General features: G+C 37.2%; 9 protein-coding genes across 14 annotated transcripts; 3 read left to right on the forward strand and 6 right to left on the reverse strand.

Annotated features, from left to right (window-relative positions):
• Nucleotides 1-600: 600 nt before the first annotated feature.
• On the reverse strand, nucleotides 601-3,916 carry LOC113070747 (uncharacterized). Its single transcript, XM_026244169.1, has 4 exons — nucleotides 3,128-3,916; nucleotides 2,327-2,357; nucleotides 1,821-1,904; nucleotides 601-1,584 (listed from the first exon to the last, which is right to left on the reverse strand). The coding sequence occupies exons 1-4, from the start codon at nucleotides 3,320-3,322 to the stop codon at nucleotides 1,139-1,141; spliced, it is 756 nt and encodes a 251-aa protein (XP_026099954.1). The 5' UTR covers nucleotides 3,323-3,916; the 3' UTR covers nucleotides 601-1,138.
• A 4,590-nt stretch (nucleotides 3,917-8,506) lies between these two features.
• On the reverse strand, nucleotides 8,507-33,115 carry LOC113070748 (multiple epidermal growth factor-like domains protein 9). Its single transcript, XM_026244170.1, has 6 exons — nucleotides 32,467-33,115; nucleotides 26,134-26,332; nucleotides 19,079-19,218; nucleotides 16,445-16,594; nucleotides 12,996-13,265; nucleotides 8,507-11,276 (listed from the first exon to the last, which is right to left on the reverse strand). Exons 1-6 carry the CDS (start codon nucleotides 32,909-32,911, stop codon nucleotides 10,786-10,788), a joined length of 1,695 nt encoding a protein of 564 aa, XP_026099955.1. The 5' UTR covers nucleotides 32,912-33,115; the 3' UTR covers nucleotides 8,507-10,785.
• Nucleotides 33,116-35,393: 2,278 nt separating this feature from the next.
• On the forward strand, nucleotides 35,394-50,330 carry LOC113070749 (golgin subfamily A member 1-like). 2 transcript variants are annotated; one of them, XM_026244171.1, is made up of 23 exons: nucleotides 35,394-35,561; nucleotides 36,168-36,467; nucleotides 38,220-38,310; nucleotides 38,999-39,073; nucleotides 40,574-40,704; nucleotides 40,851-40,979; nucleotides 41,251-41,420; nucleotides 41,596-41,707; nucleotides 42,048-42,143; nucleotides 42,709-42,834; nucleotides 42,917-43,012; nucleotides 43,327-43,422; nucleotides 43,495-43,590; nucleotides 43,828-43,980; nucleotides 44,065-44,160; nucleotides 44,370-44,459; nucleotides 44,553-44,655; nucleotides 45,382-45,542; nucleotides 45,639-45,794; nucleotides 46,138-46,197; nucleotides 46,277-46,543; nucleotides 47,659-47,745; nucleotides 48,785-50,330. In XM_026244171.1, exons 2-23 carry the CDS (start codon nucleotides 36,342-36,344, stop codon nucleotides 48,860-48,862), a joined length of 2,595 nt encoding a protein of 864 aa, XP_026099956.1. In that variant the 5' UTR covers nucleotides 35,394-35,561; nucleotides 36,168-36,341; the 3' UTR covers nucleotides 48,863-50,330. The 2 variants fall into 2 exon arrangements, with proteins under 2 accessions (XP_026099956.1, XP_026099958.1); XM_026244173.1 differs by lacking the exon at nucleotides 38,999-39,073.
• A 326-nt stretch (nucleotides 50,331-50,656) lies between these two features.
• Nucleotides 50,657-53,887, reverse strand: arpc5la (actin related protein 2/3 complex, subunit 5-like, a). The gene is made up of 4 exons (XM_026244174.1): nucleotides 53,493-53,887; nucleotides 51,912-51,984; nucleotides 51,312-51,488; nucleotides 50,657-51,223 (listed from the first exon to the last, which is right to left on the reverse strand). Exons 1-4 carry the CDS (start codon nucleotides 53,630-53,632, stop codon nucleotides 51,161-51,163), a joined length of 453 nt encoding a protein of 150 aa, XP_026099959.1. The 5' UTR covers nucleotides 53,633-53,887; the 3' UTR covers nucleotides 50,657-51,160.
• A 2,645-nt stretch (nucleotides 53,888-56,532) lies between these two features.
• Nucleotides 56,533-64,009, reverse strand: LOC113070751 (uncharacterized). Its single transcript, XM_026244175.1, has 5 exons — nucleotides 63,930-64,009; nucleotides 61,049-61,390; nucleotides 60,308-60,610; nucleotides 59,375-59,534; nucleotides 56,533-57,433 (listed from the first exon to the last, which is right to left on the reverse strand). Exons 2-5 carry the CDS (start codon nucleotides 61,371-61,373, stop codon nucleotides 56,575-56,577), a joined length of 1,647 nt encoding a protein of 548 aa, XP_026099960.1. The 5' UTR covers nucleotides 61,374-61,390; nucleotides 63,930-64,009; the 3' UTR covers nucleotides 56,533-56,574.
• A 16,936-nt stretch (nucleotides 64,010-80,945) lies between these two features.
• Nucleotides 80,946-97,588, reverse strand: olfml2a (olfactomedin-like 2A). The gene is made up of 8 exons (XM_026244177.1): nucleotides 97,262-97,588; nucleotides 87,446-87,709; nucleotides 85,373-85,480; nucleotides 85,109-85,288; nucleotides 84,751-85,015; nucleotides 82,606-82,854; nucleotides 82,329-82,514; nucleotides 80,946-82,052 (listed from the first exon to the last, which is right to left on the reverse strand). Exons 1-8 carry the CDS (start codon nucleotides 97,328-97,330, stop codon nucleotides 81,448-81,450), a joined length of 1,926 nt encoding a protein of 641 aa, XP_026099962.1. The 5' UTR covers nucleotides 97,331-97,588; the 3' UTR covers nucleotides 80,946-81,447.
• A 6,267-nt stretch (nucleotides 97,589-103,855) lies between these two features.
• Nucleotides 103,856-112,646, forward strand: LOC113070753 (RING finger protein 10-like). 2 transcript variants are annotated; one of them, XM_026244178.1, is made up of 17 exons: nucleotides 103,856-104,379; nucleotides 105,842-106,032; nucleotides 106,577-106,782; nucleotides 106,917-107,007; nucleotides 107,095-107,279; nucleotides 107,453-107,589; nucleotides 107,674-107,831; nucleotides 108,436-108,564; nucleotides 108,829-109,027; nucleotides 109,167-109,300; nucleotides 109,589-109,706; nucleotides 110,158-110,259; nucleotides 110,408-110,545; nucleotides 110,618-110,697; nucleotides 110,867-110,924; nucleotides 111,085-111,255; nucleotides 111,393-112,646. In XM_026244178.1, exons 1-17 carry the CDS (start codon nucleotides 104,238-104,240, stop codon nucleotides 111,464-111,466), a joined length of 2,313 nt encoding a protein of 770 aa, XP_026099963.1. In that variant the 5' UTR covers nucleotides 103,856-104,237; the 3' UTR covers nucleotides 111,467-112,646. The 2 variants fall into 2 exon arrangements, with proteins under 2 accessions (XP_026099963.1, XP_026099964.1); XM_026244179.1 differs by having other exon boundaries at nucleotides 111,088-111,255.
• Nucleotides 112,647-113,103: 457 nt separating this feature from the next.
• LOC113070754 (putative aminopeptidase W07G4.4) lies at nucleotides 113,104-119,513 on the reverse strand. The gene is made up of 16 exons (XM_026244180.1): nucleotides 119,358-119,513; nucleotides 118,447-118,488; nucleotides 117,417-117,507; nucleotides 117,180-117,328; nucleotides 116,897-117,005; nucleotides 115,745-115,866; nucleotides 115,516-115,615; nucleotides 115,359-115,434; nucleotides 115,096-115,181; nucleotides 114,912-115,016; nucleotides 114,753-114,828; nucleotides 114,547-114,665; nucleotides 114,274-114,357; nucleotides 114,107-114,164; nucleotides 113,858-114,039; nucleotides 113,104-113,751 (listed from the first exon to the last, which is right to left on the reverse strand). The coding sequence occupies exons 1-16, from the start codon at nucleotides 119,366-119,368 to the stop codon at nucleotides 113,623-113,625; spliced, it is 1,539 nt and encodes a 512-aa protein (XP_026099965.1). The 5' UTR covers nucleotides 119,369-119,513; the 3' UTR covers nucleotides 113,104-113,622.
• Nucleotides 119,514-120,116: 603 nt separating this feature from the next.
• On the forward strand, nucleotides 120,117-124,959 carry LOC113070755 (fumarylacetoacetate hydrolase domain-containing protein 2). 4 transcript variants are annotated; one of them, XM_026244184.1, is made up of 8 exons: nucleotides 120,117-120,142; nucleotides 121,405-121,606; nucleotides 122,364-122,580; nucleotides 122,811-122,870; nucleotides 123,216-123,378; nucleotides 123,463-123,571; nucleotides 123,663-123,750; nucleotides 124,776-124,959. In XM_026244184.1, the coding sequence occupies exons 2-8, from the start codon at nucleotides 121,437-121,439 to the stop codon at nucleotides 124,836-124,838; spliced, it is 870 nt and encodes a 289-aa protein (XP_026099969.1). In that variant the 5' UTR covers nucleotides 120,117-120,142; nucleotides 121,405-121,436; the 3' UTR covers nucleotides 124,839-124,959. The 4 variants fall into 4 exon arrangements, with proteins under 4 accessions (XP_026099969.1, XP_026099967.1, XP_026099966.1 ...); XM_026244182.1 differs by having other exon boundaries at nucleotides 120,121-120,142; nucleotides 121,344-121,606; XM_026244181.1 differs by lacking the exon at nucleotides 120,117-120,142 and adding an exon at nucleotides 120,149-120,321 and having other exon boundaries at nucleotides 121,344-121,606.
• Nucleotides 124,960-125,882: the final 923 nt, after the last annotated feature.

Here is a 125,882-nt window from a genome sequence, read left to right on the forward strand (position 1 = left end):
AGCGAATCAGATAACTGTGGGTTTAGTCTCTCATCTGTCAGACTGCAATCCTGAAGCAAATGCCATCAGAACAGTTTCTATCAGGACTAATGTATTAATGATTAGGTGGTAGTTAACAAGAAACCATTTGTCTCTAGTGTGTAAATACAATATACTGTATACAGACGTTTTCTGATGCTGCATAAATTGAGTGTTTGTAATATTATTCTTAAATTAAATATCTGCCAGACTGTTGTTTTGAAATGGTTGTCTGAAATACCACAGAAAATGTTTATGACAAAAGACAGCTTTATGTAATAGTGTTTATTGATTCTTCATTGTCAACAAAATAATGTACTCGAATACATAAAATGATATTTCATGCAAATCATTATGAAGGTCATATTTGGTGATTGCAAACCCTTAATACAAAGTAACTAGCTTACTAATTCCAATAACAGCACCCATGATCCACCTCAAAACAGGGTTTTGAGTACTGATCATTCTCTTTACTCCGTAATATACCGAACCTGTAGATTTTGCATTAACAGCCCAAATCGATCAATAATTACATACACAAGCACATAGGTTTACAACGGCATAAACATTATAGCATATAGCATGGTTTAGCATTTTTTTTTTTTTTTTTTTGCCAAATTCAATCAAAATGAAAAAAATAAAAAATAAAACTTCATTACAAAATTACAATTTTTCTACAGTTGTAGTGCTTAAACAAAATGTAGCTTTTAAAACACAAGCCAATTCTGTTTTGTCCCTAGTTGTGAAGCAGAACAGTCTTCTCTTAAAAAAAAAGATATATATAAAAAATAAAATACTATGGTATTAGCAAGTTGTTTAACACATTCTTAAAAATGACACTATAGAGGAATTGCATTTCACTACCATAGTTTACATCAAAGTACTCTAGTATTACCATTTTACAGCATTAATGTACCACAGTATTTTTTTAGTAAGGGTTTTCTTCTGTACATGACCATGCTACTGATTATAGCATAAATATATCAGATTTTGCTGACAGGAGAATCGGTTTAGATGACAGGGTCATCCCAGACAGATTAATATGATACTTCATTGCAGCCCTTTTGATCATTATTCAAAGCTGCAGAAGCAATTGTCTTTATGTTTTTTCGTATTCGCCTTATCCACACGAGGTAAAATGAGGATACACCACAAAGAATGTTTTTTGCACAAATTTATCTCCAACATCAATGAGGTTGAGATTATTGGAAAACACCTTGAGTTTGTCCCCAGAATTGAGGTAAAAAATACCTTCAGAAAACAGACTTTTCCTCCAGTTTGTACTGTTCACTGTTTCGCAGTGGGTGAGCAGGGGCAGGTCTAGAGGATACGCAGCAGTGTCATGATTAATATCATGTTGAAGTAATATTTCCTCATTTTCTGGTTGTTCACTGAATTTTCTGTACGTAATCTGCAGAGAAACCTTGTATGTTCCTTCATGAAGGATTTTCAGAGATTCATTATCTTCTTCCAAGATGAAGTAACTGGTAGAGTCTGGTGACTGATACTCTGGGGTAGCCATCCATGGCACAAATCCGGCTTTAGTGAACGGGTGATCGTTTTTAACTAGAGAGAAGGGAAATGTTTGAATACACTTGGCCAAAAATGTTACACAGTCAATGTCTATGAGAATGAAAATTGTCATAGTGACAGCATTACACGTTTTTTCTACGAGTGTAGACATTGTCTGATTATGTGTGCAACTCTTGCTTACAGTTCATCTTATCTTAATGGTAATTATGTTTTGTATTAATTTCTACGTTTGCATTACATCTTAATGCACTCAATGTATTACTTCTTACCTGTGAGGCGAATGAAAGATGTGTCTCTTTGTTTCGGCTTCGTTTCTTCTCTGCTATTCGATTCCAAAACTTGATGCTGCATTTCTATATGGATGAAAAATGTGAGATTTTTTTTATTATTACAGTTGTTTTTATTTGATGCAATCAGTCTCCCTTCTTCTGAAAAAGAGAGTTATCGTCTAAGATAAATCACTTATAGTGTAAAAATAATTCAGTATGTTTTTGGTTATCCCTAAATTGCCAACAAGTTCTACAGAAACTATATCTACTGAATCTATTGATATCTATAGATGCATCAAATGATTCACAGATTAACCATTAAGATCCATTCATTTATCCTTTACCTAAACTTAACTTCCTAACTAATAAGAAGCAAATATTGGAATTATTGAGGCAAAAGTCTTATAGTGAGAACTGGAACTTAAAATAAAAGCTTGACACTTAATTCAATATTCACAAAAAAAATTAAATAGGCCTAAATAAATAGTAGTAAATAATAAACTTACCAAATTTAGATATCCCCTTAGTTCCATTTTCCTATGAAAAGAGAGCAAATATAAACATTTTAATTCACACGCAATGAATCCTAAAATTAACCAACACATTGATTCTCCCAGTCATACTTGCGTGTTTAATTGTTATTTATTTGTATTTTTCTTTTCATTGGGCTATTATTAAGCCATATTTTTCCCCCATTACACTTGTAACTATGTATTATGATGTATTTATTTATTCCTTTTCTGTTAGTCATTATCCTGTTTGTCATTATCATATTCCAACCACTGTTACTGGTAACACAATGCAAAAAAATAAATAATAATAAATAATAATAATAATAATAATAACTATGCTACTGAACTCACTTTTGAGCAGTATGCAATCCAGTCGCTGGCTACTTGTCCTAGTTTTACAAGAAACTTATTTCTTACTACTTGTGAGACAATAGTTATTACTAGCTATTTCAGGCTCAACTATTACCTATGAATTATAATCCAATTAACACTAGTAAGTTTTTAATCTTAACCTAATAAAAATAATAATAATAATAAATATCTAATATTTTCTAATAACTAAGGTGCTGGTATCTAATGTAGTCGCTATAGGTAAACTTAAGTAAATAAAACAATTTAAGACAAATTGGTTAGCATATATAACGCTGCAATCTATGTAAAACGGTTCTAACGTACTGTAATGTAGGGTTGTCATGTATGCATATTACAACTGTTGCTAAGGTTTCTAAAGCAATGCTAAAAGCAATACTTGACGGTGTCGGTGAGCAGTAGCGTGGCTGTTTGACGCGGTCTTACCGTGCATTGTGGCGGGAACGCGTGGTTCAGGAGCGTGAACACGCAGCAGCTGAAGCAGAGCAGCAGGCTGATGGACTGGATCAAACAGACCTGTCTCCGCAGTGAGTGGTACTTTTTCCTCAAACGGCTCACGATCTCGGGCTCCATTAAAACTGCGTAGACTTTGCAGGCTGCCTCTTCGTTTGTCACTTCCATAGCGGACAGTTTAAAAGCGTCTCTCCATGTCTTCGGACTCCTCTATATATATGTATATTTCTCCCACGTGTTTTCTTCAACGCCCAAAACAAACGTGGAGTTTCGGCGCTATGTAAATATGAGGCTCTCAGTCCAGTCGATCAAGTGTCGCTTCCTGGTTTGCTGCAAGACCTGCTTGACTCAGAGCCAAATTCTTACAGCCTGAGGAAATAAACAGTTACATGACATTTCGTCATAGCAAGTAGTGAGTCTTCAAAGGTGTAAAGCAGTGGTTCTCCACCATTAACCCTTTGAGGGGTGCGGTCCCACATTTGGTATTTTAATTCTGTGCCCCGGGGTTTAGGACCCTCATATGGGATTTATGCTGCATTCCCAGGCATGTTTTTTAGCATGTAAATCACGACTTCAAACCATGACTCACGACTTTGTAGCGTTCCAGGCAAGTCACGCCAAACTTCCCGGGCACAAGGAATTGTAGCTAGATTATTAATTTTATTTCAACGTTATATTGTTCTAAAATCTATTTTTCAACATGTTCCGTGTTGCATAAACACCGCATAGGCAATATTATCCGTGGTGGCGGCCATTGTTGTTTCGCGGACTATGTGACGTCAGAGCTCGGACTTGGGAGTACATCAGTCTAGTACAAGTTCACGGGTGGGAAGCATGCGGCAAGGAAGTCGACCGGAAGTTGAAGTCGGCTGCATGCCGCCATCTTGTAGCAGAACTTCACTTGCGTTAGCATTCCCGTTGACTCCCATTCATTTTGGCGTCACTTTGACAGCGAATAACTTTACATCTGAGGCGTTTAAAGACTTCGTTTGTCCATTATTTATTTCTAAAGATACACGACAATGTATAAAGGGTGCCATTACCTTCTTTGTTACATTATGGGCCCGTAGAAACAGTTTTTGTAAAAAATAGGCTAACGATTGCGTCATAACCACTCAACTCTCTGTCGCATTACCGTACAGACAGGAGGAGAAGCTCGCAGGCAATTAACTTAATATGGCGTACTGGCGTTACATTTTAAAATACTATACAAAATAATTAATCAGAATACTTCTGCTCACTCACGACAAAGAACTCCCCGCTCAAGCTCGCCGTCTCTGCAAGATTAACGATGGCAGTTTGCACGCACAGCCACTTAGAAGATTTACATCTGTCAGACAGGTTGCTGACGTCGTCAAGCTTCGTTTGAGTCTGCGCGTCAGAAACGGAAGTGCTAAAAAACGCTAAAAATGGGCTTCAATTGTCTCAATTGAGTTCCAATGGGGTCGCTGTGTCCATTTCTTTTACTGTCCATGGTGGGAAGTCACGGGTTTCACTGCCATTCTGGTGCACTTTCACGGCTAGAAGGTTGGAAAAACAACCTTCTAGCCGTGGTTACGGGTTGCCTGGAACTGGCTTTAGTTTAATAACAATCAGTCATTTTCTAAAATAAATAAATGTATATAGTTTTTAACCACAAATGCACATTTTGCACTAGCTCGACTTCATGCGTAACATTGGAAAGGTCAAGCAGGGTCAGCTCTTTGTACTCCGGTTCAGAAATGTAGGGTATGGTGAAAAACTCTCCTCCAGCTTCAAAATCATCTGACACCATCGTTTCTTTTCTTGTGAAGGGCATTTGACTTTCTTTGAACATTCACTTAATAATGCGTGAAGTCCATCTAGTGCAAGACAAGCATTTGTGGTTTAAAAGTCATGTACATTTTTACTTATTTTTATTTTTTATTTTTTTATTTTTAGAAAATGACCTTCAACCCACTGGCCACCACTGAAGTCCACCATATGAAGAAAAAACCTGGAACAGAACACAAGATCATTGTTGCATAATTTTACCAATGATTTATTCTTAATCGAGGCACATCCTGATGATGATATAGTACTATTATTAGATCCGACAGCAATGTTGCAATACACGAGTGTTCGTTGTAATGTTTTATCATGTGTCACTATTATCTTTTATTTGTGTAGGCTATGGACTATTTATACATTTTTTACCAAAATGACCCATGTTGTTTTCAGAGTATATCACAGCAGTGTCCATCTATTGTTTTAATATGCAAAATCATAGCAGTGGGCATTTACTTCCAGGTCTTGATTGGGGAACACCTCAAATCAAGTGAGAGTTTCATAGGGAGGGTCAAAACCAGGACAGAAAATAGCCTATTACTACTCTAAATCCACAGCTGATCATCTTCCACAGAGGTGGTCTTTCCTCACACTATAACGTCATTCTGAGATGAAATATTAAACAAAAGATGAAGGAAAAGTTGATTTCTCAATTCATGACGTTCCTGGAAGACACCACTAATAAGCATGTGAGATGATTAAAGTAATGCCTTATTGCTTCACAAGCACCAGTCAGAAGTTTAAATGCAATGCTTTCTCACGCCAACATAATAATAATAATAATAATAATAATAATAAAATCGAACATTTACAAGCAATAGCCTTGTCCTCAGCACATAATATAGTTGGCTCTATCCTGAATTGTGTTTTATTCAAATGTAAGTTATCCAAAATATTCACCAGTATAACAAATTTATGAAACACTATCATAGCCGACACATGCCACATTTAGTCCCAAATAAAATCAGGCCAAAAATGATGGCCAACCTGCTAGATGCAGAAATCATTTTATATTACAACATTTTAATTAAATAAATGTTTTTCATTTTGCAGCAGTGCATAAAACGTCTATGCTCTGGAAAAATGATTGTGGAAAAATGGTACAAGGCCAGGAATGATGCACATTGCCAGGAATGTGGGTTTTAGGAATGTAGGACAGTCGAACAATTGTGCCTGAGTGAAAGTTCTGGTAAAATGTGGATTACATTATTGCAAAGAGCTTGTTTGAATAAAGGTCAGAAAACTGGTGTCAAATTGCCGCTTGTTTGCCATGTACAGAAAAAAAGAAAAGAAAGGTGAAGTAATGATATTTTCCCCTCTTTTCATTGGAAGGGTTTTGGTAACTTATTGGGAAGTCGGATTCTATCATCTCTTTTGAGTTATGGTTTATTCTTTTTAGTTTGTGAGGTCTTATATAAAAACTTAGAAAATAAAAGTGGCTTGCTTTTGTCTAATGTTCCTTTTTCATTAAATATCTCCTGTTGTACTATCACTTTGATTGTTTGGGCACGTGGCTGTCATTATAATGTTTGACATAATCAGGATTTAATCTCGGCCCAGAATTTCCGTTTAGGTAATGTAAAGGAATGCTGTTTTTGACCTCTTTTCCATCCTTTTTGTATTTTGACGTGTTTCTTTTGTTTTCGTAAAAAATATCCAAACATAAGGGCATGAGGTAGGTCGTGCATTCATAGCATTCTTGATGCTACCAGACCTGAAAATTGAATGGATAGTTTCAATAACATAAGGATATACACAGATCACACTCAATGCCTCATTTGTTACAAAGTGTTTCAGCTATTCTTTGCAGCTCAGATCATTGTGGCACATCTAAATCTTCAAATAACAACATAAAATCCCCTTTATTGGAGCCAAGAGGGTTGGTACAGACAGACAGTGGACAGTTTATTGAAGTGATTCAACAATGTGTAAATGTCAAATATTGCCTTACTCACACTTGCAGTGATGGTTTCCCTAGGTTACATAGTTATATTTTCATGTGGCAACTGGCAAAAAATGACTAAGTCATTGATTCGTTCACTACTGATTCATTTAAGAATCATACCCCATCACTGCTGCATTTTATTTAGCTTCTTAGGTTGGCAGTTTATGTCTAAAATGTAAGTTACTCAATATTAATGGTTTTTATTAATGGTAAAAATTGATATTAAGTAACATGCTGCATCTGGATTGGATAAAGTGGTTCAATTAACGGTCAGTTTACAGTATGTTTTCTTTTTTATAGCTGTCACTGACATACTTAAGTGCACTACAACAAGAAGGCAGTTTAACACGTTGAATGATTCACCTGTACATCCACCCTGGTTAAGAAACAATCTCCTAATCCATCTATGAACCTATTACATCGACTCCATTCAGTAATATCAGTACTGATGGCAGTCATCCAGCAGCTCTCGTGTAATAGAAGGGTTGGGTCAGAATTATTCTTGGCTGAGCTGGACGGAGCTGCACCCTTAACGAACTAAGGCTCTCCTGAATGTGAAAACTCCCAACAGGCTAATTTTATTCAGTTCTTTGTAAATTCCGTTGACTTTTGCTTAGCAATTCCACAGTAATTTTGTGAGCTACTGGGGAAATACAATGAAACCAAAACACAACTGCAGGGTCAGGGTTGCAACAGAGTTTAATCTGCAAATTTGTTTAGAATAGTGATTATGTGTATGTGTGTGTGTGTGTGTGAAAAATTATGTAATTAAAATATTCAAGTGTGTCTCGTGTTTGTGGGTATATATATATCATATAAATAATATATGTATGTATATTTACACCCACACACACACAGCAACTATAGTGACAACGAAATGATATGATTGGAATCGCTTTCATAATGATTTTTTTTTTCTTCTTTTTTTTCAGCTAATGAATAATAAAAACAATCGACAGCCAATCAGAGTCCATCCTGCTTTGAAGAGCTGGAGCAGTTAAAGTAGTGGATGACAGCACATGCTTTTAATAGACTGAATGTTATTGTGTGTTAGTGTGTTGGCTAATGTAGTCATAATTTCTGGTGTGAACACACCTTTAAAGGTTAAATGTGTAATTTCTGCAAAACTATTGACTATTGCATTTTCCATTTGTCGGTCAAGCAGATAGTCCCACCCAAAACTCGTGTGAATAGTTGAGGAGTTAGTGTGTCAGGCTGGTCGTGGTGACCAAACAAACACAGCAATGTTTTGGTAGCACCACAATTTCGGAAATCAATCTGTACCAAACTCAGAGTTGTCTGTCCACATTAAAGTTATTTTAAACCATTAGTTCACCCAAAAAATTCAATTCAATTCCAAACCAATATTGCACAAAGTAAGAGGAATGCTTTGAGGAATGTTTTGAGGAATGTTTAACTCTTTTGTCCATATAATGAAGATTAGGGATTTTTTAAATGTCTTCTTTCATGTTCCACAAAAGAAGTCACGCAGGTTTGGGGTGAAATGATTTACAGTATTTTCATTTTGGTTTCCCTCTAACATTAAAGCAAAAACTCCCCCACAAGAAGTCTCAAAAAGTATGCACCTTCTCACTGAAGAATGTCCTTTGATTCAATAACCCTTTAATTTCAGTCATTTAACCAGTCAGTAATGAGACAATACAGCATTTCCTAACATCATCCCATTGTATACTGTGAGTTATTAACACAGAACTTGACTAAATAAATTAGAAAGAAAAAAAGTGGAGAAAATAAGTCTTTTGAGGTGGTGCTCACAACTCGTCCTACAGAGTGTGCATTCGGTATGGTCCACTGTACAACGCAGCACGAAGATTGAAAAACATCAGTAAAATAAGACCACGGAGACAAACACAAATGATAAATAAATAGGAATTAACAAGACAAATCTGAATAAAACACAAACACATACAATAATTCAAACACAAGTCTTCGTTTAAAAATGATCCTGAATCACATTTAAAAGGGTCCTTGCAGACAAATGGAGGGAAAAAAAACGCAACGTGTCCACCGTCGTACCTTATAGGTTCCCAAAAACAGTCTTTCCACTTCACAAAGTCCTCTGAACACGCTCCTCTAGGGTCATATTTTGTTCACATGGCTTAAGGTGTCAAAAGCTTGATCAGTTTTTGTGAAACTATGCAGCAGAATCAATCCAGTCTTTTTGTACATTCCTGTGCAGAATCCAGCACTACACAGTTAGATCTGAAACTGTTCCCACACACAACACTGGCTCTCTCTCACTCTCGCTCTCCCATGCACGCACATACACATCCACCCACTCACACATAAATACAATAAGGCTGAAACAGGTGCTTGTGGTACAGGTATGAATGTTATGTAGCATGTTTAGTTTGGTACCAATCTGTGACAGGAATCGTGTAAAGAGGAAAACGACGCGAGACAGCATTCCAGAGAAATCCAATGTCCCGCCATTGTATGACGTAGTATCTGTCAAAGACACACGCACATACGTAGGACTTGAAACTGGTAACCTTTGTTTCCTTTACAAAAGCCTTGCAGACAGTCTGACCGTCCTCTGATTTCCAGTGAAAATTGCAAAGCCGATGTGAATTTCTTAGGCGGTGCAAACAGTACAGTCTGAAACCTTTTTAGGTGAACAGTTTAAGGTGAAATTATCTTGGAATTTTATCCAAAGGTCTTTTAGTTGCCTCTGAAATAGTTGAATCCTTTTTCATGTATCAACTGAAGATTAGCATCCATAAACCCAAACTAACAGTTCAGAGGCTCATTTAAAGGGTTAGTTCACCCAAAATTGAAAATCCTGTCATTAGTTGCTAATTAACCCTCACGTTGTTCCAAACTCACAAGATGTTCATTGGTCTTCTGAACACAAGTTAAGATATTTTGATGACATCCGAGAGCTTTCTGAGCCTGCGTAGACAGCAATGCGACTGAAACACATTGTTAAAAGTCCATGTGCCATTAGTTGTTCAATCATAATTTTATGAAGCTTTGAGAAAAAAAAAAAATTGCTAAGAAAACAAAAAAGCTACTTTATTCAATGATTAAAGTAGAATGTCAGCAGAGACTGACACATGAGGAAAGAAACTGTTGAATAGGCAATATTTTAGTTTTCTTTGCACACAAAAAGTATTCTCATAGCGTCATAAAATTTTGGTTTAACCACTGATGGCACATGGACAATTTAATGATGTCCTTACTTCCTTTTTGGGCCTTGAATGTTTCAGTTGCGTTGCAATCTATGCAGCTTCAGAAAGCTCTTGGATTTCACCAAAAATATCTTCATTTGTGGTCGGATGATGAACGAGGGTCTTACAGGTTTGGAACAACATGAAGGGGAGTAATTAATGACAATAATTTTTGGGTGAACTATCCCTTTAAGAGGCAATGTATTCTCATTTTATCATTGTTGTGTGCAAGGAGTAACATGTTAATGGCTTGTCCTGTATTTCTCTTTGAAATGAAATGTTACAGGAAACATTGTACGTGAAAATGTTTTGCACGAGGATATCACATAGGAAGCAATGGCGAGCTAAATAGTGTGTAGAATCAAATAAAGAAGTTAGATTTGGCTCCCAACCTACCTTCTTTTAATAATAAAAATTATCAGGATATTTCGCCGAAAATGAAATTTTGGTACTTTACTCACCCTCATGTCATTCCAAACCTGTTAGACTTTGTTTCTCAGAGTAGCACTAAAAAAGTTCTTGAAATTGGTCCAGTGTTGTTTTGGACCCCACTGACTTCAAAATATCTTCCTTTATGTTCCACTGAAAAAAGAAATTCAGGTTTGACATGAGAGTGAGAAAATGATTACTGAATATCCATTTTCGGGTGAAATATCCCTTTAAGAAAAGATACAATCGAATCGACGACTTCACGCTTTGTACATGTTCGCGGCAGTAGCGAGCGCTAACTGCCCATTGGCTGCGACCACACATGGCTCCTCCTCCAATAGTCCGTTGGGGTCAGCGTGCGGGATGCTGTCGTGGTAGCTGCTGAAGCTGATGTTGTCCTCCTTCAGCTCAATGGTCCAAAATGGGGCGTTGAGTTTCCGATTGCGGTACTCCCGATACGTATAAACACCTCCGACGAAGCCCATGAGAAGAACGACCACCACGATGATGACGGCGAGGATGATGATGTTAAACTGCGTCCAGGACACTACTGTCAGGGCAGAGGCCGTGCTGTTGTGTCCTGAGGAGTCTCCCGTGCCGGACTGAAGGGTCGGTAGGCTTGGATGGGTGGTGGAGGAGGAGGAGGAGGAAGTGAGGAGGTGGGAAGCAGGTGTAGAAGCAACAGAACCGGTGGATTTGGGGTTTTCTGTAGTGGAGGTCTTGATGTCTTGACTCGGGAGGATTCTCACAGCTGAGAGAGAGAGAGAGAGAGAGAGAGTCAATGATTGAAATGGTTAGTCTATAAAGAGATGATAAAGGATATAAATGAAAAATGATTAACTTAGAGCTTTAGCTGAACACGTATTCAGGATCGATCGCAAATCAGCCAATATACCAAAGCAATTTAGGATTAGGACTGCATGAATAACCGTGTTAAATTCATGAAACAATTCAATTCTGTGATAAGCAGCTCTACAGAATAGAGCGCTTCTATTAAAATCAACTTAAATGGGAATTGTATCCTCCAGCATACACTCATGACAGCTTGTTACTTTTATGTATGTACTATTTAACACTTTTATTTAGGAACACACTTTTTAGCTTCTTTGTGTGTGTGTGTGTGTGTGTGGATGTGTGATAAGGATCTAAGAATAAAACAATGCTGACATGACATTTTTTATTAACACATTCATTTCATAGTTCATCCTTTGAACAGGAAAGAATGCAAGAATGCATAAAAAATGATCCATTCAACTTTTTCCAGGAAACTGAATAAAAAAAAAAAAAGAGAACTGCTCTGTGGTGTGGCTGTTTACATGATGAAAATGAGGATAAAAATACAGTTATTTTCAAGAAAACAGGAAGCAGATAAGACACGTCGAGCACGTCTCACTCCCACTATTTTTACGTTTTACCTTTTAAACTAACATTAACTTTGTTCATATTTTCAGTCCTGTGGTGGGGCACGTCCACATGACGGAACGCATTAATGCATTAACAAGCATTAAAGAGGTTAAAACTTTACTGATTTGTGTGGATTCTGCATATGGGGGTCTAACTGTTAAAATGTATTGTCAAAACAATGCAAATATGTACATTTAGCTTTAAACCTTGTCATCTGTATGCCCATCTCCATTTGTCTTCAACCGTAATGCTATTCTAATGTTATAGACAACATAACACTTCAAATAAGGCAGTGTCGAAGGAACAGTCTGCCCACACAGGAAGTCTACACTGACCCTTATCCTTAGTTAAGGTGAAAGTGCGAACAGTATAATAAAATCATAAAAAATTATCCAGGCTATATCAAAACTTGCACTGGTTATTCATGACTCATGTGGACGGGATCCCAGCAACCCCTCCAGCAACAAATGCCCTCACATACTTTTGAGATGACGCCATTATGAGTTACTAAAGAGAAAAAGGAAAATAAAAATGCAGTGACACATGCTTTTTCATCAGTGAGATGACATAGTTCCATTGTCCCATTCAGTGACTGTCTGATTAATATTGCATGCAAGCACGAAAATCCATTCGGATTTCCGGACAGTCATGCAGTTTCACTGGTTTGCCTAAAACTGCTTGCAAGATACTACTTTTGAGGAACCACCAATCATGTGATTTGCAAATACATGCAAGTTTCGTAAGATCATATGAGTATCTGTTTAAAACAAATGACAATTTCAGATGGACGGAAAGCCCATCATTACAACATATTAAAATGTTCTGAATAATCAAATATATATATATGGCCACTTCATTAGGTACACCTGTACAATTGCTAATCAGCCAATCACATGGCAGAAACTTAATTTACCTTTTCTTTTTTCATATTTAAGAATAATAGCTTTTTTGCTTTATTTTTTATCAAATAAATGCAGGCTTGGTGAGTATAAGATACTTTCAAAAACAGAAAGAAACTTTTGATCATTAAGGTATGTTCCCACAATGCATCAACCACGTGCCGTACCTCTCAGGGTGCAGTTGTGGAAGCGGGCGTCCCCTGTGTACCCACGAGCGCAGATCTCACAGTGTGCTCCCGCTGTGTTGTTGATGCAGCGGTGGCAGTGGCCTGTCTCAGGGTGGCATATTTGTGCCATGGAGCGGGGGTCTGCGTTCCCATTACACTCGCAGGGCACACACACGCCTGCTGATTTAAATAAACCGTCCATGCACACGCTGCATCTGGGGCCGGAGAAGCCAGGCTTACATTCGTCACATACAGGCTGTCCACTGGAATCTGTAAATGCATTTAAAAAACCTAGAGTTATATAATGGCAAACACAGCAAATAAGGGATTTGTAATTTATTCTATTTAGCATTACAATCATATTTTAGTCTCTTCATGCACAACCTTCAGTTCACTTTCTAATCCTGGGCTCATTTGAATGTGCAGTGGGTCTAAAAGGTATTTAGAGAGTTGTGCCACACTTGAAAATGCAACAAAATCTATATTCTATAAGACGCCAGTGCGAAGTTGGAGGGAACTGACTTCATACAATCTATTCTAATAAATGCATTTATTTATTTATTTTGATTTAGTCATAGTTTTTGTCTATTGCTAAAAAAAGTAATTTTGATATAGCCATATTTATCACGTCATATCAATCTATTCAATTTAACTCTAAAAACCGAATTACATTTTTGTTAATGAAAATAACATTTCAATAGACAATTTTACCTGTACAAGATGTCAAACATTTTCAACCATTCAAACCAGTAAACACACACACACACACACGTTTGTTTTTTGTGAAGAGTGGGTTCATCCCATAGGCATAATGGGTTTTATCCTGTACAAACTGTATATTCTATCGCCCTACACCAACCCTACACCTAAACCTAACCCTCACAGGAAACTTTGTGCATTTTTACTTTCTCAAAATACCCCATTCTGTATGATTAATAAGCATTTTGAAAAATGGGGACATGGGTTATGTCCTCATAGGTCACCCTCTCCTTGTAATACCTGTGTCATACCCATGTCATTATACAGAGTTGTGTCCTAAGGCACAAACACACACACACACACACAAACCAAATCAAGGTTTTATCTGCATAATAATATAAAACAGAATTATCAAATAACTATACTTTTCTTCTAAAACATTAATGTATTATTAGTATATTTTTATTCTTGTGGTACTTTGGAATATTTTTTGTACAGTACTATGCTCTAATTAATAGACTTATTGTCACAATGTTTTTTTTTTCATCTTGTCTTTGTTATTATTGATGAAATAATAAACAATTTAAACTATATATATATATATATATATATATATATATATATATATATATATATATATATATATATATATATATATATATAAAACTTACATTCAGAGGCTAACCACAAGGTGGCGCACCAGCATCAAATTTCAAGTCTGACACAATGTTCTTCAGAGGTGGCAAATCATAATGAAAATTAAGTGGTAATTAAGAATCTCCTTTTAATTTACTAATTTAAATTATTTTATACATAAAATGATTATGCTTAGATAATACTTAATGATTACCATATCCGTGGCATTTACATGAACTCCACTACAGTACTTTAAAATACCATAGTATTATGACGACCCAGAAACCATGGTATTGCCATTATTTGTTTGCTAGTGGAATACAAGAGGACTGAAGTGTAAAACATCTTTTAGAGTGTTCAAAGCACACACACACACACACACACAATGAAATATTGATGATAAGAAAGAAAGCCAGTACGCAGGATGTGTGAACGACTGTGCTAGATGAACATCCTGACCCGTCTGACTGCTGCAGCACTCATGACTGACCTACAACCCTCCGCTAGCAGAAACATCACACACTAATGCCAGCTTCTCTGCACTTTCAGCACTCAGGACATCTCTGATCAGTTTTCTCAATGGCCTCTGTTTCCACAACACCCCTCCCTGCAGCAGATCTCTCCCCACATCACCCACTGACCGGCCTCCCTGCCACGGCTTTGACATGAGGGACCGAGACACACTGCGGGACAGGGACAGAAGGAAGTGGCCAGGAGGCAGAGGAATTCATGTGGGCACTCCTCCCATTCCTGCCACGAGACGTCGAGGGCTGTGGCTGTGCCAGCTTCATGCTCCAGCTACAGACAGTGTGATGCCAACAGACCAGACTGGCCCAGCTTCAGCATCACCACACTCACGACTCAAGAGTTTAACATGCACACACACACACACACATGACCTCAGATCTATCTATCTATCTATCTATCTATCTATCTATCTATCTATCTATCTATCTATCTATCTATCTATCTATCTATCTATCTATCTATCTATCTATCTACAGTTTTTCACAATGTGCATATCATACTGTATCTAATTTTACTGTTATTTTACTAGAGTAGTTTTACATATATAAAGTGTCCTACTGTACTGCTTCATCTCTCATTTTCTGCTCTTTTGCATTTTCCCTCTCTCTCCTATATAAGACAATAATATAATTTCAACTCAATACTTCATGTCCACATATTTATTTATTTGTTGGTTCATTAACCGCATAATAGGTAGCACAATGAACAGTCTGACGATCATTGTCAGTGCAAATATATTGACTGTAAATTATGCATTACATATTTGACCTCTAAATATATAACTAACACTGTGTACACTTATATAAGAGTTCTGAACTTCCAGTGCCCTCTCTCTCTCTCTTTGACTCTCCTCCTCAGGCTCCAGTGACCGTAAATGTAAAGTGACAACCCAAAGCCACATCACCATATCTGTTGCTGTGCCACTGCATCCAATGGAAGGGCAGCTGAGATGGAAACAAGGTCTCTGATTGGCTCATCTGCTCTGCACAATTCAAATTTTTAGTTGTGATCAAGATTTAAATCCAGGTTGTTTATAAATTCATGAGGAATGGACAATCCCTGACATATCAATCATCGTAATGCAGTAATAGATGTCAGGTGAACTAATTAACAGGAGAACTTTGGTCACAGGAGATACTGTATTTTTTGGCCCAATCAAACTTAAGGGGAAGTATTTTCAGTTAAATTATTCCTGTGATGGTAAAGCTGTATTTCCAGAATAATTACTCCAGTCTTCAGTGTCACATGATCTTTCAGAAATCAACATGATGATTTGGTTTTCAAGAAACATTTCTTAATATTATAAATGTTCAAATACGTTTGTGGAAACACTGATACACTACCATTCAAACGTTTGTGTTAAGTAAGATTTAAGATTTGAACACTTTTATTGAGCAAGGATACATTAAACTGATTCGAGTGGAATCATAATGTTACAAAAATATATTTATTTTGAACTTGCTATTTATCAAAGAATCACAGTGTTCAACATTGATCATTGTCCCGATGACTAGTCGCCGGACTCATGTGCTGAACGCAGAAGCTGTGCTGAACCCTGTCAGCATGTCCCAGAGGAGCAGACTCACCGAGATGACAGCTGCTGCTGGAGGTCTCAGCGGAGCAGGGACAAGGCACACAAGCGTCCGCAGACCCCTCACCCCGACGCCGGTAAAAGTTGGGCAGACACTCCTCACAGTTGTGGCCCTGAGTGTTATCCTGACAGTCCAAACAAACACCTGAGGAGAGAGAAGCAGCATACACAGAACAACTGATCATTAGCAACAGTATCCACCTTTTACCAACACTGGTTTGTGGTGCAAAGCGTTTACCCTTTACTGCACGTTGTTTTTCTCCTCGTTATTTACCTGCAGCAGCTAATGAACCGGAAGTCTCACACATAGACTTACTTCCGCGTTGAAGAAAAATTTGGATAGACTGAACATGGGACTTCAAGAGAGTCTGACGTAAAGCATTGCATAAGATAAGAAGGTGGGACTTCTGTTTGTCTGAGAAACACTGTTCTGGAGCTCTGGTTAACACTGTTCCTAGCCCAGGGCTTTCACGCGGAGGGATATAAAACAAAGACGTTTCTGTCACTGCTGTTAAAAAATACAAACTTAAAAAAATGTTTTTTTGTTCATTGAAGTTAAGAATTAAATATAAAATGAAAACCCTGGCAACTAAACAAAAAATAAATTAAAAAAAATGAAAAGGTGCAAACTAAAATAAGAAGAAAAAAGTTAAATAGAAATATATATATATATATGCATGCACTTGAACAAGCAGTTGACAAACAGCAGACTGAGGCCCGGCTGAAATGATTTAAGACAAACACACCTACACTTCTCAGATGTCAGCAGTTTTGCTTAACAAATGAACACACACACACACACACTCCAGCATGAGCATTATGTTGATAGGGGTTTTTGGTCCTGATTCAAATTGGGGTTAATTAAGCCCAAGTTGCCTAGGATACAGGGAGGAAGAGAGAAAGAGAGAGGGAAGTGTGGAGGATGTTGTGATGAATCACAAATCTGGAGATTTTTAAGGAACAGTTCACCCAAAAAGAAAATCTTATTTTATTCATCTTCAGGTCATTCTGAGGTAAGAGTGTATTTTGTATCTTGTATTTTGAATTTTATATGAATGTTTAAAACTATAAATTAAAAATATATTTTCTTAATATGTATTTCTAAATATAGTTTAGAACATTATTAACATTATTTTAATGGATACATATTTATTTTGTATTATAAATTTACTATAAGTTGCATGCATTTTTATGTTTAATTATATAAATGCAAATTAACAGATAATATTGAGCATTATGTGATTTAATATTTAAATATTAAGCTTCGTATTGTTACATAGAATATCCAGGAGAATGTTATGTATTGTGAGTGTTTATTTGTGAGTGTTTATTTATTCATTTATTATCTGGTTTGATTTCCCCCCCTAATATTATACATTATGGGGGAGGGGGGGTTATGAAGTGTGTTTGCCAGCAGTTTAATTATGATTTCCTTTTTCATGAAGTTCTGATGTTGCATAGAAACGTTATTCCATTCAATTGAGATCTGCAGATTTGAGATGAACTCACCTAGTAACTCTAGGATCTAAATTTAATAGAATGGTTTGGTGTTATTTATTAATCTTCATTCCAAATTAAAATATTATAATAATATTTAAATTCTTCTGGAGATAAATGATAGCTTTGTGTAAAAATAGCCTGAAATGTAATTAATTATTCATTAACAATCTTCACCTGCAGAGAACTGAACACAAGAACCAGTCTAATTTGCAGAAAAACTTTAGTTTAGGGACTAAATCACACTATTAACAAGTTTTTAATAGCATATATATTACTAGCATATTGGCTGTTTATTAGTTCTTATAAAACACACATTAATGCATTGTTATGCATGACCATATTTTACATCCTTTAATCCACCCCTTATCTAAAATTAACAACTCATTTACAAACTATTAATCATTTGAACTAATCAGCTTTGTCCTGATGGATGATCTTCTGGATATAATTCCTGTTTTATATTGTATTTAACTCAATATTCAATGCAGAGACATATCTTTGTGTTGCACATAATTAAATAAAGACTATGAGAAAACTTTTTTTTTTTTTTTTTTTTCAACCAAGATTAAACTTTTCTTTGTGGTAACCATAGCATACATGACCCTGGACCACAAAACAGTCTTAAGTGTCAATTATTTTTTAATTGAGCTTTATAAATCATCCAAAATATGAATAAATAAGCTTTCCATTGATGCATGGTTTGTTCCTTAGCAATTCATATTACTAATCAAAACTGATGTTTTGATATATTTACAGTAGGATATTTACAAAATATCTTCATGGAACACGATCTTTGGACAATGTATAATTTTGAACCATACAATGAATTGTAGGCTATCGCTACAATTACACCCGTGCAACTTAAGACTGGTTTTGTAGTACATGCTCACATATGACATTTTCTTTCACCTTTAGTGTTGCTTTCACTATGACAGACGCTTCAAACTGAGCTTATGAACTTTAAGCGTGAAATGTGTACATGGATCACAAGTGTTGTTTTTTTTCACTTTGTACGAGTTTCTGTGAGGCATATGTTTTCTTCTATATTTCATGAGTCCATCATATATACATGATTCATCTGTTGTCTAAACAGGGCTTTTAAATGACGCTGAAAGTGTGCGGGACTGACCTGACTGAGGGTGGCAGTAGGTAGAGTGGTTGTTGCATTGGCACGGTTGACATCCTGTGCTGCTGAAGTGGAAGAATCCAGGATGGCAGTCGTCACACTTGGGCCCGTATACACCTGTCTTGCACTTACACAGCCCTGAGCTGCAACAGAGAAACACAGAAAACACACATGAAAAAACTATATCACTGCTTGACAACATGCATGACACTGGCAGTCTGGAAATTGTGCCTGCTTGTGCACATCTTCTTTGTGCATCCAGTTCCTGTGGTAGCTTATCACACACATTTCAGCTCACACGTGGCTTTGCCTTAGACAGCCTACAATCCTGGTCTAAAACGCAGTCACACACACTTTAGAGTAGTCTAGACCTTTCAGTTTTATTTCCACCATTTCTGCATGTGGTTACACATGAGGGATCTGTGGCCCAGACCACATTTGAAAACCATCTGCTGCTTCAGACCGGATTCCAGGAATCCTTCTCTTTCTCCCTCTCTCTTTCTCTCTCTTTCTCTCTCTCTCTCTCTCACACACACATACACACACAAGCGCAAACACATGCATGCACACACACGCACACACACACACACACACACACACACACACACTAAAGCTGTTAACCCAAAACGACAGCAGTCTGACTACTGAAACTACAGAGTCTTTTGGAAGTGTTACATATGTAGGAAATCAGAGAACCAACCAACAGAGGAAATCAGACACCCAAGAAGAAAATAAATAACAGAGAACGATCACCGTACAGTTCATCTATTTATGTAGAACCAAAATCACAAAACCACTAATTATACAGTATTTTTACATTTTCTGTATGGCAATTACAGCTCATTTGATTGGCCAGAGCAACCATTACCAAAGATGGCATATTGTACTTCCGGCAGCTAGAAATATTATTTTGTAAATGAAGGTTGAAACGAAATACATTTTCTATTTAAAAAATACAGAGTTCTGGCATGAAACTCTAGATGGCGCTAGGGCTGCAAATAAATCGATGCATCGCGAATTGAGAAATGATTCAGCATCGATTCTGAGATTTTCCGAATGCATCACGATTCTTTCTTGAATCAATTCTGAGCTTAGTTTTGAACCGCAGGTGGCACTACAGGCTTTAGAAACACCCATTTCCAAATCATTACAGACACTTGAACCTAAAATAATCATTCATAAATTCACAAAAGGTTGAAGGGAATTACAAAGGCATTCACAGTGGGCTGTGTTTACATTAATCTTGCATCATAAAAGCATTCTAAGATGAAGTGAAATTACAGAACGCACAAGCACTCTTCTTCATGAGCATTTGAGTGTGCAGATAAAAACTAGATTAGAGCGCCATCTGCTGCTGAAATCTAAGCTCAGAATCAATTCAAGAGGTATCATGATGCCTTCTGAAAATCTAAGAATCGATCCACGAATCGATTCTGCATTTATTTATAATCCCAGCACTAGATGGCACAGTCCAAAAGGTCTAAATCAATCCCACCTAATGACATCATTACCAGATGGCACAGCTGACTGGTTCTCTCCTGTATCGGTAGCCAATGAGCTGACTGCTCAACATGCAAATATATGACTAGAGCTTGCCGTGCTTGCTTCAAAAACCCTCCACCTTCCCCAGCTCCACTTGTATAGATCTGCTACGAGGTGATTCATGTATGCTATATGGGAGTTATTTTGTGTATGTTATTTTTGCAGCAGCAATATTTCTTACATGCTCACAGCAGCATGTTGTGGATGTATTAGCATTAGCAAGACTGGATACTTGCTCTGCCGCAGCAGCAGTGCAGCAGATCTAATCTGCCAACACCAAATACATTAACATTGTCATTTACATTACCACACTAATCCCTCTGGCAGTTGTCATGGCAGAACTATATTTAATTGTACTTAACATTTTTTGTTGCCATATGGGTGAATGTAACTGGTCGTTAGAACTTCAAGACATACTAATCAAACAGCTTGAATAAACACCACCAAATAACAGTCTCAGAAGTCACTGAAAATACAACAAAGCACTATATATATTTTTTGATGAAGAGTACAATGGAAAACGGCTGTGGATTTGTTTGTGCATACATACAGCTGTCACAGGGTACGTGTGTATTTGTGCAAGGTACGGTAAACTTACAAAACCAGTTCTGATCCTTCTGTGCCCAAAGAGAAACCACTACTGAGATAAAAACGGTATGTTTAAGCAATAGCAATGCTTGCCTTGACAATTCCACTAATGAACCCTTGTGCTTATCACTCTTTCATTTAGTAATTTTGCTGATTATGATAATAAAGTATGTTTTAGCCCTCACTGTCTTGAAACAGTCATTAGTCGAGTCCCCAAACACATGATCACGCCTCCATATACCCAGATCAAACACACACTGCTGCTGCGTCAGTCTGGGGTGAAGGTTGAGGTGAGGTTGTGTGATTGGCTCTTGTGTGTGAGGGGAGCAAGTGATAGATAAAAGAGGGGCAGATGATGACACCCATGGGACAGGTTTAAAGCTCTCAGCCATGCTGACAGGATCTCAACGCTGGCGACCCCAGAAAAACAACAACATCAGTGATAACAGAGACAACGGATGAAGCACAAAAGAAAGAAGAGATTTGAGAAGAAGTAAGGAGATTTTTATCACATCTGAGAATAAATATAAAAAAGAATAAATATAAATAAAATATAAGCAGACTTCGGGATTATCATTTAGTAAAGACTTTATTTATATATAATACAGTAATGAGATAAGGGGAAATGTGTGTAAATTTTCAAAATGATGCCAATAAATGGTCTTTAAAATAGGGACGGGATCAGTGTCATCACCTTCACCCATATTTACAAGCAAAATGTTGATTTAACATATGAAAATTGTGACACTTCTGTTTGGCACAGATGCTTCCTGCCATCCGTCAGAGAATCACACCTTCCCTGCACCTTCATACACTCACCCAGTGTGCAATCTGAATGAAGAAATACAGACACGCTTCTTAAATTATACATTATTGGTCTAGAGGAAGCAGGGGAGTGGAGAAAAACAGAAAGAGAGACAAGAGGAGAAAAAGAGACAAAGAGTGCTACACCCTATTTTGACTAGATCTTAGGCAGAGAAGATGCATATTTAATATGATGAGTAAAAATGAGCTAGTGAGAAACAGACATACTGTCTGATCAATATACTGTAATGTATCTTTCAGTGTATGTAAAGAATAATGTCCCAATGTAAAAAAGTTGCATAGTACACACACACACACAATATAAATAATAGAATAAAATAAGTAAATATAAGACACATACATATATTTTACGACACACACATACACATACATCAATGTGAAAATCTATGTAATTATATTATAAATGTTATATATTATTTTCATGACAATTAAGCCTCTGATTCACAGTACTACATTCACTGTACATTATAAAAATAATATCATTATTGTAACCATTTTTTAAATTAAAAATCCGTTTTTTTTAGATATACTGTATATATATTGAAGTAATTAATGAATAAGATTTAACTTTCTTTATGCAATATATCTTACATTTGCTAATATCTACATCATGTCAGTTGCTGTAGTTCACATTCACTGGAATTGGTGTAACACCTCCTGCCAAAACCATAGATATATATAAAAATCTAAATAAATAAAAACCCTCGGCACTGTCACCTAACACACATCCTTTTAACGTGATGGGGTGTTATTAGACACATTTGCACTTGCTGAGGCAGAGCGTGTGGGTGGGTACGAGGATATGTGCATGTGCACGGGCCAATAGACAGGTTGCCATGGCGATGGCTCAGCTCCCAGAGTATTCTGGGGAATGAAAGTGAGGTGTGACATATATGACCTATCAATCACATCCTCCAGAGAAAGAGAGAAGGAGATCAAGAAAGAGAAAACGGCCAACTGTTAACAAGGGTTCTCATGGCGGATGCAAAATACAAACATCTGCCTTTCCTAGAAACACTATGGATTCAAAGATGAGTCAGCGAGAGCATATAAAGATGCCTGTTTCCCAAACACACAAACACACACAAACACACACACACACACACACAGAGTGATCATCAAGGTCAGATAATGATCAATCACACCCTGTCTCGTGGCCTTCCCTTGCATTGATATTCATTAGCAGACAGAGCCATCGTCTGTGTGTCTGTGGACAGAGACAGCTCTCTAAAGCCAGCTGTTGAACACAAAACAGGGCAACGTTTCGTAGCTGTTAGCATCATGATGCTTATCTAAATGCATCCACCCCCATTCCAGAGTCATACATTTAGCCTTATTAAAAAAAAGGCAAGCACATGGATGGAAACACAGCACTGTGTATTAGGAAAAGTTGATAAATCCGGCTTAAAACACATTTTTGAAAACAAATTCTTTGAAGCAGGCTACTGAAATCCAGGCTGGCAGAGAATGTAGGTTATTTGTTGTCATAACATCTGTGGAAATACCCGTAATACCAGAAATAACCACGTCCAGCCATTAGCGCCATCCCAGCAGTGGGAGCAAGGCATGATGGTATTGACAGGCCATTTGCATACGATATATACTCTGTCATACTCCTGAAACATTACACATTAAACATTATCAAGTCTTACTCTGTGTCTAAATTAATTTACATTTAAATAAATATTAGCTACAATAATAATAACAAACTAAAATATTACTGCATGTGAAATACATTTATTCAAGTGAATGGAATTATGGGTATTCCCACAGTCTTAATTTTCAGTTTTCAACTTTCTGTGAAATCTTTCTTCAGCATCAAATCAGCAAATTAGAATGACTTCTGAAGAAACACTGAAGACTGGAGTAATGATGCTGAAAATTCAGCTTTGCATCACAGGAATAAATTACATATTACAATATATTAAAATAGAAAATAGCTATTTTAAATTGTAATAATATTTCACAATATGACTATTTTGAAGGTATTTTGATCAAATAAATGCAGCCATGGTAAGCATACTGTAAGAGACTTTACAAAAAAATTAATCTGACCCCAAACATTTATCTTTTTATATATATATAAATATAATTTTTATGCAAAATACGGAACTTATTTTAGTTATAGACAATAGCATTTAAAAAATAGTGTTTAATTTGGATCACTTTGTGAATTAATGAGAAATTATTGTTTTAGAATTGGAGATGATGAGGCATTAACAAAACTGAATTGAGTCAAATTCATTACTCATGAGTGACTGTGCTTGTTTCATATTAACCCTTATAATTCACAATGGCGTTTGATAAAATAAAAGCAAAAATCGACCAGCATCAGGCAGCGCAGCCAGGTTTAGCAATCCAACACTGCCGGCTTGACACTTAATATATCATAAGATCACCAGGGGCTTCCTTAATCGTCTGGATTGGTTGTGTATGTGTAAGTGTCTTCAGAGAGACGCACTGTGTGGAGCAGGCAGCAGTAGCAGAAAGCTCATTAATGTTTCAGAGACCCTGGGGTAGATCAGCTGCATATTAACTAGGTCAGTGTTACACAACAACTGGACCCCCTTCCCTCGCTCTCTCTCTGCTGCCATGGAGATGCCAGCATCATTCTCCTGCCTGCATCTTTCACAACCATGACAACCGTGGAGCCGGCCTGATGCTTTCAAACTCAAAGACTTAGATGTTTTCCTAAAGGGGGAAGAATGCATGAAAGATCTAGTTTCTAAGCAACTGATGCTGTGCTGATCCTAAAACCTGTACTTGCATCATACTTTACCGACTTCAATCACAGAACACTTTTTGATATGTCGTACAATGCATGCTAAGTGGTGACTGATTTGGGGTTGTTATAGAAGAGTATATTCCAGTCCTTTAATCTGATTGGCTGAGCAGCGCTGCATGAGTGAGGCTTTTTACAACAATGAGACTTTTGCTGTTTGTGTATTTGTCCAATAGTTTTACTTGCTCGAAGTTTGACATAATGTCAAATTAAAAGTTTTACTTTAAAATACACATCAAATCATAATGTTTTAGCAATTTTTTTTTTGTGATGTGTTGACTAAAATATTAAAGCACATGAAACATACTTGATTATAGCCTATCAATATGACTATAGTGTGTTAATCAGTATTACATTTAAATGTCAATTAAACATTTAATTTAGTTCTCACTTAAGCATATTCTTTCCACAATAATGATCATTTTTACTACTTTTTTATTTTTGTTTAAAAGTATTCTATAGTATGCTACAAGTGACTGGAAAAGGATTATCTCATTATTCCTCCTACAAATGTCCAAATTTAGAAACGGAATATAATCCCGATCAAGATTTAAATGTGTAGATGCACCTATGAGAAACTAATCTATAGTGGGGAACAAAAAAGCAAGTTGCAGTTTTGATATGGCCATTAGGATATGCTAATATAAGAATTCATAATAGGCACTGGATTCATATTGGCTGTAATAATTTCCCTGAGGAGCTCTTGAGGTATGAACACAGCCGGATGCCAGGCTGAGCAGACCAGTGATTTCACAGACATAATTTCTGTACAGCATAATTCATTATTATTAGGAGCTGCGTTTCAAAGATCACACAACGTCGAAGCTTTCTTGCTGATTTAAAAGATGTAGGTCCACCTGAACAACGACTGACTTGTTATAGCTAGGCATCAACTATATCTCCACATTACAATATATTAGAATGAATGCTTGGGTGCTTTTGAAAAGGTATATAACGGATCATAAAATGTGACCTTCATAATGTGAGTCTGCAGTTCAAAGCTGGTTTTACTTCACATTCTTAACTGTAGCCGACAAAACTGTATTTGTCCTTAAAGATATGTGGAAATTCAGGCTTAATCCTGATTTTGGTCATGATCCCAAAACAAAGCTGGGATCACGACAGTCGGCTCCCTGCAGGGAATGCCATTTAATTAGGATCAGTATGTCTCACTGTAAACCTACTAAACAATTAAAGCAGAGGAGAAATATGCCAACGGGAAACTGATATTGAGCTAAACTGCCTGTTTACTTATCTAAAAAAAATTTACCCTCATGAATTTGCAAAAAAAAGAAATCGATTTTCCCAGGATGCCTCTCACCTGTCACAGCTGGAGCCGTCGGCCCCGAAGGAGTCACATGCGCAGGGCAGGCAGCCGATGGTGCCGTTGGTGAAGTGATCTTCCTCACACTCTTCACACTGCAGCCCGGTGTAACCCGGCATACAGTCGCACTGACCTGTGTCACGGTCACACTCGTCAGGATCTGACACTCCTTCACCACTGCAGTTACATACCGGCTCTGCAGGGGAAACACACACAACGGACTGCTTATGAATTTATGACAAGCAAAGAGGGGCAATGCTAAAATCATCAAATATTGATATAAAGCCCCAATAAAGTCGTCCTGTATATCTGCTCTCCCTAATATCTCAATAGTTTAAGACAGAGTATCCTGGCTATTTATTTATTTATTTTTGTCTTAATTTAAACCTAACTTAATGTCAAAAATATAATTTATCATCACTGAATCAATCTAAATATATTAAGTTACAACAATAAAACTAAATTTAATAGCTGGATCAGGTTGAAGTAGCTCTGTATGGCAACAACTCCAAATATTTCTTTGCAATGCAGGTTTAACAAAGCAAAATTAGTACAATCCCCGGTAACACTTTATAATAACTGCATGCTATTAATCATTGGTTAAGCATTAGGAAACAGTTAATTCATCATTTATAAAGCATGTATAGACATTTATAAGCAGTTTATAAATACAGATATAAATGCTTTATACCTGATTTAAAAGCATATCTATAATGTGTTTAATAATTGTTTTCTCATACTTTATTAATGATCAATTTATCATTTCTAAATTAATTATATCATTATTTACACACCAGTTATTAAGGAGTTGTCAATGGTTCATAAGATCACTTAGAAATTGTAAGTAAATGATTAATAAACTATTTAAATGTGCATTCATACATCTTTTTATTCAGACATATAGTAATAGTTACTTATAGTGTTAATAAATGGTTTATTAACATGTATTTCTACTGTAATTCAGGGTTAATTCAGGTAGTTATAAAACATATGTAGTTGTTAGTTAACTATTTTTGTGAGCTCATCTAAAGTGAGGACTATTTATGCCTTGTAAAGCTTTTACAAATGAGATTTAAAGGCTGTTAATATTTCTATGTTCTGTATCACTGTGTGGTGTTTGTTTCCTTTTTTTTGTTTAGAAGATAACTGAGCCTTTAAATATCCTTTATAAATGCTTTATAAGGCATAACTAGACTCACTTTAGATGAGCTCACATACATAGTAAACTGACCACTACTAAATACTTTATAACTACCTGAATTTACTACATTTCTTGTGATCTTATGAATCACTGGCAACTCCTAAATTTTGGGTTTGTAAATAATGCTATACTTCATTGAGAAATGATAAATTGATAATGAATAAAGTATGAAAATACAATTATTAAACACATTATAGATATGCTTTTAAATCAAGAATAAAGCATTTATATCTGTATTTATAAACTGCTTTTTACTGTCTATTAATGCTTTATAAATTATAAATTATCTGTTTACTAATGCTTAATTAATGATTAATAGTGTGCAGTTATTATAAAGTGTTACCCAATCCCCACACAAATGGAGAAACCCATGATAAACTGTTCCCCATCCAGAGTTGAAACACAAAGTCCTGTTAATGCAGCACTGCTGCTCTGTAGTAATTTATTCTTCAAGTTCGAGTCCACAACGCATCACACTCCATCTCGCTGATCTCTGTCGGCTATAATAAATGACTCCCTGCAGTCTGATTCTTTGATAGCTCATTAAGTTGATATTAGACTGAGAGAGTGCAGATCTTTAGTATGCAGGAGAGGATGCAGGTCCTTGGAGAAAAAACACAGACTCTAAAGGCAAATCAGGCCGAATCTGGCTGAAGGGAACAACTGAAGCTTGTGTAGTTCCAAATCTATATCAACTTAAGTTGAGTCAAAGATGATTTTCCAGCAATGTTGCTGCAATTTTTAAAATCTACATTATTTGTCTCAGAACTATTGAGTTGATCAGCAACATCTGGATGTGGAGACCAGCTGCAATTAAATCTGGAATGGAATATAGTAGGTTGTATGTTTTTTTATTTATTTTTTTATTTAGGTACAACTGGGAGAGACTGAAGAGAGCCAGAATTGAACCAGTGTTTCCCCGGGCCAGAGCTCCTCTATGTTTGCTTATGATCAAACGTGTTCGATCTCAAAAAGCAAAGAGGGCTATATTTATAAAAATGTAAAGTGCATTATTCAAGCAACCTCTTATCCCTTAGAGAGGACGGCTTATTCGCTTTGGTGGGTCATTTAGATCAGGGGACAGAAATCAAAGCCAGGCGACGTGTTAAAGGAATAGTTAATCCAAAAATTTAAATCCTGTCATCGTCATCATCATTTTGTTCCAAATCCTGACTTGTTCAATCGAACGTAAAAAGAGGATTTTAGTTGTAAGTCTTTTACATGCAATTAGTTCCCATGTGTGAACAAAGGCTTCAAACTTCAAAAAGGACACAAAAACATCACAACAGAATCCATACAAGACTATATTTAATAATCTCCTAAAGATATTTGACAGCACTAGCTCAAGAACAGACTGAATTTTAAGCTGCTGTTTGATGATAATCCATTGAGCTGGATCCGGATCACCGACTGAACTCCGTGAACTTGAGAATCGGATCAGTCTGATTGAGGAGCAGATCATTCAGACTGATTCTGGGAGCTGGATCCACTAATTCATTCACAAAGTCCAACTGACAAGAGTCATTTGTTCAAAAACCACATACAGTATCATTGCTTCTCATACACAAAAGAAAGAAAAGTCATATGGGTTTGGAATGAGATGAGTTAATTATGACATCATTTGTTTTTATCATAAAATCATAAGATCATAAAATGTAATTTTTGTAAAACTATAAAACATGACAATTCCCGTAGTAGCATCACATATATATATATATATATATATATATATATATATATATATATATATATATATATATATATATATAAACTTCGCTGCAATATATACTAGTGTTCAGAAGTTTGGGGTCAATGTGTTTGTTTTGTATGTTTTTCAGTATTTTTTTATTTATTTTTAAATTAAGAAATTCATTATTTTATTTAGTAAAGGCTGCATTAAATTGCACAACAGTAAAAGTGACAGTAAATATATTAATAATGCTACATTATAATGCTAATTTTTACTATTATTATTATTATTATTTCAAATAAATGCTATTCTTTTGAACTTTCTATGTATCAAAGAATACTGAAAACAATGTATCACGGCTCCACAAAAATATTAAGAAGCACAACAGTTTTCAATATTGATAATAATAAATGTTTCTTGAACATCAAATCAGCATATTGGAAAGATTTCTGAAGAATGATGTGGCACTGGAGACTGGAGAAATTATGCTAAAAATTCATCTTTGCCATCAAGAATAAATTGCATTTTAAAATATATTAAAATACAAAATGAAAACACTTAATTTAAATGGGATTTTATATATATATATATATATATATATATATATATATATATATATATATATATATATATATATATATATATATATATATATAATTACTGCAATTTTGATTAAATAAATGCAGCCTTGAAAACTATTTTCACAAACATTTTAAAAATCTCACCGAATGAAGCTATTTGACTGGTGGTGTATATATAAAACAACACAATAATCAATGCACTCGGTCACCTCTATTAACGAACACAATCAATGTAATGTTTCCAATAACATTAACAATGGCATGTTTGACTTGCAGTTTAATGCACATGACAGAAGATTCAGATAAATGAACTCCATTAAGAGCCAGACGTCTTTCTGTGAATCTCCCATGCTTTCATCCCCAAGAACCCATTTTAGCAGATTTACTGCACTAGGTCACCCAGAGGGGCACCTGCCGAAAGGGAAAACATCATTTGTATGCAGAGACAGACACACCTTCTGAGACACAGAGCTGCAGTGTGTACGTAAACACCTTCTGCTCCTGAGGGGGGCTGTGGAGGGGCGGATAAGAAGCTTACACATCCCAGTCTGACAGATTAAACATACATGCATGCCCACCAGACTCATCGCTTTATAACAACGATAATATGAAAATATTAAATATGACAGAACGATTACAACTGAAACAGCAGAGAGGATGATGCTTTGATGTGAGGTAAATAAGATGTGGCTTCATTGACCTCAGGCATATGTTTTAATGAACCCACAGGAACTAAATGATCTGATCATTTTGAATTAGGGTGCCATTGAATATTAGGGGCTGTTCAAGCTAAAAGACAAGACGGACACTGAGTATCAGACAACAAAAGAAATAATGCTTGACAAATGTGTGTCAGTGTGAAAGACTGAGTCACATCTTTCAGACAAACATTCTTCTGTCCATGCTTCTGGGCCATCTAACACACAGCTGTTAGGTCAAAGTCGCTCACGTCTAAAATCAAACACATTATAAAGGATTTCTCTTTTTCATTTAGAATATTTCCGATGTGCAGTCAGACGCCCCTCTAGCTAAAGTCTTATACATAACAGGAAAGCTCTGACAGCTGCAAAATGCATCTGAATTAGTAAAAGAAACATGTGAACAGCTGTCGTTTCTAGAGTTGTATATCATTAAGAAATGCCTTTTCAATTCCAATTCAGTTTCTGAATTTGAATCGATGTGGCAAACTCAATTGTAAATTTAAGCAAGTCAAATTAATATGGAATAAAATGAAAAGAATAAAGATAAATTAAACGTGCCGTTGTTTTCAATAATAATTTCATTTTTCTATATATGAACTACCCATGTTATTATATACAAACCATATGTATTTCTATTAGGTCATTGGATATTACATAATAAATTAAAAATGAAAAAAATTATTATATAAAAAAGCTAAATCAAATAATAAAATCTGTAAAAAAAAAAAAAAAAAAAATGAAACAAAAAAAACATAGTTTATATATATATATACTGACATGCAAAATTTGCATAAGCCTAATACCAACAAAATGTCATCTCATTGAAATTCCAATATAAAGCATACAGTATCACTCTAAATTGAAGTAGATTTCTATATAATGATTCTTAGTCTACTTTCTCTGGCCCTTAGGCTGTTCTCATAGTGTATAATGCCTCTAATAAAGGCAGGATTAGACAAAGTCCATGCTTTTGTGAACATTGTCTCCTGAATATAACCTCACCATCAGGAACAATGGCTGCAGAATGTCTAATCAGTGACAGGGCACGGAAGGGTTAAACATCTGTAGAACATTTAGCCTTTTTCTGATTTGAAAATATGTTCATGTTTTTTTTCAAGATCATTTCTAAAATGTGTGTAAAAATCTAAACCTTTGCAGTATAAAATCACTGGGGTCATTGGCCTCTTTGTAAATGCACTGGTGATAACTGTATCTTGGGGATTTAGCATTATTAAGGAAAAGTAGGCCAAGTCTACAAATACTTCCATATGAACAATTGCTTCACCCACACAACCATTTCATGCAAGATTCATGTAGACTTTACTCTCATTAACAGTGTGACCTGGTTCTTTAACACATACACACTGATCTCTGGCCTTTATTTCCTACCAAGTATCACCAGAAACACACTAACAGGAATGTAAATAACCTCAGCTGAATATATACTGGAAAAATACTAGCTGAAGGTGTCGTTTAACTGACACAGCCCACAGGTCCTGAATCCCTTCATAATGACTGGGTAAAGTCAGGACAGACAAACTACTGAGTCCAGTTAGGACAAACACCCTGCCGCTCAATCAGTGAAGGGCCTGTACGAGCACATTACAATATGATTTGCCATATTATATCAATGGATAGGCACTTATCCAGCATCAGACATCATAAGATAGACTGTTGCATCATCATTTTATGTAAGTAGAATAAATATCCAGTTGTATATTAAATCAGTGAATGGATGGATTACTTAGACTCTATGGCAGATAAGAGTATAGACGTATAGACAGACAGGATAGATAGATAGATAGATAGATAGATAGATAGATAGATAGATAGATAGATAGATAGATAGATACCGATAGAGTGAGGGTGACTATTGATCGATAGCTCATCAATATATCATGATGCATGTCTTTGACTGCAAATGAAGTGATTGCTGAGAGGCAGACGGAGGACTGCAGGAATGATGTGTTGGTACAGTACGAGATTAAAATGACAGATCAGAAGCCAGGAAAGGCCTGATAATCGCATTTAACTGATAAAACAGACTAAACAGCATATGCTTTTAAGGATATTCTGATTTTGAATAGGATTCCTGTTGCCAGAAATGTGATTTCTTAATTTCAGTATTCCGCTATTTCGTTATCCATTTCAACTCACCTTGAGAATTGTCCGAGGCTGTGCTAAAACCGGGCACGAGGTCTGATCTGTCCGCTTCGTTATCCGACATCTGCGCTTCTTTCATCCGTGTCTCAACAGAGCTGAGCTTCCTCCGAGCAGATGCGGCCATGTAGATGGGGTCAGACAGAGATGGGGTGGTGGGCTCCGTTGTTGGTGGTTTAATGGTGGCTGCTGGTGCGGCGACATTTATCGGTTTTCTGGCGGACGCGATCGAGGGCGCTGGTGTTAATGCGACAATACCGAGCCGGTCCCCTGGAAACCCGCTCGCGCTCGTGTTTGGATGATCTTCAGCGACTGAACGAGATTTCTTTATTACTAGAGGCAGCGCATCGTAGGAATGGACCGCCTCGGTTAACCCCATGCACACGAACACGATGAATGGGAAAGTCGGAGATGTAAACATCATTAAGGCAAGCCACCACATAATAATATTCTCAACGCTCCATGAAAACCTCTTCGAGACGGACTTCGCAAGGTCCCCGTCCTCCAATTTCCATCGGGTTATTCCAAACCAGGTGGTTTCCAAGTCGCCCCGATGTAGCCTACTCCACCATATCCGAGAGAGACCCCCTTTTTCTCAATGGCTCTGATCCGACTGCAAGGTGTTTGATCCGCACCGACCTGTAGTAGGCTAGTAGCGATGCGCAGTGGAGTGGCACACTCACTGGCCAATCAGAATGCAGGACGAGACAACCGCTGTGGTGATTGGTGTGTTTTTTCTCTGCGCATGATAGACGGTGAGGCGTCTGATTGGTTAAGATCAAGCTCATCGAAACCTCGCTGGCTGGTTCATGCAGTCAGGCGATCATTAAAACATTTTCATTTTATAGCCTATTGTTGAATCAACCGTGAATAAAAATAAGAAAACACGTTTCAAAATATCTAGCGACTTTCAAAACAACAATATCATGCAATGCTACTTCATTGTGCGTCTCTGTGAGCGATTGATAATAGTTGTATTATTGTCATTATGGGCGTACTAAAGGTTGTCTAATCTGATTTTAATGTACGCTACACAACGACTAGTTAATAATATGAATAGCTAATAATTGTATTCTATTTTGTAAAATTTTTATATAAATTATTTAATTCTATATTATGGCATAATATTATGATCGTTTGTTTGCTTGCTTGCTGTTTTATGTGCGTTTATTTATTTACTTATTTTAACTGTTTGTTGAGGTGGTATGCTATTTCTAGCTCTCTTGATATTCTGCGACATCAATTGCTGAGCACTCTTAGGTTATTATCTTCAGCAGCACCATCTTCTGGTTGCACTAAAGAAAGAGGAACAATTTTGCAGATTTCCTCCTGTGTTGGGATTGTGATTCTTGGCAAGATGGAGCAGTCCAATTGTTCAAATGGATTGTAATATGGCTTTCAATAACAGATAACTCTTCAGATTACAGTAGGCCTTACCAGTTTAATAATTGACTAAGCTTTTTTTTATTATTATTTTAGATGTGTTAGTCTTCTCAATTTAAAAATTTGTGTATATATGTAATGAATCTTTATGATAAAAATAGTAACTATAGTAACTATAGCATAATGGATTTGCTGCTACATGCAGTATCTGAAACCTGACAGAATGATAGAAATGCTTATATATCCTAGATCTAGTTGCACTAAAATATTTGTAAAAAAATTTTTTAACACTTTAAAATAGGTAACACTTGTTAACTATTAACTACAACATTTCTCTCAAAGAAACAGTCACAAAACAGTCACAAATGGCTTTGTAATGTAATGTAATTATGGACAATGTTAACAGAAACTGCCAAAAGTCTGTGCTGTTTCTAAGAATAGAATACACACTGGGCTTGGCCAACAAGTGACAATATATGATGGCCAAAACAGTCCACTGATGGTGGTAATGTTAACAGAAACTGCCGAAAGTCTGTGCTGTTTCTAAGAATAGAATACACACTGGGCTTGGTCAACAAGTGACAATATATGATGGCCAAAACTAATGGTGGTAATTACACAACCCAGAATCATTTTAAGGGAATTTACTCTGAGCGGACTATGCAACAATCTTTGTTTACCCAAAAACAGAAACAAAATTCTGTATACTTTTAATCACCCTCAAGTTGTTCCAAACCTGTATGAGTTTCTTCTTTCTGTTGAGCACAAAAGAAGATTGAACAATGTTGGTGACCAAATAGTTGATGGTAGCCATTGATTTCCATAGTAATTAAAAAATACTATGGAAATTAATGGCTACCGTCAACTGTTTTGTTCAGGTTAAAATGAAGGGTGAGTAAATGATGATCTCTCTCTCTCTCTCTCTCTCTCTCTGTCTGTCTCTGTCTCAAAAAAATCCATTATGTAGAGATAATGATGGTCATACTTTATGCCATCTTAATTTTGTTCCTGTATTGAATTTAATAGTAGGCCTACCTGAGCTTTGTTTGAAATGCTTTTATTGCATCATTGTTTAGAAGAAGAGTCATTCCAACCTGAAAATATATACAGTTAGCTATTCTAGACATTTTATATTTAAAGTGAGTTTTTATTAATTTTCCTACCTTCTAGGGTATCTTTTATGTAGGTAGGTAATGATAATGAAAGCTCATGTACAGATAAATATTCTGTAGGAAACAAAACAGCAAGCTATTATTCAGGAGTTGAGTCAAAATTAGAATAAGTGAAAGTAACATCTAATATAGCCTACAATCAATAATTATATATTTTTAATATATCATAAGTGTTAATGCAGTGATGTGACATTATACATTAGTAATTAATATGATGCGTCTAATAGTTGTAGAGGAATACTATACTGTGACTTTGCGAGAATGACAGCTTTCGTGATTGACATGAAATCACGCGAATCCGTAGCCACGCCTCTCTTCTGTGGTCGTCCAATCAGAGACGAGCACAATCGCCAAGTTGTTCCTGGAACGTCATCAAAATCTGCTGACTGTTGATTACGTGGTGAAGTTAGGTAGCCAGCTGCTAGCCTCGACAAAAAGATCACACACACAAATATAGGGCCTGGAGAAATATTTGCATTAAACGTGATTTGCATTACAATGACCCTCAGTTCTGTCAGAGTGTGTGGAGTTTTTACGGTAGGTTTACCCGTCTGTTTTGTTGGTTTAGTATAGAAATGGACGAGAGCTAGCATTCGCTAGCGCTGTTTACAATCTATCTGTTATTTCTCTGGGCTTTAATCGGCAGTTTTGGGTTAGATGTTGTCATCCACTGTTTGCATGTTATTAATGAATGCTTCAGGCATCTAGTTTACGTGTCATTGTTAGATCCGACAATGGCTAGCTTACTACAATGTAGCATTTCAAGCAATGTAAAAAATCAGTCTCTTTGGCCTTTCAGTTTATTCTTAAACATTGAACCGCATCAGAATTTAGTTTTCGGAGTTGATATTAATATTTATTTTTTCTGTATCGCCCATGTCTTGGTTAAAAACAACTCATCTGCTTTTAATAATCCTGCATTCGAGTATCATTAATGTAAGTGTAGTACTATTTAGATATGTCCCCTCCACTAATATAAAACAGGCAGAGATGTACACTAGATAGTGATGTGTACTAAGCAGTTCACTCTTCGCATGTAAGCTGGCAGCACAGCATGCTCATTTTATTCAGAAAGACATCTGCTGATTAAAAGCCTTGTTTGATTGTATCTTTCTGCTAATTTAATCCTAATTTTCTTCACAGATTCAAGGCAGCAGAGAGTAACACCAGAATGAGATCTGCATAAGCCATGGGTATCATCGGTCTGTTTTACGACGACCCTAAAGTGTCTCGTTGACAGTTGAAGAGACATTAAAATCATTGCTTCACATACACACACACACATACACAGCTGTACGCTACATCTAGACTACAGAGATGTTCGCGAAGTTGAAGAAGAAGCTGGCGGAGGAGGCCGCCACTGCCCCTCGCTCCGGACGCATCCCTCGCTCCATGAGCAAAGAGTCCATCACTTCTGTGGGCGCAGATTCAGGCGATGACTTTGTGAGTAGAGCTTTCTCTGCTTTTGTGTGATTCTCAGTCTCCAGCTTCTTGCAATATCATATCTTCATGCATTGTTTAGACCCATAAAGTTGCTTGGTCTGTTTGAAAATACGATCTCATTCTAGTATTTGATATGATAGGAGATCTCAATCATATTACCTGCTTCCTTCATGTCCAGCATATACTTTTTCAAATATTAATGCATTGAGTGCTTTAATCTACTCCAGTTCTTCTTTAGTGCATTTTACTATTGTTCAGAAGTTTGAGGTTGATTAGATTTTTGACAAGATCAGGAATGCATTATTTGTTTAAAATACTGTTAAAATAACTTATCTATTTTTATATGTTAAAGTGTAATGTATTCCTGTTATGACGAAGCTGAATATTCAGCATCCACTGTACTGTTTACTCTTGGCTTATTCAGAGTTTGGTCAGAAAGAAACAAAAAATTTGTGTTCTATTTCTCTCAGGGTTGCACTGAATGGTGGCAAATCTTGTTACAAATTTTGTTTTGTTTGTTTTTTTTTTTTTTTGTCAGACAATTGTACTAAATTATTGAGTCTTGTCATAAGAACATTCGTATAATATGTTAGTCATTAAAATGATCCTTTTACAACTCCTTTCAAGTGCACTTTCACTTCTAGGTATCAGTAAACTGCCAGTTGACAGATTTTGATAAGCAGACAGTAAATGCTTTCCTGTATCCTCTCCATAGCAGTTATTCCTGTTTCAAATGACTGGTATATTTTTAGTATCACTTCTAGAGAAAGTTGCATGACTGTATTTGCACAGTGCTGCACCTGAACATCCTGGAAGTATGATGACGTTTATTACTAGAGTGCTGTGCTGTGCTGCTTGGGGAAACCAGAGAGATCCAGACTGAGAGTGCTAAATATTATCACATGGCTTGACAAACCGGTGTAACCTGACACTCTTGTCCTCCAGCAATTAATGAGAGACACTCTCAGAGTTCGGTTCAGGTTGTCTTTCGCCCTAAATAATTAAAGCTGTCGGCTTGTTGGAGGATGAGAGTATCAGTGACCGGTCTAAATCAAAGTCACTCTTATATTGTTGGTGTTTTGCTGAGAGAAACGAATGGGTTTTGACGCAAAGGACAATGTAAACAGTTTAATTAAGATAAAAACTACAATAATTTAGCATTTGTGCTGTTGAACATTTAGGTGTTCTTAGAAATATGAATAAACATCTCTCTTTTGCATTCCGTTGTTCTTATAAAGGATATGCAATGACATGGGTCATTTCTTTGATTTTTGTGTTTTTTCTCTACTGATCAGTATTGTATATTTATTGTTCTATCTCATTTCCACTGTTAAGATTTGTAATATCTGCTGTCATCTAATGCTCATAGTGAATATAAAAAAAATAAAATATACAAAAATCTTAATGCACAATATTTTTGTTTCCTAAATGTACATTTATTTTAAAAATGTTAATTAAAATTTTTATTTTAGTGTGTTTTAATTTGTCAACAACAAACTTATTTGAATATTAATTTACTTTGACTTTAATAGGAGCTATTTATCAGTTGTTGGCTATAACATTAAAATAATTAATATAAAAAAATATATATAAATAATATCTACCGGTAATCAGTAATTTGTATTAAATAATAGATAGTATTAATAAATTTTGGGCAGAATATTATTCTGATATTTTGTATATATATAATGTATGTATAAATGTGTGTGTGTTTTATATGTAGATTCATATGTCTCTGTTATTCACTCCTAGGCGTCTGATGGCAGCAGCTCCAGAGATGATGTTTCTTCTCAGATTCAGCGCAGAAACGATCAGATACGAAAGCTGGAGGCCAAACTCTCAGGTATAGGCAACACTATACAGTGAAACTGATGTAAACACAACGAGAGAAAAAGACTGAAAGGAGGAAAAAGATACGAAAGGCCAGTGTGACTGCTTTGTATAAGGTCATTGGAAAATCAATAAGAAAAGGAAAAGCTTTATTACCTGCCACTCTTACGGGCTCAATCTATATCAGTCTTTATCTGGACACCTTTAAACCCTTCATACATTTTGTTACAATGGAAATGTATGAAACGCATGACTTTTGACAGATTTGCCACAAAACGAGCCTGGAATGAATGCAAATGACTGCACTGTAATGGCCTTGAAAATCTGCATAAATAATAGATACCTGGCTGTCACTATCAGCCTGCAGTGGTATCAGTTACATAGCCTGATCTAGAAGCTCCTTTAACCCTTGAGGAGCAACACTAGATGAGATGATTGCATAACTGACCTGATCAGGGATGATCTAATAGTGTAGGTCAAAGGTCAGTCATTGTTCAGCCTCACAATCAGTCTGGTTTTCTCATCTCAGAAAATCATTCTGTTTTTCCCTCCATTTGTTTATCTTCTCAATCATGTTTGTCCCTTTGTTTTCTCTCCCCCCTGTTTTTGTCCCTCCTCCCACCCCCCCCACCCCCTCATCCTCCTCTTCCTCCCTCCGGCCGTGTGTTTGTGTGTGTTGGTATCCCATTCCCCAACACTAGACTACGCTGAGCAGCTTCGGCTAATGCAGAAGACCAAGGAGAAGCTTGAGATTGCATTAGAGAAGTATCAGGATTGTACGTACCGTTCTTTTCCTCCCAGTTCCACCTCTTCCTCCTTTTGGCTCTCTCTCCTCTGCTTGGTTTCCCATTTGTTTGTCCAGTGCTTTTACACTAACCTCAGGCAGATCAAATGTTCATTCTTACAGACAAACTGATTGGCCTAAAAATTGGCCTAAAACTACTGTAGCGTCAATCCGGCTTAAGAAAAGTTTTTTGCTGCTTTAAACACAATTTTTATGAAGGTGACCATATTTTGTCAGCAAGTGTAAATTGTGCCTGTAGATATCAACCTAATAGAAGACATTTTATTTCAAGTGTTATGAATCTATAAGCTCTGATCCAATTTCTAGACATTTCCAAAGTAAAAGGAAAAACATACACTGATTTTAATCAACTAAAAAAAAAAAAAAATAGATGCTTGTATTAACCATCTGTTTCACAGCTGTATTGACAAGGACATTTAGAAAATGATTTGCTATGCTGTGATGTCTTTTTTTTTTTTCCAATAAAGTTTGATTAAAACAAAATGCTAACAAAATGTATATTTTATGCATTGTACTTTACATATGTTGGGTCTGTAACCATATAACCAAGTAACCACTAATTTCATGTTATGTTACATCAGTTTTAAAGGAATAGTTCACCCAAAAGTAAAAATTTGCTGAAAATATACTCATCCTCAGGCCATCCAAGATATAGAAAAATCAGTTTTTTCATTAAAACAGATTTGGAGAAATGTGAGCCTCTGTATGAATGGGTGCCGTCAAAACAGTTGAGAAATACAACACAATAATCAACAAGTAATCCTCAAAAGAAAATGTAACTATGTGTTATGGACTGTGTGTTTTGGCCAGAAGCAATGGTTTAAAGTTAAAATGTCTTAATGGATTTATTTCCTACAAACTTCAATCTTTTTGCTTCACAAGATGTTAATTGATGGGCTGATGGAGTTGTGTGGATTACTTGTGGATTACTGTGGTGTTTTTATCAGTTGTTTGGACTCTCATTCTGACGGCACCCATTCACTGCAGAGGATTCATTGGTGAGTAGGTGATGTAATGCTAGATGTCTCCAAATCTGTTGTGATTAACTCCTTTACATCTTGCATGACCTAAAAGGTGAGTACATTTTCAGCCAGTTTTTATTTCAATGTCAACTATTCCTTTAAGGTTTATAGATATAAACAGGTTTTCTCTTTCTCTTCATTTATTTATTTTTTGCTTGATATTCAAAGTGCTTTAACATAAATTTAAGCTGCACATTTCTGCTTTTAAACCCTCCCAATCTCTTCTCTGTTAAACTATCAGTGTAAGTGTATTTAATGTAAACATGTTTGCTGCTTGTTTACACACCCTTAGGAGTGTATTCAAAGTATCATCTGTGAAAACTAAGTGTACAACACATGTAACATTGTTTTGAAAATGATCTAGAATTTCTCTTTAAGACAAAAAACACAAAGATTAAAGCAGGAATCAGAAAGATGAGATCTTTTGTCTGATTTATGTGTTCTATCAGCATCCATGCGCAAACTTCAGGACCAGAATGAAACTTTCCAAGCCAACAGAGCCAAGATGGCAGAGGGCTTGGCCTTAGCATTAGAGAAGAAGGACCAGGAGTGGATGGAAAAGCTTGCTATTCTGGAACAGGTAAAGATGCTTTATTATAACATGTTGGATAAAGATTTGGAAAAGGCTCTGTTTTGTAAGTCACTTAGTTTAAAAGCGACTGATCAATGAATATTTCAAACATCAGTGTCAATGACCTATTATTTTGTCATCTTTCTCTCTAACAGGAGAAGTCGTCCCTGGCCGCTCGGCTAGACGAGATGACGGAGCAGAGTTTAAGTCTGTTCCAGAAGAGAGATGACTTGGATGAGCTGGAGGGCTTTCAGCAGCAGGAACTGGCCAAACTCAAACACATGGTCAGCACAGTGAACCTTGAGGATTCTTTTATGAGTGTTACACATCAATAACTGCATTAAGACAGACTCACAGCTCACCATCCTCCATATTCCTGCACTCAGCAATAATTTGTACTCTAATGCATATCCATATAAAGGAATATTAAACCTAACACCAAGAAGTGATTGAAAACCCAGACTATAACAGCTCATATAAATTACAGAATAGACAAGAAGTTCCTTCTCGTTTCCAAACTGTTTAAGCACTTTGTTCATAAAACTTGTCCTGCAGCTGCTGAGGCGAGAGGAACAACTGAGTCAGCGGGAGAAAGAGCTCAAACTGAGAGGAGAGGAGCTGAACACAGCGAGACTGACCCTGAGCCAAACCCAAGACAAGCTGTATGAGCTGGGAGAGGAACACCAGGAGATGTGCAGGATCAACTCACAGCTGCAGGCCCAAAGGTGTGTGAAGAGGAGCAGAATCATGCCTTCCTTAAAGGAATGATTCAGCCCTACTACAAAATATTTGGAATGGGATTAAAATGTGATTGGGTATTCTTCTTCTGAAGAAGTTTGTTTCAATTATAATGTCTTGCTGACAAAAGTCGAATCCCCAGTTTGTCTCTGTCTCTTTCAGAGATGAGTTGTTGAATGAGAGAACAGATGCTGAGAGGAGGGTGGTGGCTCTGGAGAGGAGAGAGCAGGAGTTACAGCAGCTGATCCAGCAGGTCTCGGAGGATTTCCAGAAGGTGAGCACTTGGAAACTTTCAGCTCATCAGGACAGATGACTCTCAGAAGCCAAGAAGATCACTTATTGGAACGGAGCCATACCTCCCATTTGAAAGTGTTTTCAGCCCTCCTTCACTGTTGTACACTTATAACAGTGTTATAGCATTGCTCATGATTAATTTTTGGATTGTTTTATTAAAACCAGTATTATATAATTTCCAATATTTCCATTTTGTATTATTTTGAATTGTTTTGTTGCAATATGTGTGCAATAACATGCTAGTTTAGCTGTGGTGTTGAAATTATGGAAATGCAGCTGACTACGTCTCATTTCTGTATTGTTTCTTCTTTGTTTTCTAGGCACAAAGCAATGCAAAGGAAGTCGAGAAATCAATGGAGCAGCTCCAGTCTGAACACAATAAGCTGAAGCTACAGCACGAACAGCACAGGAACAAGGTCTGATTGACTCCACAAAGAATTAATTGATGCTTAAGACTCCTCTCACATTTGCAAATGAAAATTACTGACTGCAATTGTGCTAAATCATGCAGGCACATATGAGTGGCATCCAATGAAAACCTGTAGGCTATATGATATCATCAGAATGAATGCTTTCTAATTATTAGGACATACAAAAACTAACTATATGTATATTACTTTTATCTGCTTTCTATAGCTTTTCATTTTAAATTTGATTTGGGTTTAAGAGTACCAAGATTTCTGACAATGCATCTTGACTGTGGCGTTCTCTTTCAGTGCACTGCATCTAGTTAGTTTTATTAATTTTAAAACTTAAATTTTAATCTTTACTTATGGTATTAATTGGTGTGTATTGCATACTACATATTTTAAGATGTTCATGAAGTGATTAGTCATGGTTTCTGTTGATTTAGTCTTTTTGCATTACATACAACAGAGAAAAGTATATGTCTTCGTGTGACTTCGTGTGCAACGCTCTAAATACAACACTGGTTGATTGTCACATCATTATAACTCTTCATACCTTACTGTGATTGGTCAGGTGGCGGTGACCGAGGAGGAGCGTGAGCGTGTATTTGCTGATTTGCAGGAGAAGGCTGCTTCTTTAGAGAGGAGACTAGAAGCGAACTTCTCTCTGGATGAGCACCTACAGGAGCTGCTCAAAGAGGTCAGAGGACACAGAGTACACACCGATCGTCTTACTGCAGTTTCAGTCATCTAAAAACCACATTGTGTGTGTGTGTGTTTAGAAGTGTTCATTGGAGCAGAGGTTAGAGGGAGCCAGAGGAGAGTTACTGGAGGAGAGAACAAATCACACCAGTGCAGTCAGTTCACTGGAGGCCCAGGTGAACAGTACAACAGCAGAAATAATCATACTGTGAATTGATCTTTGAGAAAAGAATCACGTTTTTTGAGATACTAAATTTGTAATTGTCCTAAGCTGTAAAGTCATTACCATCAGAATTAAAACAAATAAAAACATCTTTAAATATTTCAGTTTGTGTGCAATTAATCTAGAATATAAAAAAGTTAGCTTTTTTTAATTAGATTACAAAAAATAAATAACTTTTCCATTATATTCATATTTATAAATGCACCCGTATTGTACTTTCGTAACTTTATTTTGATGACAAAATTCCTGTTTCTTATTCGTTTCCAGATCTCTCAGCAGAACGCCACCATCACAGACCTGCAGACTCTGGTCAAGCACAAAGACGACTCGTCCAGGGCTTACAGAGAGAGGACAGACGTACAGGTGAGTTACCCCACAGTTAACCCACACACCACGTGACTGGCTGAATGATCTGATCTGTGTGTGTTGTGTCAGATATCAGATCTGGAGCAGAGACTGGCTGACTGCACTGAGAAGATGAAGAGTCTGCAACAGCAACTTGAAGACAGTGAAACGCATGCAGAAAAACTGGTACGTGATGTCAGTCAAAGTCACACCAAACATCCCAAAGCTGTCTCAGAGACTGACAGACTTTGTTTGCTGAAATGTCGCCCCCTTCTGTCAGATATCAGTCATGAATACTGGGGCACTGGCATTATACAAGGATAAGAACTGAGTTTAAAATTGGCTTGGCAAGCAGCTCAGCGACTGACTCACTTCTTTTAGTTTTGCCTTTAGATTGTTGACCTCTGACCTTTGTTCCCACAGCATGCAGAGTGGGCAGAGGAGAGAGAGCGACTACAGCAACAGGTCTCGACACAGAGACAGAGAGGCTTGGAGAAAACGGCCAGACTGGAGGAGGAACTTCTCACATCACAGCGAGAGATAGAAACCCAAGCAAGCAAGCATCAGGACAACCTGGTGTGTGAAACATCACTAGTCTGTCTTTAATTATTATGCACTTGACATGGGAACGTTATCTGATGTTTGTCTCTCTTTCTCAAGCGCTCACTGGAGGAGGAAAAAGCGTCGCTGTTGAAGAGCAAAGCTGAGGTTGACGGCAGTGTCGAGAGACTGAACGCAGAACTAGAGCAGGCCAGAGTAAGAATAATCTGCCACAACCGATTCACTTCACAGATTACCTTAGTAACATACACTACCATTCAGACGTTTGGGGTCAATAAGATTTATGTTCACCAAGGCAACATTTATTTATTTATAAACCTTACATTATCTTATTATTAAATATATATAATATACTTTTTTTTTTACACTTGAGTTATGTTGTCTGTTATATTTGTCTGTTACAGGCGGAGTTGATCAGCAGACAGACAGTAAGTGTTGAAATCGCCAAAGCTCTGGAGGAAACCAGAAAACAGAGAGAAGAACTCCAACAACAGGTTCATTCACTGACATGTTCAAACACATCATTTATTTACTCACAAAGTCGTTTTCCTGTGTCTGAAAATTGATTTATTGCTTCATTTCGATAGGTCGGCAAAATGACGGAGTCTCTTGAGAAGGCGGAGCAGGAAGTGAGTCGTCTTTCTCAGGATTTAGGAGCGAAGGAGGAGGAGCTAAACACGCTGAAGGAAGGTGAGGGACCAGTTGTGTTGGCAGCAGGGGAGCCCTGTCCACCCCTCAGAAACTGAAACAAAAAATATCATTATTTGAAGTAAAATAACATTCAATAAAATAAGATAAAAACTCTTTATTTCAGCTAGTTTCTAAGGCAGCATTACTTATTTAAATTTATTTTAACTTGACATACTAAAATAACTAAAACTGAATATATATATATATATATATATATATATATATATATATCACTGATTCAAACCCCTATAATTAACCTTTATAAAGGTTTTTTTTTTTTTTAAAGTACCTTTAATTTCTTTAATTCATTTATAATAAAAAAAAAAACAATAAAAAAAAAAAAATGCAGATTTCTTAATACATTGTTATTAACAGCTAAATCATGTTGATTTTGTTATTGAACTTCAAATAATGATAAAGATTGTCAAATCTTAAGAACACGAAACAATTCTTGTTTAATTTTGATTTGAACGAAACCAAAAGTAAAGTTTTTCAGTCAGGTTGGATTCAGTAATGGTCTTATTCATCTGATTCAGTGAAATATTTATTAAAATTATTGAAGCTATGAGTCTTTTTAGCAATATATTAAAAAGAACTGGGCTACATTTGTGATGTTTTTGAGTTCTGCCTGCAAAGTCTATTCAATAAACAGACGTGTTTGGCACTCTAGATTATATCTGAAACTTTTACGTGCTTCATATTTGTCTGTTTCTTACTGCGTGTCAGAGCTGCGGGCGGCCCGTAGCAGTCTGTCTTCTCTTCAGGCCGAGTGTGAGTCTTGTCGTTTGGAGGCTGAAGAGAGAGAGCGAGAACACAACTCTCAGCTGACGTCACTGCAGCAGGAAGTCCTCACACAAACACAACAGCTCTCTTCATACCAGTCACGGGTCAGTGTGTGCTTTCACCCACTCCAGCATCAAGCTGCCTGTTGATCATAGATATATTGTCTTAGATATTTAGATGTTTCTATGCGTTCCTAACAGGTGTCTGATCTGGAGGGTGAGGTGTTGAGTTTAACAGCACAGTCCCATGCAGATGAGTGTGACGGGGAGCAGAACGGGACGGTTACTGTAAGTGATCTTGACCAGTTACAGAAGGTCAATAAAGACCTGGAGCAACAACTGGCTGAAAAGAACAAGGTGAGAGCAAAGAAAACCACTCGAATGAAAAAAAAAAAAAAAAAAAAAAAAGCATAAGTTTAAAGAAGAGCAGAGATTTTAAAATTATGAGCTTGTATGTAAATGTATTAAAATTAAATGGAGAACAATTGACTATTTTACTTTTATTATAATAATAGAGAACATATTTTACAAGAATAAACTACCCTACATTATTTTAATAATAACGTGAACTCTGTACATTCTATTGTACTTGACATTTTATAGAATTAAACACATTTATAAACCAGAACATTTAGTATCAGAGTAGAGTTGATGCACAATCACTAGAATTTGTTTAAATATTTGTTTTGTTTTTCCCCAGACAATCAAGCAGCTTCAGCAGAGGCTTGCAGAACTCAAGAGGACGTTACAGAAAGAGCTGGTGTGTATGTTTGTTCAGAAGCTTTAGAGTCCACGTCAGCTGTCAGCAAACATTTCCTCACAAAGTGCTTGTGCGACAGAAACTGAAGCCAGATCCTGACTCTGAGATGAAGGAGAGACTTCAGGAAGGCAGGCAGGAGAGGTCCGCTGAGAAGACCGTCTCAGAGACACAGATGCCCCCCACTGCTCCGACCCCAGCTTCAGGACCCCCTCAATCTTCAGGCCCACCTCCTATCACCTCCAACACCACAGTCATCAACAGTTCAGACCTCACCGACACAAGAGAGATCAACTTTGAGTACCTGAAACACGTGGTGCTGAAGTTCATGTCCTGCAGAGAGGCAGAGGTGAGGGCTTGATGGGTATCTGACCCGTCTGCTACACCAGACTGATGTTATTAGAGTTTTTGCTATTACCGCTGTTCATTCTTTGAGTTAGGGATTAGAAGAAACTCCTAGAAATAAGTGTTAACCTTTAGTTTGTATCCTGGCAGCCGATTAAGTGGCCAAGTTGAGGGGGGGGGGCTTTTTCTATCATCTAAAAGTTTAAGGTCAGATATATATATTTTTTTTATTAAAGGATAGTTCACCCAGAAATGAAAGTTTGCAAGTAATGAAAGTTTGCAAAAAACATACTCGCCCTTGGGCCATCAAACATGCAGATGAGTTTTTTCATCTGCAGTGAATGGGTGCCGTCAGAATGAGGGTCCAAACAGCTGATAAAAATATTATAATAATCCAGAAGTCTTTATTATTGACTGGTATTTTTGCCAGAAGTGATGGTTTAAAGTAAAAAATGCTTAAATAATGGATCTGTTTCTTATAAAGCTTAGCTTTTCACTTTACCGGATATTAGTTGATAGACTGGAGTCGTGTGAAGTATTTGTGGATTATTAATATGTTTTAATCAACTGTTTGGACTCTCATTCTGACGGCACCCATTCACTGCAGAGGATCCTTGGGGGGAGCAAGTGATGTAATGTTAAATTTCTCCAAATCTTTGCTAGCGAAGAAACAAATTTTCAGCAATTTTTCATTTTTGGGTGAATGCTGTTAATAGTTTTGAGGAAGGATGCTGTAAATTGACAAAGAAGCGACAGTAAGGACATTTATAATGTTAAAAATATTTATATTTAAAATAAGCATTGTTCTTTTGAACTTTTAAAGATACAGGAATCCTGAAAAAAAAGCATTACATTTGCAAAAACATATGAAGCACATCCAGTCATCCTTTGTTGCAAAAGCATTTGATTTATAATGCAGATTACTGTAGCTGCGGTGTCCTATAAAATATTTTCTGGTACATTATTTCCGCTAATACACCTCTCAATTCAATCCGCCTGGTGTGTGCATCACTGATTTCCCAACACTAGAGAGTCCTCTGCTGTCTCTTCACTATAGAGTATAAGTGTTGCTTGAATGAGAGGTTACCTCTCTCTGAGTCTCTCCATCTCTCTCTTCAGGCTTTCCAGCTCATCAGAGCCATTTCTGTACTTCTGCATTTCACAAAAGAAGAGGAGGACATGCTCAAACAGACACTGGAGTACAAGGTGTGTGAGGAAAAACAAACATGTATGCATGAATCTGTAAGTGTGATGGAGGTCATGCTGCAGTCTCCTCCGCACCATGAGCTAACTAGGCCACTCTGCTAAGGCGGCTAACAATGTGGGTCAGGGTATCTGGCTCACCGCTCTGAATCAAACCATTAGCACCCGGTGACACGGTCAGGAATAGCAGCTGGCAGGTATTTCTAGCAGTGCTGGAAATCACTGCACATCACTGTGCTGCAGTACACTCACCGCCTCGGTCCCTGCCGCCCATCTTCAGCTACTTTCTGGATTTGTGGAAAAAGTTGATTTGTTTTATTTCAGAAGTTTAACTTCATTTGAAATCCGGTTAAATGTCACTAGGGATGTACATATCACTTTTTTAATGATCAATATAGAAATAATATGTACCATTTATTATATTTCACTTATGTCTCTCTCTCGAAAGTGGAATAGCCATTCGTCTTTTCTACTGTAGATTCATAATCTAATATTGAAAATTAATTTGAAACATTGTAGATTGAAGCTGTTATTATTAAGACTGTTTCTAAAAGCAGGCATCGTGTTACAAAAAACTTTATATCATATTAGTTATAGACCAAAACATGTAAATAATCAATTACGTAATCGGCTATTAGCATCAAAGTCAATGGCTATTGATTTAATTGTTGTAAGAATTATAAACATAACGTAATAACAATCATTCATTTTGTTGTTGTTGTTGTTATTAATAAGTTAATGCATTAATAGAAGTATTACTAATAGAAACTATAAATATATTAGATTACTGAGTGAATATAATTATCAGAAGGATGAAAAGTCTCTCACTCACCTAGGGTGCAGTTAGTTGATCAAAAATACAGTAAAAACATCAATGTTATGAAATGCTATTAATATTTAAAAGTTTTTTTGTATATATTTTTTTAAATGTATCACCGATATAAATTACGAAGCTTAATTTTCAGCATCATTTCTTCAGTGCCACATGATCTCTCAGTAATCCTAAGCTCTGTTTAAGTCTAATGTTTTATGTATGTTTCAGATGTCATGGTTTGGTTCCAAGCCCACACCCAAAGGCATCATACGGCCTTCCATCTCAGGAACCTCTAGCTGGAGCTGAGATGAATATTTGGGGGGGAAAAAAGTGAATGATTTCAGTAGAAAACTACTGACGTCTGGAGGGAGCGATTGCAGACGCCGCAGTTTCAGTCTCTTCCTCAACAGTTCCTATGTAGCTCGTGCCCTTTACACAACGGGACACGGAAACAGCTCTGTCCATGTTTCACTAAAATATTGCAGGGACTGGAAACAAATGCTTTATCAACATCTTTTAATGACTGGGGAATTTCAGCTTTTAAGTAATGGGTAAAAGGCATCATCCGTCTCACGTACTCTGTAGGTTCATCTGCTTTTAGAAAACGAAAACTGTTTCCAACATCCTTCAACTGGAAAAGGGATTTTTTTTTTCTTCTTTTTTTTTTATAACTCCATTCTGAGCTCAATGGGAGTTGGGTGAATCATATCTGCTGCTCCATTTCAGTGGTATTTATGAAGACCATAAACGCATGCCCTGCGGACATCTGGACATCAGTAAAAATCAGGAATAGGATTTCACATTATACGGTTGTGATTTTGAATACCTGGAAGCATCTCTCTTTTAATCTGCCTTGTTTATGTGTAAATTAGTTACGTACATTCCATACAAGTATTTATGTATGAATACCTGTATATAAGTGATAAGAGGATTTATAAATCAGTGGATGCATACCGTAAGGGTTTGTTACATATGCATTAGTCAAAACTGTGCTCATATAAGTTATGTATGCATATGTGTGAGATTCTTCACTGTGGGCTTGAAACTGTAATTTAGAGGCATATATGCACAGACTGAGGAAACAAGCATGCATGCCTTATACTGAATGCTTTGATTGTACTGGTTCTGAGTGTATACTGAAGCATTTGAGTACACTTGAAGCCTTACCATTCAAAGCTAACTGCATTTCTATTTCTCCGAGAACATGTCAATAGAAACATCTTTCCTTTTTCCCTGTGAATACAAAGTGGTTTTGAGTCCGAGCCAGTGATTTGCTGTCCGAAACAATGTCATTTTGTGTGTTTTAACACTTTTAAGGCCACATCAGCACTAAGGTTAACACTCTTCTGGTAGAAAACAGCTGACTAGAGACTTGAATATCTCTGCGGGATGCTTGACATGTGTTACCTGTTTTGAGAAAAAGAAACCCAAAGATTTCTGTTTTATGTAAAGACTGATTATGAAATGAGGCTTAAATCAGTTGATTCTTGAGAATTTGTTTTGCCGTAAATGAAGGTTCTCTGGAAAATGTAGGAAAAACGGCCGGTGTATGAATCGCTTAGGAATGAGATTTCTATTGAAAGATCCAAAATGCACTTTTCTACGACTGTATTCATGTCTTGTTTGATGTTATGACAGTGCGGCGGTCACCGTATCCATTTCCTCTGCTTTCGGCAAGATACCACTACATCCTTACTTTGGTTTCACTTCATGGTATGTCAGGAATATCAGAACTTGACAAAAATTAAAATCTTTCTCAGTGACTTTGAAGAGACGTGTGCTTCTCTGTGGTTTCCAGTGCTGACTAAAGTGCTTTCGTTCAGTGGATCTGAAAGTGATGAGAAAGCATTTCTGAATCATTGCAGACCAGACATAACATAAGATCAGTGATCAGAGACCTTGGTAAGACCAAGAAAAGAAAACGGAAAAGTGTCAATGACGTTTTCTAAATGTAAATGTCTAGGGAGTGCACAATGAGTTGAATTAGCGACACTGCAACATTTGATTTGCTGTCCTCATTCAAGTTTTTCTCATGTTTTCATGTCCACACATTTTTTTTTAAACTATAGTAATCCTGATCTGTAAGATAAAGGAAAGAAATACACTCTTATTGTTCTTTATTGCACCAGGCACTTCACAATAACCCGACCCTACGATTTGTACCATAAAGCCACCTAAATACTATATATTAAACATCATCCTCTTTCTGTACAATACGAAAGAAAATGAGAACCACAACTAAAAAATGGAAAGTACACATCCGAGAAAACCAACCACGTAAAACAATCAAATACAATTTTCATATTCATCACAGTATTTCATGTCCTGAAACTGCTGATCAAGACTTAGCCTCGTCATGAGACTCATTGTCCTTCCATCGCACAACCGTTCACCTTCATTAGTCGAGAATCGGGTCTTCAGTAATAACATATTCAAGAATCAATAATTTACATTAAAAATCATACAATATCTCTGCTTTTTAATCGGTTGAGCATGAGTGGTTTCCCCCGGATAAGGTTGAGTTGTGAGAGAAGAAGCTGTCTTGTGTCTTAGAAAGAGAAACAGATCCCGATGGCTGGTTATCTCTTGATTTCTCTCGGCTTCTCAGACAGATTTTCTGGCAGTCAGCACTCGTACGATGGACCCCAGACCCCCCACAGCGAAAGCCTGAGTGAGAACACAATAACACAAATAGATGTGTGAGATAAAAAACAGACTTAAGAAAAAGAAAAAGTCTCATTCATCCAACAGCGACCTTTTCGTGCCACTGGAGCAGGATGGCACTGCTGTTGTCCGAGGGCTTCTCGAAGCCTCTGTAGATGTACTTCATCAGCAGGTCCACTCCGTTCCTGTCCAGAGACTTCACGGCCGGCTCAATATCACTGCTCTTGAATGCAGTCAGCACTCGTAACACCACCGCCTGCGCCCGCTCCTGAGAGAGGAGGTGGAGGGAGCGCAACAAACAAGTGTAGGAGGCGTAAAAGACAAACACTCATCAAAAATGGATGGACTGATTAAACACTGTCCACCAAATATTGTTGGCTGTTGAAATTCCAATGCATTGAGCTCAGCCAACAGCGTTTTTGGCATTATGTTGATTACCAAAAAAATATATAATAATAGTAATTGAATTCCTCAAAACACCAAGACACTTCATGGGGGGCCAATTTGTGGAGGATTTAGAAGCAGAGATGTAAAGCTTATAATTTTACAAAAGCACAAACATCTGTATAGTATGATTAGACACATGATGACATGTCATTGCTGAGACAATCTGTTATGCATAAAAAGGGCCCTATAACAGTGTTGTTGAAGCAATGCATCAAACTGTCTGAGTAACAGAACTGGCTCTTACTTTCACTGCGGGATTCTTGGAGTTGATTGGTGGATTCCTCAAGGCGATGTGAAATGCTGTCATCATGTCCCCTGTGCATCACAGTTAGTTAAGGAAAGCTGACCGACCAGTCAGGGACTCTCAAAAACCCCAAAGAGCATTCTTTAGATGTGGGGTAAATCTTATTTTTACTTTGGAAAGTATTGGTAAAGTTTACAGAGAAGCTGGTGTTATGTAGCACGTATCTGGAATTTGTCTCACTGAGGTTTAAATCTCAGGCTTGTCATTTTTCCAGTGTTAAAAATACTTCCTCCTATATGTGGAGACAACTAAAACAAATCATTTATGGTTCTCTGAAAAGTGAAAATCGTTTCTCTGTGGCATATAAAAACAGTGTTCTGTCTAATCATCCCGAGCAGCCTGAAACAGCAACACTTTTGGGGCTTTTGTCCAACCAAGCAATGATGAGGTGGAAGTGTATGAGGTGGGAGTATATTACAGAGGGTGAGATGTCAGATTCAGACCTCATTTAAGCTCTTAGTCTAAAAGTGTGCACCAAAAATGGATCATTCCAGTCCATGACCTGATTAAATAAATGACAGTCATGCACAGTTAATGCATTCTATTAATGCACAGTTTTCATTTTCCAATGAAACTAAATCATTGCTTTCTGATTTGGCAACACTGCTGTGTCACTTAAAAACACAACCGAAGACTAAATATATCACATGTCAAAACTGCATGACCTTTTCATATTCAAGGTTATTCAAAGGTTATTATAAGGATGTAATTATAAAAACCAAAACGAAACTTAAATTTCAGTGGCAACAAAAGTAAACGATTTTTTAAGAAAGAAAAGTGCATTAAAACAATTACTAGAATATGTTTCAGTCAGTGTAGTATCGTAACAGCCCTCAAAAAATATAAATAATAAACAATTACAACAACAAGGTAACATAATTTTACTAAACTAAAGAAAGAAATTAATTATATGAAAAAAATATAATAATAATAATAATAATAATAATAAGAGTGATAACTTAGTAAAACTACTGGACAGAAAAATAAAACAGAAATAAACTAGAAAATAGAAATTAATAAAATTAAATATCCAGAATTTCAAATACTGTTAAAATATTTCATACATACGCACACACACAAACACAAATGACTAGAAAGGAAAGTAATCAGCACCACCAATAACTCCACTAAATAAAGTTACTTTAACTACAAAAACAAAACCGCAATTATTTTTTATAATCCTAAACTCCCACATCACGCATAGTGCAACTATTTGACAGCTTGACTATGATTACCGTTTACTCTACGGCTGGCTCTAATCACAGCGATGTCTATCTAGACCCCGGACAGCACTTCTGGACATCATAGCGGTGCTGGTGCCTCTGTAGGCAGCTGACTGGGCTTTGAGACACGACCTGTGCGTAAATAATGTATGAGCTACATCTAAACTGGGACAAGGTTGTTTTTGGGCGACCTTAAGAGAGATGAACTTACTCCTGACATGTTTTACAGAGAAGATGAACAGACCCGTCAGTTTGATCGATAATGACAGCAGCAGTACGTTACTGGTCTGAAGGATATTGTCTGATCAGATCGTCCACCTCGCACGCGTCCGGTCCCTGCTGCTCGGCCGCCTCGTCCTGGTCGTCCACGAATTTATTCTCGTCGTATTCGTCGATGTCGACTCCCCGGAATCGCGAGGACAGGGTGTTTTTCGCCATGAGGAGGAGTAGCAGCAGCTTCAATCAATCATGCGAGTCCGGGAATGTGCGGTACTGGGAGCGCCCTGCAGCCGCGCGGATGTGAGTGAGTGTCCGCTTCCCTCAGAGCCGAGAGCCGAGCACACGTTCATCTGTCAGCGGGAGGGTGCGGCTGTTACCTCTCCCCCAGCGAGAGCATCTCCAACATTCCTGCACCGCGGACAAATATCCCAACTGGAGCGGAAACGGAATTGCACACCATGGTTACGCTGTCACACGTTGTTTCCGGTTCCTGTGATCCAGCGATGGATCCTGCAGCTCATATATTAAATCTGGAGTCTGCAGTGTTTTGTTCCAGCTCTGCTTCAGCTTCCACACACACATCATAGTTTTCAAATAAGACTGGAGGTGTTTAATTTGGGTTGAATCTAAACTTTACAGGAATTGAGTCGGACAGCCCTGTTTTAAGGTATTCATATTCAACAACATAAACAACACCAAGATATTATTATTATTATTCGTATTAAGCAATAAATAATGTTATTTATGTAGGCTAGCTATTTAATTACAATATAATATTATCATCATAATCATAATACACATATTACTCTATGTAATACTCTTAATATCCTTTTAGTTTTTATGTAGCCTACAACTTAATAACTGTACAATATGCATTTTCTATGCAGTGGCCACTGAAATATATTATGTTATTATATTTTTTATCATATACACTACAGTACACAATGCACATTTCTAAAATATTTTATTTCCTCTTTATGAAAATATCTTTCAACTCAAAACACATTTGCATCTTTTAGATTGTAGCATAAACAACATGAAGAGAAATGTTCATTTAGGCTATGTTTTATGTGTTTGTTTATAGTCATAATACATGTTCAAATATCTTCCTTTTTTTTGGATTGTATCAATCTATGACGTCTAATAATATGAATAATTGTGCAGTATCCCTGTTCTATCCAATGGCCACAGAAATATGTTATTATACTGTATTATAATAATCATCAAAATCAGCATGTGGGATATATTTTTTGTTTTCATTTTATGTATAAACAACTCTAATAGTTTTATTAACTGCAATATGCTGTTTAAATCCAGTTGCCATTGAAATATATCATTATAAAACTTCTCAAAGTTGCAAACTGTTTATTTTCCTATATATTTCTATTAACATTTAAGCTTTAAATTAACTATCTGACAAATCTATGTGTTCCCAATTTGTTTGGAAATATAAACTCTTACAAAATCTGGATAATTTGTGACAAATACCATTTAATTAATAAAATACATTTAAGATTTAACCAGGTTTATCTTAAAGCACACTAGACAGAGTTGGAGGAACGGTTAGAAAGCTAGACTAAACATAGTCTTTATTCATCTTATATCTTTGAATTCGTTTTTTCCCCATGTTTAAAAGGGAGCTTTTCTCTGGCCAACAGCAGCCAGTGACCACTAGAGGGCAGCAGATGTTCTCATATTAATGTTATACAGTTTATCCTAGGAAATCTAACGTGTACGTATTACATTTTCACAGATGGATCAAAGATCAAACCCGAACACCATCTTGAACAAATTTGTTTTATTTGTTTACAAAATTTTCAAAACCTTTTCTTCTTTTCCATGCTATTTGACATTGTGAGACATAGCGTGATGACGCCATTCATTGCCTTATAATAAATAATTAGATTCATTAAAACAAACTTAAAACAAGCAAGTAACCTAATTTGTCAAGTAAATGGACTCTAAAAAAAGATGCTGAACTCACATGTTACTTTGATGAAATAGCTGTAGATCACTGGGAGTCAGAGACCTCTGGATTTCCACACAACCCTGCTGCTTTATAGCAATGTAATTTTCATTTAATCAGATCATCGAAGGTATTGATGAAAGACTCAAGTTGCAGACACCTTTTGTACAAGTTCAGAATCTGAATAATTCATTCAACATATTACAGCAGTAGCATATGGATATAATAAAGCAGTCTAAAAAGAATGACTGTGATTTAGAGAAATATATATCAACATTATGTTCATCCCAAAATTCTGAAAAAAGTATCAGTTTCCAGCAAAAATGTTAAGCCGTTTTCAATATTGCTATAAGATGTATCATAATAATAAAGTGTTTCTTAAGCAGAAAATCGGCTTATTAGAATGATTTTTTAAAGGATCACTGAAGACTGGAGTAATAATGCTGAAAATTCAGCTTTGACCACAGGAATAAATTACATTATAAAATATATTCTAATAGAAAACTCTTATCTTATATTTTAATAATATTTTTAAAGCATTATTGTTTTTGCTGTATTCTGATCAAATAAATGCAGGCTTGCTAAACATTAGATACTTAAAAAAAAAAATCTGACTGACGCAAAACTTTTGAACATCGTATAGTGTATAGTTTATATGATATATTATAAGGATATGTTCACAAAACAACTCATGAAACTAATATCACAGTGTCTGTAATTGACCATTTAGTCTGCTCAACACATCACTTAAATATGTCATTTAGTTTCATAATCAACAGCTGCAGAGGCATTTTTCTTTTCAGCCTTCAAAATATATATCATTATATCATTCCCCAGTGCTGAAAGACAGTCGCCAGACATGATTCTTGGATTCAGTTACAAATTTAGATGATGTTATATCAAGTCAGAGTGAGAGAGACCTAACATGCAGGGATTTTATTTTCAATGTATCATAATCTTTCTTGTCAATATCCCTTAATTGCCATTCACTGAGGAACACCAGATGGGTGTCAGGAAACCTAAAAAAGTCTATCACACTTTCTTGCTGAACCGTGGAGCCAGTGCTAAAGCAGTTCTTCTCAAAGCCATAACACATTCGAGTTGTTAAACCCAAAGTGGTCTAATGTATCAGTCTGTTCTGCTTTGATTCAATCAAAGCAGATTTTCTGTATCGGAAAGGAATGAAAGGCCCCTCTCAGACCTGATCCTGGCTTCTCCACCTGTTCACAGCTCTGTATAGCTCACACACAGCCTTAGTCTCTCGGGGCCCCTCTGGTCCCCACAAAAACATCTTGCTGGTTTTCATTTTACGAGGCTGGGACCCCCTCTCAGTGCTCATTATTTTGGGGTGGGGGCTGCCTGGCGCTCCAGCCCTTGTTTGCAGTAAGCAGGGGTTTCCTTTTATTTCTATGGAATGTTGCATGTCATTCGTGGGCTGTGTGAATCTGCTGTCATCATCACAGGCGTTTCTGCTCCTTGTTTTGGATCGGCAGGGTTCAGACGTCGTTCTGATGCGATAGCCAAATGAAGTTCCATAAAACGATGGCAGGACGCTAAGAGCGGGAGAGGGATTTCCTCGGGTCACGGGAGACGGGAACGTTAGCGCTGTAGCTGTGGCCAGATAACGTGTTTTGACCATGAGTCTGGCATCAGATGCTTTGTGTGGACTTCTGTTAGATCTGCTTCTCCTGTATATCCCATCTGTTCCTTCAGTCTTCTCTGTTATGTCATATGCTTGTTTGTCTTCTACGATATTAAAAGATTTGTCAACATCGCATTGATTTCCCGTGATTTCATGTTGTCTGTTGTCATCTGTGATGTCCTGTGGACGTTTTCCCTCAGTCGTGTCAGTCTCAAAAGTTTCCTCAAGAGTTTCTTTCTGTATGTCATTCTCCCAGGTATCTGTAATATGATATCGTATGCCATCTGTGAAATCATTCTGTCCTTCATCTTCTATTTTATTGATGGTGAGGTCTTGTTTTTGGCTCTCCGTGGTGATGTCACGCTCTCTGGGTTCCTCGGTGACGTCTTGCTTCTCGTGTACCTCTGAGCTGCTTTTGAGGAAAGCAAATTATCAACACTTGAAAGAAAAGTAGAAAACTGCTTTATTGTTTACACCACATCTTGTTTAAACTCTAAGAAAATCCCAGCCAAGTAACATGCAAGGCACGTGGACGGCGAAGTTTAAATATTTGTTCACAGGTTAAAAGACTGTTTGTCTGGAGGGCCGAGTCATTTCACAGCAGATCACTTTTGTAACTATGCGGTTTCAGATGTCCAAACAACATTACGAGAGATTACATCCTAAGGCCAAGTTAACCAGAAATCCCTTCTCGAAGGCTGCACCCTGGAGACCCATGTTCAGAGTGACGAGCTTTAATAGCCTGGAACATGAGTGAAACCTGCGAATACCAAATGTGAAATGATATTCGCAGCCCGACCTACAGCTGTATTGCAGCTGCTATGATACTGAGATACAGAAAAACCCAAATCATACATTAGACATGGGAAACTTAAGACATGGACGTGAAAATATGTTCAATTTTCTATGGTCATTTGAATAGATTGGAGAACTTATGCACTATTGGCTCTCTGAAAATGCTTTTGCATTAAATGAAGGCATAAGTAAGTCTATATACATATGTAAGTGCATATGAGTGGGCCCCCTCTCCCTTGGCTGAATGAATAGCCTATATCATACAAAAGACCTTAGTGGGACCCCCTCACCCCCTCGGGGCTGAGACAATGTTCCTACCTTGACTACGGCCTGCAGCTCAGTAATATCTGTTGGGAGCCGTTGTTGAGTTAAATTGACTTCATCTGTGAGCATCAGGTTAATGCCATTCCTAGCATGAGTTCCTCTGTTGTGAGTTTCCATGGAAGGGAGAACTTCACACTGTCGCCAGCCGAATGCCAGACACTAACCACACAGCTCACAATGACACTCAATACTGCCTCAGTGCCACAGAGGACTCATGATATCACTCATGGATCCTCATTAACTGCTCAAAGGGGATGGATGAATGAGTCCATTATTTTTGGCATTTGAAAATGCTAGCCATCTATTTCGTTTCATGTAGTTTTTATTGTACAAGGGCTCTTTGCCCTCGACATGTTCTCACCCCTGGGGAATCCAAAACTGCTGCATGTTTAAGTGACATGCTGTCAATGGAGTGCCGCAGCCTTCAGGGATGGTTTTATTATAGTACAAGTGTAGTAACCATGTTTTTTGGCATACTGATTACCATCTGTGTAACCACATTTTACTACAAATGCATGGTTAAATTATGGTTAGTGTAGCAAAACCATGGTTAATTTGTGGCTACCATATTTTAACTGTAACCATGTTTATTGTTTTGTTTTTTTCACATTAGCCGCTACTCATTAGAAGCCGCTTTTTAAATACAAGTAGGATTTAGAAATATAAAACAAATATCTTGAGCATTTATTAACCAGAGACCTTATTTCAAGGGATAGTTCACCCAAAGATGAACATTTCCCCATGATTTAGGTTCCTCAAGCCTTGAATCCTATGTTTATGACTTCAGGAGTATATTCTTTCAGACGAATACAATCGGAGTTAAATTAAAAATGTCCTGGCTCTTTCAAGCTTAATAATGGCAGCTAATGGGTGATGATATTCAATAGTCTGATATAAGTCCAAAAAATGCTCCACATGGGTTAATAAAGGCCTTCTGAAGTGAAGCAATGCATATGTGTAAGAAAAACGTTAAAGCCACTAGTGTTCTTATTTGCATTGCAATGAGATATCAATGCGTTCACGGAGCAGGAAGATGCTTTCATGCCGACATACTGAGGTGTTTTTTATATGACAGGGTTGTTGACCTTGGTTAAAGTTATAGTATAAAGTAAGTGAAGCGTTCTGAAAGCGATGCCAGTTGTCCGTTACATTATGTGCTTGATCAAACCCTCTTTTAAAGTTTAAGGCCAGGCTCTGTTTTAAAAATGGTCTACTGGTTATGTTTTAGTTTTACCTGTTTTCCTGTCCCGGTGTATCTTCTCCCTGCTCCTGCGGCTGATATGATGAAGGCAGGTAGAGATGTAGTAATGGGGTCAGATTGGGACGCTCATCTTCATTAAAATGCTGAGGTTGTTCATCTTTTCTTCTCCAGATAATCTCGCACATGGGAGTTTCTCGATAAAGAATGACATGAGACTTAGTGTGTGACGAATGGACGGTGAAAATGGTCTTTAAATTTGCTGCTCATGTTTTGTGTCTTGTAAGCATTTGACAATATTTACTCTGAGAAGGAGAACATAGCAACAACGCTCTTCCGCTAGTTTACAGCATTGATCATAAGACCTTCGAGATGACGTAAACAGTTTACTCATGTTAACTGGTCAGTTACAGTCGTCTCAGACGCATGCCATAACAAAACTCTCAGTGTGCCTTTGCTCACAGAATAGCTGTGGAATCTCAGGAGAAATACATTTCTGTAGGAGTTTTGGGAACGTTAGCTTCAGTTTTTTTGTCAAATATTTAATTGGGTTTATTTTACATGGAAGAGGATTTCGATTTTTTAAGTAAAATGCACATTTCCTGAATTAAGAGGTCAAATCAATAGAGTATTTTAACATATCCAAACAAGCTTTCTTTCTTTAGTGAAATGCATAAGGAGATGTTTGGAAATTCTGGCCTTTCAAGATGTATGAGTTTGCTTCTTCATCAGAACAAATTTGGAGAAATGTAGCATTACATTACTTACTCACCAGTGGATCCTCTGCAGTGAATGGGTGCCGTCAGAATGAGAGTCCAAACAGCTTATTAAAACATCACAACAATCCACCCATTAACAGCAGAGGATCCTTTGGTGAGCAAGTGATATAATGCTGATTTTTTTCCAAATATGTTCAGAAGAGATGAACAAAGATACAGAGAGACACCGTGAAGTGTTTCATGGTGGTACCTGGTGTGCGTAGTGCTCGGCGTCCCGTCTGATTATCCAGTGGGACAGTGGAAGGCCGCTGGCTTGAATCCAGCGGGACTCTGTGTCTGTGTGTACTGCTTCTCGCTCGCTCTCTCTCCTCAGTTCTTTTTATCACAGTGAATGCATCCCATACCTTCAGCTCACCCTCTGTTTCGACACAGTCTCTACTGTACTTCTGTCCTCCTGCAGAGATGGAATGAGCTCGGTCTCTCTCGTCTTTATGGGCTGGTGATGTGGAGCAGTTGGAGGGTCGTGGTGACAGGACGCATCTCACTCCACATGCTGTAAGGGCATGAACCGAGATCTTGATTAATAGGGTTTAAACAGCTTTAACTGCACCCTTGCAAACAACACACATGTATTAACTGCTAAGTAGCTGAATAATAAGCAAGATATTGTAGAGTTGTATGGTCATTATTGCAAAATAAACATTTAATATTATCATCTTTAGTGGTTCATCGGCTATCTGTTTATTATCTCTTGCATAATAAGTAAGGTAAATTGGAAGATGGGCGTTGAAATAAATATAATGGAAACATCTAAAAATAAACCAAGGTTTTAAGCACATTTTAAACCATATTTTAAACCAAATTATAATTTGTTAATTAAGGACTCTGTAAATAATATAATACACAAAAACCCATAACATTTTTAAATATATTTTTAATCATTTGCTTAACCTTTTGCATAAATTTTAGACAAGCATTGACAAACAGTTACCTATGAGCAGAGCTTTTTTGGCTGTGAATGATTTCCTGGGGTTTTTTTCAGAGAGGTTTCTTGAGTCTCTAAGGGACCTCCCCTGAAGCATGCTGCTGCTATAGGCACCAGTGTTTGGAGAAGATGATCCATGTTGATGCATTGGAAATGTTTTAGGAGGTGTGACCCCTCTCTGGTTTGTGACTTGGAGCTGTAGTCTTTGGTTCATTATGGAGTTCCACGCCATCGATCCTGCTGTTCTGACGGGTCCTGTGTGGCCTCTGAAGCATCTCACGGGGCAGAAATGCATCGTATGGCTGTGCCCATCTTGTTCCCGGGTCAACATGAGGCACCAGTGATCACCTACAAGTTACACCCAAGAAGAAAGCACAACAGAGAAAACAGTAAATGATGAACATAATTACCTATTAAGTTATGTATTACCTTTTGAACTGTGTACTGAAACTTGCAATGCCTTTAGGGACATAATTATATAAAAGGGTGTTTTAGACTTCCAAAAATATGTTCTGGTCAAACTCAACTTTATCAATGATGACTTGATTATTTACACAATAGAAAGAAAATGAACATGATGCAATCTAACGAGATGAAAATAAAGAGCTGCATGTACCCATAGATATTTTTTAACTATACTTTTATAATTTTATAATTATCTAGTTCTAATGGACCGTATGGAGTGTCTAAATGGACACAACTTTTCCATTCCAACGAGAAAATGTGCAAACACGCAACCATTGATGCAAACAATATGAGATGATAGGAAAAATGTAATTACAGTGCTTTTGTGTTTGCTTGTAACTTTGCATTTACTGATTAAATCTGTGCTCACTTCTCAAATGTTTGGTTCTCTCTCAAAAATATAAGGTGAGATGGAAGGAAGAGCTATATTTCAATGCTTTTCTGTATGTTTCTTGCATTAATTCAGAACTTTTATGGGAAAACGTTAAAGCTTTACAAGTGAATGGATAGAAAATAAAAATATGGAGAATATGCTGTAATCACCTGTAATATATAGCTTTTTTCATGTTAGACATTAGTGCAGCACACGGGGACATGGCAAAAAAGACATTTGATAATACTTAATTGTTGTATTTTAATATAAAAATAACTACATTTACATTAGTCATTTAGCAGACGCTGGTTTCCATATTAAAAATTGTGGGTTGAATATTTTATCTTATATACTAAGACATAAAACAGGGTAATGAAAGTGTAGAATGAGGAATGGATTATCTGTCAGTCAGTGCCAGTATGACTCATTTCAGGAATGTAAGTCACAGCTGCATCTGCTGCCTGCACGTAACCCATGTGTTCTCTGCGCCCAACCCTCTCGCTCAGCATTTTGATGTTTTATGATATTGGACAGTCAGTTAATCTATAATCCCATGATCAAAAGGCTTCTGGCATGTGGAATGTGAGGTCAACAGTAACACCAAATAAGGGCATCATCATTAGTCTATAATTGTCTTATAAAGGTTGTGAAGGTTTTATTTTTCGCTTTGTGTTTTCTCCAATGTTGCAGCAAGACATTCAGACAAGCTTTAGGCAATAAATTATAGTTTTATTCATTATATTGTGAACAGTATAAGGTGCAATTGTGTTATACAACTGTATGTCCAAACCAACAGATGTTGAGCAGCTTTTTATGTTTTGCATGCATTAATATGCTTAAAACATGCTGTCTAAATGTTTATCTTGCATTGATACTAGAAAATTCAGAGCATTTTCTTGTAAAATAATGCACTTCAAGTGTGAGTTGAATTTATTGTTTTCGGACACTGCTATTTGCAATGCATGAAAATGTATTAAAGTTTAAATGCATATTGCTGTAAATGCAGTTACTTGAACTTCAGAGTGCTTTTGATCCATGTAAACATAAGAAGGACTTAAATACATATTTATATGTAATTTCATAATTACTTCTATTGTCATTCAAAAACTGTTTGGTTGTACTGAGGACTGACAAGCATTTAAATTAAACTAAAATATACTTTTATTTCTATTGAAAATGGTATGTCATGTATATGCATATATTTGCATATTTGTAATAAGGAAGTTGCGATTTGGTACATTTAAAATATATTGATTTTAATGTAATATTGCACAGTTCAACTGATAATCAAGTACTCGCACATCAAAATAAGTGTACTTTAAAGCACAACAAAATATTATTGAAACAATGGTTTAAATTGTACTTAGAAATGTAGAAATTTTAATTTGGTATTATTAAAAAAAAATGCTTAAGTGCATTCAAAAGATAGTTAATCCAATATAGGTGACTTTGTTTCTTCAGTAGAACCAAACAATGATTTTTAATTCAAACCGTTGCAGTCTGTCAGTCTTATAATGGAATCACGGCTTTGCGAGTCAAAAAAAATCGTCACCTATCTCTCCAATGTACCATTGAGACTCCTAATTGAGATTGTAGATAGAGTGTCAGTGGTAGAAAATGAAATAAATACTGTTCAGTTTCTTGCACAGACTGATCATTTTGTGTTTTTACACATCAGTGTGTCATCACGAACCGCATTGTTTATGTATGTTTTTAATTAAGCGTGCTTCTTAATTAAAAGGGTTTATCTGAAATCATCTCGTGACATGCAAGCAGAAGCAAGGTTTGACAAAGTTTATTGTCTGTGAACAAGCAAAAATAGATGGGGAAGGGCCCTCACGACACCATTCCCATGCTCCCACAAACACACAACATCTGTAAATCCTTAAATGATCCACCAACAAAAGAGATACATACATTCTCTTTCATGTGGCCCAACCCTGAAAAGGGATTGTTCATGAAAGCCCCTCTTTGGTTCCTTTGAGAAACAGGGAAAGACGATTTCCTTACAAGCTTCAATCTCTTTTTTCAAGGAGGTTGCTTTCTTACCTGCCTGTAAAGTTTAGGTCCAAAATGATTCTTCTGCTTTCACTCAGTCTTTCAAGCTCCAGTTCGAAAGTCTGTTTGTTGAAGGTTTGACCATCTTTGGAGTTTCCTAGGGAACTTGCAGCTTTGTGCTTTGTTTAGAGTCATGTGGCAAAGGTGAATGAGCAAACCTATTATGTAGTCAATGGATACAACAACAAAACCTCGTATGAGCTCCATGTAATTATGTGTTTCAGTGTTAAACCAGGGCACCGGTTCCAATAAGACTGCTCAGCGTTTCCATGATTTCTTTTCTGATTTCATACTTGACAAATGTGTTGACATGTTTAGCGTGATTGATCTATCTACATTCTGTGCATTTTGTCATTGGAAAGCTAGCGAACTACAAAAACAGCAAAGATTGTGAAATACATCGCAGATGGATTAACATCCCGTTCCCCTCCCCAGCCTTCCACCCATTGTTAAACTGTCAGGGCATGATGATGGCTGCTAGCTAAAGAAAAGCATGTTTTAGATTTACAAGCATGTGCATTCATTCCAAAAGCATGAACCTTTGTTTCCAATAAAAATAACGATTTGTCCATCTATTACAATTATGAATAAGTGGCCTGATAGTCAGAATTTTGTTATCATTTAGGTCTTTTGTCTCCTTCTTGAGTTTCGAATTCTGAGTCTCCTTTACTTGCCAGATATGCCCTGTCTTTCTGTCAGCACACTGGCCAATGCAAGCCCCATGATCCTTTCATGCGGCTGACTTATGTCAGTTCTACAAACGTACATTACCTTGCAGTGCAGGTGATGTAATGTCCACTGAGAGCACGCTTGTGAGAATAGTTGAACTGGAATACGATTTTAAATTTTGGCATTTCAACTACCAAGCATAATAAAATTGCTCTGTCTGATGGGTTTTACAATGAGGGAAATGTGTTTATATATATATATATATATATATATATATATATATATATATATATATATATATATATATATATATATATATAAACAGTTACAATCAAAATTACTCAACCCCTCAGAGACTGCAGTACTTTACAAACACAAGTTTTCTGAAGATCCAAGATAAAATTAAAATAGCATCTATAACAGTTCACTGGCATATTAAAAGTGATATTTTCAATATATAATGTAATATTCTTGAGTTATAAGATTTTTAAAATAATACTGCTATGTCATAATTATTCAACCCCTATTCAACATTGCTGTTTTTAAATCACTTATTTGCATGATGGGGAATAAAACAGTCTCAAAACACAATTAAGCCTTTAGAAACTCTATTAAAAACAGAATTAGCTTGAGCTGTTACACATACAGTTAGCCCATGCATGTGTTGAAGTTGAGTAGCAAAAATGTCAACAGAGATCTCACAAAAGCTAAAGAGAATAAATATTGTATTACTGTAGAAAGGCTAAGGCTATTAGTAGGCTTTTGAGTTGAGAGCGTTTGGAAGTTGTGACATTACCGTGAGGAAAAAAAAACATCATCCAAAACAAACCATGGCTAACAGTCAGATTCAGCCGTTTATTTATGATCCAGAATCAGATCCAGAGGCTGAAATTTAACAAGAGCAGCATCAGCAGCAACGACTACAACAGCGTCTCTATGTGGTATGTATTGAAACTGTATATATTTGCTTATGTAACCCCTCTCTCCCGTGTCCTTTCTGACGCTCCTCACACACAAGCGGGGCTCGAACCCGGGTCTCCTCTAACAAGGAGGCTAAATGGCTACAGCCACTAGCGTCTGTGGCTAGTGCGTCTCTTGAGATCGGGGAGGTTTACCTGCACAGCACTACTCGCTGGCCTCGGTTACACTGAGAGGTTTTGGAAAATGACTAAGTTCCACTTTATGTCGTCTTTTTTTTCTTTAAAGGTGTACAAGGTTTACTTGATGTGCTCACGCGCCGATAGCTAAGTTAACAACACAGAGATATTTGAAGCAGTATTACTCACCGCCTGCAGTTCAAACACACGATCGTGACCCTTTTTCGTTGGGATTGCATCATCCTTAAGAAATAAATGATATGCAAATCCGGCGTCAAACTGGGCCTTGTTTGTAAAACAAGCATCTTCGAAATGCAGGGAACAAACAAAAACACTTGCACAACTCTGTTGATGCTCTGTAAAAATAAACTCCATCCACTGGTCCCTTGATGCTGTTTCTCTTTTGGTAATCTGTGCAGGGTTGTCTTGCCCTCGCAACCAAAAACACACTTCTTTTGTGACATTTCGCTCTCGCTCTGGTCAGTGAATGTGTCGTCTCTGCTCTGCTATACGGGAAGCGCGCTCTTCCGGCAGAAGTGCCCTTTTTAAAAGTTCCTAGACACACAGTTCTCAGCCTTATTTATTAGCTTAAAGTGTGTTGTACCAGAAAACCTTTGAGGGTGTTGAAGAAAAAGCACAATATCAGAAAATGTTTAATCAGAGCAACACATTTTTTTTTTCCAATGTTAAGCCAAAGACTTGCAAGATGACTCGATGAAAGGAGGGAAACCATTTCAATGCAGTGTGTAAGAAGAACACTAGACAAGTATGGCCTTGAGGTTGAGACATCTTGATGAATACCACTCTTGATCAAGAAGAACAAAAGGCAGACATGAACGTGATAAAGTATTTGTGTAGACCTGTGGAGCTCTGGAGGAATGTTTTATGGGGTGATGTGACCGAACTGGAACTTTTTGGATCCATGGATCAGCGGTATGGGCTTTCTTAACTTTAGCAGGAAGTAGAAATCATGACTGTATGAAGGATATTATGGATTCTTTGAAGTATCAGGGCATTTTGACAAGAATTGTGATGCCTTTGGTGCAAAGACTGAAGCTGATGATCAATGGACTTTGCTGCTGGACAGTCATCCCAAAGTACATCATCCAAATCTACTTCTGCTTGGTTCAGGGATCAGTCACAGAATGTACTTGAGTGGCCTGTTCAGTCTCAAGAATTTAATTCTCATTGAAAATAGCTGGTTAAAAAAAAAAAAAAAAGCAGTGGTCAATCTGAAAACCAAAGATTATCAGTGATCTGTAAACTTTTTCAGGCAATTTTTTTTTTGAGCCAAGACTTTAGTAGAGAGGTGACAGAAGCTTCTAATCACTTACAGAGAGCGTTTCTTATAGTGGTTTGAAAGAATAAAAGATTCTGCACAAAATTTGAGTTTTGGGAGATTTAATAATATGAACATAAATGTTTAGAGCCAATTTGAATATCATCATGATTCATCAGTGCTCCATTTTCAGAATCACTCAAAAGTGTATTAACAAACTCTCTCTAATACTTTACTGATGCCTTTGTTGAGTTGTTTTTCATGTCTCGATCATCGTTTCTGTATAATGACATCTTTCCCAACAGCCAACTATATAGCGTTATAAAGAGAATATCTCAGCATATTATGGATTCACACTTTATCCGGTGACAGGCAGGGGTCCAGTTTTCTGCTTTACATCCCAGACCTCTTTCTTTTCTCCATTCTTCTGTTGATTTTCACATATGGAGCCAAGCTTGCTGCTATATAAACATCCTATCATGTGTATTAGCAGAACCACATTGCATTAATTGCCTACTAGCAGTGAAAACAGATACCAACCGCTCCAAGCTCTTCAATGATCTTCCTTATTATTTTAGCACTAAAGCATGATAACACACATTCTGTTGTAATGCCATTTGCTTGGTGCTGTGCTTGTGTTGGCTAAAAGACAGAGGTCGATTGACCTCCATGTATAAATTCAGCATTTAATTTGTTCAGGCTCAGAATGGAGCTCATAAGCCATGTAACAGTGTTTCCTATTCCTGTTTTCCAAGTGCATATTCCTGGTGTTACTGGGCACGATTCATCAGTAGACAAACAAGATGTCATCACTTCGTCTTCTGAGAAAACATTATCTTTTCAGTTGATGACACAGATTTAAAGGGATACTCCACCCCAATCTAAAAACTTCTCTCAACATTTACTCAGTGTCATGTCATGCCAGAACGTACTTTCTTTCTGTATGTACTTTCTTTGTTCTGTGTGATACAAACAGAGATTTTTAGAAAACTAATCCATCTCTGTGAGTCTATATAATGTAAGTGGATGCGACCCTCAATGCTGATGCTTCAAAAACCATGCAAAATAAAACTGTAATCCATACGACCTCAGTTGATGAAACAGTGACGACTGAAGCAAAACAATAGGAGTTACTACTAATATTTATATGTTTTAAACTGTAAACCATTGTTTTCCATGCTTCACATCGCACTTCCATCACAGATATGTCAAGTGAACACACGTATGACAGTTTTCTGTAAGCAATGTGTTAGAGATATTTTTCTCACAAACCTTTACTGTAGTTTAGCTTCAGAAGACATTGAGGGGCAGTCAAATTTAAGGGTCCAATCCACTTATATGGGCTCAGAGATGTTCCACAGAAAAAAAAATAAAGCCATACATACACGAGAAGGCATGAAGGTAAGTAAATAATTAAATTATATATTATTTTTTTTTGCTGGGAGTATCTCTTTAATCCTACATATACTGTACACTGTTATCAGGTCTTACAAAGTTACCATTTAAAAGGTAAATTCATGTTTCTCTCAATTTCTGAAATTATTCTTGTATGTCTAACACCCTTTGGATCACAAGATACAGATCCTGCTTTCAAACATATGAAGTTTATTATGACAGAAACATTTTAACATAGATTTTGAGTAATGCTGAAGATGAAGTACCAGTCTTTGGCTAAGTGGAGCATATTTAATAAACAGCACAGGAACAGCACATATTTCAAGCTGTCACATTGTTTTAAGTTCATGCTTGTTCACATTCATCTTCTCATCAACTTCGGGCAGTGGCTTCTTAAAAAAAAAAAATAATAATATTTGCTACAATTGGCAACCCATGAAGTAATAAAAAACAGATGTATTGAAAGAATAACTTCACATTATAGCTCTTCCATGGCTTTGCGCTCCATTAAGACAAACAATGGAAAGACAATGAACTGACTCTATATAACTCTCCGGTGCTCCTGGATTCAGAGATGCTGCTATTTCCTTCATAAAAACCCCACAGACAATTCCATGGAATGAGAATTTGGACCAGATCCTTGTCTTCCCGCTCAAGTTGTGCCCTGCCAACATCTGCTCTTTTGAAGACACCAGTAAATCCACTTTTATATTACTCTTTAAATTTCTACCCAACATATGCAGATACTGCTGTCCACCTCAGCTCGCTGGAGGAGAGTTTCAGAGCTTTGTGTAACTACACTTATGTGTTTTTGTAAATGAGGCTAACAGGGTCTATCAACTCCACTGTTTTTATGTCATTTTGGCCTTTTATATGATCGTTAAAGGAATAGTTCACCCATATTCAATATATCATACAAGTCATCCATATGACTTGTGTGCTATATTGCAAGACTTGTGAAATCATACAATAGTTTTATGGTTCTTGAAATACACCTCTGGTTCAACTCAGACACATCATCAGTGATGTATCCTTGGTTCATTGGGTGTTTCAGCTCTCACAACATCATACACCCTCACCTAGGCAACCCAGCCAGGGTTGATCAGAACCTGGCTTGTGTCTGAGTAGCTTGTGTGATCACCACAGATCACCCCGCTTGATCCACAGCCACCTTGATGCCTTTTCGGCAGCATCCATTATGTTCTTGATGGCTTTCCTGCAGTCCCTTCACTCTAAGCATCTTGAGGGCCCTGATGAGTGACTGGCCGATGAATCCTCTACACCCATCGGGTCCTCCACCCCCTGCTTCAGCATTTGCCTGCCAGCTCCTAGTACTTGGATCTCTTCCTCTCAAAAGCCTCCTCCATCTGTTCTTCCCAGGGAACTGTCAACTCCTGCAGGACCATCTTGCCTTGTTATTTCTGACACTATGACAATGTCTGGCCTGAGCGTGGTCTCTGCAATGTTTTCTGGGAATTTGAGCTTTCTCCCTAGGTCGACCTTCAGCTGACCTTGTGTATCTGCCAAGCCCCAGCGGAAGAGATTGGATGGAGTGGGGGGGGGGGGGCATCATATACAGACTGAACCAGGAATTTGATCCGATGTGGCTAAGACTTCCACAATTCTGTCCATGATATCTTCCAGTCTGCCACCTGCTCCCATTGGGTCCATGCCCCCTGCTGCCGCATTCCTACTGACCTACTGCTGCAAGCTTCTTCCAGCCCAGTTCGGACGTCATCTTGGATCAGATGTCGCCTTTCCTTTCCCTTCGCCTTGTTAAAGCAAGGTCTTTGATTGCTCCCAAGTCCTGGCCGTCCAGATGCCACTGTCCCCACCAGCTCACTATGTCGCAGTCGTGACTCAGCCTGGTCTACTGCCTCTTGGGTAGAAGACTTTGATTCATCATCTTTTCACTTTCCCGGTTCCAGGTGTAGCCCAACTTTTTTCCAAACACATTTTCCACAAGATTTCAGCGTCAGGTGTTTTTTGGCCTTTCTCTTTTCCTTTTTCCTAGAGGGTTCCTAGTCAGGGCTTGTTTGAGATTTCAGATTTCACAATTTAAGTGTTTATTCTAGTTGTCTTTGTTGCATTCATGAGATCATGAGGAAAACTGTGATGTCTGATTCTTACATCTTGCATATTTTCTATGCAATGGTTGGCTCAATTCACAAAACCTAAATAATGAATTCACAAATCAGACTGATTCAGTACTTGGGTTCAACTTGCTGACACAGTGGTACATTGTTGCCGTATTTAACAGATCTGACTGTCAGCAAATAAGAACTTATTTTGGTATTTTCCTCAAAGCTATTAAATGACTTCAGAAGACTTGAAATAGAGTGCAGAATCATATGGACTACTTGCATGGATCTTACTTATCCTGTTGAGGCTTACAATCTCATTCCAAATTTAAAAAAAGATTGACCAGTACAATTTTCAAAATTCCTCCTATTGTGCTTTCCAGAATAAAAAGAATACAGTTGGAACATGAGGCTAGATAAATTACAATTTCTTAGTGAACTATCCTTTTATCTTGAGTTTTAGCATGACAGTTTGTGAAGTGGCTTGATCTTAGTGCAGCTTTTGATACTGTTGATCATAGTCTTTTACTTTCCTGTTTTGAAAGTCTGTCAGGAACACCTTTAAACCGGTTTTAATTCCTATTTTACTGACTTTCCCCAGTTAAATTCTATGGGTGGTTACAGGTCTGAGATTAGCTTTATATGTACTGGTGTTCCTCAAGGCTCCGTTTTAGAGCCTTTACTGTTCACCATTTACTTTTCACCGCACGGGTGTCTGCTTGGTCTACACTACCACTTCTATTCTGATAATACTCAAATCAATGCACTTAAAACCTGGTGAAAGTCTTGATGTATGCTATCTGTCTGATTGTATTTCTGAGATAAAAACATGGATGAATAATAACTTCCTCTGCTTTTCTTTTTTATATTAGCATTCGCTTGTTGAAGTTTGTTATATGTATTTCATTTATTGTGTGTTGCTTATTTTTCGTACAGTGCTTTAAGAAGTTTATTATTATTATTATTATTATTATTATTATAATTATTATTATTATTCTTTCCTTATCCACTCTCTTCATACACCAATGCTCACAAACTTAAACCTTGTCAGATTCAGTTCTGGGTGACAGAACAGTTTAAACCTTCCTTTTCACCCCTTGTTTGTGTTGGCACATCTGAATCTCATTGGCTTCAAAGTCCGTTGCAGAACAAGGCATAACAATCTATTACAATACGAGCCAGGAGAGATCCAGGGTGATCTGATTTCACAACATATGGCATCACCTGTTCTCAAGCATATCGTTCCTCCCAGCATATCCCATTCAAACATCTGTGGCCAATTTATCATTCTCACTTTAAACAAAGGATTTTTCAGATGGCTGACTGAATATACTCTCAAGCCCATAATGCACTAAATCCTGCTATATCACTCACAGCATATTTCAGCATGTCATAGAGAAGAATGTAATACACCCTATTTTTGACCCACATTATGGAGGTTGGGTGGGTTAATTATTAATTAAATTAAAAAAATGATTTGATTTAGCTTTAAACCTTTGGATCAGATTGCATGAGTTAAAAGGTAGAGGAAATTAGCACAAACGGTCACACATGGAGGTTGTAAATTGTTACAAAATCTCAGTATATTGCAATGAAATCATGTATATATTCAAAAATGTTAGTTTCATGTTTTTGTACATTACACAAACATTCAAAAATGTGGGGTCAATACGATTATTATTAAATATATTTCTAATGTTCTAAATGATAGTTCTGTAATGCTCTATTTCAAATAGACTGTTCATCTGAATTTACTCAAAAACAAAAAAAAAAAGTATCACTATTTCCAAAAAAATTTAATTTGATCAAAAATCAGCATATTAAATTAATTTCTAAAGGATCATGTGAGACTGAAGTCTGGAGTAATGGCTGCTGAAAATTCAGCTTTGCCATAGAAGAAATAAATTACATTTTAAAATATATTAGAAATTGAAATTATATTTTACATGATCAGCCTACTGTGTTTTTAGAAGTGTGACAACTAGCATTGTTCTCTTCTGTATAAAAATAAATATGCCCACCCGCAAAATTCAACTCTCAGCTCAACTGAGCAGTGCATCACACATAAAAATGAATAAAAGCTGAAGTTAGAAAATAATTGCTCATGTGTGTCATTTAAAAAACATAGCAGACCAGATGAAGGGTTTTATTTACCTAAGACCTCCGCCTTTTCTGGCTTGTATAAGCATCACCTGGACCATTAGGTGATGTCATCAGGCCTTTTTCTGAGGGACTCTTTAAGGCATTAGTTAGAATAATAAATGTAAGTGCATGTTTTGGGTTCAGGTTACTGGGTTGTTTCCTCACGTTGGGTCCAGAGAGGAACATTATAGCTCTTCCATGAAAACAATGAGACAATGATTAGTGCTTTTGTTAAATATTGTACACGCACTCTAACCTTGCATGGAAAATTAGAGAAATATCATTCTATTTAGTGATAGATTGTGTGAATTTTTATGTGTGAAAAAGCTAAAATTGATGCAATAATAATTTTGCAGGATTGGGGTGCAATAAAATGCTATACCATTTATTGCTAGAGATTCAATGTCATTTTTTTATTTTTAAAAGGCTGTCCAGAAACACAAATTAATTTACAGCATGAGTGAATAATGCTTTTTTTATTAGATATTTGTTGCACAAGGAAATACAAGAATGATTCCAACTAATCATTTTAGTTTTATGGCAGAGCACATGCCCTTGGGGAGTGCCGTTGTTGACAGCAGCCTTTTCTTAAGTATTTTCTCAAAGACCGGAGCAATGAGACGTTTTGATATGATTCTGATTATTCATGGCTTCCAGGCAACTGGAATCTCCTTCATCTAGAGAGACCAAGAATAAGTGATAATATCTCAACAGTCCACTGCTTTCCAACCAAATGAGAGAACATTTCTGCAGAAGAATAACATATTTCAGCATTCTGTTTTTCTTGTCTGTTGTATTACAGACAATCAGTCCAAAGTTACATCAATATTCATGTCTGCATCTATGATTGTATTCTATAATGTTTCAGCTTCTTCCAGTTCTCATGGGATTTTTATTCCGAGTTATTTTGCATTTAACTTTGTTTCAGACATGTGTTTAAAAACACATAAAGCTGGGCTTACGGGAATTTTTTTTTTGTTTTATTTCTGCAAAACTTAAAAAACATGGCTATATATACAATTCACTGCAGTTTCCAGCTGAAATGAACACACTAGGGCAGTAAAATGCCAACAACGTTTATTCATTTTTGGGCAGTTTATGGCAGTTTATCGATTAATAAGGACTTATTCCACGCTGTTCATTGCACAATACTATGTTATAACATCAAAACACATTTGCCATAATGTATGATTTGTACATTTTGATGTTTTCATCACATAAACAGCTCTATTTTTATGGTTTTTCACTAGTCACTATAAAAGAGCTCAAAGACTTATACAAACTAGCTCAAATGACATGATTGCTTAAACAAATGCTTTTACAACATCTCATGCAAGACTCAGTGTTCTAAAAATGTGACATTTTTCCCATTCCAGTGCTCGCATCTTGGGATTTTCAAAGCAAAAATCAGTTCTGTGTGAATGGCCTTAAAAAGTTACTTAAATAGCTCACATAATTTGTTAAGAAATGTTCATAATGAAATATCAGATTCTGACAAATTACAGCGCACTTGATTAATTTATTAGTTAGTTATGCAACAAGTAATATCAACAACGTGTGCACACTCTGCTTATTAAACACACAGGGACTCACAGCAGCCCACAAACATGCTAAATAGTAAAAATGAAAGGATTACAATGTAAAAGATAATTATTGTGCCCTGTACATGATCTGCTTGCGCACTTTAACCTCATGCATGAGCAGGACCTTTCCTCTCTGGAAAAGCTTTCAGTCTTTGCTCTTGCAAATTCCGCCATATAAATAGTGAATCTGCCATGGCGCGAGCCCAACAAAGATGTGGGAGATGAGACTCTGATTGGTTTATTGCATTTTACACCCAGAACACACCCATGACTCATTACGAGAATAGGTACAAACCTTTTGGACAGCTTTAGACCATGCACTTAGATCAAAATATGTGTAATATGATGTAAAATTTGACCCTTTGTCTATGTGGCACCATCAACATTGTTTGTTTGAGGATCCCAGTTAGCTAAGCCCAGTAACAGCTCAACCACTGGTGCTAGTTTGAGGCAGAACTATCTGTTTTACTCACCAATGACAGCTTGTAGAAGTGTTCAGGGAAACCTGTTTGAAAATAGTCACTATTTTCACATTGAATCGCATTTGGTGATACTATAGTGGCACTAAAATTACATACTTCATCTTGGATCCACGTTTCATTTAGATTGCATATTGTATTAGCCTACTCTGGAACATTGATTAGAAATGTATTACCTCTTTACCTTGTGTTTATTGTGCTTGTTTGACCCCCTCATTCGAGATACTTTCACAGCTGAGTGACTTGAATCACAAGGTTTATTTACAGAATTACGTTGTCTTCAGTGGTGCTGAACTCAGTCTGGACAGCACACAAGAGTTGATTATTCTGGCATTTGGCAGCATGCTTTGTGTGTGCAAGTGTTTGTGTGGATGGATGGGTGATTGAGTGTGTGTTTGTGTGTGCTAAGTGTATATTTCTCTTGTCAACTTTAAACCGAGCAGTTGGGTAACCCTGTCGCCATGTTTTGTTGCATATTTTTGGTCGTTCAAGCAGCATTGCCTATCCTGACAAATCAATAAAAAGTTTTATTTTTTGTAAGTTTTTTTTTTTTTTTTTTTGCATCATAAAATTTTATGTGTTTTGTCTTTTGTGTTTCTCCTTTAGTGTGTCATCCCTCAATGTGTCTGGAAGTAATCTGTTCTGCTTGTTTTTGTAGGTTTGTTACTCTTAACAGTACATGGCAAATGTGGAATTTTTCTTTGGAGAGTACCAATTATAGTTATTTGTGAAACCTTCCCTTGTGAAAAATAAGTGTTCTAAATTGTATTGAAATAAAAGGCCACTGAAGTGTACTTAGAGTGGAGTTTTATGACACTTTCTTAACACTTGAGTGCACTGTTAAAAAAAAGTGCACTTTGTAAAAATGTCAGTTTAAATGATAAACTATAAGTTTTATTTTAATATCATTTTTTAAGTAACATTTTGTTGTTCTTTAAACCACTTATATTGATGTGTTTACCAACATACTAGGATATTTTAGTATCCAGCAGTACACTTTAACCCAAGTTATTCTGAAATGACATGTGAAGATGTATTTATGTCCTCCTAAAGTGGGTCAAAAACACTCATAGGTTCAACTAATTGCATTTAACATTCATTTAATCTATAATACCTTTTTAATTTAATTAGAATTAACATGCAATCAAGTGTCCGAAAACATTACATTAAATTCACACTAAAGTATATTTTTTTATATTACTTAATTTAAAGTGTTATTTTTCACCAGAGCTGCCTCACATTGTTACAAATATCTTATGCCCCCAAAAATCAATAAATAAATTACTATTTTTAACAATGACAATTTCTGACCATCTGACTTCTGTATAAAAATACATATCACCACATACTTACCATTGGAAAAGATTTCTATTGCTTTCTATCATGCCTTAAGTGGAGTAATGCTGCTTTGTGGTAAATGTGCCCCTTGTGGTTCAGCATATAAGATGTATGTCCTTAGCTTCCTGTATGTGACCCTTCTTGTCAGTTCTGTTTCCTCTGTTTGAGACTTTGAACACAGTAGGTTAGCCCTTGTGACCATAGTTTACATCACAGTCTGAAAATGTGGAGCTTTTTCTGTCACAACACGGGCCATTATTCTCTCTCTCGACTCTCTTCCCATGAATGACATTTACTCTAAATGAAGACAAACTACATTAATTCAGCTTCCTGTTGCAGTTGAATCTCTCAGCACTGTGGTTGATGAACATTACACCAAGGCCCACTCAAATACAGTTCACTTTATGAACAATCACGCTTCGAGTCCATGAAGACATCTCTTCTAAAACACCATGCCTTGGGTCAGTTTCTTCTGCAATATTTCTGTTTTTTTTTTCAGGCAGTGATACTATATATGAAAGTGAAGTATGACAGTATTCAAAGATCTGAACATAAATCTCTCATTTGTCATCATTAGTGGGACCTCTGAATTATTCTCATTCTTCAGATTTGACTGAATCATTTTTAAAGACTGCAGAGAGTGTATTTTTTTTATTTTTTAAATGACTTCCTACAGTGACTGTTCACTATGTGTGTGTGTGTGTGTGTGTGTGTGTGTGTGTGTGTGTGTGTAAGTCACGAGGGCTACTTCTTTGCTGATTAGGGCTGTTCATACAGTACCCCTCACATCCTGTTAGCAAAAGCTTGCACTGCACAACGGGACACACTTAATACTTGCCATCTATTTCTGAAAGAGATCGGTCTGACTTCTTTTTAAGCATAGACTTCAGTCAGTGTTGAAGAATCTATTTTGAAATTGTGTCTTGAGTTAGACTAAGTCATCTTTTTGAAAGAGAATCAATTGGTACGAACCAATTCACTAGAAGGATTCAGATTTTTTTTTGCCAGTTCTCTGAGAAAGAGAGAGAGAGAGAGAGAGAGAGAGACAGAGAGAGAGAAAGAGAGTTGTTTAGTACATTACTATATGATTCAGATTTTTTCAATGCTACATATAGGAGAAAGAATCATTTAGAATGAATTCACTAAAATGGTTCATTAGAATGTGTCAGAGATTTCTACACTATTTGTGCAGTAGAACCGTCTATAGGATGAACTGATTCACCAGAATGATTCAGACGTTTAACACTAGGTTATATGAGAGAGGACTGTTTAGACAAAACTGATTGATAATAAATGATAATGATTTCACAGTGCCCCAAGAGAAAGAATAGTTTCAGATGAATCGACTGACTGGAATAACTTTCATTTCCAGCGTTACATATGAGATGTAAAATCGTTTAGGACAAAACGATTAATTAGAAAGATTGAGACTTCAGTGAAACAAATGACAGAGATGAATGTTTAGAACAAACCAGTTCATGAAAATCATTATAAGTTTTCTAATACCCTGAGAGTTGTTTAAGATTAATTGACTCACTAGAATGATTTAGATTTTCCAAAGCTACATATAAAAGAAATAATTATTTAGAATTAATCAATTCACTAGAATGATTCTGCCTTTTGCAATGTAATGTAAATGTAAAGTATGAGTCAGTTGTTCCCCAACACGGCTTTTAATTAACTAATATAACTTGTTGCAGACTTCACATTTTTCTTGTTTTCTATTGGCGGCTTTCTACAGAGGAACCAATTAAATAATTTCTCAGTGTTGTAATAAATCAAATATGACTTGAATCGCAGCCAGACAATTACAAACTCAATTGCCAAATCAACATGTGGAGGACGTCTGGGTGCTTCTTGCAGTGTTATTGTCATAATGAGTTTCAATCCCCTTGTGGTCAAGCTTCAGATTTTGTTGTGTACTCCTTAAATGCATTCAGAGATCACTGAATTAAAGACTGCTGTGGAACGTAACCTCAATGAGCTCCAATGAAATCAACTAAATCCAGTTATGCCTTCAGTGGAGGACAAAGCCTCTGATGGGCAGGAATGGAAATCCCCTTTTTGAGTGAGCAGTCATGTACAAAATTTAAGAACTTGTTGACCCTTTTGACATTTAGTTCTTGAACCTCTGGGACTAAGTGTTCAATGGCTTCAGAATCTGTTTATTTAGTGTTTTTGAAGGAATAGATGACTCAAAGTCCCAGCGTTGTAATTTGGATTAGGGTGTGTGTTGGAAAGGTTGACTAGATTCTCCAACACTGGACTTGTAGGGAAGCCAAGAGGACCTTTAGGGGGTCTGGGACATTGGAGCTACACAACACTAACCCACTACGGCTCATTTGTCTTCTCAGTTTAATCACATTAATGACATCTTGCACCAAATATGACAACCTGCAGCTTTTATTAGGGTCATGAGTGAGGTCTATGTGTCTTGATGCCCATGTTAACAAAGAAACCCAAGCACATAAAACAAATCCTCATCCCGCTGTGCATTTGAGCTGTAGTCTAACAGATAGATGTGGTTTATTTGTGCATCATTGATGGAGTACTGATGTTGGCTTGGAGTTCTGCTGTGCAAGACTTTGGCTCATGTTTAAGTGTCTTGTGGGTGAATTCAGATGCAAACCCTCCACGCATTAAAGCCAAACCTCCACCCTGTTCCTCCAACAATGTACTATACCTCTTCATCCACACACCCTATCGTGTCAGTCAATCATCAGCACACCCAGACCTCCCAAAATACAACAATGACCTCATGAAAACACTTTATCTGAGTTTCCTCTTTCCTGCTTTGACAGAATGAATGTGACCTCAAACCTGGAAGACCAGAAATCTGCGTGCCATTTGCGCATAAACACCCACTGATTTGCTTACAGGAAAAAGTGTTATTAATGGATTTGAGCATGTAACTAAATGGTTTCTAGGGTGCTCTGTGTAGTTTCTACTGTTTCAGCTTTTCTCCATATACTGACAGTCAATGGGGTTCAAAACAACTCTGGAACCCATAGATTTTCATTGTGGATAAATTTCTATATTTTCATTGTGGCTAAATTTCTCTATTTTGTGTTCAACATAAGAAAGGAAGTCATATACGTTTGAAATGTGAGGGTGAGTAAATGATGAGAATGATCAGTTATGGGTCAACTATTCTTGGTATGATCAATAGCAACATTGTGAAAAAGAAGTGAACTTAAATGTGAAATATTAGTGCACTTCAAACCTTAAAAAGTATATTCTTAAAAAGCTATGCTGGAAAATTATGTTATATGAAGTAAAAGGCCACTTAAAGGGTTACTCCACCCAAATTATAATTTTCTTTCCCTTAATCACTTACCACCATGTCATTCCAAACCTTTAAAAGCTTTGTTCCTCTTTGGAACACAATTTAAGATATTTTGGATGAAAACCAGTAGGCTTGAGACTGTCCCATAGACTGACAAATAAATAACAGTGTCAAGGTCCAGGAAAGTATGAAAAGCATCGTCAGAATACTCCATCTGCCATCAGTGATTCTACCGTAACGTTATGAAGCGATGAGAGTACATTTTGCACACAACGAAAACAAAAATAATGACTTTATTCAACAATTCCTCTCCTCTCTTTCTCTCCAAATCAGCGTAACACGGTTTTGGCAAATCGGAGCTGTACGCAGATGGCATATTCTCCGCGCTGCGCTGATGCATTGTTTGCTTTCAAACCAAAGCATAAATACACTTATATAAATGTATCCATATAGCGCGGCTGATACAGAAGAGCGTACGCCAAAATGAGGCTATGCTGATTTGGAGAGACACAGAGAGGAAGAGGAATTGTTGAATAAAGTCGTTATTTTTGTTTTCTTTGTGTACAAAAAGTATTCTTGTCGCTTTATAATATTACGGTTAAATCATTGATGGCAGATGGACTATTCTGACAATGCTTGAGACTGTTATTTATTTATCAGTATATGGTACAGTCTCAAGCCTACCGGTTTTCATCCCAAATATGTTAAATTGTATTCCAAAGATGAACAAAGTTTTTGCGGGTTTGGAACAACATGGGGGTGAATGATTAATGACACAATTTTCATTTTGGGATGGAGTATCTCTTTTAAGTGTACAATTATGAATATGTTTTAAAGTACACTTTGTATTGATGTCAAATTAATAATTTTGCTTTGAAGTATTTGTAAATCAATAAGAAATAAATAATTACACTATATGTAATTATGTAATTGCATATATAAAAAATTATCAAGTCCTACTGCAAAGTGCATTCAATATAATTTTAAACTTTAATACATTTTTATTTAATTGCAATTAACATGCAATTAATTTTTAAAAATACTACATTTAGTTAACACTCAAGCATACTCTTTTATTTTAGTTATTTTATTATTTAAGTTCTATATTAAAGTACATTTCCTTCGACAAGGCCAAAATTGCTAATAATAAAGCATTAAATCGAATCTGATATTTATTTCCCACTATGTATAATGTGTTTTAAATCATATATTGCAACATTTTAAAAAGGTCAGACATCTGGAGATGGGGAGTTGTATGTCAAGTGACAATGATTTATTGAATCTGAACCATGTATGGTTGCATACTGTATTGAATACCACAAAGTGAAGTACAGAATGTAAAACATTACATTGTGCATTAGCAAATTCATATACAGCAAATGATTTTAGAGTATATTTATTTGAACTATTTTACACAAAATGTGACATTTTACAGATGAATGCAACATATAAAACACTGTAACTCATCCAGGAGTATTCATAAGTAAACATTTATGTTGAATGACTATAATATTAAATATTTTGGCATGATAAATCTGAAGTTTAATAACAGGAATATTGTAACACAACGCATTCTTGGAAATATTTACAATGAGAATGTTATATTTTACAAAATGAATATCTAAAATAATGAAATTTACATAGCATTCAAAATCCCGTTTGCTTTTAAATGATATTACTACACATTTTGCAAATCTTGAATGTAAGAATAAACATTACAGAAAGCTGTGTAAAACATTACGGTTACACTTTATGTCTGTTCAAAATCCTTAACTGTAGTATTTTTTACAGTAATAAACATTGGGGCCTGATTATTAACTAAATGAAAATGACTTGCTTTTTTATTTTTATTTATTTATTTATTTTATATTTTTCTGTATTCCCTCAAGATTTAATCATTGTGATCTTTTGATCGGACTGATCTTTTACATTACATGCATCAGAGTTATTTATCTCTGACAATTATAAATACTTCCTGTTTACTTATATTTTTTGTATCTGTCTGTAACGTACTGTTGTTGTTGATTCGACATTCCTTCACTGAGCCTTTATCTTTATCTCAATCACCATACCAATAAAGAGAACAATGGGCTCCCATAAATGCTGTATTTCCCTATGCACCAGGCCAAATTAAAGAAGAAGCCCACTGCTTCAGATTCTTCACTGACCCACAAAGTGAATATTGTAGGTCATCTGATGGCCATTGTCCCAGGCATACAGCACCTTATCTTTGGGATTGTAGTCCACTTGAGTCACAAAGGCATACTCATTAGTGAACGGCAAACGTGGAGCAGCTTCCGTGTTCGTGTGCGTATCGTAGGCATACAGGATCTCACCCTCTTTCTGGTTGTACACGTCAATGGCGTACAGCACGCCGCACACAATGAAGCAGTTTCCATACGAGCTGCGCTTCAGCCCAGTCCTCCATGTTGTCTCCTTCTTCATGGACAGGTCGCTTGGGTCCAGCTTGCTGATGATGATTACTTCGTGTTGCGAGTAGTCGTAATCCAGCGCTGGGTAGATCACCCAGAGACCGCTCTCGTCGACGGCGAAATCGATGTCTGAATGTCCTCGCCATTTCCACGGTGTGGTGTCCTCATACACCGCATCATGAAGCTGAGTCCAAGCTGCCACGAAGCGCATGCGCAAGTCATATTTGATGATGTTTTTGGTGAAGGCCCTGTTGTAATAGAAGGAACCGTTGAAGACCACATGACCGGTTCCTATCCAGTTGTAGGGAAGCTTGAAGAGGTTACTCCAGCGTCCTATCATTGATGAAGATATTCGAAAGATCTTGATTATGATTCAATTTGTTACGCTTTATGCATGTATAATTTATGTTAGCTACACAATACAGGCAGTCCATCATGGAGCAATATTCTCAACTACATGAATTGTGTTCCGCATCTTTAATGTTTTATTTATTTCTTTTTCAGTGCCTTTAGAGCCTTAAACTGGATTGTGCATGTTAAGCAAGCAAGAACTAAAAGTGACAGAACTCTTTAGTAAATTTGCCCCTCTTTGTTTTTTGTTTTTTTTACCTTGTCTGAAATTCTCCAGGTTGCGGAACTCCACCAGGTTATTGCCGTAGTAGTAGTTCGTAACGTAGATCTTGCTGTCTTTGGCCACTGGGTCTTTCATCCAGGCTCCTTCATTTCGTCCGTAACTGTGATGCTTCTCTGGCATCTCCACTGAAGCCAGTGTGCCCTCACAGTCTAAAGATTTACCTTTTCAAAGAAATCAGTCGAGATCTCCATATATCTACACACTGGTACCAGTATACTTCAAAAATACAGTTTGTGTATGAATAAATCATACCTGCTTTGTGCAAGTGTGTCTTTCCTCCACTGTCCATTGCTTTCTCTGTTGCTGGTGTGAACATGGTTGAATTCATGACAGGCACTTCACTGGTGGTTGCTAGTGTGGTGCTTGTTGTTGTCGTCACAGCAACAAGTGTAGTGGTTGTTATTGGTGGTACAGTCGACATTATTTCAGACTCTTCCAAAACTAGCTTGGAGCCCCTTTTGTCCTCGGTTAGGTGGCCAGCGTGGGTTTTGGCTGGGTTTTCTGAAAAGAGCATAAGGAGAAAGCCAGGGAGGGATTGAAAGGCAAATTACAACTCTTGGCTTGAGGTTTTACCGCAAGCATTTCAGATTCCTCACATCAAAAGTATTATTAATGAGATGTTGCACTCGAAGAAGCTTCCTGCATTGTAACCCAGTCTCTGCCTGCAACGCTCGGACTCGACATTCCTTCACTGAGCCCATTTCATCTCATGCCATATACAACAGATCTCCGTAAGACCGTGTCAGTGGAGAGACCCTAATCTGAGCCTCGTCTTCCTGCACTGTGGGAGCGTCTGGAACATTAAACATGTGGACATGAGCACAGGACACAAGTCCATCAGATATTCATACACACTCCATCACTGCTAACTGTCAGTCAAGGACACAGGGCCAGGACTGTAATAGTTTTGGAGGCCTCTGCAATATTGTGATTATTTTCTCTTCCCTGCATGTCAGTGTTTTATATTTGGCCGAGGAAAGCATTGGAAATGATTTCATCCCAGAGGAAAGTTCTTGCTGATGCTGCCGATGAAATAAAGAAATACAGAATAGCATTTCACTAAAATAACTCAAGTTTCTTACTGCCTCTCAAGAGATGCATATATAACCGGAAAGGAAGTTATAGATCTACTTTACTGATTTCAGGTCCAGATTGATGAGAAGTAAAACCCATTTTTCTGAAACCATGGGCCATTCTGGCATTCACAATTGAGGATTTTAATGAGAAATAAAACATAAGAGGAAAGGGATTGTTGGAGGAATTTTAAAGAGGATATGTCTGAGATGCAGTCTCGCTTACGAGAGGCTTGTGAACTATAAACAATAAAATGCTTCTCTTGACTTTCTGCTCTTCTACCTCCTGTAAAGTTTTATGGTCATGGGATGCACTGGAGCGTTCACAGAGCCTTGAGTTACAAAAAAACTACAGGTGCACACAACCTGTCCTCAAAAACTTGACATAAATATCATGGACTATGGTACACATTAATAAATAAATAAATAAATGAAGATATTTTTTGGAGAAAATGTGAGTGGTGATTTCCAAAATTTGCTACCACAACGATACATATATTTTGAGCTGATTTTAGAACACATATTGTCACGTCTCCTAGCAACAAGGCACGTGTTTGTTGTGAATGGAATGACTTTAAAGTTTGGTAGTGTGTGATCCTCAGTCGTTTACTGTGTGTGATGCCCAGTTTTCCTCTGTGACTGTTTACAAAGTCTGCAAGTTTATGATGCCTGGCATTTTAAAATCTCTTCAGATTTTAAAAGTTGTGTAGTGTAATGTATTCCAACCTTAAGGTGTTTTGGGTGGTTGCTAGGGAGGTTTCTAGGGCCAGTTGCGTAAACTTAGCCTCTGTGTTAAGACGAAGTCTCTAAAGTACGAGTTTGACCGACTGGAAGTCATCAGTCTTATATTTTTAATTCAGTTTGGACTAATCTACATTTTTATTCAAATGTATAACAGTAATGACTAATAATTTGTTTTTAATTAATACCCATCTTAAAGAAAAAAGACTAGACTAACTTGTAAGACAGCAGCAAACTCAGGTTGAAACATTGTTGCTTTGCCTTGTTGCTAGGAGACACATGACAAATGAAAACAATATTGGCTCAAAATATCAAACATGTTTGATCTTCTCCGACTGCACAGAATCAACGTTTGTAGCAAAAAAAAAAAATCTGGGTGATTTTCTATGAAATCTGCAAAAGTCATCTTAATGTGTTGAGACTAGTTGCCTCAAGTCTCTATGATGTTCAAGAATATAGAAGTGTTTCACCCATTTTATCACCCACAGTAAAACCAGTTGCTTTTGGATTTGGTAGAGCTACACCGAGGTGGTTTTCAGAAAGCATTAATTGAACACAGATGTGATGTTCACGGTCGCTGTACCTCTCTCTCCTCTCCCCGCTGAATGTGACTCAGAGTTGTCTGTCTTGGAGGCTTTGTAGTATGTGATCCCCCTGATGACTCCCGTCTGGTGCACTAAAGTCTTGGTTTTGCTGGTGGGATCTGGCTTCACAGGTTTTGATGCTTTGGCAGAAGCCTCTTTCTTGGGCTTGACGGGTTTCTCTTTAGGCTGTTTGGGTGGAGGTTTGACAGCTGGGGGTTTCTTGTTGGGTGGTTTTATGTCCTTGGACTTTTTACTCTCTGTGCCCTGGAATCATAAAGTTTAAAATTACAAGCTGCTCTTGTGCATTTGTGTGTGTGTGTGTGTGTGTGTCATAGTGTTGGAGAACGTGTGTGTTACCTGTGCTTTACTGTCAGAGGCTGCGTCTTTCTGCAACAGCTGTAGTCCCAGGCTGGAGATCTCTTTCTTGATGCTCACCATGATGTCAGAGTAGTTCTCGTAGCGCTTTAGCTGATTGGACAGATTAACTACGCTGTCCCTTACAAAGTCATTCTCTCTGGTAAGGTTTGTCTTTATAGTCTGTGAAGAGATTTCCAGAATAGTGTCATACTTCTGTCAGTTAACTGATGTTTCACATTCAAGTCTGATCAGTTGGATGGTTACCTCTTCTAATGTGTTCATCTGAGCCACAACCTTGTTCATATAGGCATGGACCTTCATCAGATCCATGCTGTACAACGTCCCTTCCAGCAGATCCACAATGGAATGGAGCTGAACACAAACACAGAATAATAAAGAGGGATTCTTTGAGCCAATATGATATTTGAAATGAAAACATGAAAAATGGACTTTCTTCTTCCTATCAGTGTGTATAGGATATAAGATGAACACTATATATTCTGAATCAACAATGAACTGACTTTGGAGAAAAATGACTGTTTACTATTGTCCTCCTCCATTATCGACACACTACTGTCCTGTGTAACGCTGTAAAGCTGCTTTGGCATGATCTGTATTGTATAAAGCACTATATACTGTATATACTGTGCATATGGAAAGGATTCACAGCACTTCACTTTTTCCACATTTTGTTATGTTATAGTCTTATTCCAATTAAATTTGGATTAAATTTATTATTTTCCTCAAAAGTATACAGTAAAAAGAATATCCCGTAATGACAATGTGAAAGGAGTTGTTTGAAAAAAACCACATGTACATAAGTATTCACAGGCTTTGCCATGACACAGGTGCATCCTTTTTCTATTGATCATCCTTGAGATGTTTCTACAACTTGATCAACCTCCAAGAAAGGATTGTATTGAGGCACAGATCTGGGGAAGGGTACAGAAAGTTTCTGCAGCATTGAAAGTTCCAAAAAGCACAGTGGCCTCCATCATCCGGGAATGAAAGAAGTTTTGAACCACCAGGACTCTTCCTAGAGCCCGGCCAAACTGAGCAATCAGGCGAGAAGATTCTTAGTCAGGGAGGTGACCAAGAACCCGATGGTCACTCTGACAGAGCTCCAGCATTCCTCTGTGGGGAGAAGAGAACCTTCCAGAAGAACAACCATGTCTTCAGCACTCCACCAATCAGGCCTGTATGGTAGAGTGGCCAGACGGAAGCCATTCCACAGTAAAGACACCCAAAGGACTCTCCATGAGAAACAAAATACTCTTTGGGCTGAATGGCAAGCGTCTTGTCTGGAGGAAACCAGACACCGCTCATCACCTGGCCAATACCATCACTACAGTGAAGCATGGTGGTGACAGCATCATGCTGTGGGAATGTTTTTCAGCAGCAGGAACTGGGAGACGATGAATGCAGCAATGTACAGAGACATCCTACAGAGAAAACCTGTTCCAGAGCACTCTGGAGTGGACCTTCGGCTTGGGCAAAGGGTCATTGTCCTTTTGGAAAATAAATCTAAGCACACAGCAAAGATAACATTGGAGTGGCTATGGGTGACAACTCTGTGAATGTCCAGTGGCCAGGGCCCAGACTAGAACCCAATTGAACATCTCTGGAGCATATATATATTTATATATAAATATATAAATTAGCGAAGATGATCTCACCTTGTCATTATGGGGTATTGTTTGTAGAATAATGGAAAATATAATGGAAAATAATGTTTTTAATCCATTTCGGAATAAGGCTGCAATATAACAAAATGTAAGGGAAAAAGTGAAGCGCTGTGATTACTTTCCACATGATTATATAAAGGTGACTTGACTTGACTATTCTTTGATATCAAAATCTGCCATGTGTATGTTTCTGCTTATGCTCTGTGGACAGCGTCTGCTGCATGCTGCTGATTACCACAGATGTAATCTGTGAAGATGTAATCTTTAAGATGGCGACATCTTTAAAAATGTTACATTTAAGCATGGACATCTTAACAAATGTCAAAGTATGACCTGGGCATTTTATAAAACATGCTAAAGTAAGGGCTGAACATTTCAAAAAATGTTAAAGCCCTCAACATCTTAAAAAAATTCCTAATGAACTCCTTAACATAAAAAAGGCCTAAATATCTAGTAAAAAATTTTAACAGTAAGGCCTGAACAATAATCATTTATGCGTTTACGTGCTTTAAAAAAAAAAAATAGGACCTACAATAACAAAATAGTTGTTATTGTATTGGTGGAAAGTGCCACTTAGCTGGAGAATTCTTTTAAAAGAAAGCTTTTCTCCAAAGTCCAAAGATCTTGACCCGAGGAAAACGTCAGTTTTTACCTTGAGTAGTTCTGGGGCTTGTTTCCTGAGTTTTTCTGTTCTCCATTCGTTCTCACATGGGTTGAGTGAGGAGGGAGGAGCCGTGCAGGAACATTTACAGTCGGAGCCTGAGCTGACCGTCTCCACAGTGTAGAAATCATCCACTCGCAAGCTTCCGTCACGGAGCCTGGTGCAAGCCTCAATGCTCAGCGGCCGCATCACACACTTACAGCGGCAGTCTGAGCCCTCGGATACCATCCTGACCGGCTCTGGCTCGCCAAAAATCTGACAGAGACAGAGAATGGAAGGTCAAAAGAATATGCAAGAAAAAATATGCCACAAGTTCCGTCGCTACTAATAGAGTTCAGTTTAACTTGCGACCATAGTTATCACCAAAGCTGACAATGCTTTTGGGAAATGCAATCCTTCACATGAAGATAAAACTAAATCCTTCAAGTGCTAGGGGAATTACATGTTGTGCAATTGAGAACAAAACAAGTGTTTAACCCTTTCATGCCCCTCTTAAATAATCAGTTTATAGCCTTTCTGCACTTTACTATATGACCATACAAAAAGCTGCTAATTTACATTGAAAAGCTTAATAGACTTTGCCTTTGCCTCGGCTTGAGCCCTGATGCTCTGGAAGTGATCAGTCGTTACAATCTGGCCTGGGAAGAACCCATGCAGTGAAACTTTACCAGGCCCTATAATGTTTGTGCACAATTTGAACTCCCTACAATACCCTGACACACACATACATTTACTTGATGGATCTGTTCCATTTAAAATCAGTTTCAAAACTTATCTTCCAAGTCACAGACACAAAGATCTATCAAGTATCTGTATTTTATGAATCAAGACCACTACCTTTGGAGAAGACACAGAAAAAGACTCTTTTTCTCTTTCTCATGCATGCATCTGTTGTCAGTTAGCGCTAGCTTCAGCCCAGCGCTGGGACCTGAGTGGATCTGCACCTTCTCCCATAAACAACTTGTTTTTAAAACACAGCCCGCAGCACCTCACAGTTTGACAGAACATCTCTTATTTCTCAATAACAACCTTGCATGACATCCAGTGAGTTACATGTGAATATCATTTACAGAGTATGTACTCGCGCCATAAAGGAATAATTGGACTGATATGAGGCTTCATAAAAGCCAGGTGTTGTTGAATATGGTGCCCTGCTTTCGAAGAGGTCAACCACATGTTCTTCAAAAAGCTGCCCCCCTAATACCTACCTGATGCTGACAACTCTAATGATCAATTGAGCTTCACGAACAGTAGCAGTAAAAGTGAAAAAGACAATGTGCAGCCATGGGGGCAGAACCCACAGAATAGACAAATGCACAATGACGGCATACGATTGAGAAAAAAGTAGTAAATTATTCACAGATGTGCTGCCTTTTTTTTATTGGACTGCCAAAACAACTTGCCGCTGTTGAGTATGTACTGAAGACAGGAGCATAACAACGATCTGAAACGTTACAAAACCTTATTAGCTTGGCTTGTGAATATGAATTAGCCGCCACAATGCTACTCTATAGACTGGCAGAAGCAGTGCTTTGTCTTAAAGGCACAGTCCACTCAAATATGAATAATTCTGTCATTATTTACTCAAACTGCATGACTTTCTTTCTTCTCTGGAACAAAAAAAAAATTGATTTTCCCAATGTTTCCTCTGTTTTTGAAAGTCAGTGGGGTCCTAAATTGGTTTGGAATGACATGGATTGACAGATTTATCATTTTTTGGGTGAACTATCCCTTTAAGACCACTACAGAATGGCTGTAGTGCATCAGTTTTACTTTTCTTTCTAGTTGGCATAAATATATGCAGACAATATGACCTTGCATAAAGGTTGAAACACTATGACCTACTGTATTTGATTGACATCTGGCTCCGCCTCCATCTAACAGTTGCCCTTTTGCTCTCTAACTGTTTGCTCAAAGAGCTCAGGCGTGTCGTCTATCTGTACTGAGATTAAGAGGTCTCAATAAATCCCCCGTCATGGTATACATGTGGAACTGCTTATAGGCAGGGAAATATTTCACCATTCCATAAATTCTTCATCATAAGATCCGCTCCCTTTTTAGAGACATCCATTTGTCTGATCTAGCAACTGCCACGTAGTCGGGTACAGCGGAGCTAAAGGCTCACCAGTATAAAAGGACCTTTCGGGTTTTTTCCACTCTCAAAACACTAAATAACAAATAAAGACACCACAGTCCTTTCCTAAACACCTGTTTGTTGTTAAGTGCTGCAAGATTGTCCTGAACCATGAGGCCATCATGTGCAAAGGTTGCTAATGAGTTCATTTGATTTATTTCATTTTTTAAGTTATCTTATCAGAATCCCCAATGATTAAATATGTATTTTGCTAGTAATTGTCATACAAATGAAAATATATTTGGTCTAAAACACCCTTGTTAAAGGGACTCATCAAAAAAAATTCAGTAGAACCTAAACACTAAAACACCACCAAAAACACTTAAAGGAGCAAATGGAATTTTACAGAATACCCATTTGAAAGAGCTAGTAAATAAAAAGGTGGTACACCATTTACAAGGTGTTCGTGCAAAGAGATATTTTTAATAAAAGTTAAGACTCCTCCACACCCTCCTATGAAATGCCTCATTTAAACACGCCCTCACATGTCTACGTCATGATGTGGGAAGGTTTGCATAAAGCCACCCAAATGTTCACGGGAAGAAAGGCGGAACATCATTGTTGCTGCCACCGCCGCCACCATGTGGTGGAGACACTGTGTTTTGTGGCAAAAGTAGAAATAATTTGTGTGGCCTTCCAAAAGAGGACTTAACTAGACAACAGTTCTTCCCAAATATTCAGATGTATGCAGTGCATTTTATGGAGGACTGTTTCCTGATCCTGGGAGTAGACTACAATGCCAGCTGTTCTGATTCTAAGTGTGTAGTAAGTTTTAATATTTAAAGAATTTGCCACTGATGATTCAAACGTGAATTTTGAGCAGTGTAGAGTAACGCTTGTTTCTCCGATCATAAATGCAGACATGGTTTTATGTTCACGTGGCGCAATATGCAATGCAACGTGTAAAACAGACAGTATAAGGGGCCGTTCATATATCGCGTCTTTTGCGCACGCAAGTTCGTTATTTCCAATGTAGGCGCGCGGCATGCGCACTCATAATGGAAGCGACGCAGTCGCGACGTGCACGCGGTGCAACGTGCCCATTTTTTCCAGGCAGTCCGCACCGCATCGAGTTAAAAACATCTCAACTTTTCAGAGAGCCGCAAGCGCACCGCGGGTCATGTGACAAGAACTAACCAATCAGCTTCATCCTTTCCCGTAACAACGTTGAAAACTCAGCCAAGATGAAGGAACAGCTGATCATAGTTGTATATGGATTGCCATTTTGAAATAAATTTAGTAGCAGAGCTACTGCGAGAGATTTTTAGTTGCGCAAATCCATTTATCCTTTGCTGAAATGTCCGCGTCTTCATGGAGAGAGCACGTCATGGTTGCTTAGCAAAGGCAGACGCCTTTCTTTGGAAAAGAAAGAAAAAGTGGCGCACCTAGCGTTTTCCATGCGTTTTTAGGCGCAATATGTGAATGGCCCCTAAGTCATTATAATCAAAATTATGTCCCCACTGGATGCAACAAATGCCACATTTATAATGGGTTTTTAAGTTTTTATTGTCTCGTCGATCCGGCTGGACACGGCATCACAGTATGTTAAGGGGCGTAACATTTCTGTCAGATGCTTGAGGTACTCGGCCAATCACAATGCACTAATAGCTGGCCAATCAGAGCCCACCTCGCTTTTCAGAACGATGAGCTTTGTAAAAATCAATGCATATCAGAAAGGTGGGGCATAGAGGAGAAACAATAAATTACAGTATGTGGAAAATAATGTTTTTTTTTTCTAACCTTAAACTGCATAAACACATTTCATTCTACCAAATACACAACGTAATATAATTTTTAACAACATCATATGACCCCTTCAAAAATCAAATACCATTTTATAATCAATAAAAATCTATTTCATACTATTTCTTTTAACACAAATTGAGAAAATATATTTTAAATCAGCACTTTGAGACCAGGAATCCTAAGAATTTCCTAATTTAACACATTTTCCTATTGATCTATAAAACAATCCGTAAAAATAGGATACAATTCACTGTATTAGAATGAAGGAATTTTCAGGTATTTACCTGTAGTTTGCACTGAATGTTTTAGAGTCAATGGAAAAGTCTGTATAATTAATGGATAAAGTCCTGACAGAAAATTACGACTACATTTGTTTCCTTTTTTTTTTTTTTTTTTGTATCATGTCACTATAGTATAGCACTAAAAATATGAGAAGGATCAAAACTCTCAATAACAGGGCTTAAAGTCCAAGTCCTTCTGCAGACTTTAATCATGTAGTTCAATGACAAGCACACAATACTGCACACAGGATGCCACACAAAAACTGAGCAGCTGTCAGCTTGAAGAGGAAGGATTTAATAAAGCTTTGCTATTCTTCTGTGTAAGCTCAGTCTGATAGGGGACATTTAAAATGATTTATTCTGACAGGAATTTGCCCAACTTCTCAAGAACACATTTCATCATCTGTTGAAATTACCCCAGAATGGCTTCCATTGTTCAAGTTTGAGTTAATTAGGTGAAAAGTCCTGTAACACTTGTGTCTAAGACATAGGGGGCTTTGACAATAAGAGCCCTTGTTAACCAGAATGAAAGAATGTGTTATGGACATTTTGCTGTGTGTGCATCAGGCATCAAGGCATGCTCAGTTCTTTGCATGCTCTCTATAAGCTATCTAATATAATCTAAGCTATAGCTTCCCAAATACTCTCTATATCATGCACAGATGCATTATATATATATCTTCCCATTCAGTGAGGGGAAGTTTTTATAAAGGTTTGATTTCAATCCAAAATGCACCTAAAAAATAACTGGGCTGCATTAAAAATTAAAGTTGTATCATATACATATATGATTATATATAATTAACTAAATGTATAGCTTTCCAACAGTTGCAGGTCAATCAAACAAACCCATTTGTTATCTAAACCTGCTACACTGGCATTTGGTCTAACTGTAGCAGTGCACCTCACAACTGACCAAACAGGGAATAGGCTGCCATCCTGAGATAAGAGAGCTGTTTTTCCAAAAATACTTGGCAGGAGCAGTTGTCAACATTGGCCGCTTTCCTGAAAAGCCTCTTAGCCCAATAACCTCAAGCCTGGTGAAGCAGTTCAGGTTATGAGTCTGATCTCTCCTTCAATGAAGTGTTCTCCGTGGCCGGCTCATCTTCTTCCTTTAATCTAAGGCTTTGAAACAACACTAAAGCAAGTTTATGGCTAGAATTCAAGATGATCCCACACTAAAAGAAACATGTGGAACTGTCTAGAGCATTCTGAAATTACAAAGGTCTCTTTGATGTGCACCAGGGTCACGGCTCATATCAAGTGTGCCTTGATTATTCAGCTAAAAAAAAAAAAAAAAAAATAGATAATTCAAAGGTCAATTTAAGGTCTGTCTATCTCTCGGTAATAAAACAGCAATTTTGTGTAATACTATTGCAATTTAAAACAACTGTTTACTATTTGAATAGTTTATAACACCAATAATTCCTGTGATGCAAACAAATTTTCAGATCTTTATATGCGGATTTGCTGCTCAAGTTTTTTTACTCTATTTTTTATTATCAATGTTCATAACTGTTTTCAAGAAAAAAAAAAGTCAACACAAGCAAATCAAGACAAGCTAACAATTTATATTCGTAGTGGACTGGTACTGTCTGGAGACTTTTCTGAAGTCTGGGTGTCATTCAGAAAAGTCTGACAACTCTGATTATAGTCGCAAACAAATAATAAATCAATGGAGTAATGTATCCTGACAAAACATATCAGTGGACAAGAATTGTATCAAACCAACTGCAGTTATCACAGCACTGAAGACAGTTTCTCATTAAGACTGAGACACAATAATGGACCCAGATCTGAAGACACAGCAAGACTCTCCATCACTCCGATCCAGCAGGGAACACACAGACAGACACATGCCATTAGGACAGATGTGTCAATTAGCCCCAAACTTGCTTAGAGAGCACATGTGGATTTTGGGGACACACAGCTACATTCCAGCTGAGACTGTTTATGTGTCTCCGTTCTCTCTGAGCCTCAATCACTTCATGCTCTCAGTCTCAGCAGCCAAGAGATGCGAGACGTTCTGGCCGAGGAAGTCCAACAGATGGTTCACGCTCAACAGAGTCAGACAATTTCATTAACTGCTATCTGATTATAAACCAAGCTTTCTTAACCTTTGCATGTTTGTATTCCTTTGTGAAGGTACACACTATGGCATACTTTTAAACAGAATATGGAAAAACACTAAAAATGTAATCTAATGAATCTAATGTTTTCAGACACTTTTATGTCCATTCCGATAAAATTAAAATGTATTATTGTTTAAATTTATATTAAATGCTATTAGTTATACACTTAAGCGGTACATCTTTATGTGTGATTTCATCATTTATTGTCTTTGAAATAAGATTGTATTGTGTACTGCCGGATGTACTGATAAGCATTTATGGCAAACTTAAATATACTTTAATGTCATTTGTAGTACACATTCAATAAAATGAAATGCACTTCTTTTACACAATGGTTTATCTGCCACTCTCCTCATTTCAAGACACCAAAACATAATTTTAGGGTGATTAATGCACATTTACAGAGACTTCACCACAGATCTGGGATTTTTGTAGACATGATGCAAAACTTTTTTTTATTTTTTTTTTATTTAATGAGAGCAACAGCAATATAATATAAACCACCAATGTTTAATAATGAGTTACATGTATTACTAATTGCAGAACCAGCTGTTTTTCTGCCCTCTGTATGGTATGAACATGAATTTGGGCACTGGAAAGGATTTTATCCACAAGTCGTTGGGACACTGATGACTTGGTTTCCAAAACGATTGCGTGTTTCCTCATTAAAACTATTATTTATCATCAACAATCCTGTATAACACAGGAGGACACATGATTTGTTTTGAGTTGCATGACTTGTTTTGTTTATCATGCATCTGAGTATGATGATCACTAGTTTTTACACTGCATTGTGGGAATTTTTATGGAGTGAGCTGATTGTTTCAGAAAACTGGAACGACCTAGAAATGTCTGACTCCCTGGACAGTGCACTGACTAATTAGTGAGCTGATTGAGACACACCCAGAGTTCATAAATCTAACTGAATGCTGTTTACAGTTACCAGAGGACTTGCCACATTTAGATATATAAATTATATATATATATGATAATTTGTTGATTTAATAGAGAGTGCAGAAAGCACTTGAAAATGAATGCCGAGAAACCAACTGTTTAACACAAAGCTGCTGCAAATAGCCCATGTTCATGCTGGCAAATAAACACTTACCAAACATCATCTGTTGTGGTAGGCCATGAGTTATAATTGTGCACAGTAGCTGCCAGCAGAAGGGCCAGTAAAAGTCCAGATTTTACTCACCACACAACCAGTGCATTTCCTGTTCATTCGCTCAACACACTAAGGTCAAAGAGCAAGTCTTATATAAGGGTGGATATAAAAGAAGACTGGCATTGTTGCAGCGTTCCGAGGTTCACTGTCTGGTCTGGATAAAAATATGACAGCCCTTCAGTTATTATGGCCATCATTACCATGACGGCTCAGTAAAAGATGTGACACATTAAATGGGACGCAGATGTTCCCGGTTACCCCTAGTTTAAATCTTGTGGTAGAAGTGTTACGACAGTTTCATAAACAGGAACTGCCTAGTCTTTGATTGGCATTGGTTGAGGTAATGTCCCATGAAACTACTACCAATAGAGTTTGATATTAACAAAACAAAGCGGCTAACCTTTCCATGCCTCTGTTCTCTTTTAGCATCAACCCTATAATTCTCCATCCCTCCATCCTTGATTCTCTGCTCTTCTTATGATCTCTCATGGGTAACTCTGGGATTGTTTATGAACCCTCTGAATTAAACTGACCTGCCTGATATCCTTTCCGAGCCCTATTCTCATTTTCGGCATGTTTTGCTAATAATAGTATACTATTTTTATATATTTTATTACTTTTTAAATATTATATATATTTTTTATGAACTCCGCTTTTTAGGTTTCACAAAATGTTCAGTTAAGTACCCCACATGAGTAACAGGTTTTTGTTATTTCAGCCCTTCCTATGCTGTTTTAACCTCCTCAACTCTTCACACATTTAACCAACAACAAGGAGGTTTAAAAAAAATTCACAACATAACACAATTAGTTAGGGTTACTGAGTGGGTGACTATCATTTACAATGAGTCAAGACCTCTCACACCTCTCTTTCTCTCTCTCTCACACACACACAGACACACACACACACACTCACACCCAGTCATAAGAGGGTAGGGCATGTTTCTGTGGGACCAACAGGGCTGCTCTTAAGTCCTTCAGCTGTGTAAGCAGACATATATTGTTTTTAACCCCAGCAGAATTCGACTCCAATTACCATACTAGGCATCTAGCCCAAAACACACTCACACACCCTCAGTTTTGAAACAAATGCTATGGTTTCTGAGGAAATGTTAGTTCATGTCTGTTCAGAAACTTTATTGAAGGACATCTGTCTCTGGTTGAATCAGCTGTGCTGTTAACACGGCTGTTTGATATACTCACTCACCTGAGTCATCTTTACTATTCAGTAATGTTTTACAATGTATTGTGCATGTACACTATTAATTAAAACATGCTGCTTAGCACTGTAGCAAGTTCTCACAGTGTTAGCCCAAAAAAGCTGGACTGGAATTACAGAAAGGTCAGGGGTCTAAAGATGCCAATTAAATTATATTGCCATGCCATCTCAAGGATTAATGATTGGAATGTACTGGCAGCGCCAGGAATCATTTAGGCCAGGGCATATGTGCCAAAATATGTTGCCTACCGCTCTGGGAGCTGAGGTTGTGTGAGAAAGCTGATTTGTTAAGTGTTGTTTGACTTATTCTGAGTGATCTGACTGTGAAAATGACTGTGAAAACCCCCATTCTCCCATATGGGCTTTTCTCTCCAGTTGCACCCCTCTCATACTCTGATCTGGAACACCTTGAACATGAACAAGTCGAGTGATGCAAATCCCAGTGCTGTTGGACTAAATATCAGCACTTTTGGAAAGGCATTAGGCCATTTAAATTAAAGTCCAGAATTAACTTTTGTATTGCCACTATATATATATATATATATATATATATATATATATATATATATATATATATATATATATATATATATATATATATATATATATATATATACATACATAGAGTCTCTTCCATCAGTTTAATGCGTACTTGCTCAAATAAACACCACAGGTTTATAATGGGTTTCCCTGTTCCCAGCTCCTTCCATTTGACCTCGTGAAATTTCACATTTCATTAACGCTGATTACAGGATGAATCGTTTCACAATCCCCAGATGAATTTTTAGAAAATTTCAAAATCCCACGATTCCTGCCAATACAGACACTCCCATCCATTGCGATTACTAGATCAAGAAAATATTGTGATCTTAATAATCTGGCTGGAGATTTGAAGTCTTCAACTCATTAAACACCATGCGCAACAAACGAATGGAGTTCCTATGCTAAAGACAAATTAATCTAGTTATCAGATGAGAAATGCACTTGATTGCACGAGATTGAACCAATGCAAATTAAATCTTACATTAATAATCCTGTTTAGCTATTGCAAAACCGCGTTTAGCATTCCAAGCTGTGCGTAAAATGTAAGCGTGTTCAAAATAAAAGGAAATATGAAACACATCTTACCTTGCTCATAGCCCTTGCATCTCTGGCCAAAAACAGCACATAACTTAATATACTTGCGCAGATCCACATGTTTCATTAACTAACTCAAGTCCTTTTTTGCACAGCTGCCTTCTTAAGATATGATTTGGTGTCTCTGAAGCACCTGTATCCTTAGCCTGGAATTATGCGTCTAGATCCACTAGAACACAGGTTTATGGCTCCATGATTACAGGTCGGTGCCATGCAGAGTTGTGTATGTTGTGACACGCAGATCGAGTTTTGCTCAGCGCAGTTCCGTGATAAACGCGCGCGCACACCCACCCACCATCACCATCTCCGACACTTTGTGCCAGCGCGAGGCGGGGAATCGCTGACTGTACGAGTGCTACAAGGAGAGTTTGTTTTGTGCGTCTATGTAACTTTCCAACAACATTAAAAAGGGACCGCTGACCAATAATTATATTTAAATAATAAAAAAAATGCATCGTGGTTAATATTAATAATACAACAGATGTTTCTTTGTTCATGTTATTCCTTTTAATAATAATCGTATCGGTATTATTAATGTTGGAAATATTAGTGTATAAAATACTAACAATATGGTTTATATTTTCAGTGACAAATAATGGGCAACCTCAAGCAACCTTCAAGAGAAGTATTCGCTGTTGATTAGCGCCCTCTGTCAGTATAGGCTATTCAATAAATTGCAGTAATAATAATAATAATAATAATAATAATAATACATTAATAGTGCCTAACTCTAAAGCATTGTGTTTTCAGGGCCTGCATTTTATATTATTATTATTATTTTTTTAATTTTGTGGGGCTGAAATTCAACATAATTGTATCTGTAAATATTTCAACCGGAAAAAAATGTACAGACAAATTTTCATTATTCATAATCATAACAAGAAAAGGCTTTATTGACATTTGTATTGACACACACAAGGAATTTGTCTTGATGAAAGATTAAATATCACAAAAAAGGTCACATTTAACCACAAAATGCACAGAGAAAATGAACGGATTTTATATTTCATGTTATATTTAAGTTATATATTTTGCATAAATCAATTTAGCCTATTTTTACATCTATTCTGTTTTTGCTCTTACATTAATTTGAATAGCAGTTTAACACATTTTCCACTAAATACTCATAATTAATATGCATACATCAGCAAATGAATTGGGTAACACTTTAGAATAAGGTTCCATTAGTTAATGTTAGTTAATGTATTAATTAACATGAACAAACAATGAATAATACATTTATTACTGTATTTATTCATCTTCGTTAATGTTAGTTAATGAAAATACAGTTATTCATTGTTAGTTCATGGTAATTCACAGTGCATTAACTAATATTAACAAGCACAACTTTTGATTTAAATAATGCATTAGTAAATGTTGAAATTAACATGAACTAAGACTTATAAATGCTGTAGAAGGATTGTTCTTGCTTAGTTCATGTTAACGAAAGTAGTTAACTTTAACTAATGGAACCTTATTCTAAAGTGTTACCTTGAATTGTAACAAAATGTTATGCAAATATTTGTAATCAAACCATGATTTGTAAATAATTTATGAATCATTATTTTGCATGAAATGAGAAAATGTTTTTGGTTTTGCTTAATCATTATGCCTTTTTTTAATAAGTTTGTTTCTCTCCATTTGATTTTAAGTGGAAATTTGACTATAGGGCATGTTTTTTTTTTTTTGTCTTTATGTCTTAAATGACATGTATTTTGTTAGTAATTAATTATTGATTTTGGACCCTTTTTTTCTTTTAAAGTATATGAACGCTTTTTACAAAAAGAGATCAGACACAACGGGGTGTAAGGAAGAACACTTTGTCTCTACAAACTGCACCCTGGAGACATAACATCTCTGGAGACCATGTTAAGATACAGAGACTGGGTTTGAGATAATTATAGATTACATGTCAAGTCATGTGAAACTTTTAGCATTACCATACTACGTGATACTCCAAACACACATGCAGAAATTTTAATTTCTTTGTATAAAATTAGTCAGAATCCTATTGTTTATAACCAGGTTCTGAGTCCCGGCCTCTTAGAGCCCATTGTAGTTTCTAAAGTGGCTTACAATTGTCTTTTTGTTCATCCAGGTGATGGTTATGCTCAGTGTTGTAGTCGAGACCAGCTCATTCGAGTCCGAGTCCAGATCGAGTCCAGAGAGGGTCGAGTCCGAGTCAAGACCGAGTTCAGAAAGGGTCGAGTCCGAGTCAAGACCGAGTTCAAAAAGGGTCGAGTCCGAGTCAAGACCGAGTTCAGAGAGGGTCGAGTCCGAGTCAAGACCGAGTTCAGAAAGGGTCGAGTCCGAGTCAAGACCGAGTTCAGAAAGGGTCGAGTCCGAGTCAAGACCGAGACCAGAGAGATTGGGTCTGAGACAAGACCTAAAGAAATCTTCAAGAGTATGTCAAATGTTTGGTGGAAACAATAAAGGTTAAAAGGGCCACATAGTATGTGGTGTAAAGGTAATTTTATTAGTATTATGAAGTGTTACTTGTCAATATTAAGTGCTCATTTTCACATAACATCGTTGTACCACTATACACATCCATATAATCTTTCTAGTACACATAATATTACTGTACAACTCTATATTGTAATTCTACATAACACTTCTAGTACAAGTAACAGTACTGTACCACTATACCTGTAAATGTTCAACTGTAACAGCTTTTACATAACTTTTAACCTTGAAGCTTAGCTAATAACTGCTAATATCCTTACAATGTATTGGATTATGTGCACTTTAGATGTTGTGAAGATTAAAGATGGGCATAATTACTTTTCAAAAAAATAAGTGAGGAGACCATCCTGCTACCCAACCGAGCACGATGTGGTCTCATGATCAATCCACCCCAACTAAAAACTCTCTTTACTGGTGCAGAGGAAGCGGGGACTGACAACAGTTACCATTTTATCACTTTCTGTAACAGCAACGGATAATCTAATGCTAATTTCCCTGGATGGTGCGTTTTAATGCAGGGTAAAATACACACTATTTTTTTTTTGTTACGGAGGGCATACACACAAGAGCCGAGTGACTGTCCAGGAAAATTTCATCCAAAAGTGTGTATGTGCCAGGGGAAGAAAGCTGGATCAAATGCCATATAAGTTCAATGCATTCTGTCAGACATTGTTTTTGAGGGGGAGATGTTTAGTGTTGAGACAGTCAGTCTGTGTCTGTATTCATTATATAATTTAACTAAACAATATTTGTTTTTTTTCTGTGACCATTTTGTCCTACTTTGTAAAAATAACACAGTTGAGAGAAATAATGTAGCAATGTGGCTTTCTGGAAAGCGCGATCACTACAGGCGGATGGCAGGAGGGTAACTTAAGGCCGGTGACACACTGCGTGCCAGAAACGTGATGGCTGCTTCGCGTTTTCTGTGTCTTTACACACCAGAAGCGTGCCTGCACGCGGCGCTTGGCGCGTTGCTGCGGCTGTAGGTGACATAGAGGGAGGCCGCCGAAAAACCAGGCTCTTGTCTTCATGACAACAATATCAAATTTATTTTTTTATTTTTTTACACACCTACTGATAAGACACCATCAACAGTATTGACGGCAAAATAGAGTATGTTTGACAGGTGCATTATTTGAAAATCGATCATTATTAATTTATTTTTAAAATTACATTTATATCTGAATTTATGTCAACCTATAGACTTTCAAATATCAAAATGTCATGAATTAATATGTATTTGTGTACAAAATGACATATAAACATATTTTCCTAGTATATTTTGCCTGGAAACACTTCCAACATGCACGCGTGTCGCGTGAAAAATAGGCGTCAGTTCTATTTCTAGCATGCACGGGTTTTCCGCGCGTCTCACGCAGGCAGTCTGCAAGATCTAACCTGTTAACATGGGAGCCGAATTAAAAACAGACACGCCACGCAGCTGAGGTGCTTGCGCCACGCATCCAGTGTGTTGCTGGCCTAACGTCTCACGTCAAAAGAAAATCACCAGTCATTGGATGTGTCAATCATACATCAATTTAAATAAACATTAACATACAGTAATAATCATGAAATATTTTGATTGGGACTCGAGCGGACTCGGGCATAAGTCCGATTCCTAATATGTTCGAGTCCGAGTCAATACCGAGTCAAAATGCACACGAGTCCATGACAAGACCGAGACCATTAAAATACGGTCTCGAGACCGAGTCCAAGACCGAGTCCGAGTCTCGAGTACTCAACACTGGTTATGCTTCCTGCTTTTGTGCATTATGTGCACTCTACTTTATATGAGTTATTTATAAAGATCTGTTTTGCATGTTAAAAATAAATTCCTTGATATTTAAAATCTCAGTCTTCATTGTCCCTGAACAGTTGCTTTGGTCTTCGTCTAACACCCACTTGCTCCATCTGCTGCTGAGCCGAATAACAGCAGATGCTCCACGGATGTGCAATGTTGGCTATTCTGCGAATTTTACTAATTGTAAAGCAAACCGGAGGAAATTTGTCTGTCGTAATATTATAGGTGGTATTTTTAGACACACTGAATATGGTCTGGAAGGTGAATATTATTTCACAGGAAGAAAAGGTAATAATAATAATAATAATAATAATAGAACTATTCATAAAAACATATTATATGTTTTAGTAAATGATTTATTACTGTTATTTTTCTATAATTACATTTATTTATTTACTTTTAATTTCTGCAGCTTTGGTCCTCCACATCTATTAATAATTATTAATAGGAAAAACTCAAAATATTCACTTTCATAATAATAATAAATTAAAAATGTACATTAATAACAAATGCATAAATGTCATTCGAATAAATAAAATGTTAATAAATAGAATAAAAAATAAAATTAAAAAAATAAATAAGGTGTGAGCATACACCCATACCGAACAACTCTATGATATATTCATAAAAATAGCTATATATATATATATATATATATGTGGTGTTCAGAAGTCCGGCTCTTCCAATGTGAATATTGTGATACAAATAAAAATGGCTTATTAAAAATACCTCCATGATTTTGATGTCAAACCGTCACCCAGCCCCCTTTGAAAAAACTCCTGTAGTGAAATACCTAAACACCCACACTAGAGTGGCCCTGAAACGCTGCAGGACTCATCTGGTCTGCCCTTTCTTTCACCATGCACCTGCCTTGAGAACAGAGGCCAGAAGCTGCAGTGCTTCCTCAGCTGCTCAAATGTTGGAGGTAAGAGAGCTTCTGTCTAGTTCAGCCTCCATCTGACACCAAACTCTCTTAGTGTCATCCATGCCATTCCCTGATCTCTTCCACAGGAACGATTAGAACATGTCAGAAGTTTCTTGTAAAATATAACAGACAACAGCTCCACAGAACACTGCTAGACTGCAGAACAGATAAGTTCTCTGTTACATAACAGTCTATCCTAAAATATATACAGAAGCCTTTAGAAGCCATGCATTATTATTTTTCCCTGATCTTGACTAAAATATTTTCTCTTCAGGATGACATATTTTTTGTGATCTTTACATAATGAAACAGTTGTTGTTTTTTCTCCGTGCCTATTAGGATCTTTTGCTGTAGACTAAAAACATTATGAATACAATACACAAATAAACTTCTGTTTTGCAATGTACTGACAACAGATCACAAGTGTGCAATGACCAGCAGTTATCCAACATGACATGACATAAAAATCTGAAATATTCCATAAAAAAAAATAATAATAATAATAATTAAGCACAAGACCAGTATATTTGTTTATTTTGGAAAACAAGACAAGTTGCAAGACATATATATCTGGAAATGCAATACTATAAACCTGTATGCGTTTTTTTTTTCTTGCTGAATCCTCTGTGTTGAACAGAAGATAAAAAGAGTAAATAATTAAAGGTACTGAATGTTCATTTTTAATTTATGCTATTATTTTAATCTGCAAAGTTTAGAACCACTGATATAAGAGTCACTGTATACACAAGCTCTCTTCCTGTCCACAACACATCCGAGAAACAGGAGGTGAGGAGAGCGATCCTAAGCTGCTCCCTGAGTAACGTCAGAGAGGAAGAAGCTGATGATGATGATGGTGATGAAGAGACCTAAAACCCCTAGAAACTTTGTTAGATGTGTAGTTCTTGATCTTGAAGGAATCATACAACCATGCAGTGATCAGGGAAATGTACTGATATTTTACGTTCTTTATAAAACTGACAGTAAAGGGTTAATGTAGAGTCTAGCATTTTTGATAAAACATTAATCATTTGTGTTTTTGTGTATTCTGGAGCATTTTGTGATTTGTAAAATGCAGTATATCATCCACATTACTGCTGTTACAGTGTGAACTCTGGCTATGTGCTGTGTAAGTCACGTGTTTGTATTTTCTCTGTACTGTTTAAAATATCTAATGCTGTTCCTTTTTGTTATGTGTCTAAACGTTTGTTTCAAGTAAACCAAGTGTCAACAACACTAGCAAAAATAGGACTATCTGTCTATAAGAAAAATGCGAGTGTGAGATTACCATAGACTGTATGGAGATTACATCACGTCTCGCAGTCAAATGCACCAATCAGATTGACAGAACCCGCGCATGCGCACTTCGTATCCCTGCCAGGTTTATAACCCTCATCCGGGGGTTTACGCTTCCCGTTTGGCGACCCGTCGCCATAAGTCAGACGTTATTTAGCTGAACCAAAATTTGGGTTAAAACCCATTTTTTCATCCGTTTTCCTCTTTTGGAAAGCGGTTAACGCCTTGTGGGGCGTAACACTTCCCACGCAAAGGAAAAACTACGCTTTCCAAGGGGCAAGGCCCCGCTTTTTGGGCACTTGTTTTTTTTTGTGCTAGCACACAGCTTTTTTAACGAGACATTTAGCTTGTGTCTCTGTTTTTCTCTCGGTTTGTTTGTGGTCAATATGTCGCCGTAATGGGGTCTCCGCGTTTGACAGAAATGAATAAGGGCCTTTGTCGCCTTACCTGCATTCACAACAGCCCGTTGTTCTCCCCGTTTCATGCTAGAGAGCTCGAAGGCTCTTTCCTCGGAGTTCGGCCTCAATATGGAGAAAAACCCAAACCTCAACAACAGCAGCTCGAAGATCCCGCCCCGCTCCAGCTCTACAGGCCCGTCTCCTGCAGACTCTAAAACCAAAACAGGTAACGTTAAACCAGCGTCTCATACACACACACACACACACACACAATATGGTCAGCTCTGAGGGGAAAGTGTGCGTGTTTGGGGGTCACGGAACGGTTTCGTTTGTGTTTGTCGAGATGACGTAGCCACGGCCAGCGATAGGACCGATCTTTGTATAATTAATAGAGAAAAAAAAACCTTTGTTAAGGGTCAGTGTTTTATCTGAAAAGATTTTTTAAGGATGTTTGTTGGGATTTTTTTGTTTTCATTGGCTTATCAAATAAATCTAATCCATAATAAACTAACGTTATTTGACCTGTTATATAATGGTAATTATGTTGTAAATAAACTTAGTGAATTACACACACTATTTAAAATATGCGAAGTTAATTACATTTATATTTGGGCATTAGATATATTAATTAAACTTACAGCCTTTATCGTGGAATTTATAAACTCTTTAAACTGCTGTATTGTTGAGTGTGCTTAGTTTTTATTTAGTATTTATGAAACTTTCGTACTTTTTATTGGCTTTGCCATGAAAATAGCCTTAGCTGATGACATGGCAAAAAAATATAGTGATCCTTGTATTAAAAAAGCATTAAGAAATACTCATAATTTGTTGATGAATCTGGTAAATTAATACTTTTTTTCTAACTTGGTCAGACTGGGTTTACACCATGTGTTTATTTTATTCTGGTGACAGTCTCTGTCCGTGCATATATCCACCCAATATAAACTCATTTTCTGATAACACCAACATTAAGTGTTGTGTGTGTGTGTGAGACACTTATACAGTTAATCCAATATTAAAAATGAATTTCCCTAAACGAGCCTAAAACAAACAGAATTCCTTTGATATTCTTGATCTACCCAAGGGGGGAATTCATATTTGATCTTAGTAGCAGCTCAGATGCATGAGGATCATGGTCAGGATCTATTCTTGTCATCAGCCTGCCATGTGACAGGAGAAACTCTTCAGTGGTGTATTGCCCTCTAGCTTTCGGATGGACCTAGGAAAGCCTCCAGCATATCAGAATCCAATCACTGTAGATAACTAAAACAGTGAGTGTTGTCTGTACTTTAGGTTCGGTAATGTTTTGATGTGGGCTTGTGGACGGCGGTTTCTGCTGCCGGATGATAAGCTGTGTGTGTTTACACCCCTGTGCTCTTATCATGTGGTCCTCTATAAAAACACTTTACGTGCAGCGCATGACTAGATTGATTAGCTAAGTGGATTAGCTGTGGAAATGTTGTCAAAAATAATGAAAAGCAAACTGTGGGTTTATTCCCGAAAGATCTCGTTTCAGCTTGCTGAGGGAAAAACACAAAGTTTTCAATATTGCAATGACAAAAATGTAATGTTTTTTTATTTTTTTTTTCGAAGTTGCAGGGACACTCTTGTTATCAAGTGAAATGTTGTGCTTGGTTAACATGTTGATGTATTTTGAAGTTTTTCCTTTGTTTGCTCTGCTCTTTTAGATGGAAAGAATAATGGGGGCTCAAAGCGTTATAGCCGCAAGCGTGAGCCCACTTTGGCCAAGGCTGAGAGCTTTCCGGGCCCACGCCGCTCCCAGCCACATAAAAGCAAGAATTTTGACAAGAGACCCCCTCAGAGAGGTGGCGGAGGTGGGAGACAGTATGGACTGGCTGGTGGTGGAAGAAGAGAAGAGGTGTGTATAAATTAGCCTTTGTGTTATTATTCATTTGTACTTTCATGAAGGACTGTTGTTATGCTTCCTTATTGCATGTTAATGTGAAGATAGCAGAAAATGAGACTGAGTTTTTCCACCCTGCTCTACCTGTTTGAACCAGAGGTGGTACTTTTGGCTACGTCACGTATGACCTTTCCAACGTGATTATGCAATGCTTGAAGTTGTAGACACGCAGGTGCAAGATAAGCACTTGTGGTTATAAATTGTAATTGTATTTTTTTAGAAAAATGAAGATTGTTTAGCTAGATTAGATCCTAATTCCTCAGCTGGGATCGTGTAGGGACAATTAAAGCTGTAGTTAGGACTTTGGACAACCCACTGGGTCCCGGTGAAGTACATTATATGTAGAAAAATTCTGTAATGTTTTCCTCAAAAACCTTAATTTCTTTAGGACTGAAGAAAAAATGACATGAGCATCTTAAATGACATGGGTGCAAATAAAGTTCTGGAAATTTAAATTCTGGAGTGAACCGATTCTTTAACTGTTGGATTCTGTCATTAGGTAGCAGAGAACCGCCGGGCAGAGTTTAGCCCGGCTCAGTTTGCTGGACCCAAAAAGATAAGTCTGAACCACCTGCTCAACTTCACGTTTGAGCCACGAGGAGGCCACTTTGGCTTCGGAGCTGATGGTCACTCCTGCTGGGGTCGCCGCAACAAGTGGGGTCACAAACACAAGCCCTTTAACAAGGAGCTTTTCCTGCAGGCTAAGTGAGTACAGCAGAATGTGTTGCAAACTTTTATACAAATTTATATTAAATCACATTTAACCATAGTCTGTGTACTGCACTGTTATGCTGATAAAAATGCCAAGCTGATGAGTGTATCTTCTACTTGTCCACCAGTTGTCAGTTTGTGGTAATTGATGATCAGGACTATCAAGCCCACTTCACTGATCCGGACACTTTGGTGGACTGGGACTGTGTGCAACAAGTGGTCAGTTCAGACTTCACACTTCCTTGTGCATCCTGTCATTGCCTTTCCTACAAATCTTTTTACATTTAATTGTCTTGTTCCACCCAGCGCATCTATAGTCACGAGGTGCCGTCTTGTCCGATCTGCCTGTATCCCCCTGTGGCAGCCCACATCACGCGCTGCGGCCACATCTACTGTTGGCCATGCATGCTGCACTACCTCTCTCTGAGCGAGAAGAGTTGGTCTAAGTGCCCCATCTGCTATGAGGCTGTGCACAGCGCTGATCTCAAGAGGTTCGTACAGAAAACACCTGTTAATATCTCTTGTTTGGTTTTTAAACTGTGAACTTCATGGTGTAGAAGTCTGTAATTTTATTTAAATTATCGTCTGGTATATAGAAGTGCCAACGTTTAGTCAATACATTCCAGTTTGTTCACTGTTGTCACTGAAACCGGTTAACTTGCAGTGTGGTGGCCATGGAGACGCGTCAGTACGTGACCGGTAACGTCATCACTATGCGTCTGATGCGGAGAGAGAAAGGATCGCTGGTGGCTCTTCCCAGCTGTCAGTGGGTGAAGGTGGAAGAGCCCATTCATTTTGGAGGTGAGACATTCTGCTGGTGGAGATAGACTCTTGTGGTGTTCACTTGAGTATGTCTTATTTGACATTTTCCTCTCTTTGTTGCAGATGTGCATTTGCGTGCATACTCCAAGCTGCTGCTGGCGTCTCAGGAGCAGGTTTTGGGTTTGCTGGCTGAAGAGAGGGTCGCTCTCCAAACCCAGCTCAGCCAAGAGAAAGATGACCCACAGTCCTGCTTCATACAGAGCGCCTTACTGCAGCTTCAGGTACACACGCGTTCACGCTGGTGTATGAATGTTGGGGTGCACCAGCTGTTTTGACCCTTTTCCAAGTTACAAACCACTCAAACTTAAAACTAGTGAAACAAGTCATGCTACTGTTTTAAAGATGTCGTTTGTATAGGTTGCTCAAAAAGTAATGTTAACAATAAAGGCATTTAAGAAGCCAAAAACTATACACTGAATTGTGTAACTCATTTTCTGTAATTTAATACCAAACTTGAATGTTTACATGCAGTTATCTTAAACATAAATAGTTTTTATAAAAACTGAAAACATACAATGATATAAAAAAAAAAGGGAACGTTACATAACTTTGTTAAAAAGAAAAGTTACATTTCTCATTAATGGGATAACTGCATCAAAGCTATTTCAATGAATATTGAATTTAAGTTAATGTAGTTTATTGTAAAATATCCTTTATACACACATAATGAGAATTTTGGTTCACATCTTGAACAACTAACTTTAAAGATTTATAAACATGTTCTGCTTCATAAAAAGTTTATATTTTTTACTTTAGTTTTTTACTCCCGAGCACTGCACACAAACACACAACCCTTACATTTGATCTCTGATTCTGAATGAACAGGAGCGAGAGGAGGGTCTTTTGAAGGGAGGCTGTAAAAATGCTGGATTTGTTGATGGGGCAGACCTGAGGAAACTGTCTCTATCTGGACACTCCTCTCCAGAGGTGGTCAATAACCTCCCAAACTCAAAGGTCAGTAGAAACTGTGCTGCTTTCAGGTGTGGAGTTTAATAAATTGTCATTCGTTGTTTTTTACTCATAAGAAAATGTTCACTCTCCTGAAACTCACATTTACTGCAAAGCGTTACATTTTAAAGCTCCCCTTTTTTAATTTTAGAATGCTTATACTTTCATGTGGAGTTAAAACATTTTAACTCTTCTGTTTGTTTTTAAAATTCAGTAGAATTTCAAGTTCTGGTCTCATTGGATGATATTTTATCCCATGTTCTACCACAGCCCATCCTGCAGTATGCTTCAGCGTTTGATGATGAGCTTCAGGAGGCTCATGAGGAGCCTGTGGAAGAGAGAGTTGATCAGAGTGTCCCTGAGGTGGCCGAAGAGATGCCTGAAAGAGCTGTGGAGGACAAGCCTGTAGAAGAGACACCTCAGGCCAGCCAGGCCGCTCATCATGGCCCATATTACTACTTCTATCAAGGTGGGTGTGGGTTTATGTGTTATTAATGATGTTTAAAGCTACTTCTCAGGTAACTTTTTTTTTTTTTTGCATTTAAGCAATGAAAATGGAGACTAAATGTGTTTTTTTTTTTTCCCCTTTTTCGGTTTTGTTTTTGTAGCTGAGGACGGTCAGCAGATGTTTCTGCACCCTGTGAACGTGCGCTGTCTGCTGAGAGAGTACGGGAGCCTGGAGAACAGCCCTCACACGATCACGGCTAACGTAGTGGAGATTGATGGACAGACGGTCACTGAGGTACACACATCTCTTATTCTCACACAATCATGTTACTAGTGTAGTGGTAGCTGTTGTGAGAATGCGATACTAGTTTACTGCTTACTAAAAACGTTATACTAGAGTAAAAGAGCAGTGTGGTGTGGTGCTATCATGCCTAGTGTGTGAAGTCATAGCATCTCTGAAGCATGATCCATACATGTATTTCTAACTGGGGTACAGTTATATCATGCTCACAGACTCAAGTCTTGAACTAATTCAGTAATGTCTACCATTCAGAAACTGATGGACAGATTTCATAACTTTTAGGAAATTCGCCGTCGGCATCGTTACCTCTCTCACCTGCCCCTCACCTGTGAGTTCAGCCTGTGTGAGCTCAACCTTCAGCCTCCCGTTCTCTCAAAAGAGACCCTGGACAGCTTCGCAGGTACGTGCACGTAAACATGAAACTATGAAACCCCATCGTCACTCCCACACAGATGAATAACAGACAAAGGCTGCATTTATTTGACCAAAGATACAGTAAAAAGTGTAATATTGTGGAATATTGCTACAATTTAAAGGGACTCTTTTATATTTTAATACATTTTGAGCTGTATCTTATTCCTGTGATGGCAAAACAGAATTTTCTAAATTTTGAGTCACATGATCCTTCAGAAATCATTCTAATATGGTGATTTGCTGCTCAAGAAACATTTACTATCCGTGCTGAGAACAGTTGTCCTGTCTAATATTTAATTTTTAAATGTTGTTTATTTGAAGTAGTAATTGTATTAAAAATAAATAATGTGTGTATATATATATATATTTTACATATTTATACAATGTACTGGTAAATGGTTCAATCCTATAAAAATATATTATTCTCTTTCTGGCAGATGACTTGGAGAAACGGAAGCGCTTGAGGCAGAAGAAAGCAAGGGATGAAAAGAGAAGGGAGAAGAGGATTGAAATGGAGGAAAACAGGAAACATGGCAGATGTGAGAATTTAATTCCTCATTGCATGTGTTTTTGAGAAAACATGCACATTTTTATGAAACTAGACCATGTTTGATTGTAGAACATTCAGCTAGTATCAGGGTGTTGTGATTGGTTTGGTTATTGAATTTATTTTTGTGCGTTCTTCAGATCCAGAGGTGCACATTGGGCTTGAGAACCTCCAGCATTTTCCAGCTTTTGGATCTCCTCCTCAGAGCGACTCACATGTGCTGCTCCCAGAGCTCCTGCTGGGACCCCCGTCTCCTCTGAGCAGCAGTCCTTCATCAGGTAGCACTCGCTCTCTCTTGCAGTGGCCTTCAGTGGTTAGTCTTCTGTGCTTATGACCTGTTTTTCTTTCAGATGGAGTGATGTTTCCTAATCTGAGTGAGCACAGTGTAGCCAGTGTGGAAGAAGATCCTCACTGCATGTCCTTCGCTCAGGTTTGCCTAAAGTACTCTTTCATGTTTAGAATAACAAAATATGCAATTTTATAGCCTTCATTTGGTGGGAAAATCCTGACGAAAATGAAATTGAAACTTATTTTAAATACAGTATCAAAAACAATGCCATGTTGAGAATTGTCTAAATGTACTCTATTAATGTGTGCAGATGCTGAAAGATGGGAAAGCCCGTGTGGATGGTGGGCCTAAAACCACCCCAAAGAAAGGTGAGGGTCCTGTCCTCACTTGAATTCCCTGTTTGTTGTTGGCTTACAGGCTACACTAACTCCTAATAGCATAGTTTTGTAATCATTTTTAGTTGGTTGTAGTGACTTTATTAGAACCTTTAATATTAGTAGTAATTTTTTTGATGTGTTTCCTCCACAGCGGAGATGTTCCTGGCTCCTCCTCTGGCAGACAGTGATGATGGAGAGAGTGACGGCTCTGATCGGGTCCCTGTACCCAGTTTCCAAAACTCCTTCAGTCAGGCTTTCGAGCAGGCTTTGTCCCAGCTGGACCATGGAAATCAAACTCCAGCACAGGCTTTACCCATCCCTGGTGAAAACAATTATTCACTTAAATTCACCCCAAAATGCTAATTGTTATCATTTACTCAAAGTTGTTCCAGTTGAACTCTTTAACTACCTTTATTAAGTTTGGGACCCCATGTGACCTTTCTTCTCTCTACTTTATAGATGAGAAAGGGGGGAAGAAGAAGAAGAAAAAGCAGAAGCTTCTGTTCAGCACCTCTATGGTTCACACGAAGTAAACACTGAAGTCCACCCTTCACTCCTGTTTCTACCTTCTGCCTTATTCCTTCCCTATGCTTAGGCTTCATTATGACCCTCAACAGCAGTTTCGATCTCTTTTGTCATGCCCCTGTTGAATGAGACCCTCTGCGGGAAGTTCAATAGCTGCAGTGATTGTACACTTGTCCTGTGTTACTTACAGAAGGGCCAGATGTGGAAATTGAAAAGCTCTAGATCAGGAATATTTCACATGGTGCTGTAGTTCATAGCTGCTATTTCAATATTATCCAGAATGAGAGTGGGGAAGAATGACATGGTTGTTGGTTATGGGTTGCATTTATTTATTTTGGGGGGTCCCGAGGAAGCAGTCAGCCAGCTGCAGAAACGTCCTGTCCCTCCATCATATCTGTGACACCTTTGTCCTTCAACCATGGTGCTTTGAGTCTGGGATATTAAATTTAGCGCTGCTAGCAGCCAAAATAACCAACAAAGAGAAGAACCAGTGGTGATGATTTCGAGCATTTGAGTTCTTCTTCCTGTCTTTCACATGCACACAAACTATTCTGATTGTAACACATTCTTGTCTGTTTACAAGCCTCCACACATTTACTTCCTGTTTATTAACAAGCTCTGAGCTCTTGGTGTGAACTTAAGTCTGTATTTAACTCTTCCCAGTTATTATCTCTCCAGCCTGAGAACTGCCTTTCACAATCAGACAATTGAATAAGTAAAATAAAATAAACCATTGTTCTGCTGGAATAGCTGAGAATTTAGTGGGTCTTTTTAAAGCACTTGATTTTATTCGAACCTTCATTTATTCGCCAGGATTCAGAGCTGCTCACGTTCAATAGTGTTCAGATGTTAAAAGGCATCAAAGAGCAGCCGACTCTTTTATTTGCTACGTGTTCAGTGAAGAAAATATGTAAAGACAGAGAAAAGGCTTTATAAAATGAGGGTTTAATTTTTCTCTTTTTTTTTTTCCCTGATGAAACCTGTGATACAGATCCTGCATATAGGCTTAAGTTGAAATTAATAAAGGATTATGCACTGGCATTTTGTTTGTTTCGTTTAGAACTGATTTCATTTCACTTGCTAAAAAACAATTTTTTTTTCAACATCTTTTAACAGAAATATTTTGGCTTTTCTGATTGTAATCTCAGATGGGTTTGCAATAAAATATTAAGAACAGGTTTATATTGATTTGGGTGTTTTCATAAAGTTTGTTTGATCCTTGTGTGCAATTGGTTTATAATAGTAGCTTCTTGTTAAAAAAAATATATATATATATAAAAAGGCAATTGCCTTTAAAAGCTTTTATAGTTAGTCTTTGCATGTTCTGTGTGTGCATGTTGTGTAAAAATGAATGTTGTCAATTTAATCCAAATGTAAAAGATGTATTTTTTTTAAAAAACAAATGTAGACATTTAAAACCTTGTTAAAAATTATTAAATGTATTGTAATTATGGACTTATTAAAGTTAACAAAAAATATTTTTCTAATATTGCTAATTTTAACTTTATTTGAGCATTTAAAATGTAGTTTAAAGCAAAATAGTAATTTAATAAAGCATTTTAGAGGCACATTTTGAATAGAATGTTCTGCTCTTAGTCGTTTTGTCAGTGAAGCATTACTATGGCATTTCATAAACTTTCACACATTTTCTATTCAGAGACATTTATTGTCATGGTCACACTGGACTGGATACAGAGGGCATCGTGCTCCTTTTTGTTAGCCAAAATGCTTTTGATTCCTGATTACACAAAAACTATACTATTACAAAATGGACAGTTGTACAGTATGCATTCTTTTTCTCTCAGTATGGCCAATAAAATCACAGATGTAAATTCACTGTCAGTCACTGGCTCAATTTCCCCACTTCTTCTTCCATGTCAGTTCAACTCAGAAACTAGAAGGCTAAATGGTAAGAACAGAAATAAAACACTTTGGTTTGGTTCATTTGTATAGAAAATAGCAGAGGTTTTTAAGGATGTGAAGAGATGCATTTATGGAGCATCAACAAGATGAGAAAATGGACTTCAAGATGGGATAGAAGGAGCAGAGGTCATGGTTTGCCCCAGTGTCAGACAGAGCGGATATGAAAGCCATTAATCGAGAAACTGCATTAGACGGAAATAACTGAAATAATGAAGGACCAGAAAAATCACTGGACGTCAATTTAAAGCTCCAGGTAATTTGCTGCCATGGCAATAATTGGGGCGCCTGTGGGGACACCAGGGAAGGGACCGCTGGATCCAGCAATGTCGATATGGGAGTAAGGCAGAGGTTTGTCCGAGTCCACTCCATGCTGTGGGACAAACATTTAGATGGTTAATGTTTATATTTGAGCAAAAATGTTACATCTGAAATAAATCCTGAACAGATAATACACCCATTTTTTTGTTTTTGTCTACCTTATCCAGTCCAGAAGCCATGATGAGGAAGGCGGCAGGCGCCTGGTGTCCCCGCGGCGTGGCGGACGAGGGCAGGTTATTAGACTGCAGGATCTCTTCATACTCGGACTTCCCTTTGTGGAACTCGTAATCCTCTCGACGAATGGTGGACACCTCAAACAGATCCCCCAGCATCTCTCCCGCTGCCACACAAACAGATTTCAGACACATGAAGCCACTTTTATGTTAGCAAAAACAAACGCTTCTTACCTTTCTGCCACTGCAGAGCGTTCCCTGAGCGTTGAGCAGCACCGTTATCCATTATGATCTACAGTGACACATGGAGAGTCATGATGGAAATGGTCAAAGACATGTGTGAAGCACATTGTGTTTCCTCAGCCTTCAGAAGTTATGTAGGAGTATGTTGAAGTACTCACGGAGTAATGAGGTCCCATGGCTCTGATAGCATGTCCTGTCAGAGTGGCGATCGTGAAGAGCTGAGGAGACACCTCCTGCAACGCCTAAAGAAGCACACAAGAGGTCCACACTGCTGTGAGCGTGTAAGATATGCATGAATAGCATGCAGCTGCATGAATAGGTGATCAGAAATCCAGTAGGAGATCTAGACAGGTGGAGCTGGGGGAGGTGGAGGGTTTCAGAGGAACTCTACTGTACAATGCTTTAGAGCATAGGCTGAATTATGGAAGTACCTGTTCCTTCATCTCACAAAGCAAGTCCACCATCACCATTCTTCCTTCAGCATCAGTGTTTCCAACTCGGATTCTACGACCAGCACGAGACACAACCAACTCATCTGCTACATAACAATCTGCCAAAGGGTAAAATAAATAATAGATGACCCACATTTAGCAACAGACACTCAAACTGGACAAAACATGCACCTAAAATTGCGTACCAGATCCGACACTGTTCCGCACCATTGCCATTGCACCCACAACCTTCAGGTGTTTGGGCTTTAGTTTGGCTAAGATCTTAAAAAACAAACATGCGTCGATATTAGACTCTAATATTCTTGTCAGTAATATGAGCAGGTGCATGTGTGATCGATCAGTACCTGGAAGAAGCCAGCAACAGCTGCAGATCCACATTTATCTCTGTGCATCCCAGCCATGATTCCTCCGGCCTTGATGTCGGCTCCACCGGTGTCATACGTGATGCCCTGCAGCAACATACAACATTCATACGTGCTGGAAACACTTCTATCCTGGGTGTCAGAATACAGTCATCCTAAACCTCACCTTGCCAACCACCATGAGGGTCTGCCGGATGGGTCCTTCCCCGCAGTACAGCAGCTTGATCACTCGGGCCTGGTGACGCGGCACAGCTGAAGCACAAACATGAGTCTTAACAGCACTTTATATAACACAACACAATAATAATACCCAGAACTGGAGTCTTGAGCTTTCAAAAACACACAAAGGTGGTCATGGCTATTATTTATTTACATTTTTGGATTAAATGGCAATGAAAATAAGAATATTTGAAGAAAAAACAGTCTTACTGTTAGCACAGCGGTTGACTGCAGCCAGACAGGGATACTCTTTCTCTAGAGTATTCAGATCACTCACTACTGTCACCTATGACATGCAGATGAATAAAGCATGTTAGTTCTTACCGAGATGAGACCGAGAGCTTTAAATGCTCACATAAAGGCTCACCTTTACAGGAGTATCCTTGAAAACCGCTTGCACATATTCAGCTGCGCGAGGGGCAGCCATTCGCTCCGGGTCAGAGCCACCGATGTCACGATAGACAAGCCTATACCATCCACAAATGAGCTATTTTATTTATTTTTGTACACAATGGATCCTCTGAGGTATCTGGTCAATCCAAAATCTTTGGATTAAAAATGCTAAAAGAAATCATTGTTTCCATGCAGACTCGTACCTGCCGCTCTCCAGAGCAGTGGCCAGCTCAGTCATGGCTTCTCCCTTCGTCCGGTCCTTCGCCCAGACGCCCAGCACGGCCACCTTGTGAGGGGACGACTTGTGCTCCCTCACCTCTAGAGGCTGAAGATGACAGAAATATAACTGGTTTACACTGACACCGACAAAGAAGAAAAGTTCAAAAATAGAGAACAAAGAAGCAGAAATAAAAGGGCACTAGTCCCAGTGTTATTTTAGTAATATCTATATACAATTATAGTATGAGCGTATTTTCCAGGCTATAAGTTGCACTTTTTTTCATAGTTTGGCTGGTCCTGCAACTTATAGTCAGGTACGACTTATTTATCAAAATTAATTTGACATGAACCAAGAGAAATGAACTAATAGAAATGAACAAATAGAAACATTACCATCTCTAGCCGCTCAGTGCTCCTGTAGTCTACACTGAAGACATAGAGCGCCCTCTCGTGGCTGGAGACGGTAATGTTTTCTTTTGGTTCTAAATGAATGCGACTTATAGTCCAGTGCGACTTATATATGTTTTTTTTCTCATCATGACATACTTTTGGACTGATGTGACTTATACTCAGGTGCGACTTATAGTCCGAAAAATATGGTAATTAATAAGTTGGCTTGGATGTTATTTTTATATTTTCAGCTTTTCATTTATTTCAAGTTTAATTTTGTTGTGCTTCTTAAAATGTGTGTGTGTGTGACCATGGACTACAAAACCAATCTTAAGTCGCTGGCGTATATTTTAACAATATCCAAAAATACATTGTATAGGTCAAAATTATTGAATTTTCTTTTGTGCCAAAAATCATTACAATATTAAGAAAAGATCATGTCCAATTTTCCTACCATAAATATATCAAAACATAATTTTTTGATTAGTAATATGTATTGCTAAGAACTTCATTTGGACAACTTTAAAGGCGAATTTCTCGATATTTAGTTTTTTTTGCAGCCAACAAAATGACTAGAACTGAAAAGTACTTAAGTACAATATTAACAGTTTTATTTAATTATATCAACACTGTGAAAAGATATATTTGAGGAAATAACTTTTTTAGGATACTGAAATTTTGATATGTAACCATTCTGACGTTATATATATATATATATATATATATATATATATAAAGTTTCTCACTGTGTAGAGAACATGCAGGGCTCCTAGAACAGCGGCCAAGGTGTTCTTAGCATAGCTGCTGTGTGGAGGACAAACCAGCAGAGGACGCTGCATGCCAGCTTTCAGAGCCCTATAACAAAATATATTCAGATCAACACCATAAAACCTTTAGTCGTGTAAAAATGATTTTTCAAAGAGAGATATGTGTCCTAGAAGAACATGATGCTAAGGGCACACACATAAAACACAGTGTTGCTTTGACAGGACGAACGTCGATCATTACACATCATGTTTGCATAAGCACCTCTTAATGCCATTAGCAGCAGCATCACTGAACCTCCGAACATCATCATAGTCCCGATTCACTGGACCAGTGCACGCAAACACCACTCTGTTTCCAGGGAGACCAGGAACCTTGACCAGCACCACCTCTTCACCGATGCAGCAGTCCACCTGAGTGTGACACGGGGACAGATGTGTGCAATAAAAAATATGCATGTAAACCACAGGGCTGATTAGTTGTTTGTGGAGCTGAACTGACTGCGCTGTAGTCCTGTAATGGTGCTTTCAAACACTCCAGCTCATCAGGGAGCTGCTCATGACTTTGGCATATTAAGATAATGCCATCAAAACTGCAAAAGAGAAGAATAATCCAAATGAACCTTCACAATATATAGAAATATAGAACTGCAGAATAGCAGTGCTGTAATTACTCACTATTACACTGCAAAATAAATAAATTATAATTTATATATAGTTGTCTTTTTTCTCTGGTATAAAACATTCTTAAAACCACATTAACAGAATTGTGAAGCAGAATTGTGAAAGATATTTTTTTCAGAACATATACCCAACGGTCAGTGTTTTTTTGTTGATAACTAAACCTAAAATTAAAAGATAAAAAATTTGTTTTGTTCATCGAAATAAATCTGAAACATAATAAAATATAAATATGAAAATCTTAAACTAAATTTATCTAAATTTAAATCTAAATTTATCTAATAGAAATATAAAATATATAAAATGTCAAAAGCAAATACCAAAATTGCTAAAAGGTAAAATTTAAATGAAAGTTAAATATATAAAAATAAAAGCTAATAAAAAATATATTTATTAGTAAACACTAAAACTGTGTTAAAAAAATACTACTCAAAATATTAATAAACACTTAATAAAATTAATAAATGGAATTATGGAAATATTTGTATAACAATGTTGATTTTATGCTTAAAACTGAAAAACGGACTTGCCAGGGTGTGCATGTGGTTTTATGTAATTTTACTGATAAGTCAGGCCAAAAATACATATCTTAATGTGTAGTTCAGTTTACAGAGGACTACACTTGAGACAATAAAGACAATAAACCCTACTTTTGACATCAGTTATCAGAAAGCGGTCTAAAGTCTAAAGTCTCTGTGTTGTTGATTGTAACGCAGTCAGTTCAGAGAACAGCAGCGATGATGGATTCATTATAAATCATAGTTCCTCTGATGGTAATGTGATGCTGACAAGTGATCTATCATGCTCGTTCATGAGTCCACAAACACACATCATGACAGAGATTTACTAACTTCTGGTCCTTGCAGTCAGCGGTGCACTGGAGAGGCTGGACACTGGATTGAAGAAAAGACACAGAAAAGATTAAAAGCTTTACTAATGTAAATACATTGCAGCTGCTCTCACTATTTTTGATAATGTTTGATTAATATTTAAGTGTCTTTTGGCATGAGTAGTGGGGTCCAAAGGACTGAAATTGAGACCATGCTTCTGTTTTGCAATTTATATTAAAAAGAAAAAAAAATCCCCCACATGTAGTGCTTACTGAAACATTTAGGAAGAATAAATCACTTGCACCTTCAACAACCACAGTTCCTCCCTGCTGATATGACAAATTGAAATAACTTACTTCTCATATTTCAAATATGTATTCAACGTCGTCATCAGCAAAGATAATCTGTTCTGCTGAAACTGTTATTTAATTATGCTCCAAGAACTTAGGACTCTAACTGGGAGACTTAGCTTCAATAAAATCCATAATAATAATAAAATTGATAGATGGTATATTGGTTTCATTCTGCTTTTTAAAGGCCGAGAATTCATTAGACTGATCACATACGATTAATTCAAACGCAGCAAGAAACGGATTAAATAGACGATCTCTACTGAACAAGTTAACACATCTGTTTTAACCCTCTCAGGCTCAAATTAAGTTTTAGTAACAAGTTTTTAGTGCTCCAGATACATAAAATATGTATCTGGAGTAATAAGGTAGTTAGTTTTTAACTGTTGCAAATCAGCAACGCCTGCCTTGAGAGGGTTAATAGCTATGCATGATCTAGCTGTTAGCAATTATCACTTCAAATGATTTCAGTTGAACAGATCCAGATGTGCAGTGACAGCGGAAAACTCAATATACCCCCCGAAATCAGCGGTATTAATAAAAGTGATTTTAAACCTGAGCAGTTTTAAATAAACCTCTTACTTTACAGACATCTTCACGGCTCCTTCCCTTCCCTCGCCCTGCAGAAGTGAAATCTTGATGTCAGCTGACAGATTTCTCTAAGACAAATCACATGACCACTGAAGAGACGTGGAAATGTAGCTTTTCAGAACGCTAATGGAATACAATGCACATCAATTGTGGAATAAATATATTAACTTTTTGTTTTAAACGTGCGATTTTTAATATGTATTTCAGTGTTTTAACTCACGCGCCCATTTCCTTAAATTATATCTTTGTGAACAAAACATCCATTAAACTACAAAATAAAACCGGAAATCACAGTGACGTGAAGTCCGACTCATTTTTGAGAATCGGTTCTTTCGAACAATTCATTGCAAACCGGATCAAAAAAATGTTTTTGATTATTTTCGTGCCACTGGACACATGTAGCACACACGACTGCTTATTAAATTTTATTACAATCGATGATAGTTTATTGTATTCTCACGTGTCCCATGTAATTTAATAACTTTAAGAAGAATACATTTTTCATTAATAGTAGATAATAATAAAATAAATGTACACTGTCAGCTTATATATATATATATATATATATATATATATATATATATATATATATATATATATATATATATATATATATATATACAATGTTTTTCTGAACATTCCATCAAGGACTTTGATCACAGTTGAATCCTCGTGAATCAGAGAACCTGTTCAACCGATCCAATCAAAAGATCCGACTCAAAAGAATGACTCTTCCACGAATCCGGACATCAAGAAGTCACGTGACAGAGACTACAGTGAGTGTGAGCAGTCTTGTGTCAAAGTACAAAGATTGTGTAATTTGAGTTTTACAGTACGATGTAATACGAGTATGCGAGTAACACATTAAACCTCAGATCATTTTGCAATTGTTATTTTGTATCTTTTTTGTTACTTGCATGATCAAACCTGCTGCTTTTTTGTGCACCAAGATCAGGTAGGAGTCACACAGCATTACAGGAAGCAGGGGAAGTAACCTCTTATCTGCACTGCCTTGCATGATTATCTTATTTCTAACGATAAACGTTGTCTTAAGCAATCAGTAATTTGCTGCTGTTGAACTTTTGTTACATAATCATAGATTTGGTCTACCTCGCTCCCTTAATCTGAAATAATGCTCTCTTCAGCGCACTGCGGAGTTGTTCATCTATCACTTATTTATACATGGTATCAAACATACATGCTTGTGTTACACAGCAAGTCCAGTGTCCAACTGTGAAGGCCCAGTGATTAACAGCTTTAAGTAAGGTGTTTTATGCAAAACAAGGAGGTCGATTTTTCTTTTGTGTATCAATATAATTTACAAACGTGCAGATTTGTTAAAGTGGCTCCATGTTTTGTGGCATTAAAAATTAATTTTATTTAAATTAAAATGCCATTGAAATAAATCAGCGTATGGATTAACACCCCTTGAATTTAGTTTGGTATAATTTGCTTAAATGTATTTCATTGTTTATTATTTTGTATTTAAAATATATATATATATATATATATTTTTTTTTCAAAGTATGTTGCTTGGATTTAGTGCATTTATTATTTGATGAGGTTTAATTAAGGTTAAAAACTAGCTGTTCTGTGCATCACCCCTTTAAAAAGATTTAGATTCAGCATGCAGAATTAAAATAACTTGCAAAATCATTCATTTGAATTCACTACAGACTTGCTAATCTCTATACAGATATTATAGATGCATTATCCACATTATAGATTAGTGCACTGCTTACACAATGTTTTAAATCAACACGCCAGATGTCACACTTCATGAATCTGTGATTTTCTATCCCTTCAATTTGACTTTGCTGTTATATATGTGCTTAAATATGATATTTGTGACTCTATTTGAAGGGTACGTTGTTTCTCCTGTCATCTTGCACCTCTTGGTATGTCTGTCCATTTCTCTCTTTCACTTCTGTAAGTCCTTTCTTCTGTCTGTCTCTCTTTCCCTGTGTTTTCTAATAGATGAGATTTCTGGGGATCTCTCAGCTCAGTTTGAGGAGACTCAATGCCGTATTCTCTGCAGGCACCGTCAGAGGCACCGCAAGCTCAGCCGCTATGAGACTCGTCCAGTTCTGTCACAGAGGAGGCGAGGGGGGCGTCAGAGTTGGGCTGGAGCAGGCAGGAGGTCAGGGGGTCATTGATCTGAAAGCCTTCGACCCATCCATGCCATCCACTATGAGAGAGTTCCTTGAAATGGGGGAAAAGGGAATGGAGTGTGCCAAGAGGTGTTAAAGAGTACACACTGTAACACAAACTATACACACTCAGCAGAGAGAGCACTTACTTTACAGTCACCCGCTTAATAATACACCAGTCATGTCTGGATATATTCATTCTAAAATGCAATTAATACATACAATACACCTCTTCATTGTTTTTTTTTTATATATAATTTATAAATATTTAATTTAGGAATGCTTTAAATTTAGAAATGCATATTGATTTTATATTTTTATTGTGGGGGCATGAAGTAAAAAAAAAAGTCTGATAAAAAAGGGTGATACAACTGTTACTATTTCAAAATAAAGAAAGAAAATCATTAAAAATGTAATTCTTGAAAATATAATTAAGTAGTTTAGCATTAATCTTTTATTACGCCCCATATTCAATTTTGTGAAATATAATTTTCTTAATAATTATATTTATATATTATAATTATATATTAAATATTATTTAATATTTAATAATTTTAATATTTAATATTTATATTTTAATATTTACAAAAACATTCTGCAGTCATGTGGTGCAACCAACAGGCAGAAACATACAAAGAGGATTTTTTTCTTAAAGTACTCCTGCAAGGTCAAGAAGACACTTAAATAGCTGATAATTTAAAAAAATTTTGCGACGAAGAAAGGTCAACTCAGGTTGCACCATGTCATTTGGAATGACTCCCCAAAAATCTAATATTTATAAGAAATGTATTACGTGTAGAAAGAGTCAAGAAAATAGCATTTCTTCATTTTCATCTCTCGCTCTCAGGGCTTTGTCCAGCGGTCAGCATGTGGTGGCGAGGTCAGAGGTCAGGCTGCTCTCTCCAGTGACCGGCCCAGAGAAGGTGGTGTGTGTTGGTATGAATTATAAAGACCACTGCCTAGAGCAAAACGCCCCGATTCCTAAAGAGCCCATCATATTCAGCAAGTTCCCCTCCGCCATCACTGGCCCTTATGATGACATCGTTCTCCCAGCGGAGAGTCAGGTGAGTTTCAAACCGACGGCCGGGGTCACTTTAAATCAACAGTGACACTCCATACCTTAGAGTAACTACAGGAGGAGACTGACTGGTGAAATCTCAGCTGGAACCTGTCACATGCAGATTTCTGTTCGACACGCAGAAGTGTCCGACTTCAAAATAAATGTATTTTATTCAAAATCGAATATTGAAAATGTAGCTGTACTGTTATCACATCGTTGCGGCTCAATTTACAGGAAGTGGACTGGGAGGTGGAACTTGCCTTTGTGATTGGACGGAAAGGGAAACATATTAAGGTATTAACAGGGTTATTTATATATCCATCTATTGACGTATGAGTATTAAAATGCAAATTTTCTGTTAATTGATTATAATGAGTAGGCAAAAAGTATTTTAGAACAATTGTAAAAACACTTATTGGTTCACTATTTCTAACAGTGAAATCTTTACTGATTTTTATAAAGTAAATTTAAGAATAACTTTTACATTGTTCGTACTGGACTGAAGCAACTTTACTTGATCCATTTACAGGATTAAGTCAGTAAAGAGTTTAAGTCAGCGTTCTAGAAGCAGAGCATTTCTTGTTTCATTCCCACAATTGCTTCAACCTTATTTGAAATTAATGTATCTGTTTGTCTCAGGAAGAGGAGGCTCTTTCCTATGTTGCAGGTTTCTCTGTAGCGAACGACGTGAGCGCTCGTGATTGGCAGATGAAGCGCAATGGAAAGCAGTGGTTGCTGGGAAAAACCTTCGACACATTTTGTCCACTCGGGCCAGCGCTGGTTACCACTTCAGCACTCAAAGGTACTTAAGAGATAGATGTATTTGACAGTTAATACTGGCACTATTTCTGGTCAAAGATCAGATCAGTCTTACTTGTTCAAGCAGATGTTCATAACCTGGGTGTCCGCTGTCTGGTGAATGGGGCCGTGGTTCAGGACAGTAACACCAATCAAATGATCTTTCAAACGGAGAAGCTGGTCGCCTGGGTTTCACAGTAAGCCAGATCCCTTGAAAGCATCCTTGCTGAGTGAACATGAACATTTAATTTGTATACATTTGCTTCTCAAACGGGTGTTTTTCTGCAGGTTTGTGACACTTTGTCCCGGTGACGTGTTTCTGACCGGAACGCCTCCAGGTGTGGGGGTGTTCAGAAATCCACCTGTGTATCTAAAGGTGAGCTCTGCTAAAGGAAAATCAATGCATATTTCAACATGGCCGGCTTCGCGTCATAACCCACAATCAGTGCACCTGGCAGGCTGTTAACACCCGCTTACAGCCTTACCTGAACCCTTTGTTTTGACACGCAGATAAAGTTCGGCTGATTCCCTTCTGTTCAAACAGTCCTGAACGTGTGGCTGACACTGACACAATGAGAACAGCTGAAATACACAACAACACACGAGCAGCTGTAATGCTCTTATTAATGTTGTCATGATGTCAGTTTGCCGCTTAAAAAGAAAAAAAGGCACATTTAACAGGCACTGGCTTCAGTAGTTAAGCTTTCTAGTGATGGCAGAAAAACCTTATTTTGGTTCAGAAACTTTTTTCCCCCTTTTTCACAAACAGTGATTCTGCAGAGAAGGATCTTTCCTTGTTTGTTGTGCAACAATCTTTAAACTGCTTGCTAATGATAGGCAGAGCTACACTTAGAGCTCAAAAATCTAAATGCCTAATGTTTTTTTTTTTTTTTTTATATAAAAGTTGCATAGTGTTAGCTTTGATAATAATATTTGAAGCAACTCCTCAAACCTTGAGAACAGCAGCTGTTTGTTAAATCTAAAACCTTCATTCTTCAGTCACAAACAGTGATGTTCATTCAGTGTGCAGCAGACGTGCCCAGGAGAAAAGCAGCCGTCACGCCACACGTCATTTACACCAAATATGAGCTTGTTAGAAAATAACTGACATTAATCCTGTGTGATTAGAAATGCAATTTACACAATAGCAAAGTGTTAGTTCCTTTAGAAGCGGTTACATTTTGACTCATATGATTGGCTGGAGAATGTAGCGTCACATTTAAATTGATCTGATCCACTGAGGTTTACAAGCGAACGCGTCCAACTGGGTAGAGCATCTTTAAATCGTTTGAGAAGCTGTTAAAAACTTTCTCAAAAAACATTTTGTATTTCATTATATGACTGCTGTATTTACTGAAGGTCAGTTTCCTGTGATGAAGTGATTTTAACGCTGTGTTTCAGAGGGGAGATGTTGTGGAGTGTCAGATCGACGAGATCGGATCGATAAAGAACACAGTCGTGTAACAGGAAGATCTACACGATTCAAGAGCCACTACTGCATGTATAATTATTTCATATTGACATCATAAAACATGGATTAGTTTTTAACAGAAGGCAATAAACATTATGCTCTGGGCCACTTTTATAATGCAGCCTTTTATTCTCATCATCAGTGTGAAGTGAGTGTTAAACTGGGGATTTCATGATCAGGTTTCCAGTAGAGGGCATTACTGGCCTGCGTACAGTAGCCGTGTTATCTATTCTCAGCTTGAGATAAATAGGCTTTTGAGTATTATGATGAAACAACTAGCAACAGATGTTTTCTACTTTATCGTGATGTACATCAGAGTATAATGGCTCCATTGGAAGATCCACGGAACTTGGATCCATTGTTCACTAATTGAATTTGGAGATGTGGGTGTTCAAAAAAAAAAAAAAATTATAATAATAATAATTATGTGAGCTTTCAGTCAAATGCAAGAAAAGAAGCAAAGCAAAAAGCCAAGAAAAAAAGAGTTTAAGCAGAATAAATGATTGGAGAAGTCCAGTGTTTGTCACCAGATAGAAGTCAGTTGCTTTACAGGAAAACTGAGTTTTTCATTTTGATGAAATTAATAAAAAAAAAAACAAAAAAAAAAAACAACTTGGATAAATAGTTCACAATATAAGATGCATTCACAAAATAGATAAGGTGAATTTTCATCTCATGCCAACTCTAAAACATTTGAATGTAGGAATGAAAGTGATCTTTAAAGGAAAGTGTTAATCAAGTCAATCCCTGAGAGCTGCGGCCAACTGTTAATTATCAGCCCATGTTGTTTCTTGTTAATCACCTTATTCTTTTCCCATCTCCTTAGCTGTGTGTGTGTGTGTGTGTGTGTGTAGTCAGTGGATGGATTGTCTGGGTGGCTCTAGGGAGCTTATTCAGCACTTGTGCACTAGAAGCAGCAGCCGTCCATTAGTCTTTGTGTTAGATGCACCCGGTCAAAGCCACTCACTCGTGTGTTGCTCAGAATTAAGATCCACAAGAACGATGGTTGTATGCAAATGCACATTTACTCAGGAACT

Source organism: Carassius auratus, unplaced genomic scaffold (genome assembly GCF_003368295.1).
Source record: "Carassius auratus strain Wakin unplaced genomic scaffold, ASM336829v1 scaf_tig00005214, whole genome shotgun sequence".
Taxonomy (NCBI): domain Eukaryota; kingdom Metazoa; phylum Chordata; class Actinopteri; order Cypriniformes; family Cyprinidae; genus Carassius; species Carassius auratus.

What these genes read in the sequence shown, in the direction of transcription:
- arpc5la (XM_026244174.1), bottom strand. Translation starts at nt 53,632, where the DNA reads ATGGCGAAAAACACCCTGTCCTCGCGATTCCGGGGAGTCGACATCGAC. An exon ending in CCAAGAATCCCGCAGTGAAA is followed by an intron (nt 51,489 to 51,911) that starts GTAAGAGCCAGT and finishes CTCCTCTCTCAG; the next exon opens with GAGCGGGCGCAGGCGGTGGT. An exon ending in TGCTCCAGTGGCACGAAAAG is followed by an intron (nt 51,224 to 51,311) that starts GTCGCTGTTGGA and finishes GTTCTCACTCAG; the next exon opens with GCTTTCGCTGTGGGGGGTCT.
- LOC113070749 (XM_026244171.1), top strand. Translation starts at nt 36,342, where the DNA reads ATGTTCGCGAAGTTGAAGAAGAAGCTGGCGGAGGAGGCCGCCACTGCC. An exon ending in TGGCCAAACTCAAACACATG is followed by an intron (nt 40,980 to 41,250) that starts GTCAGCACAGTG and finishes CTTGTCCTGCAG; the next exon opens with CTGCTGAGGCGAGAGGAACA. An exon ending in GAGAAGAACTCCAACAACAG is followed by an intron (nt 44,460 to 44,552) that starts GTTCATTCACTG and finishes TCATTTCGATAG; the next exon opens with GTCGGCAAAATGACGGAGTC.
- LOC113070751 (XM_026244175.1), bottom strand. Translation starts at nt 61,373, where the DNA reads ATGTTGACCCGGGAACAAGATGGGCACAGCCATACGATGCATTTCTGC. An exon ending in CAAAAAAGCTCTGCTCATAG is followed by an intron (nt 60,611 to 61,048) that starts GTAACTGTTTGT and finishes ATGCCCTTACAG; the next exon opens with CATGTGGAGTGAGATGCGTC. An exon ending in CCGAGCACTACGCACACCAG is followed by an intron (nt 59,535 to 60,307) that starts GTACCACCATGA and finishes TTCTTTATCGAG; the next exon opens with AAACTCCCATGTGCGAGATT.
- LOC113070747 (XM_026244169.1), bottom strand. Translation starts at nt 3,322, where the DNA reads ATGGAAGTGACAAACGAAGAGGCAGCCTGCAAAGTCTACGCAGTTTTA. An exon ending in CGTTCCCGCCACAATGCACG is followed by an intron (nt 2,358 to 3,127) that starts GTAAGACCGCGT and finishes CTCTTTTCATAG; the next exon opens with GAAAATGGAACTAAGGGGAT. An exon ending in ATCTTTCATTCGCCTCACAG is followed by an intron (nt 1,585 to 1,820) that starts GTAAGAAGTAAT and finishes CCTTCTCTCTAG; the next exon opens with TTAAAAACGATCACCCGTTC.
- LOC113070753 (XM_026244178.1), top strand. Translation starts at nt 104,238, where the DNA reads ATGCTAGAGAGCTCGAAGGCTCTTTCCTCGGAGTTCGGCCTCAATATG. An exon ending in ATATTACTACTTCTATCAAG is followed by an intron (nt 109,028 to 109,166) that starts GTGGGTGTGGGT and finishes TTGTTTTTGTAG; the next exon opens with CTGAGGACGGTCAGCAGATG. An exon ending in ACTGCATGTCCTTCGCTCAG is followed by an intron (nt 110,698 to 110,866) that starts GTTTGCCTAAAG and finishes TAATGTGTGCAG; the next exon opens with ATGCTGAAAGATGGGAAAGC.
- LOC113070748 (XM_026244170.1), bottom strand. Translation starts at nt 32,911, where the DNA reads ATGTGGTGGCTTGCCTTAATGATGTTTACATCTCCGACTTTCCCATTC. An exon ending in AGCCTCGGACAATTCTCAAG is followed by an intron (nt 26,333 to 32,466) that starts GTGAGTTGAAAT and finishes TTTCCCCTGCAG; the next exon opens with AGCCGGTATGTAACTGCAGT. An exon ending in CTACTGCCACCCTCAGTCAG is followed by an intron (nt 16,595 to 19,078) that starts GTCAGTCCCGCA and finishes CTCTCTCCTCAG; the next exon opens with GTGTTTGTTTGGACTGTCAG.
- LOC113070754 (XM_026244180.1), bottom strand. An exon ending in CCATGGGACCTCATTACTCC is followed by an intron (nt 114,165 to 114,273) that starts GTGAGTACTTCA and finishes GTGTCACTGTAG; the next exon opens with ATCATAATGGATAACGGTGC. An exon ending in CGCTCTGCAGTGGCAGAAAG is followed by an intron (nt 114,040 to 114,106) that starts GTAAGAAGCGTT and finishes TTTGTGTGGCAG; the next exon opens with CGGGAGAGATGCTGGGGGAT.
- olfml2a (XM_026244177.1), bottom strand. Translation starts at nt 97,330, where the DNA reads ATGTGGATCTGCGCAAGTATATTAAGTTATGTGCTGTTTTTGGCCAGA. An exon ending in ATGCAAGGGCTATGAGCAAG is followed by an intron (nt 87,710 to 97,261) that starts GTAAGATGTGTT and finishes TGTCTCTGTCAG; the next exon opens with ATTTTTGGCGAGCCAGAGCC. An exon ending in CCTCTGACAGTAAAGCACAG is followed by an intron (nt 85,016 to 85,108) that starts GTAACACACACG and finishes TTATGATTCCAG; the next exon opens with GGCACAGAGAGTAAAAAGTC.
- LOC113070755 (XM_026244182.1), top strand. Translation starts at nt 121,344, where the DNA reads ATGAGATTTCTGGGGATCTCTCAGCTCAGTTTGAGGAGACTCAATGCC. An exon ending in TACCACTTCAGCACTCAAAG is followed by an intron (nt 123,379 to 123,462) that starts GTACTTAAGAGA and finishes TTGTTCAAGCAG; the next exon opens with ATGTTCATAACCTGGGTGTC. An exon ending in ATCCACCTGTGTATCTAAAG is followed by an intron (nt 123,751 to 124,775) that starts GTGAGCTCTGCT and finishes GCTGTGTTTCAG; the next exon opens with AGGGGAGATGTTGTGGAGTG.